This window comes from Lontra canadensis, unplaced genomic scaffold, assembly GCF_010015895.1.
Source record: "Lontra canadensis isolate GAN:19392208 unplaced genomic scaffold, GSC_riverotter_1.0 scaffold112, whole genome shotgun sequence".
In the NCBI taxonomy this organism is placed as follows: domain Eukaryota; kingdom Metazoa; phylum Chordata; class Mammalia; order Carnivora; family Mustelidae; genus Lontra; species Lontra canadensis.
In genome coordinates this window covers 3,471,904-3,616,082 of record NW_022631106.1, presented here as the reverse complement: position 1 = coordinate 3,616,082, position 144,179 = coordinate 3,471,904, and the positions used below count along the sequence as shown (strand labels likewise).

General features: G+C 42.9%; 2 protein-coding genes across 5 annotated transcripts; both read left to right on the top strand.

Moving 5' to 3' along the window:
* Window positions 1–30,824: 30,824 nt before the first annotated feature.
* Window positions 30,825–93,796, top strand: RFX8 (RFX family member 8, lacking RFX DNA binding domain). 3 transcript variants are annotated; one of them, XM_032840430.1, is made up of 15 exons: window positions 30,825–30,930; window positions 37,893–38,016; window positions 49,081–49,142; window positions 50,210–50,296; window positions 68,470–68,533; window positions 72,579–72,689; window positions 73,274–73,351; window positions 75,605–75,718; window positions 76,527–76,677; window positions 79,228–79,286; window positions 80,757–80,910; window positions 83,041–83,135; window positions 86,036–86,150; window positions 88,223–88,539; window positions 93,438–93,796. In XM_032840430.1, the coding sequence occupies exons 1-15, from the start codon at window positions 30,857–30,859 to the stop codon at window positions 93,576–93,578; spliced, it is 1,746 nt and encodes a 581-aa protein (XP_032696321.1). In that variant the 5' UTR covers window positions 30,825–30,856; the 3' UTR covers window positions 93,579–93,796. The 3 variants fall into 3 exon arrangements, with proteins under 3 accessions (XP_032696321.1, XP_032696322.1, XP_032696323.1); XM_032840431.1 differs by lacking the exon at window positions 30,825–30,930 and adding an exon at window positions 33,557–33,578; XM_032840432.1 differs by lacking the exons at window positions 30,825–30,930; window positions 37,893–38,016; window positions 49,081–49,142; ... (4 more) ...; window positions 75,605–75,718; window positions 79,228–79,286 and having other exon boundaries at window positions 76,548–76,677.
* A 14,803-nt stretch (window positions 93,797–108,599) lies between these two features.
* On the top strand, window positions 108,600–140,050 carry CREG2 (cellular repressor of E1A stimulated genes 2). Of its 2 annotated transcripts, XM_032840389.1 has the most exons (5): window positions 108,600–109,180; window positions 111,318–111,487; window positions 136,812–136,925; window positions 139,562–139,713; window positions 139,833–140,050. In XM_032840389.1, exons 1-4 carry the CDS (start codon window positions 108,764–108,766, stop codon window positions 139,707–139,709), a joined length of 849 nt encoding a protein of 282 aa, XP_032696280.1. In that variant the 5' UTR covers window positions 108,600–108,763; the 3' UTR covers window positions 139,710–139,713; window positions 139,833–140,050. The 2 variants fall into 2 exon arrangements, with proteins under 2 accessions (XP_032696280.1, XP_032696279.1); XM_032840388.1 differs by having other exon boundaries at window positions 139,562–140,050.
* The last annotated feature ends 4,129 nt before the right edge of the window (window positions 140,051–144,179 follow it).

The window sequence follows — 144,179 nt, the reverse complement described above, 5'->3', positions numbered from 1 at the left end:
AGAGTGGCAGGCAGAGGGAGAGGGAGAAGCAGGCTCTCCACCGAGCAGCGAGCCCGATGTGAGGCTCAATCCTAGGACCCTGGGATCATGACCCGAGCCAAAGGCAGCCGCTCAACCAACTGAGCCACCCAGGTGCCCCTACAATATGGTATTTTTCACTAAAAATTTTTATTAAAAATACAATACAGTATTTTTAATGTCACAATGCTGTGACATTAGATCTCCAGATCCTATTCATTCTGCAAAACTGAAACTTTGAATCCTTTGACCAACATCTCTCCATTTCCTCCATCCCCCGGCCCCTGACAACAACCTTTCTATTCTGTGCTTCTGAGTTTGACTAGTTTAGATTCTATGCCTAAATGAGTTCATGCAGTGTTTTGTCTTTTTTTGTGTCTGGCTGCTTTCACTTAGCATAATGTCCATGCTGTTGATAAGGCCCGTGGTTCATCCGTGTTGTCACAAATGGTAGGATTTCCTTCTTTTTCATGATTGAACAATATTCCAGTGTGTCAGTCTGTCTTTCTCTCTCACATTTTCTCTATCCATTCATCCATCAAAGAACGTTAGGTTGTTCCTGTATCTTGGCTATTGTGACTAGTGACAGAGGAGTGCAGATATGTCTTCCAGAAACTGATTTCATTTCCTTTGGATAGATACTAAAAGGAAATGTTTAAACCACTAAGTTTGTGGCAGTGTATTATGCCCCAATAGAAAAACTAATATAATGAATAAGTAATACAAATATGCTAATGTTGACATAAATATTATTAAAAAGCTATAGTAATTGCACCAATTATTTAGAACTTAAACCAAAAAAGACTCTCAAGTGAGGACTTCTTTTTCACTAACTTTGTTTAGAGTTGCTAGGGCACAGTGATAATAAAAAGCTGGCTGACTTTTAGTGGGTTTTATTATTTTAAAATTCTTTATTGCTGGTGCTTCCCCTTATTGCCTGCAGCTGAGGCGGCTGCTCCCTCTGCTCTGTTCTGGGTTAGCCCCTGGGTACTTGGAACCTAAACGGAGGAAGAACCTTCTAGATCAAGCAGCTACTTAGCTGCTTCAACTTAGAACAGAAATCCAACCTCAGGCCCGGTGACTCCCAGTCCTGCTACTTATTAAATTAAGGCTGTAGATGTTCTGGGCAGAATTGGGTCAAGTCTTCTGTAAGTTTTCTGGTAGAATGCTTAGTGGTAACCAGCTGGGATCCATCAGTAATCACTAGCTAAAGAATGCAAACACTTGTCCTAAATGAACACCTAATTGACTTAATGCTACTTATACCAAATAGGGCTGCTTAGGTTGCCATCTGTCTCAGTCTGCTCGGGCTGCTATCTCAAAATGCCACAGGCTGGGTGGCTTAAACAACCAGACGTTTATTTCCCACAGTTCTGGAGGCTGGGAAATCCAAGATCAGGGTGCCAGTCGATCTGTTCCTGGTGAGAGCTCACTTCCTGCCTTGCAGACATGGGTGTCTGTGTCCTCATATAACAGAGAGTGAGCTCTGGTCTCTCTTCCTCTTATAAAGACGCTAATCCCATCATGGGGCCTCACCTTCATGACCTTATCCAAACCTCCAAATACCATTACATTAGGGGTTAGCACTTCAACATATGGATTTTGAAGGGACACAAACATTCAGTCCATAACAACATCATATGCCTCCGTGCTGTGATTTGATTTCTTACATTTTAAAGGATAAGCTATTTCAGAATTGGACAGCTGGAAACCTTGGAGATCTTACACTCTATGTTTCCAGTTCTGAGCCCACTCTCCCTCACCATGTTTCCTTTTAATTAGATCATCGGTCATACTGGTCATGAGAGGGTCATATATCTCACTTAGTTTGGGGACACAGAGGAAGCCCCAGAGTGCCAGGCGTCCCAGGACAGGTTAGCCATCCTTCACAGAGCACACGTTTGAATTTAGAGATACCATATTGGTTTTTATGTTACAATTCATACTCAAGGGACATTTGTGGTTTGTCAGTTGTATGTACTTTGAAGATATTGCCCATTTAGTATGTAGCAACATTTCTCAAATCTGTGAACCTGGTAACACCTAAGGATATATCCCTGGCTCTTAGAGAAACCCTATGGTACGAAATAAGTGCCATATCTTCCAGTAACCACGGTGTGTTCCAGTAATGTACAAAGACACACATAGTCACTGAAATCTTTGTATAATACTTGGTTTTCCAGATAATCCTGAATATGTATATTAAGTCCTCTTTGGATCACTGTTCAAAGGATAACAGATACCACTCGTGGTGTGCTCACTATTTGTTGTTGATTGTCTAATTTAATCCTCACAGCGACTGGCTGGCTTGGTAGATTTTTATTAATGTTTTCCATATGAAAGACCTAAACCGCAAAATGATCAGCTGTCTGTCACACAGCTAGTCAGAATTTGAACCCAAGGGGAGAGCACCATTCATTACGGGAGGCAAGTGTCCACAAGTCCAAGTGGGGAGGGGATTACTTATCATCCAGGGAGTCCCAAGATGATACTTGTGGGAGGAGGAATGAGGAATGGGGAAAGGCATCAAACAGTAAGAGGGAAATAAAGAAAAGGAATACCAGCATTCCACCTCAATGACCTCACAAGTTTACCAAGAGCATGCCCGAACTGTTATTAAGACTAAGAGAGCAAGTCAAGAACATTATGCCCCAGAGGAAGTATGACAGGCAGTCTAGGTAGGTGGGGATCAGGCTAAATGAACTTCACAAGTACTCTAGATTTCCAGTTTTCTTTCCAATCTTGACTCCCTTACCATAGAAAACCATCTAATACCAGTGCTTTGGCTATAAATCAGAAGCACCATGTAGATGATCTGTGTGAACTGCTCTACTGGGTGCTGATGACCCCAAGATAAGTTAAATGGACAGAGGAAGCTTGTAAGTTGTGTAACACCAACCTCTCCTCTACCTCCTTCTTTCAATCCTAACCCCCTTGACACCTGAGGCTCATATATCCTCCAGAAAATCCATTTTGGGATCCATTTTGAGATAATCCAATGGGTCCAGATCCAGCCCGCACCTGGGCAGTCTCCCCTCCTAGCCTCTTGTCAGGTGGGAGTCAGATATCAGTACCCTTGGATGCACAGTCATCTCCCTGAAGCCTCTCTATCTCTTTGTTTTCCTGGCTCCCTGAACATTCAACTGTATATTGCATTGGCTGCCCCTTGAGATCCGCATTGCTGTGGCACCTTCCCCAGACTTTCCAAATAGCTTGGTGAGGATGCCTTGGGTGAATTTGTGCTCTAACCTCTTTCCCCACTCAGTATTCTTCTTTTCTCAGCCTTCTCCTCTTGAATTTTCTGCTCCAGCCCTTGCCTGTGCTATCACATCAATACCCTGATTGGCTGTCCTCTCTGTTGCCCAATACCCACACCTCCACATGCCTGCTTTTGGCATGATGCTGGGCTGCTGTCCCTGCTGTCGAAGTCAATTCTCCCTCTAGCTAACAGCCCTCTACCAGCAGGGTGCTCATGTATAAGACTGTTTCTGGGACATGGGCATGTGTAGAAATGCCTGTATCTCTACTTGAGCAGAAAAGCAATATTACTTCATTCCCTCTGCAGCTTTGGTGAATACTCAATGACAGATATTTATGGAGGAGATATGGCTCTGTATTTGAGGACACCTGGGAAGGATACTTTCATAGCTGATCCACATGGTGGAGTCACTCTGTCCATTAGGAACCTTCAGATGGGTCCCTCAGATGGGCTGTGACAAGAACAACCCGAGGAAAGATACATAAATTCACAGTCCCTAATAAATAATGGGTTCTCCTCTTGCATATCAACTTTCATCTAATTCGGGATGAGTCCCCTGCATATTCAGGCCACATCTCCTCCTCACAAACCTTGAAATAACTGAGCCAGGCAATTTCATGTAACTTTCTCTGCTTTGAGTGTTAGTCTGAAATGAATCAGTCCTGAATGTCCTTTTTGTCATTTCATAATAGCTGTGGACACTGGTGCAAACAGAACTCCTGATAGCTGCTTTAATATCTTAGGGTTTCCAAGTTGGATATGCCAAGTAGGTGTTCGTCATGATCATCATAAACAGGGATTTCACACTGGGCTTGTGGATCTTCAGAATACCCACAGGGAATGGGGACAGAGGATTTAATATCTCCACCCCAATGACATACGGCCTCCATGGTTGTAAAAAGGAAAATTTAGAAAATTACTGTGATGGTTAATTGTTTGTGTCAACTTGACTAGACCATGGGGTGCCCAGATATTTGGTAAAATATTATTCCAGATATGTCTGTGAGGATGTTTCTGGATGAGATTAACATGTGCATATCTGGACTGAGTGTAGTCAGTTGCCCTTCCCAATGTGGGAGAGCCTCATCTAATCCATGAATAAAACAGAAGAATCTGAGTAAGAGAGATTCACTCTCTCTGCCTAATTGTCTTTTGAGCTGAGACATCCATCTTTTCCTGCCTTTGGACTCAGAATCATGCTGGAGCTTTATACCATCAGCTCTCCTGGTTCTCAGGCCTTCAGACTCAGAATGGAACTAAACCATCAGCTTTCCTGAATCTCCAGTGTGCTAGCTATAGATATGATGTGTATATATATGTTATATGATATACATATAGTCCTACTATTTATAGGACTATAATATCTTATAGTATATATAGGTATAGTATGTAGTATATAGTGTATTATATATAGCATAGTATATAGTATATTATATACTATATACTATATCTTTTATATGTATACTATTTATCTATATCTATATCTATATATATCTTACTGGTTCTGTTTCCCTAGAGAACCCAGACTAGTACACTTAACCAGATGATATCCGTTTATATTTCCAGCTTTCAAATTGTTTGGGGGATATTATATTAATTTTCAGTCTTTATTGAGATTATAATGATCATGGATCAATGAGTTAAAGATTGTTACAGTAATTCTGAGGGATCTGTAAATTCATTAGATCAAAAGAAGTTTGCTTTACTGGATCAAGAGATCTCTGTAGAAAATCTCTTGGGCTTTTGATAATAGAGGGATATTAATATTGATAGTATTTATAGTCATGAAATTTGACTTTCTTCCTGTGAAACAAACATTTACCTTGGGTCATTAGAAAGGATGAATGATTTCACTGCCTGTGTCGCATTCGAGACCAGACAGCCACAAGATCTTAGACCTGCCTCGTTCCCAGATGGAATTTCTCTTGTTTGGATATTTCTTTGTGAAGAAAGTTGGGACAGGGGTTAAGGTCCCAGGTTTCAGAGAATAAGCAGTATGTAATATAAAGGAGGAAACAGGATGATGTTCAGGTGAGGAAATGATGTTATACTCAGTTTAGAAAACAAAATTCAAAAATACTTAAGTCTTTAGTAGAGTGTTATTTTAGTTTAGCTGACCAGCAATTTCATTGTCTTTTTTTTCTTTTAAGTTCCTACGATTGAGCGTGCAAAGATTTAGGAGCCCACATGGCCCACGTTTTACGGGGTCTGACCAGAATCATGAAAAAGAGATCCATCTTATAACCTATACCAGCAGGTCTCAAGCTTTCTGGTCTCATTCTTTGAAATTATTGAGGAACCCAAAGAGCTTTTGTATATGTGAATTCTATCTGTTGGTAGTTACCCTATTAGAAATTAAAACTTAGAATTTAAAAAGATATATTTACTCATTCACTTTAATAGTAATAATAAATCCATTAAGATAAATAACAGAGTTTTATAAAAAAAAAAGGCTGTAATTTTTAAAACTCCAATGGGGAAAAAATTTTAACAGGAAGAGTAGAATTGTTTTACATTTTCCCAACTCTCTTTAGTGTCTGGCTCAATAGAAACAACTGGATTCTCATAGCTACTTCTGAAGTCATGACCTGAGCCCAAACCAAGAGTCAGTCATTTCGCCGACTGAGCCACCCAGGGGCCCCTCTCCTCACTGCTTAGTATGCAGCCAATCACGATACCATACATCTCGTATCTTCTAGTAACCTTCACTGTACACTTGTGAGGGAATGAGAGTGAAAAGGCCAATTTCAGCGTCATATTCTTGTGAAAATACTTTTAAACTGGCTTTGCAAGTGTCTACAGATCACTCAGCAATCCCCAGGGCACAATTTGAGAAACACCAGCCTACATGACACCTGCTAAAACTGCTCAGGGGTTCTCACCATAAGACCGTCCCATATCCTCAACAGCCAGCTCTCTGGGCTTCCCTGCCCTCCACAGCCCCTGGATTATATCGATTTAGATGTACTTAGCTTTTGTCTGGGGTTTCTGGGGCCTCTGCCATCGCTCAGATTGTCCCCCACATGGGGAGCAGGGAGCACCTCTCAGAATCTACCTCCCTTTCCGCCCATCTCTGCAGGCTACCATCCATGCCTTTCTTTCCATTCTGCATCACACAGTCCAGAAACTGTGACCAAAAAAGCAGTTCTTTGAACACTCCAAAGTAAAACTCCTTTCACATTTAGCAGTCACTCCCCATTTGCCCTCCCTCAGCCCCTACAACCACTAATCTACACTCTGCTCTCTAGCAATTCATCTCGTCTGGATGTATCACATAAAAGGAATCATACCATATGTGGCTTTTTGGGTCTGGCCTCTTTCGCTTAACACGATGTTTTTGAGGACATTGGCATTGCAGCACGTGTCAGAACTTCGTTCCTCTTCAGGGCTGAATCTTATTCCATTGTAAGGAGAGACCACACTACTTATTCTTTATAAACCCATCCTTGGTCCTGACTGCCTACCTGCCCACCTTCCTATTTCCTATCTTTGTTTTCCTCAAGGGCAGGAACTTCACTGCCCTTTCCCCAGCACCTTAAAGAATACCAAGGAGAGAGTGGGTACCCTTGAATATTTGTAGCCTGACTGGCCAGCTGACTTTTTTCCATCCCTTCACACCTTTGCTGTTCTGCTTCCTTCTAGCATTTGCTCAGCAGAAAGTAAGTACCACCATCCAATCTCAGGGGCGGGCTTGGGCTGGCTCCTTTCAGGCTCCCCTCTAAATGAGCTAACAGTGCAGGGTGGGGTCACCTTTGTTTGCAAAGCCCCAGCTTCCATCCCTTGGGCTGATAGGTATTTGGAGGCCCATCTGAAGGGCTAGAAATAGGATGGCTGTCCACATGGGGAGCAGTGCACTGCAGCCAGCCAAGCCTCATGAGCACTGAGTAGACCGACTCCTGCCATGTCATCAGCAGGATGGGATGGGAGTAAGCGGGACCTCCCTGATTACCACTGGGCCTTGGCAGTGTCTCCATACGTCTTTGGTGCTCCCATACATTCTCCCTCTGTGGGCCAGGCTCTGCGTCTCTTAATGTCTCTCAGATCTGGAACATCTTTTCTTTTGTAGGTCAGTTATGGGGGCAATGAAAACCTATTCTTGTTCTTGTTACTTTCCCTCTAAATTTTGTCTGTGCTCAAAGCCAGGAAACCCCTTTACCACCTGCTAACCCATCATGTTCATCAGAACAGCCTGTATTTGAAGGGAAATTTGTGCATATCTCAAAAACAATAAACTGCTTCAAGAGTCTTTTATGGGTTATATTCTGGAATAAAATGGTGACTGGGATCAAATCCCTGCCATCAGGAACTACTTGAGCTGGGCTTTTTATCTCTCTTGACTACCCACCTCTCCAGCTTAGGGTAGGGCCGCTTACAGCAAGTCAGTTTACCGTCCACCTGACCAGTATTTGACTGTTTGGTTCTGATAATTGAATTAGACATGTTTTCTTCAGAGGTGACAGACAGCTTAGCCTCCCAGCTCCAACAGCTCATTTTCAAACCTCTCTAGAACATTATTTCGATATATGTAGCACAGAAGTGCTTAAATTGCACTTTGTAAAATAACGTGAAAGCTTCTTCTATAAATTGGCTAAAAAGAATTCTCTTTTTTAAAAAAAGCAATAGACATCCTCATATTGCCACTCACATGACACAGGAGAATGGCTTTCAGAAACATTTTCCCCAAAGCTTACAAAATACCTTGCATCATAGGTGGCTCTTTGATTTGGTAATAAAAAGTGATCACAGTGGCCTATTAATTTACAGAGACTAATTCAAGCCTCAGGATACAGTCTAGAATTTTGTGGGCAGCTACTAACAGCTGCAAAAATACCCATGCATCCTAGGCCAGGGGAGAATCACTATAAAAATTATAGCAATGAAATCTGCAAGGATTAAGGAGCAGCAGTGCTACAACAGCAAAAGCCAGACTGATTTCCGCCAGAGAAAATACATCACGTAGGTGACTAGCCTTCCTGGATTTAATTTCAACTCAGGAAACCATGTGAGCATCTATTATGTGCCAGGGATGTACATAGATCATAAATACAAAACAGCTGTGATAAACTCAATCTCAGAAAAAAAACACCTTCCTTTTAGAAGCACAGTGGAAGAATGTAATCTTCTTGGGGGGGTGGTTGGGAAAGTTCTTCAGAACAACTGTCACCTGTCCATCATTTGGATACAAGGCAGGGAAAGGAGAAGGGAGGAAGCCCAGATAACTCAAGGCTTCCTAGCTTGGCTATCAGGACAGGTGAGAGTGGACTAACCGAGACCTCAGGGGTAGGCTTAGAAGGTTCGGGAGCTGAGTTTGAACCTGACATTGGAGGTGCCTGAAGAATTTTCATTTGGCTCTTAGGAAATATGGCAACAACAATGACAATATAGTTTATCTTTTCAGTTCTGGTTTTTTTTTTTTTAAACTACAAACAATCCATTTCACACTCTTTTAAAGACTGATTGCTAATCTTTTATCACTGGAGTTCTTAAATTATTCTTGGCTATATAGACTTGGATTTGTATGAACTTAGAGCTCTCCTTTGTTTTCTCATCCCATGCTGGGGGAACCCAGATAATTTCTGGTCACAGCTGCAGATCTGTGGTTGTAACTGATCTCCTGGAAAATAGCCGTAAAGTTGCTGAAATTATCCTTTTAAAATTTTTACTTCATTCCATGACATAAAATACTTTAGCTTTGTTCTTGTGGCTAGATCTCCATTTCTGGCATTTCCCCAACCATGCTGTATTATCAAAGAGCTTCATGCATTTTTAAACAAAATTATCCTACTTTCCAGAGCCTTTCATTTCTTTTTCCAAGGACTTCAACTTTTTAAAGATCAACTACACTTGCAAAAAAGTCCAGAATGTAGCTAACTGTTGCTCCCATTAGCTACAGCATTGCATGTAGACTTTTTACTTCTCCTTAAACACATCCATAGAAATTGTATTCAATCTTTTGTTTTTCTGGTAAGATCTTTTTTTTCTCAGCATGCTGTTGTTTATTATTATGTAATTGATTTTTCCTTACATACCTAAATGTGTTGCTGCTTAATAATACCCAACCTCCACAACATACAGAATATGTAACATCAGTCCCTACCTTCTAAGAAGTTATTCTTTTAAATATCAGCTGCAAAAGTACATATATTACTTTATCTTGATACTTGAATCAGAAACTATATTTTAAAAGATCAACTACAAAAATTACAGGACTTGTGCATGGCAAAAAATCCACCAAACAATAAAAAAATAAATTAGCTACTTCATAAACAAAGAAAAGGAGATGGAAATATTTGCCAGATATCCAACTAAAATGGTTAACATCCAAATTACAACCTTTACCAAAGGAAGGGCTCTTATGAATCAATAAGAAAAAGCCAAGCACCCTAATAGAAAATCAGGTAAATAATATAATTAATCAGTTCACAAGAGAAATTCAAAAGCCATGAAACATGAAAAAACTCTCCTAATAATCAAAGAAATAAAATTTTAAATAGAAATGAGAAAAAAATGGATTAGATTAGCAACATTTTTTTTTTAAATTGACTTAAAAAACAAACCACAAACATCTAATGTTGACCAGCATATGAAGAAAGGGGAAGGCTTTCTCAATCACTGTGTGTTGCCGGAAAAATAGGAAGAACTTTTCTATAGAGTAACTTGACAGTATCTATTAAAAATTTAAACATGATTGCTCCTTACCTCAATGATTCCATGTCTAGGAAAATATACTAAGAATTATCCACTTGTATAGAGAACTCTAGAATTTTATTCATTGTTGTGTTGTTTAAAATGAGGAGATGGGGCGCCTGGGTGGCTGAGTTGTTAAAGTGTCAGCCTTTGGCTCAGGTCATGATCCCAGCATCCTCGGATCAAGCCCCACATCCGGCTCCCTGCTCAGCTGGAAGCCTGCTTCTCCCTCTCCCACTCCACCTGCTTGTGTTCCTTTTCTCACTGTGTCTCTCTCTGTCAAATACATAAAAATCTTTAAAAATAAATAAATAAATAAATAAAATGAGGGGACTTGGGGCATCTGGGTGGCTCAGTCAGTTAAGCATCTGGCTCTTGGTTTCTCCTCAGGTCATGACATCATGGGTCATGAGATGACCTCAGTCTCCGCTCAGCAGGGAGTCTGCCTGAGATTCTCTGTCTCCAACTCCCTTTGCCCCTCTTCCTGCTCTCTCTCTCAAATAGATAAATCTTTTTAAAAGATCTTTTTTAAAAATTAAAAAATAAAATAAAATGAGGGGACTGGATAAAATTTCCTGTGCGATAACAAAAATATATTGCCTTAATATTAATAACAATAATATATTGCCTTTATGATAATAATAAAAGACATTGCTTCTTATAACAATAAGAAAGCTATTACTATTGAGAAGAAAAATAGTATGTGAGCAAGGTTTTCCAAAAAATAAATAGAATATCATTCATTTAGGGTCTCCTGGGTGGCTCAGTTGATTAAGCATCTGCCTTCAGCTCAGATCATGATCCCAGGAACCTGGGATTGAGCCCCATGTAGGCTCCTTGCTCAGCGGGAAGCCCGTTTCTCCCTCTCCCTCTGCCCCTCCCCCTACTCATACTCTCTCTCACTATCTCAAATAAATAAATAAATAAATAATCTTAAAGAAAGAGTATCATTCATTTATATACCATATACCATTCATATATATATATCATAGAGAAAGGCATTTATGTACCATAAAGAGAAGCATTCATTTGACATACGTTGGGGAACATGGACTTGACTGGGTGCTGGGAGTATCTGTCAAATATTAAGGGAACGTAGGGTCCATTTAAACCAGTATAGTATTGATAGCTAAGATAGTATTATGGAGTCGAGGTTCAGTTGACTCTATTATTGTCTTTTATGCCAGAATCATTTCTAAGTAGACACATGAATTGCTCGTGTGAAAATAGCTCTTACAAATTTAAACCGATATGGAAAAAGGCAATGTTAGTTGCTCAAATCCATTTTTTCCCACAGTACAGCATTTAATTTAAACCTGTGAACAAAATAATGAATACTTAATAATTTGAGTTTTATCGTGACTTTTAAAATTTACACATAAATTGAAAGAGGCAATAAAATAGTTTCAATGTTATTAAATGGATTTTTACAAATAACCTAATCCAGAAGAAATTCTATTGAAATTCTATTGCGTGTATTTTAAGACTTACAAATTTCTTCAGTTTACACGATTTAGCATTTAATTCCCTAGCCTCTTGTATTTTTGCTTATCTGTTTTTATGTTTTGTTGTATTTGTTACACATGTTAAAAAAGGCAAACTATGCAAAGTTGAGATTACAATACAAGGGTGACTGCATTTCCTTTCAATGTCATTTAGGGACATTGTTGAAGAGGTCAACTCAAGGATTATTTAGGGAATACGCTTTGTTTGAGTTACTAATTACTACTGATTTGGCCTGGATTCTTACTTGTAGAATTTTATCTAGTTAGGTTTTTAAATATTCCTGTCTGGTAAAGAAAATTACCCTCAAAGTTAAGGTTTTCTTGCCCTGTTAGGACATTAACTTGTTTTGTCTCTAACACAAAGTGTTAAAAGTTTGTCCATAACACAAAGTGTTATGGGCTGAATTATGTTCCTCCACCCCCAAATTCATATGTTAATGTCCTAACTCCCAGTACCTTATGGTATATTTGAAGACAAGATATTTGAAGAGGTAATTAAGCTAAAATGAGATCATGAGGAAGGGCCCTAATAATCCGGTCTGATTGGTGTCCTTATAGTAAGAGATCAGGACACAGACACACAGAAAGATGGTCCTGTGAAGACACAGGGAGAAGATGGCCAGCAACAAGCCTTGGGAAAACCAACCGTGTTAACACCTTGATCTCTGACTTTTAGCCTCTACCATCATGAGAAAATAAATTTAAGGTACCCACCATCATGAGAAAAAATTCATCATGAGAAAATAAATTTAAGCCCCCAGTCTGTGGTATCTTGCAGTGTTAGCCTCAGTAAAAAAATACACTTCGCAAAGCCTTTTCAGTAGGCCATTCCTGACTACATGAATTCTTAAATTCCACTTTGAAACAGCCTTAATGTCATACCGAATCTCTCACTAATGTGTTAAATAAACCTATATTTGTATGAAAGTCATGTTTTTAACATTTGAACATTATACTTTGACATAAGTTTTGTAAGAAGCTCATAACATTATCTCCCCATTTTCCTATTTGACATTTATTCCATCTGAGTATTCTTCTCCAAATGTTCTATTGTTAATTCTTTTGATATTTGATAACATATTGATCAATTGGTATGGTATGCGTCAATATTCCCATCAGCTTTTAGTCCTTGTTTTGTTTCTAGTGTCCCAGAGGGACTTCAGCTGAACTGCCCTATGGCCAGGCTTCTTCTAGTTCATTCAGATAATTCTACTCCCTTCTTTGTACTACTTTAGGTCAGAGCGAGCTGAGAGATTGCCTCTGAAGTGCCCATGCCCTGAAAGACTTTGTAGATTAAAAAGAGCAGCAGACAAGGGAAACTGAAGCTTTTTGTGGCTTAAGAAAGCTGTTGAGGATAAGTCAGTCTGGCCCATCACTGACACTGCTCTGCAAGGAGGGCAACATTGGATATTTTGTATCACATTTTTCAGTGATGTTAGCAGACATAAAATCTAATAGAACTCTTGCCCAATTAATCTGGGACTTTATCTTTAATCTCACCACTCAGAATCTGACACTTTATTCACCGCAAGGCATCCCTTATTTATATTACTAAAACAGCTATTGCACATCACCAGAGTGGATTAAATTGCTTCCATTGACCAAAGACAGACACTAGGCCTTCTCTTTACAAGGAGATGGGAGATAGCCATTTAGAAAAATATTAAATAATTTTCAGTTAGAGAAACATGGATTAGCTTATTCAAAGCACTAGGAGCCAAGAAGGAAGCCCTTAGCCCAGTGTGGAGAATCTTATCACAGTTTTCTTTAGGAGTAACAAAAATGTTCTAAAGTTGATTGTTGTGATGGGTGCACAATTCCACGAATATGCTAAGAGCCATTGAATTTTACCCTTTAAAATTTCTGCTGGATTGAGTTTTCTGCCCCAAGTGGGGGGTGGGGGGGAGTGATCATTCAGCCAGGATTCTTTTATCTTTAACAACACGGAGCAGCAGGAACTCTCCACAGTGCTCCATTACTATATAACTCCTTTGAAAATGGTTTCTCATTTGAATGAAATTGAAGAATTATATAACTTATGACCTAGCAGTTCCACTGCTGGGTATTTGGGGGGCAACCAGAATGCTTTTATGTGTGTACCAAAAGACATTTCATAGAAGCATTATTCAAAATAGTCCCAAACTATTGGAAAGAACCTAACTATCCATCAGTAATAGAATGGATAAATAAAGTGTCATATAATGTGTATGGCAATACAATCCTATGGAATATTATATGGGAAAGAAAATGAATTAACTATAGCCATGCAGCAACATGGATGAATCTGAAAAACGTAAGTAAAAAGAGTTCTGATGCAAAAAATTAAGTGTTTTCGTATATGATAATTAAAACTGGTAAACCTAACTATATTGTTTAGGGATGTATACTTAGGTGATAAGGCTTTAAAGAAAAGCAAAGATAGAATTATCATCAAAGTCAGAATAGCAATTATATTTATGAGAAGGAATTATGATTGAGAAGGTCCAAGAAAGGCAATATGCCATTTCTTTAACTTAGTTGATGGGTACAAGAATGTTTACTTATTAGTATAAACTACTAAAGAGTTAGTGAACTACAACCTGTGGGCTAAATCCTGCCTACCACTTGTTTTTATAAATAAAGTCTTATTAGAAGACAGCCACACTCATTTGTTTATATATTGTCTGTGGCTGCTTTTCACTGTAATGACAGAGTTGAGTAGTTGAAAAAGAGACTGTAGGATCACAAAGCCTAAAATATCTACTAACTTGCCCTTTACGGAAAACATTTGCCAACCTCTATTTTATACTAATTTGTTAAGCTACATTTTATATTCAGTGTGTTTTACATAGTGCCTTATATTTCACAATTAGAAACAAGATTTAAAAAGAATGTAGTATCATAAGTACAGTGATAGCACCATCATGTGGATAGGCTTTGAGGTCATATGGGAAGGGCTTGGAGTCACATGAGAAGGGCTAGGAGGATAAGGAAATACTTTGGGGAGTTGATGCCTGAATGTGTCTTAATGGATGAGTAAGAGCTGGTCAGATGAAAATGGTAGACTTCTACTTCTGGAAATTCAATGGGCTAGGTTACTCAGAATAATACTATTGCTAAAAATTAATGAAAATTAATATTGGAAATATTTTAACATCTTTTTTTACCCACTCCTTTTACCCAGATCCTTTCTAGAGTCTGATGAGCATTAACATTGGGCACCTTAACCCAGTGTTTGGGTCATCCCACAGTGCCAGCGCAGTTTTCCAAAAGTGGCCAACTAGGCAATCACATGCCACACCTGGCTCCATGCCAGTGTGCCAGGCTTCTTACCCATTACTCAAGTCTGAGAATAGGTTCAGATTGTTTCAGCCCCAAGACTTCTGATCATTTTAAGTTCATTTTTACTGTATATTAAAATCATCAAATAGCTAACAAGATAATAAGGAATTACCAAAATAGACATCTAAGTGGAGACCTATATAATTAAGTGAAGCTCTGATGTTCTTTCTGGAGCATCTGCCAACTGGTCAGAATTGAGCTTGGGTTTTTTTGGCCTCACGGGACAATGGGAGAAAAGTCAGTACCCAAGGCATGCCTAGGAAGGAGTTGATCTTAGAAGAGATTCTCCCTCCATAAAGCTGGGACCCAAAAAGTCCATTTCTTAAGCAAACATCCACAAGAAGACTTGAGGAAAATTGAATCAATACTGAACAGAGTATGGGAAATAAAAATTTCCCTAGAGTCCTAACCACAAGCTAGCCCTTGTGTGGGTTTGCAGTCCATAACCATATCACCTGATGGCCCAATACAACTCTAGGACTAGTAGTTAGTGTCCCAGACTACTGGCAAAAATAAGCACAGATTCTTTTAGGGGATAGCATCTTCAGCTTCAGGCAGATAAAACTCTAAAGATAGCTTTTTAAGAAGAGTGGCCAATAGATAGTCAAAGCAAACAAGCATGAAAAGTAACTAGATATCTTGAGCAAGAACAAGTAAAATAATAGATTAGAGAAACTAAATTTTGAACCACAAATAATTCTCAGACAGAATATAAAACAAATAGTGTATTTTTTAAAGGATTTTTTTATTTTTAGAGTAATCTCTACATCCAACATGGGGCTCAAACTCACAACCCTGAGATCCAGAGTTGCACACTTCAGCGACCAAGCCAGTTAGGCAGCCCTATGCAGTGTATTTTTTTTTTTAATTTGTATTTTTTTAAATTTTTTTATCTTTTATTAACATATAATGTATTATTAGACCCAGGGGTACAGGTCTGTGAATCACCAGGTTTACACACTTCACAGCACTCACCATAGCATATACCTACCCCAATGTCCATAACCCAAACACCCTCTCCCTTCGCCCCCTCCCCCAGCAACCCTCAGTTTGTTTTGTGAGATTAAGAGTCACTTATGGTTTGTCTCCCTCCCGATCCCATCTTGTTTCATTTTTTCCTTCCCTACCCCCCAAACCCCCCACTTTGCCTCTCAACTTACTCGTATCAGGGAGATCATATGATAATTGTCTTTCTCTGATTGACTTATTTCGCTCAGCATTATACTCTCTAGTTCCATCCATGTTGTCACAAATAGCAACGTGGCTATTTGCGACAACATATGGCTGCATAGTATTCCATTTGCGACAACATATGGCTGCATACTATTCCATTTGCGACAACATATGGCTGCATAGTATTCCATTCTATATATATGCCACATCTTCTTTATCCATTCATCTGTTGATGGACATCTAGGTTCTTTCCATAGTTTGGCTATTGTTGACATTGATGCTATAAACATTCGTGTGCACATGCCCCTTCGAATCACTACATTTGTATCTTTAGGGTAAATACCCAGTAGTGCGATTGCTGGGTCATAGGGTAGCTTTATTTTCAACTTTTTGAGGAACCTCCATGCTGTTTTCCAGAGTGGCTGCACTAGCTTGCATTTCCATCAACAGTGTAGGAGGGTTCCCCTTTCTCTGCATCCTCACCAGCATCTGTCATTTCCTGACTTGCTAATTTTAGCCATTCTGACTGGCATGAGGTGGTATCTCATTGTGGTTTTGATTTGTATTTCCCTGATGCCGAGTGATATGGAGCACTTCTTCATGTGTCTGTTAGCCATCTGCATGTCTTCTTTGCAGAAATGTCTGTTCATGTCCTCTGCCCATTTCTTGATTGGATTATTTGTTCTTTGGGTGTTGAGTTTGATAAGTTCTTCATAGGTTTTGGATACTAGCCCTTTATCTGATATGTTGTTTGCAAATATCTTCTCCCATTCTGTCAGTTGTCTTTTGGTTTTGTTGACTGTTTCCTTTGCTGTGCAAAAGCTTTTGATCTTGATGAAGTCCCAATAGTTCATTTTTGCCCTTGTTTTTGTTGCCTTTGGCGATGTTTCTAGGAAAAAGTTGCTGTGGCTGAGGTCAAAGAGGTTGCTGCCTGTGTTCTCCTCAAGGATTTTGATGGATTCCTTTCTCATATTGAGGTCTTTCATCCATTTGGAGTCTATTTTTTTGTGTGTGGTGTAAGGAAACGGTCCAGTTTCATTCTTCTGCATGTGGCTGTCCAATGATAGTTGAAGAGACTATCTTTTATCCATTGGACATTCTTTCCTGCTTTGTCAAAGATTAGTTGACCATAGAGTTGAGGGTCTATTTCTGGACTCTCTATTCTGTTTCATTGATCCATGTGTCTGTTTTTGTGCCAGTACCATACTGTCTTGATGATGACAGCTTTGTAATAGAGCTTGAAGTCTGGAATTGTGATGCCCCAACTTTGGCTTTCTTTTTCAATATCCCTCTGGCTATTCGAGGTCTTTTCTGGTTCCATATAAATTTTAGGATTATTTGTTCCATTTCTTTGAAAAAAAATGGACGGTATTTTGATAGGGATTGCATTAAACGTGTAGATTGCTTTAGGTAGCATAGACATTTTCACATTTTCACATTTCACAATGATGGCAATAAATGTCAGTCAAGATTTCTAAACCCAGTGTACACCCCTTCTAGAAAATGAGCAAAATAAGGATATTTTTAGAAATAAAACCTGAGAGAAGTTTCCAAAAGTAGATAGATCTTCAATAAAGAGAATTCTAGAAGATAATCTTAAGTAAAAGAAAAGTGATGCCATGTGGAAAAACTATGATAAAAGAAGGAACAAAGCACAAAGCAAAAGAAAATGGAGTGTATGTAGATGAGCCAACCAAACCCTGCTTGTGTAGAACAAAATCTTAATGCGGGGGAGTGGCAAAAAGAATTAAAATAAATAATGGCATTTACTTAGAAGGAGATAGAAAGGGAAATGAATTTAATTGTTTTTAACCTTCTATTGTCGAAGAGTAGGCTAAATGTATTGACTATTGTAGACTCTGAGAAGTTAAGTATTTATGTTGTAATTTCTAGAGTAATCTTTAAAAAAGTAGACATAAGATATTACCTCTAAATTACTAGATGCTAAGAAACGGAATGCTAAAAATACTAAGTTAATCCAAAAGAAATCAAGAAAGGAGACAAAAAGGATTTTTAAGTTTGTCGTGGGATCAGAGGGTGCTCGACAAATAATGAAACTAACAGACAACACACAGTAGGAGATCAGTATTAAATCAAATGAAAGCAGGCACTGTCAGCAGTTAGCAGAAGAAGGTACAAGATGAAAACGGGGCCAGAATCTCTATTGCACCATCAGCACAACCATGTGAGACTCAGTGGTTCCCCAGCTTCCTCCAAAACATCTGATGACTTCATGGTCTATTTTTAAACTTGTCTATTGTCCAAAGATGCTGTAAGTCATAGCTGTTGTCCATCTCATCTTCACAACTGAATAGGTCCACTCCTCAGTGGGATTCTGTCAGTCCCTCCTCCTTCCAGTAGTCTTTTGGGTTCACAAAGGTCCCTCACCATCAACCTGTATTGTGAATGTTCCTCTCATTCCTGGCAAAGCTGCTTTATCCAGGAAGAAGAGTTGCCTTTGTTGGATTTGAGGAATTCTCTTCCTTGTATAAGACAAATAGTTTTTTCAGCAGTGTGAGAGCTGAGTTTGGGAGTCATTGTTTAAGCTTTCCTGTGCTGGGTTTTGTGATAAATTGAGACTTTTGTTTTGTTTTGTTTTTCTTCCTTGCAGAGGAAATCAAATGCAGCAGGCCTCCTTATGGTGGGTTATATCTGATGTGGCAAAGGCAACAAAGTCAGGAAGTTCAAGTGATGGCTCCTAGGATGGGTCCAAGAAGAAAGGCCACCCCCACCTTATGAAATAGAAAATACTATGCTGAAGCAAACAATGCAAGAAATGGTTCTTTTTTAAGAAACACAAAACTCAAATTCCTTATCATCTCTTTCTAGAGGACATTTCTCATTACTTTAGTCATTCAACAAATATGTATTCTGCACCTACCAGTGTCTGTCCAGCACTGTGCTCATCAGTCCCTGCCTTAAGGAGCTCACCATATAGAGGAAGGACAGCTGAGCACACAGTATTAGACCACAGCCTAAACAATGCTATGACAGAATTGAGCCCAAGGTGGGTAGAGGAGAGCACTGGGCAACCACTCGCTTAAACTGGTTGAAGAAGAGGGGTCTGGAAAGGCTGCCAGGACAAGGAGAGATTAAGCTGAAATAAGCTGGGCAGAAGTTAGCTGGGAGAAGATGAACAGAAGCCTAGAGATTCCAGACAGAAAGAGTAGGTTGTGCAAAGGCACTGGGAAAAGCAAATGTGCAGCTCAAGGAACCGCAAGTTCTGTGCTTTGGGGAGGTGAGTGAGATGAGGCTAGAGAACGAGATATTCAAATCTACATAATTTCTGTATGAATATTTGAAACTATAGGCTCATACCTATAGAGAAGGAAAATCCTCAGGTGTGTGGTTACATCACTGCAGTCATTTTTGGCAAACTGAGGATCCAGAGTATGACAGAATTGTTAATGATAGCAAAAATTTAGGCCAAACTTAGTTGCAATACAAATTGCAACTGTACGATCTTGAGCAAACTGCTTCTCTCTAGAGAATGGGGTTTGTTTTGTTTTTACCGACATAAAAAAATATTCCATAAATGGATGGACATGACAGTGTTTTATGAGCTTTACAAGCAAATGTGATGAAATGGTAACAACAACAGTATTAGGGATTAGCATTTTTAGTATTGTAATGTTCATCGTCGACACAAGATTTCCGTAGTCTCCCAGCCCTCCACATGATGGGAGACCAAAGAAAGGAAGGCTAGGGAAGATACAGTGGAGGGACCGGCGGGGAGGGGCAGACTCCAGGATCTCAGAGGTGCTGGGGGCCCCTGACAGAGTAAAGGATGAGGAGGAAGGTGCGTGCGGGTGTTTGCCTGGGCAGCACAAGGGTCAGGAAGGGGAAGTGGCTAATTGTCTGGTGGGCGGACAAATAAAAAGTGAGTCTGTGAATCAACATTCTGTGACTCTCAGCATATTTCTCGAGCAACTGTGATCACACTCTTTTATTTTTATTGTTTTTTTAATAAAACTTCCAGAGCACGGAAATGCCAAACTGATCAGTGTGTTCAGTTCTCACAGGGCTTTCCATGCAAGGCTCACACACAAGTTCAGGTGCTAGCAAAGAGGAAGAGCAGAGAAAATTCATTTGCATCATATCAGATGCTGAATGTATAAAACATGACTGCATGTGTACTTTTAATTTCCTATGTTATCTCTCCATGGATAGGACCTGACTTGGGTCCTGCTTGTCATCAGAAAGCCTGAGCTGTGTGAATGGTGGGAGGGAAGAATAGGAGCTGAGCCTCCGTCCAGAGCCCCAAGGGACCAGAATTGTTTCTCTAGCCTCCCGTTCACACCACAGCCAAAGACGCGGCTCCCCTGGGAGAGGAGTGCGATGTGCTCACGAGGCCATCCCTTTTTCTTCTCTGGGTATGTGGCCTTTGGCAGTTGGGGCCAGGGGAAGGAGAGAAGGGAGAAGAGAAGTGGACAAAGGAAGCATGAGACAAGGACACTAAACTTCCTTTTTTGCTAAACCTCTAGAAACCATTTGTTTAACAGCCGCCTACACTTCCTGGCCAGCCCGCATAAGATCTGACTTAATCTGTGATATAGCTCATTCCTGGACACCCCATAAGATCTGGCTTATTCTGTGATATAGCTCATACCACTGTTTCCCAAACTGAGTCCCATGCAACCAGTATCCTTCAAGATATTTATCAGTGGTAATCAGTCTTATGTAAAAACAGACAAATAAATGCGGAGGGAGTGGGACTCTGTAGACAATTAAACTTGTAAACACTAAATTAAATGAAGTTAAACAGGCATACCTACTGCAGGACTGCTCAGGTCCTTTAATATAATCTGTGACTCACTAAGACAGAAGATAGAACTATAGTATTGGGAAGTTTCCAAAGAAGAATTTTTTGTATGCATGTACAGAACACTTAGTTGCAAGGCTGCTCTACAGAACACTAAACCAGAGTTTAAATAATTGCATATTGATAAAATACTAGTGTTAATTATACTGTTAATAATATACTATGTTTGCATATTCTACATGCTGAAGGGGGTTTTAGGCAGATCTGAAACTAGTGTGGGTGTATGTGTGTGTCTTTGTCTACATGTGCATCATCCCCCAGAATATAGGTTCAAATATATATACATATATATACTTTTATTGTGAACATTTTTAAAAGATTTTATTATTTATTATTTATTAGGGAGAGAGACCACACAGGAGAGAACATGAACAGGATGGGGTGGGGCAGTGGCAGAGAGTGAGAGATAAGCAGACTACGGCTGAGCAGGGATCTTAACCCGGGACTTCATCCCAGGACCCTGGGATCATGACCCGAGCTGAAGACAGACACTTAACTGACTGAGCCACCCAGGCACCCCTATTATGAACAATTTCAAACACATGAAAATGGAGAGAGAGTATAATGAAATTCCTCAACCCCATGGCCGGGCTTCCACAGTCATCAGTACCTGTCAATCTCCTCCCCTCTTCCTCCCACTCATGACAACTGGATTATTTTGAAGAAAATCTCAGATATCCTCTAATTTCATCTGTAAATATTTGAACATGTATATCTAAAATGGATAAGGAGGGGCGCCTGGGTGGCTCAGTCACTTGGGCATCTGCCTTCTCTCCAGGTCATGATCCCAGAGTCCTAGGATCAAGCCCTGCATCAGGCTCCCTGCTCAGTGGGGAGTCTGCTTCTCCCCCTGCTCCTCAGCCCACTCTCATCCTCTCTCTCACTCAAATAAATAAAATAAGTAAGTAAAATAAAATGGTTAAGGATTCTCTTTACAAACATAACCATAATAATATCCCTGTGCCCAAAATTTCAAAATAACTGACATCATTTTACCTATTTCTTTGCAAGGAAAGTTGTAAGATAGGCAACAGTAAAAAGTTTACTGAGGACTTACTATGTACCAGGCACTGTGTTAAAGGCTTTATTGACTTTCTTTTTCCCTCACAGCAACACTGGATGGTAGCTGCTTCACTGCCCATTTTGTAACCAAGGAAACTGCCACTTAGACTTCCCCCCATGGAGTGGTTAAGCCTGTGCCCCAGGTGTTCTGCTACTTAGTGACTGGATGACTTTGGGACAAGGTCACTTCACGTCTCTTGTTGTTGCCTTTCCCCCTGTGAAGTGAGGCAACTACCATGCTCCTCTCATGCTCCTCTATACATAGAATCATGTAGAAGACCCTAGGGAGGACTGCTGTCTTCTGCACATGTTAGGTGCAAGGGGGGAAATCTATATTTTAGTCCAAACTGCTAAAGCGAGTCCAGTGTAATGATACAGTCTGTCCTCTGCGATCATGCCCAGTCTTTTTAGGGAAACATGATTTATCTCTGTTTCATTTCCTTCCCCTGTTTTTCCCCAAGCCGTAGGGAGAAGAGAGGTGGCTTACTGTGTGGGAGAACCACATAACTCATGGTGTAAGGCAGGGCAGTCTTCAGAATGGAGAAGAGAGCAAGAAACAGTCACACAAGGGCAGCAGGCATAAACCGGCACTGTTCCAGGCAAACCCCACCCAACATGGGTCCCTTCTCAGGCCTTGTCCTCTTCCCTGGCCCCTATCACGCAAAGCAATGCCCTTGTCTTCATGAGTGCTTCCTACTCTGATGGCAGCATGGCCATCATCTGTATCTGGCCATGGTTAGACCTCAGTCACCCTTCCTCCAGGGAGGACTTGTGCCCCCTTTTTCCTGAGGGCCTTAGGGGCCCCTGAGCTCTCACTCCATCTTCACTATGTTCCCTGCCATGAGGCCCACCCTATGACCCTGAGTTATATGTCCGTTCTAACAAGGTCCCTAGCCAGACTTTCAACCACTATCTAATGTGTTCAATTCTGCAGACTGTTTTGGGGTTAGCCCTATTTTCATTTCTATGTCTCTGTCAGGATGAGTGATTGCTGTGGGGACCATGAGGGCAGGTACCATTGCAACATGTCCTTCCTGCCCCAGGCCCTGGCATGCATATGGTTCACATAGGTGCTTCATAAATATATATCGAGTGAAAGGTTCAAATCTAGCTCTCCCTCTGCTTAGCCGTGATATACCAAGTATACTTCAAAATGATCACCTTGAGGTTGGTGTGGGATTACCCTGCTTTTCCCAGAATCCCCACTAAAAAAACAAAGGATAAATATTAGAAACACATCTATTTGTGATAAGAAAAGGAAATCTGCTGACACTAACTCATGTGAAAAGACAGTCCCTCAGAGAACACAGAGGAATCTTGTAGATTTCAGGAGGGACTGCAGAGCCACTTGGGATCTAGAAGGTGATCGGGCATCTGCCCCCTATAGGTCTCCCTGGCTCCATGGCCTCTCACATCAGCTTCTCCTCACTCATCTGCTTCCTCTGCAAGCTTCTAAGAAGTGTTACAAACTGAGTGATCTGGCTGGGGAATGAACCGAGGCAGGTGGGAGAGGTATGACATGGACCACTTCACTGCAGACAGGTGTGGATGAGAGGTCCTGGCCCAGGGACAGCATGTGAAGATTGTATTTGAGAACGATGAGCTCGACAACTGTTTGCACTGTGGCCTAGCTCTTTGGGATCTTCATATTAGTGGTTTTTAACCCAGATGAAAAAAAGCTTCTATTCATAAAACATTCTTTAACAATCTTTAGGCGCCTATCAGGATGTGTTTACTTTCATCCTGCAACAAAGCATATAGGCAGATGCCTTTTTAAAATTATAGCACTCTCCCTGCCTCTCTCTGCTGGGGATTCAATTCCTACTTAGCAGAAGGGGGTCACACAACCAGTTGAAAAGACAGTCTGCTGTCCTTTAACTGCTTTCAGAAAGATGTGTCAAACATGTGTTTTGATGCTTTAGTGAAATTCATTTCACGGTGGGGATATCATGAGATAATTCCATGCAGAATAGCTTGCAACAAACAGCTATTGGAGTATGCTTTTACCAAAGAAAAATATGAACTGTGAGGAAAGATGAAGGTCTGTCACACCAGAAAGTCAGCTAATGTTACCAGTGTAAAACTGCTTTTCCCAAAATAATTACTCCGTTCTCATAAAAACCTTTAAAATAGTATTAACACAAACTTAACTTATTTTAAGTTTAACTTAATTAATTTATTAATTGCATTGCATTAATTTATTAAAAATTAATTGCATTAGTGTGCCTTTATTCATTCTCTTAGAAATTATTAAACAAATTAAGATGTGATTTATAATTTTGTACATGATTATGATTTGAACGGCTGCCGTTTGAGGTTATGGGGCAGGTCAAAAAGGATGACTTATTTAATTCCTACTGTTCCTTTGCAAAAAAGGAAGCCACTTTGTGCTTTGTGTTTGCTTGGTTTTCTCTCGGACTACTTTTAATGTAGCAAGAGTTCAAACATATTCCTCTACAAATTATTATTCACGAGCATTCTGTGATGAATGAAGGCTGTTCCCTTCCATTCCGTACATTCTCTGAGTTCCTCTGCAGATAATACTGTTTGTCATCCTTCATGGGGCCAGCCTTTCATGTGACCTGTGCAAAAGTTGGGGAGGGGAGAGACTGTGGATTGGTAGCAATTAACCTCTGCAGAAATGGTTTTGTCTCCAAGGTGCTCCAAATCATGGGTTTCAGATCAAGAAATAGGAGATACGTGCTTTGTGTGGAATTTGGTTCCCAGCATATTCATGCTTGCGAATGTGGTATACCAATCGCTGTCAACTGCAGCAGGAACCAGACACTCCGTAGGTGAATCTAGACCAATGAAAATTTTAACATATGATAGCAGTTTAGAATCTCTCCAATGAGACTGTTTTGCTCCAGTATAGTTTGAAAGTCCCCACGGCTTAATGATTTAGAGCCCAACGATCTTCGAAAGTCTCTTCCAGGTGACAATGAAACATGCAGTTGTCTGTTCTCTGAAATGCTCTGTCCCTGCAGATACTAACTACATTGTATATTCTTGACCAAATGCATTATACTCATTAGCTTTATTTAAAAATACATCCATTGCCTGAAGGCACCTGGTACATCCACAGAAAGTGAATAATTGCAAGGATTGAATGAAATTAAGCACCCCAGATCAGAGATTATTTTGTGCAAGGATAAGGCACAGCTGGTGCCCTTTTAGAAGGTGAAATAAGACTAATTGGATAATCTAGAAACCAATTAGACTGAAGTAGGCAGAAGTCACTGTTTAGCTGAAAGAGATATATTCTATGGCAGAGGGAGAAAAAGCTTTTTGTGTGTAAAATGTGACATGAGGAATTGGAATTCTGTTTGATACTAACTTTAAGGTTTCAGTTCCCTGTAATGGTATAGGACATTAGCGGTCGGGTGCTGAACCTGAGTTAGAGGGAGACTGCACTTTTCAGGTACAAGAGAGCATATACATGGTTCTGGCTGTCTCATTAATGAAAGCAACAAAAGGTAGTTTTTTGTTATGTCAGTTGCAATTAAACATTCTTTGAAAATAAAATGAATTTTAGACCTAATTCTACTCCACAGTCTATGTGGCTATATGCGTAACCCAAATGAAAACCTTAATTATGTTGCTAGTAAAAGAGTCACATGCAGAGATAAATGTCTTTTGCACATTTACCACATTAGTGAGGCATATACTGTGAATAAATCTAAGAGTGTTGTTGTATTAGCACATACCTACTCAGAGTGCATCTAGAAGAGGTCTGGTCAAAGTAGGCACACCAGCTGTCACCTGTCATAGAAGAAATTAACTGGTCCTTTGGGTGGAAGGTATAAAATTGACCCCATGGCCTCATGTCTATAGTCCACTAACCAACTGGCCTCAACAGCTTTGGACCAAGGCAAAGTAATGTTTGCATTTCATTGCATCTAATATTTGATGTAGTAAACAGCAGAGACCACTGGTCAACCAGAGGGTCAAGGTGTTGCATTATATTTCCAAGATCTATTCCAGTGCCTGGTACTGACTGGAGCAAAGTAAATATGCAAATATTACATAATCATCACAATAACATAGTAAGACCTCAAGTTGGCCCTAACAAGTTGAACCTAATAACAGTAGGCTCTTCTCTTGGTTATTTCCAGTCTCTGTGGAAATGAGTGAGCCTCTTGGGAAGTTTCTTGGGTGGCAGGGAGCTGCTGCAGGACCTGCATGAAGAATGGCAGGAGCCAGACTCTCAGCTTCCACAGCTGCTGAGAAGGACCTGCCCCCATTGCAGGAGGCCCAGGGTGTGAGCCCTCAGGGCAAAGCAAACCCACTGAAGCAGCATACAGGTCCTGAGGGCTCCCGCCCGAGGTCCGGAGACACCTACCACCTTTCTAGAAACAACCAGAGAAGAAGGGCTGAACTCAAGAAAGCTTCTTTGGAGAACCTTCCGTACCTTGGTTGTTTCATCTCTCCTCCTGATAGTTCTTCACCGGAGTTACCATTCAGCTTTCCCTGTTCAGCAGAGTCTCCTGCCACTACATGAAACAAGCTGTTGCCAATCTGCGTGTCATTTATGGGACTGATAATCACAGCCTGGGTGGGTTCGCTGACCTGCGGAGTCTGAGTGACTGAGCCCCGGCTGCAGGCAGCGGACTGGATGGGGCTTGCCGGGGTTTCCGACCCCTGTTACCCTATGACAACTTCGTGAAGGGTTGAAGCAAGACGAGTTAGGCAGGAAGAGAGAGGCAGGTAGTGTTCAACAGTCGAACCCACATGCATTCAGAAGGCCCAGAAGAGATTCTCTTCCATGGGCTGGGTTTCCGGGGCCAACACGGGGGCCCTGGGGCCTGAGCACCTCGCCCGTGAGTATAGCCAGAACCGCCTTGAACCTGTCTGTTCGGTCCCAGGGGCAATTCCAGCGAGCGAGCGCAGCTCCCGGCCAGCCAAACGCGTGGTGTGAGCGGGAGCGCAGCCGCCACTTCCTCGGGGGTCAGATGGGAGAACGGCGCGTTCCTGGCATTGGCTTCACTGCTCTGCCCTGGGTGGACCTCGGCTCCCGGTGCCGGCCTCAGCGTGCTGGCGGTCAGGCTGAGCGGGGCTGAGGCCTTGGTGGGGCAAACCCCGCGCGCCCCGACGCTGCTCCCTGTCCAGCCCATCGTGTGGCTGCCGTGGCCGCCGCGTCTGGCAGGGACCGAGCTGAGGTTGGCGCGTCGATGCGAAGCCTTTTCCAAAGAGCCTCCTGCGTGTGAATCCCGGCGGGGCGGGGGCCGCGGCTGTGTTTCTGTCCCCACTCTGTCTCCGCACGCACGGCGCCGTGGCATCGCCCATGTGATCGCGTCTCAGAGCCGCATTTGTGTCCTGCTCCCTCCCAGTGGCTCGCTTTTGGTGACCCTGCGGCTCGCGTTTGATGTTATGTGTTGGAGGTAGGCTGTGAATTTTAATAAAATGATGCTTTCATGTGCAAGAAAGAAAGAAAGAAAGAAAGAAAGAGAGAGAAACAGAAACACACAGTTGGCCTCCTATCATTGCCAGGTCATGAAGGAGTCTCTCCACATGCTCTTCCCCTTGGGTCCTGGCCTGAGAGGGGCCGATGTAATGTCAAGTGTCCCCTACTGGATGGGTTTTTAAAACCGCCAGCCCTGAATAAGGAAATTCAGCTGAAAAGATAAAAAGGGCAAACACTGGCCTCCATTGCTTATTTAGAAGTCCTTTCCACCCACACCTACCCCCCTCCCCTGGAAAAAACACCCTCCCCAAGTTTTCAGAACCAGGCTGATTCCTGGTGCAGCTCCCCAAAGTGGAGTCAGATGCCATCTGGTGTTGGCTCCATTGACCTGGCCAAACTTCAAGGCTCAGGTGCCTTAATGAATGTCCTGCGATCTCTCCTCTGGAATTGCTTTTGGAGCTTTGTCCTTGATACCCCGATGATTGTGTCCCCACTGGAGGAAGAGTACTGGCCCTGGAGACCTCCCGATATGCTTTATTTTTTTTTTTTAATTTTTAATTTTATTTTTTTAAGTAGGCGCCACACCCAGCATGGAGCCCAGTGTGGGGTTTGAACTCATGACCCTGAGATCAAGACCTGAGCTGAAACCAAAAGTCAAACACCCAACAAACTAACCCACTCAGGCACCAACAGCTATTTTCTATACTGTCACGTGGAAGGCAGCCATTGCTGTTTTTTGAATGAATTTCAGCCCTGCTTCCAAAAATGGTTACCCAAATGTGTTCAGGTGGTATTAGTGGCAGGGGTGTGGCATTTTTTTTTTTTTTTTAACTCTTTTAAAGTAATCTCTATGCCCAGTGTGGAGTCCAACATGAGGCTCAAACTCATAGTCCTGAGATCAAGATCCAAGCTGAGATCAAGAGTCAGATGCTTAGCTAACTGAGCCACCCAGGCGCCCCCGGGTATCTTTTTTCTTTTTTCTTTTCTTTTCTTCTTCTTCTTTTTTTTTTTCTATTTTTTTGTGAGACAGATTTTTAAAAAATTGTGGTCAAATATGCGTAACATAAAATTTACCATTTCAACCAGTTTTAAGTGTATTATTCAGTGGCATTAAGTACATTTACATTGTGCAACTATTGCCACTATTATTCTCCAGAAATTTTCCCTCATCCCAAACTGAAACTCTGTACTCATTAAACAACATCTCCCCATTTTTCCTCTCCCAGCCCTTGGTAATTATGATTCTTTCTGTCTCTCTGAGTTTGACTATACTAGGTACCTAATAAGTGGAATCATACTTTTGTGACTGGCTTATTTCATTTAGCAATAAAGTCTTCAAGGTTCATCCATATCGTAGCATGTAATAGACTTTCGTTCCTTTTTAAGGCTGAATAACATTCCAAAGTATGTAAATACAAATACTACATCTTATTTCTCCACATTGATGGACCTTTGGGTTGTTTCTACCTTTTGGCTATTGTGAGTAATGCTGCTATGAATAGGGGGTACAAATTACAAATATCTGTTTGAGTCTCTGCTTTCCGTTCTTTTGGGCACTGAAGGGATTCAGTACAAGTCTCCCCAAAATGTGCCACTTAGGCATTGTGGACTGTTTTAAGCTGCAGGCAACTGAGACCCTGTGGGCTCAAGAGAAACTTCACTCCTCCCTTAATTACCCAGAAGAGTCTAAACTGGGGATCTTTCCCAGAATAAAATTACTACCAGAGATAAATTTTATCTAAGTGACCCATCCAAATGGCAGGGCAAATTCTAATTACCAAACATTTGCCATTTCTTATTGTCCTGTGAATTGCCCTATTCCCCTTTGAAGCCACAGACTCCTATCCCATTCCTCAGCTCAGGATGGCATATATACCTCATTTTACCTTTCTGTCTTTACACCACCCGTGTATGTGGGGTTCCCATTCTTACAAAATTAAATCTGTTTTTCTCCTGTTAATAGTCTGATGTAAATTTAATTCTGAGGCCAGCCATAAGAATCTTTGAAGGGTAAAGGAAAATTTTTCTTCCCCAACAGTACATACCCAAGAAGTGGAACTGATGGATCATTTGTTAATTCTATTTTTAATTTTTTGAGACACCACCTGGATTTATAGCAGCGGCACCATTTTACATTCCCACCAGCCATGAACAAGGTTCTAGTTTCTTTACATCTTCACCAACAGTTGTTATTTTCTTGTTTTTATTTCTTATTTTTAATAAGAGCAACCCCAATGAGTGTAGAGTGATATTTCATTGTGATCTGGGTTTGCATTTCCCTAATGGCCAATGATGTTTAGCATCTTTCCATGTGCTCATTAGCCATTTGTATATCTTCTTTTGGAGAAGATATTCAAGTCCTTTGCCCATTTTCTAATTGGAATGTTTTGTTGTTGCTGTTGTTGAGTTGTCAGCAAGTGTTAAAGTGTGTTTTTAACCTAGATGAAGAATTGTTTATGAGAGGACTTTGAAGTAGTCAGCAGCCAAAGTAGCCGTTGCCTGACTGAGCTTTTCACTCCACATGGCCTGCATTTATTAGGTCACTTAATATTTACAATAGCCACACAATTCTTCAGTATACGACATTAGCTTGGGAGACAGTAAGCAGTTTGACATCACAGATCAGTGACGTGAACATACAGCTCCTGAGGGCAAGGACGGCCTGGTCCTAGCTGCAGGTTTGGGGAATCACTCCAGGGCAGCGGTTCTCAGCCCCAGCCACCACTGGAGTAATCTGGGGTCGGCCTCAAAAATCCTGATGCCAGCTCCCCTCAAAACTCCCAGGACCAGTGGTTCTCAGTGCCGGGTGCACACCAACATCATTATACTCCTGGGGAGCTTGTAAAAGCCCGTTTGCCTAGGCTGCTCCCACCCCCAGACAAATTACATCAGAACCTCTGGGGTTGGCTCTTGGGCGTCAATATTTTTGAAAACCGCTCGGGTAATTCCAAAGTGCACACAGGGTTAAGGACCACTGCTAGTCACCACTGCTGTGTGACGAGATTTGAAACTTACACATTGGTTTGTGTTTGTTGCTTCCTCATTTGTTTCATGGCTTGGTAGCAAGGTGGGAAGAGTAAGTTCTGTATTTCTGTCTTTCAATCTTTTTTTTTTTTTTTTTTTTTTGGATTTTATTTATTTATTTATTTGTTAGAGCGCGCGCGCGAACGCACAAGCAGGCAGAGTGGCAGGCAGAGGTGGAGAGAGAAGCAGTCTCCCTGCACAGCAAGGAGCCCGATGCGGGACTCGATTCCAGGACCGGGGGATCATGACCTGAACCGAAGGCAGAGGGTTTAACGTGCTGAACCACCCATGCATCTCTGTCTTTCGAGTTTTTGATCTAGGGGCCCGGCGACCCGGTCTTCCCCAGTCCCGCTCCCAGCAACCTTCACCGTAGGGCTCAGGGCGCAACCCAGCAAGCAGCGTCCGCCGCGAGCCCGGGGCTCTGGCCGGGCTGTCTCCGCTGCAGTCCCCGAGCCCCTCCGCGCCCCCCGCGTGCCCCGCGCGCCCAGCTCTAAAGTAAACACCGAGCAGCGGCGGCGCCCCGACGGGTGCAGAGCAGCCGCCCGCTCCCTGTCTCGGTGTGGCGGGCGCTGGTCGGAGCCATGGCTGAGGAGGAGCCGGCCTCCCCATCGGGCGGCGGGGGCACCCGGGGCCTGCACAGCGGCATCATCCAGTGGTGAGCCGCCCAGGGCGCCTTTCCACCCGGCCGGGTTTCGCGGTCAAGGCTGGGAGGCGAGGCGGTCTGGCCCGATAGATTGGAAAAGTTGGGGGCAGGGAAGGGGGAAACGTCACTCCCTCTGCGGCTGTCCCCGGGACATCCGGCCAGTGCCCAGTGTGAGGAGTGACCGCCGGTGCTACAGGAGCCCTGATAAATAGCGCTAGAAGGACAGCCCTTCACACCCAGAACCAGTGAATTTTGATAGCGTATGGAGCTGGAGACACGCACACACCGTAAAGGCCTCCTGGGGTGGGTTTTCCATGTGGGGGCTTCCCTGCTGGTCACACTAACGGAGGGAAGCAATCCAGACTGGCCCCACACTGGGGGGCCTGTTGGTTGGTCCCGCTCTTACATATACATCTGAAGGCACGTGGGCGTTGGCCAGGAGAGGAAATGTTTCCCCTCAGTAGGAGATCCAGAATGGGATGTTTTCTAACTTAGAGCAAAGCAATTTTTAGCTTTAACAATGCATTCCACATTGTTTGTGAAATTCACTTCTGGCTATTTAAATAGGGGCAGAAAAACTGGAAAGAAAAATATCATTAGCCTCTGGGACTGATGAACTCATGGGTTTGTAGCTTTTCATAAATAGGAAAATAATTGAAACCAGTCCTAAAATCGAAAACCCAAGTTTTATAAGGTGTACAAATAGCAGATATCTGATTACTTTTTTTCAAAGGTTTTAAGGAATATTTCTCAGGAAAGATTTTCTGAAAAAGTTATGTGAGCAAAATAGAAAAATGAAGGGTTTGTTTGTGATTATAACATGAAAAGACCTAAAGTTTTACTCTTTTCTTCCAAGAGAAAATTTTTGATATATTTTATCTTGCATAGAAGAAAAAAAATCAAAAGAATACATATTAGAGCACACATCAAGTTTTCAGAATACTACAGCAATGCTTTCTTTCTTTTACACTCACTGACTCAGACTCCTCAGCAGAGTGGCTCTTTCTTAGAAGAAAGACCTATAAGGATGCCTTTGTCAACCATTCCAGGTCACCGTTTAGTAAATTAGAGTTTCTGGATTTGCGTTATATTCCAGAGACTTGAAAGAATGATTGGAGATTCAAACATACCTGGACAGCCTCCTGAGGTTGTCTGTGAAATGACATAATGCAGGCTGCCCACAGTGCAGGTGCCCTAAATCACTTAGGATGGTGCAGACCATTTTAGCAGTGAGCCAAACGAAAACTAATTCAAGTCCTATGCCATGAATTCCTATCCACCCCTACAGGCCTCTAAAATGCAGAGGTCATGCTCTTAAAGTTGGGGAAGGAGGTGGAGAAATGGAGGTGAAGAGGGCATAGCTGCCTGTGGAGGACTGCTCTTTAGGTATTTAGTCGATGAGGTGAGTGTTTAAAGATCATTGGTACTGGTGGTTTTAATACTGGCATTAAAAATATAGCCCAACCACTTTACACCCATTAGGATGGCCATTATCAGACAAACAAAAATAGAAAATAACAAGTTTTGTCAAAAATGTGGAGAAATTAGAGCCCTTGTGCTCTGCTGGTGGAAATGTAAAATGGTGCAACCATTATGGAAAACAATATGGCGGCACCTCAAAAAATTGAAATAGAACTACCATATGATCAGCAATTCCACTTCAGGGTATGTATCCCCAAAGAATTGAAAGCAGGGACTCAAGCAGATTTTTGCATACCTATATGTATAGCAGCATTATACGCAATAGCCAAAAGGTGGAAACAACTTTTTGTATAAAATGTGATACGTACATACAATGGACTATTACTCAGGGTTAAAAAAGGAAGGAAATTCTGATACATGCTAAATATGGATGAAATTTGACAACATTATGCTAAATGAAATAAGCCAGTCATGAAAGGACAAATACTGTGATTCCACTTGTATGAGGTACCTAAAGTATTCCCATTCATAGAGGCAGAAAGTAGAATGGTGGGTGCCAGCTACTCGGGGAAAGAGAAGGAAGAGTTAGTGTTTAATGGGTATAGGATTTCAGTTTTGCAAAATGAAAAGAGTTCTTATGGTTGGATGGTGGTGATGTTTGCACAACAATGTGAAGGTGCTTAATGTCACTGAACTGTACATTTTAAAATATAAATTTTGTCATGTATATTTTATCACAATTAAAAGATAAATATATATTTTAAAAGCCACATACACACACAGTAGAGCAATTGAGTTTGTAATCCAGAGCCTTGGCTTCCTGGTGGGAGTTAGAAGATGTCCAAGGAGACCAAGTTTCCTAGAAGAGTGGCAGTGGGTAATAGTGTGCGAGCTGTTTAGACACTCTTTCTGAGCGAAAGAGGGGGGTGGTTATTGTCACATGGAAAAAACATTCCACTTTTAGCATTGTTTCATTGCTTCATTTTCCAGTCACTGGTTAGGTCCTCAGCATTCCTTGGAGACTTTAGTGCCACTGTCCTAAACACGATAAATTCTCCAAGAGAAAGATCCTGCAAGGAGCAGGACAGTCTCCCGGAACAGAAGTAACAGACATTTTCTGTTTCACAGACAGGAAGGACTGTAGGAATGGAGAGACAAGTGATCAGACCTTGGGGGGAGCACAAAGGGATGAAGAACAGTGATTTGACTTCCCCTGCTGGGTAGTGCAAACCGAACAGGTCTGACATGGTGGGACCCTTGGCTTCAGACCTCAGATGAAACTACGACATCTCTTCTAATCTCTATGCATGCTGAGCTTGGCCATAGTCTAAAATAACGGTCTCCCACATATGACATGCCTTTTTCAAATTTCTGCAAACTGTTGAAATTAATGAAATGCAAATTTATTTTGAAAGATACAGAATTCATAGGAGCTTTTGATCAGGAGGAATCAGGATACTATAATTCCCAGCATGTGTAATTCCCAGCATTACATTTTTCTTTACCATGGAAAGGAGCGCTCAGAAAATGTGAGAATCGCAGGGCTAGGTATGTGCGCTCTGATGTTGGCTACTATCCAGTTGTCCATCGCTCAAAAGAAGGAGAACATCATGAATGTTTTTACAATCTTAGCAATCAACTTCATCTGACAGTGCGACCTGGTAAATACCGTTCTTAGGCAGCTAAGCAAGGAATCCAGTGGTCTGATTCATCCCACAGCTTTATAATCATGGATCACCAAAACACATTTTTAGTGACACAGAGTAAAATGCTTAACCAATCTCACCTGCCAGTAGTTCAGCCCAGCCTACTGCCTACACAATCCCCCACTCCCATTAGCCTCTCCTTAGACCCACATGTAGTTAAAAGTCAGGCTCATTTACTGCAGATATTTCTGTGAGGCCAGTCTACAACAGCGACGTCTTGCTTCCTCTGAATATTTTGGAGGTAGACACTAAAACGACACCGAAAAGAGCTTCCGTGTGCCAAGAAGTGTACTAGGCACATCATGTGCTTTTTTTCTAGTCACAAAAGCTCTAGGAGGTATCTCAGAGTCAGAATACAAGCCTATCTGTGCGGTGCAAAGTCCAGGGTAATACTTGGGATCATAATTTTGAGGGGCACCTGGGTGACTCCATTAATAAAGCATTGCAACTCTTGATCTTGGGTTTGTGAGTTTGAGCCCCACATGGGGTACAGAGATTACTTAAAAAAATCATTTACTTTAAAAAAAAAATCATAAGGGTCCCTGGGTGGCTCAGTTGGTTAAGCATCTGACTCTTGATTTTGGCTCAGGTCATGATGATCTCAGGGTGACGAGATCTAGCACCAAGTCAGGCTCAGTGCTCAGTAGGGAGTCTGCTTGAGATTTTTTTCCTCTTCTAATGCCCCTCACTTCCCCCACTCATGCGTGCTCTCTCTCTCTCTCAAATAAGTAAATAAATCTTTTTTAAAAAATCATAATTTCCTATGCCTGCGGAGACTAAATGCTGAACCAACTACTATTTGAGCTGAAGTAAAGGCATGACCCTGGTAAGAACAGATGCTCTTACCAGACAAACTAAAACTTTCTTTCAAACCTTCCATTTTTCCCAGTTAATGTATGCTGGCTGCCCACCACAGGCCAGTCTCTGAAATCTGGTGGGAACTTTGGGGAACCACCAAAGGCGTGGCCAGAAATGATGTGCGGCCAGGATCGAAGCCGCAAAGTCACCATGTGGCAGTTCAAGGCTTCAGACCAGAAGGCAGTCCTGTGTTTAGGTGTGTGTCAGAGAAAAGACTCCCATCACAGACCTTTACTGTTGTTCTTACTGATAGTATTATTTGGCCTTGTGTACCCAGATAACAGGCTGACTCAGTAATGTCATTCTGAAAGAGAAAGACACAGTTCATAGAGGCCTAGAACAAATGAATTTCTGTGACAAGGAAGAAGGGTTGGCAAAAATTTAAACTAGAGTTCATTTTAAGGAGTGAGTGTTTTGCATGTTTCTTTTTTAAGGAGACCATTCCATGACTAAATCAGTTGTAGCTATAAATAAACCACAGTGAGTTTGAACTTAACATCTATCACATTTTCTGGCAGCTCCCCAAGTGTAGCTATCTTTTGTAATACTTCAAGCATAGGCTTTTCATCTATCAACGAGTGGTTTCTTAACAAAAGAAATATAAAAATCACCTAGTTGTATGAATTTGCCTCTCCCCTCCCCACCAAGAGACCTCATCTCTTTCAACATGGAGCCAAATAATTGGTGCCATAGCAGCTATATTTAAACCATGGTAAAGTATGGCATATTCTCACAGCGATGTCAAGGAGACCCTTGGAAAATACCCCCTGGCCAGGTACTGCGTTGTATAGTGCCTCTCCGAAATACATATCTTCCTGGAAGCTCAGAATATGACCTTATTTGGAACAGAGTCTTTGCAGATGTAATTAATTAAGAAGCGATCACACTGGATTTAGCTGGGCTCTAAATCCAATCACTGGTGTCCTCATAAGAAGAGGAGAGAGGATGCTCAGAGAAGAGAAGCCTAGGTGAAGATGGAGGCAGACATGAGTGTGACGCATCTACAAGCCAAGGATGTCCAGTGTCCACCAGAAGCCAGGAAAGGAGCATACAACACTTTCCCCTCAGAGCCTCTGGAAAGAACCAGCTCTACCAACACCTTGATTTTGGACTCTCAGCCCCCAGAACTGTGAGAGAACCAATTTCTGTTGTTTTAAGATGTCTGACCTGTGGTAATCAGTATACCTCAGTATGCAGGGCCAAAGATTCCCCCCACCTCCCATGTGTTGGTTTTTCCTTTTACTAGGAAGTCGTTGGGGTCAACAATTGTGTCTTTAGCTCTGAGGGAAAATAAATTTGTGCCTCCATGTGCCTCATCCCAGAAAATAAACTGCTTATCATCAATGAGAAAGGAGATGTATTGGTAAATGTCCTTCTAAAAAATTCTTCTGTGTTTAAAAATTATATTGGCTTGCTCTGTATATTTCTCTAAAAGAATGAGGGGAACTCTGAGAGTCTCTCCTCAACCAGTAAAGGGAGGGCTGGGATCAGCTGTGACTGAGGACCACACTTTCTGATGTCAGTCTTCCCCACTTTTTGCCCCACACGCAAACCAGTTGCAGGAACAGGGACACAGCTGTCCCCACAGGGCTGGCTGTGGGCTGTGTGCCCCAGGCAGAACCCCTCATTGCCAAGGGACTGCCACCTCCAGCCAAGTGTGGGAGCACTTGATCAGTTGAAGACCCCACCCCGAGCAGAGGCCCAGAATGCTCCAGATCACATATAAATGCCACTCAGCTGGAGAGTGAAAGTGTATTGCCTCTATGTTGGTGTCTTGCATTTTACATCTTCTTTCAGTTTAAAGAACCAAAATATCATGGTCTGCCCTAAATGACTCAGATTTTAAAATTGTGTAAACAACTAGGGGAGGGAGACAAAGCATTGCACATGGGCCCTGGGTCACAGGCATACAGAGACTGGCAAGCCTACAGGGATGGTATAGCTAGTAAATAATCACTTCATAGCTATGGAGATCTTGGCTGCAACCTTTACAATAGGACATAAAACAGTGTCTGCTGAGCCAATAATTTAGGCTTCATTTTAATATGCCTACATGCCAAAAGCAAAAGCAGACCAACCAAGCAACAAACAAAACAATAATAAAAGCCCACCATGTTGATTATCTAAAGACCCAAAATCAGAATGCAAACCGGCACAGTCACTGTGGAAAACAATATGGAGATTCCTCAAAAAGTTAAAAATAGAACTATCCTATGATCTAGTAAGCACACTACTGGGTATTTACCCAAAAAAGGACAAAAACCCTAATTCAAAGGAATACATGCACTCCTGTTTATTGCAGTATTATTTACAAGAGCCAAACTATGCAAGCAGCCCATATAACCATCAATAGATGAATGGATAAAGAAGATGTGGTATATATATACAAATTAAATATTACTCAGCCATAAAAAAGAATGAAATCTTGCCATTTGCAATGACCTGGATGAAGCTAGAGGGTATAATGTTGAGCAAAATAAGTCAGAGAAGGACAAATACCATATGATTTTCTCCTATGTGGAATTTAAGAAACAAAACAAATGAACAAAGGGAAAAATAAAGAGACAAACCAAGAAGCAGACTCTTAATTATAGAGAATAAACTGATGTTTCCCAGAGGGAAGGGGGGAGGGGCTGGATGAATTAGGTGATGGAGAAGAAGAGTACACTTACCATGATGAATGCTGAGTAATGTATAGAATTGTTGAATCACTATATGGTACCCCTGAAACTTATTATTAACAGTGTATGTTACTGATACTGGAATTAAAATTAAAGATATAATTTTTAAAAAGACCCACAATCAATATACTTATCTCTAGGCTGAGAACAAAAAGGTACATTGTTGATGCTGGTTGGTGAGCCTTTGCATTCAGTGACTTAAACAGGTTTCATTTCCTTGGATCCCACACCTGTTGATTCTTATCAGAATTTTCCACCCTAGAGAAACTGATGCCAATTTCCTCTGCCTTTTCTTTCTCTCCCCCAGGTTGGTTGACAATTTCTGTATCTGTGAAGGGTACAGTGTGCCTCGCTGCCTGATGTATGAGATTTATGTGGAGACCTGTGGTCAAAATGCTCAGAACCAAGTTAACCCAGCCACATTTGGGAAGGTAAGTTGTGAAGATAAAAATACAGTACTCAGTTAAAAAATTTTTAAAAGGTATGCAAGTGAATTGATGAGGCAATATTAAAATCGATTTGGGTCTGATGCTTTCTCAGTGGGAATAAGTGGCTTCACTCTGGGAGGCCAACCAGATGGTTAATATACTCCTTCATCTTCCTTGGAAAGCCATTCTGTCCTTTGTCCACGCTTCACAGTGAGGGGCCAGAAAAGGTAAGGAATGAGTGGTACCTAAGAAAATACAACTGTGGCAGCTCCAAATATTCCAAAATTCAGCCATTGCTGGGCCATTATTCCCTGCATAGAAATGACAACACTTGGGGTGCCTGGGTTGTACAATAAATTAAGTCTGACTTGATTTTGGTGCAGGCATTGGGCTCAGGTCGTGAGATGGAGCCCCATGTTGGGCTCCATGCTCGGCGGGGAGTCTGCTCTGGATTCTCTCTCCCCATCCTTCTGCCCTTCCCGCTCATGCACACTCTCTCTAAAATAAGAAAGTCTTTAAAAAAGAAAAACAGAAAAAAAGAAATGCCAACATTCAGCACCACATGAACTCCAAGAGCCACTTGTGGTATCAGAGAGCTGGTGCTCCTACAATTTGTTTGTACTTAGAGAATTCATTGGCTATCAAATATCTCCTCTGGAGGTTCAGAGCTCTGTCAGGAATTTTGTGTAGATCATATAAGATACAGCAAACACTTATTAGCACAAGAATAGTCTGCTGAGACCCTCCACATACAACAAATATTTATTGAATGGCTGCTCTGTGCCAGGCACTGTTACAGATGCTGGGAATACAATAATGAGCAAGACAGAAAAATTCTTGCCCTTACTAAATTTATTATAGTTGGAGGAGACAGATCCATAAGATAAAATACATAGTATATGAGAGTAGTATAAATGCTGAGGGGACTAATAGAACAGAAGGAGATAAGGAGTATGTGTGTGTGTAAGATTTGTAATTTTAGGGAAGGCAAACAGGGAAGGTCTCCCTCAGAAGTAACATTTGAATCCAGACTTTGAAGAGATAATGTAGTGAGTATGTGGATATGAACAGCGTAACGCAAGCAGAGCCAGTGCAAAGGCCCTGAGGAAAGAAGGAGCATAAACAGCAAGGAAGCTGCAACAGCTGGAGGGAGGAGTACAGGGAGAGAACCAGGATGGTCCTCAGGACCTTGAGGTCAAATCAGGGAGGTAAGAGGAGCCAGGTGTGCAGAGAGTGGGCAGGGAAATGGAGATCAAACTCTGGGTATATCTGGGAAACAGAGCCAGTGGGATTTGTTGATGGAAATAATAGAATCATAGGACTTAATCATTATTAAAGTAACAATAATAATTTCCAGTCATAGAGTTGTATTTATTTTCAAGACACATTTCCAGCCAGTTTTCAGAAATACACAGACAACATCTGGAAATAAAAGGAGAATTTTTTTTTTTAAAGAAAAGGGATATCTCATTAAATACTATTGTAAAAGGGATATCTCATGAAATATTATTGTAAAATACTATTGTAAAGTTTAAGCTTCATGGAGTCTAGTCCATTGCTATTTAACAGAAATATAATGGGAGGCACAAATACAATTTAAAATATCTTAGTATCCTCATTTTTGAAGAGTTTTAAAAGGTGAAATTAATTTTTTATTATTTTGAAATTTAATAAAAAATATTCAAAATACCATTTCAACATGGAGTCGATATTATAAAATCATTGAGTTATTTTTTTCATTCTTCATGCCAAATCTCAAAAATCTGGTGTGTATTTTACATGTAGAGCCCATCTCTGTTTGGACCAGCCACATTTCAATTTTCCAGTAACCACATGTGGCTGGTGATTCCCATCTCAGAGAGCTCACAACTGGATTCTAAGTCACCAGGCCATCTCCTTCCTTTCTCTCTAGTATATCCTTAAACCACTGGGTCTCTGCTTCTCTCCACTGGCCTGCTCCATGCCCCTTCCCAGAAGCCAGCTTCCTTCACTGGCTTCCTGATTTCTCATTATGGCTGCTTGGATGGTGCTTTCCATTTCCGCCCCAGTGACAAATTCTGTAACAGTCTGTGGGCAAGAGAGGCCTGCAGGAAAGACCTATGGGTGGGGAGGAAACAGTTGGCATCTTTAATGCTTTGTCTTGTGTCACAGCCATTGGCTGAAGCAGGTAGCATCTGACGTCAAGAAAACAAACCAGCACCAGTGAAGGGGGAGGATCGCTCAACTAGTTGCAATGCTTGGGTGGTGTTTTGGGGAAAAATTTTTTCCTATACTCTTCCAGATTCTTTTGTTTGGCCTAAGATTTAAATTGACAAGAGACAAATTAATAGGAGAAAATAAAATTTAATTCTGTATGCATGGGGGCTCACTATGTTCTACCTGGCAGTCAGGCAGTTGAAGCTTCTGTACCATCCAGAGCCAAGGAGAAGAGGGTAGGAAAGTGGGACTTCAAAAGGGAAGGAATGCAATTCATAGGAAGATGAAAAATAGTTAATGTTTGGTAAGCGAATGTTAGCTGGGCCATACAGAAACAATGAGAGGAATTTTAACAAACAGATTTTGCTAAATTCTTGTCTTCCACACCTCCTTCATATTATACTGTAGTTATCTACAGTGATACCTCCTTTAGAAGATAGCAGGTCCTCTAAATTCTTTTAGGCAATTAGGAGAAAGGTCAAAGGTTCTTCCTGAGCCTTCCATTTCTTAAAAATAATCAGCCAAGTGGCGCCTGGGTGGCTTAGCCTTTAAGCGGCTGCCTATGGCTCGGGCCATGATCCCATGGTCCTGGGCTCCCTGCTCATCGGGAAGTCTGCTTCTCTCCCTCTCCCACTCCTCCTGCTTGTGTTCCCTCTCTTGCTGTCTCTCTTTTTGAAATAAATAAATAAAATCTTTTTTTTAATTTGCCTAAAATAATCCACATGCCAAAGCGATTCATTTCTGGATGGCGAATTTTGCGCCCTTCCAGTGTCTCCTGAATTGTGGATCAGACCTCTTTCCACTTATTATTCTCTCAAAAATATCCTTGAGTTCAAAGAGAGCTTGGAAGTCACCTGGTCCACCTCCAAACTCAGTGTAACATCCCTTTGAAAGTACCTCTGGCTGGAACTTTAATGAGAACAAAATGCACTCTCTGGGCAGAGATAGTCACGGGGTATAGAGCTGGGTGATGGGGCAGCACACTTCTGTGTTCTTCCGTTGGGCAAACACAGTCCTGCCCCAGGATCTTGCTTGGCAAGTAGAGCATAGGCTGATGAGAACCTGCTCGACTCCTCCTCAGGGACCTTGGGGCAGCTCACAATCTGCACAGCCATACTGCTTTGGGTAGCCACCTGGCTTGGGCTGAAATGATATGGGTAACCAGAAGCTTGATGACTGGGCCACAATTATGCCGATTCACTATCTTCCATCCGTCCTTCAGTCTTCCTTTTTATGTGTGCCTTCTCCTTCTTTTTGGTGGCCCTCGGATGGACAGAACTGAATTGGTTCATGACACACTGTCATCATGGGTTTATGCATGGCCTAATTCCATCTAGGTGTTTAGTTCTTGTCAACAATGTGGTAAACATCTGTGAGCCTACCACCCCAAATGAAGCACCACACCAGTTGCCCCATATCCCATCTCCCTGCCCTGCCCCACTGGTGAGAACCATCAAAAAAGAAGTTTCAGTGCATTTGTGTGTGTTTTTTAACCTTTTAACCACCTTTACCCCTTTTGCCCACTCCCAGTACATGCCCCTTGCCTCTGCCAACCACCAACCTGTTTTCTGTATCTGTGAGTTTGTTTTGTTATTGTTTTGTTTTTTAGGTTCATTTTTAAGATCCTATTTGACTTTTGTCTAACTTATTTCATATATGTATTTCTAAAAAGCATATCTTAAATTTTTGTTGCTCAACTTTTTAAAAAGGGGTATGTTATTTGTCATCTTTGGGATTTTGTCCACTTAATATTGTATTAAGACTCATCTTAGATTCATTTGACCATTGTGTAATATTTTCCAATTTACTCATCTGCTGTCCTACTAATATGCATTTGGGTTATTTCCAGATTTTGCTGTTGTGAATGCTCACGTGTGTATTTCCTACTATGCACATGAAGATGTTCTCTTAGGCATTTATGTCCAGAGATGAACCTTGCAGGCGAAGGAGGTGTGCGACTGTGATGTCTGGGGATGGGGCCAAACTATTTTCCAAAGTGACTGCTCCAGATTACCCTCCCACAAGCAATTCTAAGGATTCCAGTGTTGTTTCCAAAACATTTACATTTTTAGATCCACTCCTCTAGCCAAAATCTTCATCCCTGAAATGGAGTCCTTGGTAGAAGTCCTGAACTTTTGGTAATAAGAAAATACTTAGGAGAATCTTCGAATATAGCAGCTGCTCAAATATATTGGAACCAATTTTTTACATCTCCTTGTCTCCCCTCTCCACACTGAATATTCCTCAGCTCCCAAATTTTTACCTTCCTGCCCACTTGTTTCATTATGACTTCAATTTACTGATGTTCTTCTTAAAATGCAGGTAGCCCCAAGGGTACAACCCAGTGCCTTAGGAGTGCTCAGATGGCAGGGGCTATTGTTTTTATAGGGGGGGGTGGGCAGAGGGCTACTATTGGCTTTTATCCTTCCACGACACTTTGTTGGTTTCATTTTAAGGTTGTGGTCAACAGAAATACCCTTAAGTATTTTTCACATGAGTTAAATACAAAGTATTTGTATGTTTACATAAAGTATTATTCTCAGATTATTGTTGTTATGCAGGTAACTATTTGAACATAGGAGTGGCCACTCTCTTATTCCTGTATTTTAGCTTCTTAGTTTCAATCTGCAGTTCTGTTTCCCAGTATCTTCTTGAATCTTGTAAGTCATCCAGTCTTTTCCCATATTTGAAATGCATATCTCTTATCCCTCATTCAAGAAATGAAAGCAATAGGAGTACCTGCAAGACATTGAGTACACTCTGTGCTTTCAAGGTGTCCCTGAATATGGTTTTCCAGCCAGCCAGGCATTCCCTCGGTTAGCTTATCAGTCAGCCCACACCTGTTCATTTCATCACAGGGCAGCCTGGGACACTTCCTCAAGGGGACCCAGTCCTGGGTAGCCTGGCTCTACAGCATTTTCTTTATCTACCTGCCCAGCAGCTTGATCAGATGGAAATAGTGTGACTTGAGCATGACATGTTTAGTCTCTGTAAGATCTCCATTTCCTTTTCTAAGAAATCAAAGCCTATTTTTAAAAATTTTTTCAGAGTTTCTTATAAGTTGTGTCACCTCTAGTAGTCTCATGGCAGAGCATTCCAAAGGAAAACTTAAAAAGAGACTAAAGTGTGTAGCAATGGGGAATTTATTTAGCATTTTTTCATCTTAATACTTGCCTTAGAATCCATTCCTCAAGACAACTAACTTTCAGTTCTCGCTGGAGTTTGCCTGAAAAATAGGCCATTTAGTGGAGCCCCTGTTGGGAAGGGACCCTTACTGCTGAATTTGTGACTAATGGACTACGGAGAGGAAGGGGAAAAGGATATGATCCCAAAGCATGTTTACAAGAGAAACAACAAAATACCCAATTCTCATTTCCTCCCTCTTCCCCTGGGAATGAAGTTGATTCCAGATTCCACATCAAGTTCCTGTGCAGATGTTGGAATGTTTCTTGCTCTTTTTGGCAGCCCTGGGCATATGATGGGTAGTGTTCATTCTTGGTGCAAGCGATATCTCACATGGATTAGGGAATTTCCATAACACTGACTTCCTTTTTAAAAATAACATTTACTGATGTTTTTCTGATTATAAAAGTATTACAGTCCCTTTATAGAAAGTGTAAAAATTAGGGAAGACTATAAAAAGAGGAAGATAAATACTGGCTATAGCCTCATTCTCCAGAGCTGTAGCCACACACATATAGTTTATCTGCACGCTTGCACACACATGCATATACATGTGACCAGCAGGAGCTAAGGGACTAATCACACAGTGATTTTGCCTTCATTTCCCACGGTCCTTTGAACCTGCTCATTGGGTGGTTCTTCCTTCACTCCTGAATGAGCACGTGAGCACAAAGTGTGACCTCTCTAGTCCTTGCATGATACAAAGCCCTGTTGTCACTCTTGATTTACTACACAGTATCAGTCTGATGCTTAGAATGTCCAGTTCTGTATAATATCAAAACTGAATTAGGTTTAAAGTGTAATCTTTTTTTTATCTCCTCCAGGACGGTTTCTTGCCTGTAAAGAACGAGACATTGGGGCTGCTTCCTCCTTCCCTATCCCTCCTCCCCAAAACATGCTGGGGAGTTTTACCCCTCTTTGAAGGAGGGGAGATAAAAATGGCTGGAAGGTTCCTACTGCTCAACTTCACACTTTGGGGGCCAGGCAGACTCTTGTTTCCTGGTCCCTTTGGTGGTTTCTTCAGAGCAGCCCGTGGGAATGTTCTAGTATGCATTCCTTGTGTTGGTGAATGACTCTTTCTGTAGCTTGACTGTCCATTCTGGGGGCCTTTTGCTGGACAGAGTCTGGGCTCTCCCACATGTCCGCTCTTTCTCACATGTAGACCACTTCTGGCCATAGGAACTACTCAGCCATTCTTGGTCTAAACAGCCTGTGGTTGTCCTGCCTGAAACCAGGGTGGTAGCAGCTCTCCTCTGCCTGTCCACTAAGTGCACTGGCCAGCCTGTCTATACTCTATTAGGAGTCCTATGCCATAGCCACTAACAACGGGGACCTCCCAAAGAGTTCAAGGGAATCTGTGCACCTTCTTCTGCTAGACCCGAGATGATTGAGTCACGCTCTGTCTCACATACCCTTCTCAAGTAAGAAGGTTGTCTTGCCACAAGAAATCCCCTTCGATCTCTTCTTCTCTCTATTTCATCGTGAGTGATTTGAGTTGCGGACTTATTAGGGTTTTAAGAAATCAATTTTAGCTAAATGCCGGAGTATACCAGTCCCCTGTAATGCGTGTCTCACAATTCACTTTGCTGTCTGATGTCTGTTGTGTTCATGTCTCATCCTGTTGTAAAGGTACTACGTAGATGAATGGATTGAAAGATTTATGTATGGATAGGTGGGCCAGAGGTGAATGGACAGGTGGATAGACAGAAAGACAACATGTAATATGGTAATTTTTATCATTTTTTCATCATAAGTATACTCTTTAATTCCTATTCCCCTTTTCCCCAGCCCCCTACCCACCTCCCATCTGATAGCCATCAGTTTGTTCTCTACAGTTAAGAGTCTGTTTCTTGTATTGTCTGTCTCTCTCTTTTTTCCTGTGCTTGTTTTGTTTCTTAAGTTTCACCTATGAGTGAAATCATATGGTATTTGTCTTTCTCTGACTGAGTCATTTTGCTTAGCATTATACGTTCTAGCTCCATCCAAGTCATTGCAAAGGGCAAGATTTCATTTTTTTTTAAATTAAAATATAATGTATTATTTGTTTCAGGGGTCACTGAAGAATATTCCATTATTAGGCTGCTCCCATAGCTTGGCTATTATAAATAATGCTGCAGTAAACATAGGGGTGCATATATCTTTTTAAATTCATGGGGTCTTTTTTGTTTTTGTTTTTTGGGTAAATACCTAGTAATGTGATTACTGGATCATAGGCTAGTTATATTTTTAACTTTCTGAGGAACCTCCATACTGTTTTCTGCAATGGCTGCACCAGTTTGCATTCCTACCCACAGTGCACCAGGGCTTCCTTTTCTCCACAACCTCGCCAATACTTGTTTCTTGTGTTGTTGATTTTGCAATATAGTATACTTTTTAACAACACTAAGCCTGGAATCCAGCTAATTAGGTTATAACCCTGGGCAAGTTATTTCATCTTTTTGTGCCTCAACATTATCAACTGTAAAATGAAACGATTCATAATGTTAATAACAGTACCTGCCTTATGAGATGCTTTTAAGAAATTAATGAGAGAACGCATATAAAAAGAATTGAGTGGTCCTGGAACATAGGAAACACTCAAGAAATAATTAACTTTCAGAATCACATATCCATTTACCTAAACTTAGAATATCATAAACATTTCACACTAAAATATCTTAAAATAAATGTTGTAAAACAGTTTCAAATACTCTTTGGATGTTCCAGAATTCATTTAACCATTTCCCTTATTGGAAATTTCAGTTGTTCATAATTTTTATCTATTCTACCATAAGTCTCCATCTGTATGTGGTAACTTCCTTAGGAGGGATTCTAGACCATTGTAACCAATACTCAGCTCTCATGGTAGTTCCCGATATATATATTTTTTAAGACTTTATCCACTTACTTAACAGACAGAGATCACAAGTAGGCAGAGAGAGGGAGGGAAGCAGGCTCCCCACTGAGTAGAGAGCCTGATGAGGGACTCGATCACAGGACCCTGGGGTCACGACCTGAGCCGAAGGCAGAGCCTTTAACCCACTGAGCCACCCAGGCTCCCCAGTTCCTCATATTCTTAATCAAATCCCTAATATATTTAACCTAGAAAATTTGTTAGTTAAGAACTATATTTAGCAGTTTACGGTGCACCTGGGTGGCTCAGTTGGTTAAGCCACTGCCTCTGGCTCAGGTTGTGATCCTGGAGTTCTGGGATCAAGTCCCACATCGGGCTTCCTGCTCAGCGGGGAGTCTGCTTCTCCCTCTGACCTTCTCCCTTCTCATGCTCTCACTCTCTCAAATAAATAAATAAAATCTTTTTTTTTTTTAAAGAACTATATTTAGTTGTTTCCACTTGCACTTATTGGATGATTAGGGAAGGTAAGCACTTTTGCATGTGTTTTGGTCATATGCATCTTGGGTGTATACATATTATCCCTGGACTACTTTCTATTGCAATATTGTTGTTTTCCCATTAATTTCTGTGAGTTGTCCATCTATTCAATATATACATTTCTTACTTATTACATTTTTTTGGAAATAATTATCTCAGTTGGTTTTTAAATTTAACTATGGTGTACCTGATCATAAAATGAAATCACGGAATTGTCTGGGGTTGGAATTACTCAATAAAATAAAATGTGCAGATTATTATACTGCCAGGCAACTAGGCAATTTCTTTCTGCTTCTCCCTCTAAAACACCAGATTATTTCCCAGGGCCTTGAATCTGAGCCTGCTGCATAGTTTATAATAATTCTTTTAGGTACCTACTATTTTACAGCTAGCATAGAGTGAAGGTGTTAAGTGATTTTCTTAAGAGGTGATGGAATTTTTAGAATCTGTGGTTGAAAGTAGGAATTTTTGGCTTCTAATTCTGCATTTTTAGACTTGCTGACTTTTTCTTTTATCATTTATTCTTCATTTGCACATTTTGGACCTCTTCCCTTAAGGAACCTCTCAATTTGGCCGCATAACCTTGGTGTTTAATTGTACAAGAATTGCCTTTCTTGTTCCTTCATTTTTCTTCCTCTATACCCGGGCTTGGGTGGCTTCCCGTAGGAAGAGCCTAGAACCAGGCAAGAGAAACATTACATGCCACTGTCAAACCCTGCTGCTTAGAAGTTAAGAAAAAAAGAAATAACCGGGGGGGGGGGGCGGTGCCTGGGTGGCTCAGTCAGTTAAGTGTCTGCCTTCAGCTCAGGTCATGATCTCAGGGTCTATGGGATAGACCCCTGAATCAGGTTCCCTGTTCAGAAGGGAATCTGCTTCTCCCTCTCTCTCTGCTCCTCCCCCACTCCTGCTCTCTCTCACACTCTCTCAAATAAATTTAAAAAGAAAAAAGGAAAAAAAAGAAAGAGGGATGTAACAAGAAACCAAGCAGAAGCAGAAGCTGAATGATTATGGAGGGAACTAGAGAAAAATAGTGGAAATCATTACTTGACTGCTTCAAACACCATGCCATCCATGCTCTATATTTTTCTAATTCCACCATGCTCCAGGATTTCCACTTTCAACAAGACATGCACTTGGATACCATGCATGTCATGAACATCTTCTAATTAGGAAACTGGAACAGTCTTCCATTTTTTTTTTAAATATAATGTGTCATAGATATAATGTCAGTGCTGACAAAACACATCAAAAACATATCTGGGAGATGAGAAGTTGAGTCAGAAGTAGCTATGTTATTCAATATTTTAATAGCATTTGCTACCGAAACCTTTAAAACAAAAAAATTAGGTAAAGAAGTAAATAATAAAAAGTGAAAATGACTATCACATTGGAAAGAGAGGAAAATAGTTAAATTATGGCAGCTCACATGCTGAACTCTTATGCAGCTATTTCTTGTTTTTAGAGAATTTTTAATGACAAGGGGAAATATTTATGGTACACTGTAGAGGGGAGAAAGTCAAAAGCAAAACTGTACACATGCTAATTGTGTGACACCAGTTGTTTCCTGTGCATACCCACAGAATCCATACACATATGGAGGCTTGGGAAAAAAAAAAAAAACTAGAGGGGCGCCTGGGTGGCTCAGTCTTTTAAGCATCTGCCTTCGGCTCAGATCACGATCCCAGGGTCCTGGGATCTGCCTGCATCAGGCTTCCTGCTCAGCAGGAAGTCTGCTCTCTCTGTCTCTCTGTCTCTCTCCCTCCCTCTTTCCCCCTGCTGCTCCCAACTGCTCATTCTCTCTCTCTCATTCAAATAAATAAATAAAATCTTTGAAAAGAATAAAAAGAAAAAGAAGGGGGGAAAAAGAAAGAAAAGAAAAGAAAAGAAAAACTGCAAAGGGGCACCTGGGTGGCCCAGTCAGTTAAGAGACTGACTTTTGGTTTCAGCTCAGGCCCTTATCAGGATCCTGAGATCTAGCCCTGTGATGGGCTCCATGCTCAGTGGGGAGTCTGCTTCTCTCCTTTTCCCTCTCCCTCTGCCTCTCCCCTCCCCCATGCATGTGCTCTCTCTTTAAAATAAATCTTAAAAAACTGGAAGGAACCACACTAAACCTCATTTAAACCACACTGAGGTTTAAATGGTAGTTCCCTCTGAATGGTATATTTTTGTCCCTATACATGTCTGATTTTTTCCAAATTTTATTTACACATATTTTCTTTATAATAAAAAAGGGGAAATACAACCTCATAAGAGGAGGAACTGTAAGTTTTATTTCTAAGTTTTCCAATTGCATATTTAAGTCTGTTTTATTCTTTTAGCTTGTGCATTTGGTTTTTCCTGATCTCGGCACCCGGAGGCTAGGCACGAGAGGAAGTGCCAGGTAGGTTTACCATTTTTGTTTTATTTGAAATGTTAGAATAAACAAACATTTTGAAAAATCACAAAATGGGTGACACAAAAATGCAAAACTAAACAAAATAGAAATAATAACGCTACCAAAGCGTTCCCATAATTCACATGGAATCCTACTGCCTGGAATAATTGGGTGATACTAGAACTAAATAATTAGTCTCTACTTTCTTAGTGATTTTATTAAAATATGAAAGTGTTTTCTTGTTTCAACACTTTAAGTGTTTAGACCTGTAGATGTCCATTGACATATTTAAATAATTACACACACAGAGTTATAGAACTGTTTTAATTATTCTTTGAACTAAAATTTCTAAGTCTTCACCTAATTAGCATATTTGAATTATTTTCCAGAGACCAGGTACCCAGACTCTATGTATTTTTAAAACAAAAGGAAATTCCAGTGTTATCAGGTGCATCATGGTGTAATTGTCACTCAATTACTATTGTTATTTCTTTTAAATCAAGAAAAATCAGGAGAAATCAGTTAGATCAGAAAATCAGTGAGAAGGGCTGGAAGCCAAATTAGGAAAAGGGCCTGCTACCCATGAGGGAATAAAGACAGCCGAAACGTTTGCCAAACTAAACATTGGGTAATAGTTCATTTGAAAAAATTTTGCTCTGCTGCTGTGAGCCTAGACTAGCAGCTGCATTTTCCCAGCTCAGCACAGTGCCCGGGCTGCAGAGCAGGAAGTGACTGCCTTCTTGGGTTTGTGAGAATCTGAGTCTAGTTCTCGGGAGAGGGAATGTGGGTGTCACTGCCCTTCGCTTTAAAAAGGTTCACAGCGGTGGCAGGAGGAGGCTTTCTCTGTCACATGTCTCTGAGATTGGAGTGTCTAAGCTGGGAAAGCAGAGTAGAGCATTTGTGATCCCATTTTAAAGCCAATGTGTATGAAATAGCATGAAACGGTCTACCTAACAGAGCTGATAAATGGCATTGTAGATAAAACTCAGATCTTTATTAGCTAGTTTATTCTGTGGCTTCTGTAAAGCATGTCAGTGGTTTGACATAATCTTAAGACAACCTTTATTTTTCAGGTATCATTATGATGGAATCTGTATCAAGAAAAGCTCTTTCTTCTATGCCCAGTATTGTTACCTTCTGGGTGAAAAAAGGTATCACAAGTTAGTATCTGTCATTTAAGTATTTTGGCCATAAGTCACAGTCTGATGAATATGAGAAGCATTCATATTTTAGTTGAATCTAACTGTGTTTTTGGCTGTTCTGCTACTAATCCTTCTTATGGATGGAAACATACACATCATTCAACATGGCTTTGACGTGGGCAGTGTATCAGACTCTGGCAACATCACTGGCCAGAGAAAGGCATTTCCAGTTCATTTTCTTGGATACTTTTCATTATAATTATCATCTCATTTGCCAAAACCATTTTTCATTCATTCCTCCCAACTTCTTGGTAAAATATGACAGAATTGGCCCCTTCTTTCTTAAAGCTTCCTATAGCTCTTAAGATTGCTTTATCCAGTTTCTTCCCAAGTGACCTCTTCTTGTCTCCTTATTGCTCCCCTCCCTTAAGTGCAGTCATCTTCCTGAGACTCAACCAACAGTGCTCTTCCTACCCCTTGGTCCCAAGATATTTCGTCCTTCTTTATCTTTCACTTATCACTGCATACCCGTGGATGACTTCCTCCTCCTAAGTTGTTTTCCATGGCCCTTTCTCTCCCACTTATTAGCCATTCCTCTCAGGATGTTTGCTGGATATTTTCATTTACATGACCCATTGGCTCTTCATATTTAGTATGTAGAAATCTACATTTTTAAAAAAGATTTTATTTATTTATTTGACAGACAGAGACCACAAGTAGGCAGAGAGGCAGAGAGCGGGGAAGGGGGGGAGCAGGCTCCCCGCTGAGCAGAGAGCCTGATGTGGGGCTAGATCCCAGGATCCTGAGATCATGACCTGAGCTGAAGGCAGAGGCTTAACCCACTGAGCCACCCGGGCACCCCAGAAATCTACATTTTTAATCTCCCTCCAAATCATCTCTGCCTCTTGACTTCCTTATTTCAATATATGCTACTAACAGATAGAATCTAAACAAAGTGTCGCCCCAAAGCCATCCCCAGCTAGATTGGGAAGGAGAGAGTCAGCCCAGAGATGGCTCCAAAGCCGCCATGGTCATTCTGATGAGTGCCTGAATCAAAAAAGAGGCAGATCTCAAAGACCTCTCCAAGGCAGGGTCTTCGGTTGGTTGACTCAGCCCAGCCTGCCCCACTGAAACCTCAAACTTAACCTCAAATAAAGTCATTATGTTCTTCTTCCAACCAGCTCTTCTGCTTCAATGTCTTATTCATCGATTAGTCACAGAGACGGAAAAATTACATCAACAAAAATAGGAAGTTAAGGAAGGGAAGAAATAGGAGACTTATTTCGGTTGAGGTTAGAACTGTCCTTGTGCAAATGTATTCTCTCGCTTGCTGACCCATACGCTCCTGAAAGGCTAGAGCCGACATCTCTTTGTTTGCCCTAGATCACCCAGCAGGCTGTTTAGAGAGTCCTGCAGCATGACCAGTCTGACACTCAGTAGCCGTGAGAGGCCATGAGTGTCCTGAGATCTCTGGGTCCATTTCACACAGAGATAGAGGATCTAGAACGGGTCTTTGTGGAGGGAAAAGAACTATGTTTTATCTTCAACAAGGAAGAGGAGGGCTGCCAGGAGACATAGATACAAACAAGGGTGACATTGGTTTATCCATAAGATAAGCACAGGACCAGGGCTCAACACATATTTAATAATTGATAAACGCTAAAGTCTTGGCCAGTTAAGCGAGTTTTTTTAAGTACTAAGATTTAAGGTAACTTCCTTACTGATTCCACATTTTTAGAAATACTAAATATATCTTAAAATACAGAAATATAATGATACACTATTGTTAATAATCTATGAAGCATACAGATGAAAATATCTTCTGCTTTATTGTATCTTTTATACAAGGACCTGTGTGACAAATTCCTCTAAAAAATCAGGTCTCAAAACAGGGGTGCCTGGGTGACTCAGTTGGTTAAGCTCAGGTCATGATGCCAGGGTCCTGGGATAGAGCCCCATATTGGGCTCCCTGCTCAGTGGTGAGTCTGTTTCTCCCTCTGCCCCTCCCCCTGCTTGTATGTTCTCTCTCTGTCTGTCAGATAAATAAATACAATCTTCAAAAAAAAATGTTTTTAAATTAGGTCTCAAAACAAAAAAAAAAAACCTTTATTTCTTTAGTGTTCAGGTAATAAAATCTATATAACTCATCCATTCATTTATTTGTTCATTCAACAAATATTTGAGTTCCTACAATAAGTCAGGCCCTGTTCTAGTTACTGGTGATTAAGCAGTAAACAAGACAAACAGGGCCTCCCCTCTCATCAGTTTTAGTGGGGAAGACGTAAAACAATAAAAACGGAACAATAGCAAAATTAATCTGAAAATGATAAAATGGAGTCATGGGAAGGTCTCTTTGAGAAGATGTATTTTGAGAGAAAGGTGAAAAAAACAGCCAGCCAAGTGAGGCTCTGGGAGGACAAGTATTCCAGGCAGAGGAAAGAGCAAGTGCAAAGGGCCCGAGGCAGGGATGAGTTCAAAAAAACAGCAAGGAAATCTGAAGGTGGAGTTTAGCGAATTAACAAAAGAGTGGGAGGAGTGGAATCTGAACATACAAGTAGGACCTCTTAAGTATTGGCAAGGAGGTTGGAATGTTATTCCGAGTGTGATAGGGAGCCACTGGAGAGTCTTAAGCTGGGAAGTGAAGCAATCTGATTTTTTAAAAATTTTTTAAAATTTGAGTATGCATGCCTATTATATTTGTTTCAACTGTGCAACACAGTGATTCAACAAGTCTATACATTCTGCTACACTCACCACAAGTGTAGCTCCCATCTGTCACTATCCAGGGCTATTACAATACGTCAACTATATTTCCTATGCTGAACCTTTTATCCATGTGACTCATTCATTCCATAACTGGAAGCCTGTACCTCCCACTCTCCTTCATCCATCGTGCCCATCCCTCACCCTCCTTTTCTCTAACAATCACCAGTTTGTGCTCTATTTGTAGCTCTGATTCAGCTTTTTGTTTGTTTATTCATTTGTTTTGTTTTTTAGATTCCACATGCAAGTGAAATCATATGGTATTTCTTTCTCTATCTGACTTACTTCACTTAGCATAATAACGCTTCATGTCCATCCATGTTGTGACAAATGACATGATCTCATCCTTTTTTATAGCTGAGTAATATTATCCATTGTGTATATATACCACATCTTCTTTATCTATTCATCTGTCAGTGGACACTTGGCTAGCTTCCATATCTTGGCTATGGTAAATACTGCTGCAATAAACATAGGAGTGCTTGTATCTCCTCAAATTATTGTTGTCCTTTTCTTTGTGTAAATACCCAGCACTGTAATTACTGGATCATATGGTGTTTCTGATTTGTGTTTTAAATGAAGATCCTCCCAGCAACCATGCTAAGACTGGACTGTGCAAGAACATGGGAGAGGAGGCAGAGTGACCAGCTAGGAGACTTTTACAGCAGCCTGGTAGAGCTGGCCCATTGAGATTTCTCACTGAAATAAATTTAATTCTCTCAAAGAGGCAGCATAGGGGCACCTGGTGGCTCAGTGGGTTAAGCCTCTGCCTTCAAAGAGGCAGCATAATACTCTGCAATATTATATATGGATAAGGGCAGAGACTCTGAGACAGCCTGCCTGGTTCTACCACTAGTAAGCTGTGTGATCTTAGGCAGGTCATTCAACCTCTCTGTGTCTCAGTTTCCTCATCTATTAATAAGAATAATAACAGTGGGGTGCCTGGGTGGCTCAGTCGGTTAAATGTCCAACTCTTGATTTGGGTTCAGGTCATGATCTCACGGTTGTGAGATTGAGCCCTGATTCACTCTCTCTCTCTCCCTCTGCCCCTCCCACCTATGTGTGCTCTCCCTAAAAAAAGAATGAAGAAAAAAAGAAATTTAAATAAGGAAAATAATATCTCTTCACAGGACTGTTGTGAGGATTAAATGAATTAATACAAGGAAAATGTTTGAAATAGCACCTGGCACACAGTAAGCACTTAATATGACTCTAAACATATTGCTCTTGACCTTGATGTATACGTTTTATCATATCTATCATTTTTTCCGTGGTATTATGTATATGGTTGTTATTTTGGTCATTGTATTTTTCAGTTCTATCATTCCTATTTGGTTCTTTGGTGTAACTTCTAGTTTTTTGTGGTTTTCCATTTTTCCAATTGTTTTAAGAGAATTTATAACTACTTGTTAGAGCATTTTTATAATGACTGCTTGAAAATCTTTGTCAGATAATTCCAACATCTAAATCATCTCAATATTGATGTCAGTTTGTTACCTTTTCTTATTCAAATTGTGGCTTACCTAATTCTTGTTATTAGGGGTGCTTTTCTTTTCCTTAGCTTCCTTTCTCCCTCCCTTCCTTCCTTCTTTCCTTTCTTCCTTTCTTCTTTCTCTATAATTGACATACAATGTCACATTAATTTCAGGCATACAACATAATGATTTGATGTTCTCATATGTTACAAAATGATCACCACAGTAAAACCTAGTTAATATTTTAATATTAATAACTTGGTAGTCACAAAATTTTTTCTTGTGATGAGGACTTAAGATCTACTCTCTTAGGGACCTCTAAATATGTACTATAATGTTATTAATATAGTCATCAAACTGTATATTATACCCCCAGGATTTATTTATTTTATAACTGGAGTCAAAAGGTACAATTTCCAATTATCCATCTCCCCCACCCGCTCTGGCAAACACCAGTCTGTTCTCTGTATCTATGAGCCTGGTTTTTTGCTTTTTTTGAGTGTTTTTGTTTGTTTGTTTGTTTGTTTGTTTTTTAGGTTCCAACTATAAGTGAGACCATGCAATATTTGTCTTTTTCTGCCTGACTTACCTCACTTAGCATAACATCCCCAAGGTGCATTCATGTTGTCGCAAATGGCAAGAGGTTATTCTCTTTTATGGCAGAATAGTATTCCATCATGAGGAATACACACACCACATTTTCTTTATCCACCCAAATGTCAATGTACATTTAGGTTGTCTCGTATCTTGTCTATTATAAGTAACACTGTGATGAACATAGGGGTGCAGATATCTTTTTGGGTTAGTGTTTTCATTTTCTTTGGATAAATACCCAGAAATGAAATTGCAAGATAATATGGTGGTTCTATATTTAGTTTTTTGAGTAAATTCCATATTGTTTTCCACAGTGGCTGCACCAATTTACATTCCTACCAACAGTGCACAAGGGTTTACTTTCCCTGCATCCTCAACAACACGTCTTTTTGGTATTAGCCATTTGACAGGTGTGAAGTGATTATCTCACTGTGGTTTGCTTGCATTTCCCTAATCGCTGCTGATGTTGAGTATCTTTTCATGTACCTGTTGGCCATCTGTATGTCTTCTTTGGAAAAATGACTACTCAGATCTTCTGCCCACTTGTAAACAGATTTTTTTTTTTGCTATGGAGTTGTATGTTTATATATTTTGAATATTAACCCTTTATTAGAAATACGATCTACAAATATTTTCTTCCATTAAGTAGGTTGCTTTTTATTTTGTTGATGGTTTTCTTTGCTGTGTAGAAGGTTTTTAGTTCCATGTAGTCCCACCTATTTATTTTTGCTTTTCTTGTCTTTGCTTTTGGTGTCAAATAAAAAAAAAATCATTGCTAAGACTGATGTCAAGTTGCTTACTACCTATGTTTTCTTCTAAGAGTTTTATGATTTAAGGTCTTACACTCAAGTCTTTAAACCATTTTGATTTCATTTTTGTAGCATAAGGAAGTTTTCTCTTTTGTTGCATATGGTTGTCCAGTTTCCCTAACATCATTTATTGAAAAGAACATTGTATATTCTTGGCTACTTTGTTGTAGTTAATTGACCATGTATGTGTGCGTTTTCTACTGGCCTTCTATTTTGTTCCATTGATCTACATATTTTTCTATTGTATCCTGAGCATTTGTGTTATGACATTATATTTTTGATCCTATTTAAATCTTCTCCTTTAGCAGGCAGTCACCCGGTTTAGGTGGAGCATATAGGTTCTGGCCTACTTTTGTGTACTCTTGTCCCAAAGACAGTTTAATTTTCAGAGCCTTTGCACCCTGTGCTGGTCTGCTTCATTCTTCTGACACTGGATGGACTTATGATCAGTTCCTTACTGGTGCTATCTATAGGAGCTGAACCTGCTTCCCTGGTCCACTTTCTGCGTGGAATGCAGACAGCCAGAGTGGCTGAGCCGGGGTTCTTTTATGGTTGGTGTCGGGCAGGGAGATACCAGGTTCTGCTGGCATTGTTCCTGTGGATAGCATGCCTACCCTCTGTGCTCTATTGAATTGGCTAAAGGATTCAGTATTGTCTATGCAGGTGCCCTGGATGTGGAGTTGGAGGGTGGGTCAGCTCACCACGATGTTGAGGCTGCCACTGTGGTCCGACTGGGTTGCCAGCCCATGCTCCAGAAGCCAGGTTAGCAGCCCACTCCAGGTTTCTGTGAAGCTTCCTTCTCCTAGTCCTTTGTTCAGGGAGTGCAGATTTTTCTTGGGATTTATGTCTATGCCTATTGACAGTTTGGGGCTACAGTTCTCCCCAATATCCAGGCCAGCTATGTATAGGACATAGAAAGAAAACCCAGGACATTCACCACACTGTGGCGAGAAGACTCTAGCAGTTCACCTTCTTCCTTCCAGGCTTCGGAGCCTTTTTATCACGACCCACTGTGAAAGTTCCAGGGTATTTATTTGTATTAGAGAGAGGCAGAAAGGAAAAATGAAACTACACTATCTTATTCCCTGTACATCATCCTAGCTGCCTCAGAAACCTTCTGAAAGTAGACCGTATATACATCATAAATTAATGTTACCGAAAGTTGGAATGCTTGATGATAGGACTGTGCCTAACAAATTAAAATGTGATGATGTAGGGACTTTGGGTTGGAAAAAGATGGCATAGATACATTTCTTTCTGCCTCTCCCTGCTAAATCCAACTGTAAACACTGGAAATAATGCAGGAAGCAAAGGAAAACTCTGAAAGGTGGTAAGAAGAAAATGAGCTGGTTGGGGACCCCAAGGACTGCACAACCCGCACAGTGATAGGGCACCCTGTATCTTCCCCCAATCACCCAGACCCACTGTTTCCCAACCCCCTCCCTAGCAAGACAAGGCATCTGGGTAGACTCATTTCTCCTCTAGTTCCTCTAATAATATTAAGCAAGGGGCATCAACAGGGAGTTCCACCAAAAATAAACAGCCAGAGAAAGCCTTCTCATTAATTGCTGGGTCTGAGACACCTTTTTTTCACCGAGAGATACACTAAAGAGTGTGAGCTAATCTGTCAAGGAGACTGAGCTATATATATAGCAAGTGGCCTAGTCCAGAAGCCTCTGTCCCCAGTGCACCCAGAGGCAGCTGGGGAGCACCAATGGAGGGAACCCTTGACCCACAGAGAGATCCCCCAGGCAGTCTTGGAAAAGCCCTCCTGCTCCCTCAGGCTGCACCATCTGGGAGGCTGGGTGGCACAAGATAATTCAGGCAAACCAAAATAATATATTCATACTTATGGCTAAATATACTACAGAGACATAGTAAAGATATACACTTGGAGCATAAGGGGAAAAGAGGCAGAGGTCTGGAGGAATCTATGTGCAGGCTTCCATATGCTCTTGCTCTCCCCTGAGGGCCACAAAGAGCACACTCCTCTGTGTAACAAAATTACAGCAGCACCTATATATGGGTCTGCTCAGGTAGGTCCATTAGGAGACTCCACACTCAAAAGTTTTTATTGGGGGCTGGTCATAAGGACATTCTTCCTAGCATGCACCAAAATGACAGTTTCCCAAAAAGAAAGTATGTTATTCTACATAAACTATATTGTTTGCACAAACAGTCTAGGCACAGGGAACTACTCTTATCAGTTAACTGTTGACTGGGAACACTCTGGGAACCAAGTTCCCAGACTCCAGCCAACGGCCAGTCTTAGCAGCAGGCCTTTCTAAGGAGAGCAGTCTCAATACCAATATGTTATCTCTTTTCTGCACAATTGTATGACCCTGTGTATATGTGAAGAAAACATTGAATTGCACTCTTTAAATGGGTGAATTGTATGGTATGTGAATTATCTCTCAGTGAAGTTGTTTTAAAAAAAAATCCCAGCAAGTTTTTTTTGTGGGCATAGACAAGCTTATTCTAAAAGTTCTATGGAAGGGCAAGGCCCTAAAATAGTTCAAACAGCCTTGACAAAGAAGATTAAGTGGGAGGAAACACTACTGTAATGTAGCTACAGTAATCAAGACTGCAGTGTGGTTTTGGTGGAGACACAGACACAGATCAATGGAACAGGGTAGAAAATCCAGAAATAGATCCACTCAAATATGCTCAACTGGCTTTTCACAAAGGTGCGAAAGTAATTCAATGGAAGGAGACTAGATTTTCAATAAATGCTGCTAGAAAAACTAGATATCCACATGCAGGGGGAAAAAAAAACCACTCACAACTAAGTTTCACAACTTACACAAAAATTAACTCAAAATGGATCATAGACTTACTTTTAAACCATAAAACATAAAAATATTAAACTTAAAAAAAATAGAAAATCTTGGGACCTAGGGTTAGGCAAAAATTCTGAGACTTGACAACAGAATAATAGTCCATAAAGGGAAAAGCTAATAAGTTGGACCTTATCAAAATTAAAAATTTTGTCCTGTGAAAGACTATGAAGCGGATGGAAAGACAATTTACAAATTGGGAGAAAGTATTTGAAGTTACCATATCTGTCAAAGGACTAGTACCTAGTATATAAAAGAATTCTCAGACCTCAGCAATAAAAAAAAAAAATCCATTTAGAAAATGGGCAAAAGACACAAATATTCATCTCACTGAAGAGGATATATGCACGTGGCAGATAAACACATAAAAGAATGATCAGCATCATTAATCATTATGGAAATGCAAATTAACATCACAATGGAATATCACTGCATACCTGTCAGACTGACTAAAATGAAAAAACAGCAACAACCACCAAGTGCTGATAAGGATTCACAGATGCTGCATCACTCATACACACATTGATGGTAGGAATGCCAAATAGTTTGGCAGGTTTTTTTCTTTTTTTAAGATTTATTTAAGAGAAAGAGAAAAGGCACAAGCAGGGGGAGCAGTAGAGGGAGCCCAATACAGGACTCAGTCCCAGGACCCTGGGACCCCTGAGCCAAAGGCAGATGCTTAACCACTGAGCCACCTGGGCAGCCCGGTTTGGCAGTTCTCATACAACTAAACATACAATTAACATTCAAACCATCAATTGTACTCTTGGACATTTATCCCACACAAATGAAAAATTACATCCACATAATAACCTGTACAGGGGTGCTACATGATTTCGGGTCAGGTCATGATCTCACAGTTGTGAGATGGAGTCCTTTGTCAGGCTCCATGCTCAGTGTGGAGTCTGCTGGGAGTCTCTCTCCTCTGTACTCCTCCTACTTGTGCTCTCTCTCTAAAATAAGAAATCTTTTTAAAAATAACAAAAAAATTAAAACCCACACATAGATGTTCATAACAGCTTTCTTTACAACAGCCAAAAATTGGAATCAGCCCTGATTTGCTTCACTGGGTGAATGGTTAAACAAACTCTGGTACAGCCATACCATGGAATATTACTCAACAACAAAGAGGAATAAACGATTGTTATAACAGCTTGGATAGATCTCTAAATGCTGAGTGAAAAAACTCCTGTCTCTAAAGATTCCGTATCTTTTGATTAAATAGAAAACATTTTGAAATGACAGTTTTTAAAATAGAGGACAACATTGGGGAAGGTACGTGCTATGGTGAGTGCTGCGAAATGTGTAAGCCTGATGATTCACAGACCTGTACCCCTGGGGCAAATAATACATTATATGTTAATAAAAATGACAAAAAATAATAAAATAAAGTAGAGGACAAGTTAGTGGTTGCCAGAGACCTGGAGGTGGAGAAGAAAGGGATGGCTCTGGTGATGGAGGGGCAAACAAGGATCCTTGTGATCATGAGTTCTCTATGTTGTCTGTGGTGGAATGGATACACAAATCTCTATGAGTGATAAAATTGTAGAGCACTAAAGACACACAAAAATGAGTTTAAGTAGAACTTGGGAAATTTGAGAAGGATCAGTGAATTGTATCAATGTCAGTATCCAGGTTGTGGTATTGTACTATAGTTCTGCAAAATGTTAGCATTGGGGGGAATTGGGCAGAGTGTAAAAGGAAGCTCTCCAAATCATCATATGCCAACCTACAGTTACATCAATTAAAAATTTCAATTTCAAATAATAAATGAGGCCTAATCCTACATGAAGACAGCTCCCATGAAGTCTCCCCACAGTGTTCCCCTGCCTATTTGTCAAGGCCATATCTGCAGATGTCTTGTTTCTCCTCCTGCTCACACCCATTCTCTCTTCTCACAGAGTTCAGGTCTTTCCTTTGTTTCAAAGCATTCTCCGGCACGTTCCTCTGTGTGGAATTTGCAATGGCAGCCCAGTTGTTTTTCTTCTGGAGACCTTAAATGGCGTCATTAGTCTAACCAAGCAGGACTCCTTAGAGTCAAGAGGTGCACAACAAGAGGCGTCCCCACAGGCCTTGCGCTCTTGGAAGTCTCCAACCCCAATGGGCAGCAGGCAGTTATGTCGGCTCAAGTGTCTTCTTACATTCACCTCCAAGAGCATGATCTCCCCAGTGTTTAAAACACAGAGGGGGAAACCCCAGCACGCCACAGATGAGTTTATTTGTAGTTCCCAAAAGTTGAATGCCCTGGTGAAGCAGGCACTTCTCTATGTGTGGTCTAATTTAAAAAACTTTGTTACGAAACTTTCTTAAGAGAAGAACAGGACTCTGAATTTTTAGGTTTTGTTGTTGTTGGGTTGTTTTGTTTTTTAAGAGCATGGCTTGTTAGGGGTGTCTTAGAGTGGAATATATTCCATTCCCAGCAACAACCCTCTGAGTTATTGAGCAGTGTGCTTGCTGTTCAAGGGTACTCTGTCTTTTGCTCCCCTAGGACCTTGTGTTAAGGAAAGACATGGCAACACCAATAAGAGCATCAGCATTAGAGATTTGGCAAGGAGCCAGGTTTGGTAGAAAAGGGGTGGCTTTGGGGGACTTTGCTGCCTCTTCACCACCACCGCCAAGCACTACAAAGAAGCATAATCTAATTAAAATAAATCTAGTCTCAATATGAGCCCCTATCTCCTCCATCTTTCCTCCATATTGCTCTTCCAATATGGCTCCAATAAAGCTCATCAATACAGAAGTTCTGATGCCCAGGTCTCTGACATCATCCATCATCCATCCCACCCTACCCTTCACTCAAGCAGAAGCAGCAGGAAGACAGGATCCAGAGCCAGGGACAGCAGCACTGATGATCCCCTTCACTGGCCACCTGAACAGGTGGCCAAGGAGTGAATCAGGAGTCCCACGTCTCAATGGTATTTGCTTGCACTGGGCTGGAGTGGGGGTGGTGCTGAATTTCTCTCAAAATTGCTGAGGCAGCATCTGCCCTGAACCAAGGAGAGACCAAGGTTTGATTTTCAAAGCAAATGAAAAATTTTAGGCTTTTTTTTTTTTTTGGAAAAAAAAAAAAACTATAAATATGCAGTGTGCACCATATGAAAAGAACCCCTTCACAAAATCCAGAACGTTTTCCCTTTGGCTCCCCTCTCCGGGGTAACATAATTTTACAGGCAATAGGCCTCCTCAGATTCCAATCCTGTTTAGCTGGCAACCAGATTGAGACTTGGACCTGGGTATAATTGCTGACCTAGAAACTCACTGAAGAATTGAGGCCAGAGTATAAAATGCTTTATTATTGTCTGGGGAGAAGCTGGGAATGGAGGGAGAGTGTGTGTATTATTGTGCCGAATTCACTGTTATGCTCTGCCTCTGAGGAAAAATCCCCGTTACTGTGTTCCAAGGAAAATTTTTTTGTCATTTTGCAAATAGATGAATCCCCATTCTACCTAAAGTAAGTTCTGAAATCAATTGTAGAGAGTCTCATGTTTCTCTCAGGAAATATGGAAACTAACCCTTGCCCTCATTCCTCCCCCAACAACAATCTCCCTCTCTCCACCTCTTTCTCTCTCTCCCACCCAGCATTTCCAACTTAGGATATTAAAAGCCTTTAAAAAACTTCTAAAATTGTGCCTTCAACATTCCATGCCTTTGTTCTTCAGTCCTTTGTTCTTCTGCCAGCTCATGAGCTCAGGGGGCTGCCTCAGTGGGCCCTGAGCCTACCGAATCTGGGGCTGTGGGTCCACAGCTGGCTAGTTGTGCCTACAAAGCAGAAAGGCAAAGGGTTCATCTTTCAGACCAGACCCCCCTTAAGAAGAATGAGTTCACAGGGAGCTGTCAGCCTGGCAATTGTGGGCGCCACAGACCTAATGATGTCAGAGAGAACACCAACAGTTCCTTCAGAGTCTTTTTCCAGACCCAGGAAGGGCGTCTTCTCCTTCTGTTTGTGGAGCCATGGCACCCGGCAGGGGCTGAGCCCTCCTGGTTCTGAGGAGCCCAGAGGGCCTAACTCTGAGGCACTAATAAGGTGTCCAAGTTGCAACCCGCTTTTTGGCCCTGTCCACCCTATAGTTTTCAAGGCTGGTTAGAACTTGTTAAGGTTAAAAAAATACACATTACCTGGTTGCTGTCTAGCAGCTCAAGAAACATACATGTGGAGAATTATACCCCAGACTGCACCCTTGTTTAGAAAAGAATTTAAAAGCAGGTAATGCTCCTAAGCTCACAAACACTGGACAATCCAATTTGCTCAAAACCTCCCTCACTCTTCCAGCTCCAGCTAGTGCCAGCACTACAAGGCAACGTGTTATTTGCTGTCTGCCGGTGAAGCTTGACTTCTGGTTGCTGAGTTTTACTTCAAGAGGGCGAACATGAATGAGTTAGTCTCTCAGCATTTCCCACGGTGTTCCCTGCAGTCATCATTTTGCAATTAAGTTGTTCATAAAATCTAATGGGTCAGGGTACAGTTAAGCAGTATAAAAAGCAGCAGTCCCCCATGCAGAATATGACTAATCCACAAACAACACTCAGCAAACCAGTTTTAAAAATAAGGTAGTTCTTTTCTAAGTTTCAATACCTTATGTCTTACTTTGTCCTTCTCAAGTATACTATTTTTTATCCTACGTATACATCTTGCAAGATAGAATAGTAGAATGGGTAATAGAGATGAGGCTCTGAGTCAGAGCTGGGTCTCTCGATCTTTGAGTTGTTTCTCTTTTCCAATATATAAAGTGGAGATAATAATTATTATCTACCTACCTCATGGATTGTTGGAAGAATTTAGGTAATACAAAGTAAAGCAGTTAGCAACAAATAAATGCTCAGTGGATTGTAGTGATTAATATCATTAGTAGGAGCAAAATTATACCAAAGAAAGCTTCTTTTGCAATCTTAATTACACACGTCCTTAAATGACTACATACATTTATGATTTTAATTTCAGTTATAAAAATATTCATCAAGTTAAGTTCATCTTCTCCTAATCAAACTGAAACATAATTATTCATGTGCTTTGAGTAAAAATTGAAATTAGGTCCCTTAATGATTGGAAGACGAAGCATCTTTGCTCTGCAATTGGACACCAAACAAGTATGGTCCACAAATTAGGTTTTATTACATTTTTATCCTCTTACCTTTGTAATTGCTTCAAGTTGTTTCCCTGCTATTGGGTGATTTGAGAGGACAAATTAAGAGGCCAAAATGATGTAAATGAAAGCCTGGATTAATGACAAATGATGTCAAAACCTAAGAATGTGAATGCAAATTGTAGTTAGACTAAAAGAAAGCCAAATGCCAAGAAGCATATTAAGCTAACAGTGCATTTGAAAGATTTTATGGAAGAAAAAAAAAGGTGAGTTATGTGCCATATAATCACGTCTCAGCCCTGTTCATACCGGATCCTTCTTTAGCCAAACTGATCATAAAATCTAACTAAAGAAATGGGGTGCCTGGGTAGCTCAGTTAGTTAAGTGCCTAGCTCTTGATTTCAGCCCAGGTCATGATCTGAAGGTTGTGAGATGGAGCCTATGTCCAGCTCTGTGCTTAGCATGGCATCTGCTCGAGATTCTCTATTGTACTGTGTGAATTCTGAGCCTTCCTTCATCCCAGGTCTCTCTCCCTCCATTTCCAGGGGACTCTTTGCAGTACCTCCTGGCCCCTCCCAATTCCTAGTGGTTAAATCCTGACATCCTGGGCCTGGGCTGGCTTGTACCCTGTGGAGCAGGAGCTGAGAAGACAGTTTACCAGGAACACAAGTGACTTCACTGGGCAGACTTGACTTGGGGTCCTTTCTGAATCATGGGCTTCCCCCATGATTTGGCACCATTGAAGCATCTGAGGCCTCAGGGAATGGTGGAAGGAGACCTCTTGGACTGGAAGCCCTTCGTTCATGGCAAGGCTGGCTCTGGATGTTGGTGTGGTTTTATTAGAACCATATTTCAGCAATGACTATGCTTTTGACCACAATCTAATAAATGTCGCAAAGGACTGAGTCAGAAACGCACACAGGAAGTGATGCAGTGGCAGTGACCCCTAGAACACGAGGCCATCCTGACTGGTACCCCAAGAGCTGGACCATCACCTCCAATGCTGCTTTGGCCTCCCTACCCTTGTTACCCCTCCTCTTGAGTGGTAGACCCCACATGTCTACCATAGTCTCCCTTTCTAGCTCAGCCCAGCCTTGTCTTAAGATTAAAGCACGGGGTGGGGCGCCTGGGTGGCTCAGTGGGTTAAAGCCTCTGCCTTTGGCTCAGGTCATGATCCCAGGGTCCTGGGATCGAGCCCCGCATCGGGCTCTCTGCTCCGCGGAGAGCCTGCTTCCTCCTCTCTCTCTGCCTGCCTCTCTGCCTACTTGTGATCTCTCTCTGTCAAATAAATAAATAAAATCTTAAAAAAAAAGATTAAAGCATGGGGCCAAGGCAGTGCCCATTTGGCCTACTTGGCCAGATCCTCTGGGTGCCAGTGCCCCTGACCTGGGCCTCCATGGATCCCTCTCTTGCCACAAGTCTGGTCTCCATCACTGATCTTCTGCTCACCAGCTTTGTAGCCCGGCTGTGATACTGCCTCTTTCTCTCTCACTAACTGGTGCATACTTTCATGCATCTTTGCTTGAAGGGGGCCTTGGAGACTAGGTAATTTTTTAAATAAATAGATAGGATTGCACTGAGCCCAGGCCCATGTTATGAGCCATTGACCTGAATTAAGTGATCCCAAAGGTTAGAAGAGGCAGCCTTGCCATTCTTTTGAACAAGTGAGGTATCACCCTCTGACCAGAAGGAGATAGACACTTTTGTTAACATCTGTCTTTAAAGAGGAGATTTTATTTTTCCTGTCACTGTTGTTTCAAAGAACAAAATCCCCCATTTATATGCTATGAAAAGAGGGGCGCCTGGGTGGCTCAGTGGGTTAAGCCTCTGCCTTCGGCTCAGGTCATGATCTCAGGATCTTGGGATTGAGCCCCACGTTGGACTCTCTGCTCAGCGGGGAGCCTGCTCCCCTCCCCCACCCGCCACTGCTTGCCTCTCTGCTTACTTGTGATCTCTGTCTGTCAAATAAATAAATGCTATAAAAATAAAATAACATCCCAGTGAGAATAATAGGATTGTGTCCCCTAGTCTGACACACAAAGACCTCTATGTGGCATGGGGTTCGCTTTCAGCCTCCTTTTAACAGTGAGGAGGGTAACCCACCCCTCCTTTCAATGGCTGTTGAATTAAACTCATATACCACATTGAACACGTGGTAGGCACTTGGGAGTTGCAATTACAAATCCTAAATAATTAAGAGTATTGCTCTCAACTGATTGTCTTGCAAAGCTACCAGAATCAGGGTTGGGGCAGAGTGGCTGAACAATAAGGCAGAGGGTTTCCCTTGTTCTTTTAAGTCAAAAACCAAACCTCATAGCTTCCAGACTTCTGTTTCTAAGTAGCTAAAGGAATATCCCATGAAGATTGCTGTCATCATCAAAAGAGTTTAGTAAGTGCTATCCAAGTACAGTCTTGTAATAAGTACCAAACAGAGGGGCTAACTAATCACAATTGACACCCTCCTGAGTTTATCAAGCTGCTGATATACGGGCATGTAAACTGTCAAACTAACAAGGGGATAGCCTGCTCCCCCCAACATATATTCCCTAACACCCTATACTTCAACTGTCTTAACTCCCATGCAATGTCTTTGCAGTTATTTATGTGACATCTTTTTTATGGATTGTCATCTCTGTGAGAACAGACTGTCCATCATGATCACAGTTATATCCCCCAAGGCCTAGTGCAATGCCTGACATAGTAGGCATGCAGTAAATATTTGATGAGGCAATGGCAGATGGTTGGATAGATGAATGGATGGATGGATGGATGGATGGATGGGGCTTAATATATTCATACCATGGTCTTGCATTCATTTCCCAAAGAAAATATATTAGGAGTAGCATATTAACACAATATAGAACTGTAGAGAAATTGCTCTTTTTCCAATTTAGTTGAGAAAAGGCCTCACAAGTGATTTTTAGAACATCTCTTAAAGGCTGATGACTATATATTTTTATTTAAATTCCTCTTCTATCATCCCTTTACTCAGTGAACTTTCATTTCTGACATTTTCTTCTGTCTTTTTTCCTTTTATTTAAAGATATTTTATTTTATTTTATTTTTTTATTTGAGAGGGAGTGAGACAGCACAAGCAGTGGGGAGGGGCAGAGGGAGAAGCAGACTCCCCATTGAGGAGGGAGCCTGAGGCAGGACTCAACCCTAGGACTCTCGGATCATGACCTGAGCCAAAGGCAGATGCTTAACTGACTGAGCCACCCAGGTGCCCCTCTCCTGTCTTCTTTCACTCTAGGTTTTATCCAGTGTTCTATTTATTGTTTGTTGGTCTTGAGGCAATGTCCCAGAACCTGTGTGGCAATGGGCACCTTACAAATTTTACCTGGAGAAACCATCATTGTCCACACCTACCCAAGAAATCCTTGAGATATGACAAGTGGAATTCCAAGATATCTCAAATTCTTCACCTACAGGTCTCCTTTCATCATTCATTAATCCATCATGCTATGTGGAGGGGAGGTTGACCAGATCCTATGTTCTGAAACTCTCTTGTTATTGAGCACTCCAAAGTGCAATTCCCATTGTGATAACTCTTAATGGAAGGTGAAGAGGGTGGTTTTCTGGTAGTTTCGCATCCAGACCCTAAATCTATTTGCCCTATTTTGAAATAGAATATTATGTGGAAATGTTGTGAAGTATTCTGCCCAGTTTCCCAAAACTTGGGTTGGAGACTGAACAGAAACAAACCTTTAGGAGAGCTACTGGGGATTTGGAGAAAATGGGAGGGGCTGTAGTCTCTGCCTGTGTGAGATGAAAGCCATTGACCTCCATCTCCCCTATGCCCCTGGACTCTGACCTCCTCCCAGGTCTTCCTACCTTGAAGACGATTGCCTTGCTTCCAGAAGCAGAGCACTAGTCTACTGCCTTCCTCTTTGTATGTTTATGTAAGTTGAAACAATCAGGTGTAAAGATATGTATTGACTTAGAGTGGACAGAGCAGCTACAGCTCTGGGGATGGTGGGAGAACTGGGAAGGAAATGCCATTTCTTCTGGCATCCAGAAAATACACATTTCCTGTGCAAAGAGGGTCGTCCCTGGGCTCCCAGTGTCTCAAATACCCAGCATTAAAGGGAAATTATCCCACACCGCATGGAGAGGACTGAATGTTCTCCATGACATACAACTGTCTTCACTATAAGGTATGAACCTGAGAAATGCAATGTACATCTCATTATTCTCCATTTCCTTGTTCTGTGAAGGTGCTGTGTTACATACATCAGAGGATATTATCTTTTCTGAACTGATCATTTTAAAAACCCCAAATCAGAAAGTGAAAGACCTAATTTCCATAATTTTTCTTTTCTATCAGGAGCAAGTTCTACCCATGGTGACATCATAACTTTACTTCTAAGGGAAATAAACCCTTCAAAAGAAATATATGGTTACAGTTACAGAAATTGATTTTTTTTAACTCCAAGCAGGTGCTAATCACCAGTTATGTATAGAAACCTGGAGGAGAGTTTTGAAATAAAAGTTGTACCCCATGTATGTAAACTTGATGCAAAAAAAGAGAAAGAAAATAAAAGAAAAAAAGAAAAAGAAGAACACTTCATACTTGCGCTCAGAAACAGGTGGCTTACTAAAATTATTTCTCTGTTATCTGTTCTGTCACAGTGGAGACATCATTGGATTTGAAAAATCTGCTAATTATAACAGCATTATCCAACAAGAAGGAACAGTGAGTATGGAATAAAATAGATTTACTATAATAGACCCTGCAATATTCAATAATTGCTTGATCAACTACAACTGTTTTCCTGTGCTTAATGTTCTTATTATATATGATCCTTAACCACTCACTCTTTTGACCAGGGTTGTTCATTATCCACAGAGTGCCACACACAATGCCGGGACAGATGTCCTCAAGGAGCTTACTGTTTACTGTACAGCAGCTGTTTGTGTTTATTTTGCTATCATTAAGAATGATGTATAGGTTGTTAGCAATGAATTTGTGTGAAAATGTCTCCATATTACAGCTATAATAGCTCTTTGAATTAGGACACCAGAACTATCAATAGCTAATCTATGACATCACACATTGAATTTCACTGAAGTTGGCCAAGATGACATGGTAGTAGTACTTTGACACTGTCTTGTTGATAGGCGTCATTGAATGAATGACTTTTCGAAAACTTTTTTTGTGACCTGCACTCCTGGGGACTGAATGAGGTGTGAAAGAAAAGTAAAAACACAAAAAGCCTACTCTCTGTACTTGAGTAGAATACAGTTTCAGGGTTGAGAAACTAAGATAAACATGAAATAACTAGTGTGCTGTGGAATGGGCAGGGTAGGCTGTAGGTAGATTGCGAAGTCCAAAGTGTGATTGGAGGAGAAAGGTTGTAGTGGGTCAGAGTGATTAGGGAAGGTTTCATGGAAGAGGTGGCCTGTGTTCATTTACTATTGCTACTATAAAGAATTAACACAATTTAGTGGCTTAAAACACAAACATATTTTCTTACAGTTCTGGAAGTCACGGTCTGGCATGGCTCTCACCAGGGAAAGATCAAAGTGTTCCCTACAGTCTTTCTGGGGGATGGAGGGGGAGAATCCATTTCTTATCGTATAGCTTGTGCAGCTGCCCCTGTTCCTTGGCCCATGGACACTTCCTCAGTCTTCAAAGCCAGCAAAGGCAGGCTGAGTCTTTCTCACACCACCACCCCTCAGGTTCTTTGCAGCTGGGAAGGGATCCCCACTGCTAAGCACCCTGGTGATTACATGGGGGCTACCTGGATGATCCAGATAATCTCCCCATCTCAAGGTCCTTAACCTTAATCACATGTGCAAAGTCCCTCTCACCATCTAAGGTTCCAAGGGTTAGGATGTGGACATCTTTGGTGGTCATTATTCTGCCTGCCACCATGTACTTTAGCTGATCCTGGAGGGGTCACTTGGATCTTCTTTTAGGAAGCATTCTTCTTGAGGGCATAGTTTACATTCATGCTGGGAGGTGTGCAGGCAGTGAGGAGGAAGAGGTGAGGGTTTGGGGGGGCCATAGACTCCAGGTGGGTAGAGAGCCTGTCTATGCCAGGTTGAGAATTTGCATTTCACCTATACAGAAGACTGGTAGAGACTACAGGCCACCATTGAGGCATCTTTAGCAGGAGAGTGACAGGATACATTTGCTTTGGGGGTGATAACTGAGGGACCAGTGTCATCAAGGATGCAGGAAGGACCAATAGCATCCAGGAGAATTGATAGGGGAGGCAGATAATGCCTAGAGGGTCAGATATTGACAAGAGGGTCCCCCAATTTATCTCTAGGGTGTGACACACAGTACGTTCTCACTGAAGCTTACAATGTCATTTTTTGGAACTATTGAAAATCCCAAACTGCATTTGATATACCTAGGAAATCTAGATGAATTTCCCACTTTTTTCTTTGTCATTTTGCTGAATTATTTCTCCAGAATGGGAATCCCTCTGATTCTTTCCTGAATGCCTTCTGCAGAAATCCCAACTTCAGTGTTTCTATAACATACTTCACTTTAGAGTTCTGATTGTTTATATTGTAAAGGAAAGATTTCAATTTGTGATTTTAAAACAATTTTTTTTCCTGAAAGAAAAAATCTTTTCATAGGAAGAGCCTGGAAAGAATTAACTCCAGGAACACATAACTTTGCTTTCTATTATTATTTTTTTAGTAATTGATTACTTTCACATTTTCCTTATAATGATTTCTTACATTACTACAATAGTATGTAATGTATAGTTGTACATTACTATGATAGTACATAGTACATTGAACAGGTAGAACTGTGATTTTTTTGCCATGTTGAAATGTAGAGATTTCTGCAGCAAGACAAAGAACAGTCTTCCTGGAACTCTGGCTCTTGACTGGATCGTCCATAAGGCTCACTTGGGAGGCTGATTAAAATGACAGATTTCTGCCCTCGTGTGATCTACTAGGGCCCTAGGGATATGAACCCCAAGTGCTCCCAGGGATTCTGATGTAGGTGGTTTCAGGACCACACTTGAGAAACACTGGCTTTGATCATAGCAACATCAGTCTCAGGAGCATTGATGAATACAGGAGGTCAGGGTGTGCTATGGAGGAAAGGGGTGTAGTTAGGGTAAGATGTGGTAGGTAAGAGAAGCTAGCCAGAATTGGACTGGATGATTCCTTAGTGCTCCTCTAATAGAAGATGGATGGTCAGGCCAGTGAACTCCACGAAACTGCCCCATCCTTCCTGATGACCCACATCCACACACTACAAGGGTTGCCATCCCATGATTCTAAATGAAGCCAATGTTCCAAAATGGGAGGAATAGGGGTTGAATAACACCCAGTGCCAACCCAGTAGGAGCCAAACAGCACCCACTGGGAATGACATCCTTTGAGATGTCACCTTTCTGTGCAACTACTTTATGTATTTATTTAGACACCCATGCCTCTATTTATTTATTCTAAAAATATCAGTAAGAGGAAATTCAACTTGGTATCTTCACAATATTAAGTGCATAGTGTGCATTTTTCCAGGGAGAGGGTCAATTGCTTTCATCAGATTCTCAAAGGGGTTCAGGACCACAAAGAGTTTAGTAGTACAGATTTCAGGATGCTGAAAAGACTATTGACCATGCCTCCTAAGTTGCCCTGATCCTCACTGTGATATGGGTTGATAACAAGGGAGCATGAGAGAATGAGGAAGCTGGCAGTGTCTGTTCTCGATTGTGTGTAGCAGCTTGTGGGGTGGTGGCCGAGGGCCACTCCTATCCATAAGGGTGGGTGCAGGAGGGTGGGTGCAGGAGGTCCAGAAGGCCACTCTGCACTCACCTGGCTTATAGACAGGAACATACTGCAAACCTGCATAAGCAATCTACTAAGCAAGATACAAGTGAGTAGCTCAGTGAGGCTCTAAGTATATGAGATCTGAGGATATAAGACCAAAGGATGAAATACTGATCTTGGAACTGTACTATCACAAAGCAAACCATTGGGTTGGAGAGAGAATGAAGAGGAGAATATTCATGCCTGTGGCAATCCAACATGGCAGGCTTCACGAGCTCAATTTCCAACTCCTAGGGATGATTCCTACCTACTCCACTGAGACGGAAATTATTCCAAAGTCATTCTGGAAAACCTTGAAGAAGTCATTTAAAATAAAATCAAGATCCTGCAATCAACCAGGCATGATCCTGCCTTCCCTTGCTCAAAGGGGACAGCAGGAAGGAATGCTGAATTCACTTCCTGCCATGTTACCTTTTTCCTCCTTGATGAAAAGGTTTTACCATTCTGTAATTTGTCCTCCTGAAGTCTGTGCTCTTCATTTTCCTTGGTAGTCAGGCCCTGGGATTTCTGATATAACTAACCATTTTTATAATAGAGGCATCATGACCTAGATAGGATATGGTTTTATTTCAGAGGGACAGTTAAATAGACAAGGATTGTATAAATGTATTTGTGGTATTAAATTATTCATAGATAGTATTTTTATCACATGTTACTATACAGCATATATAATACATGACCACAAGAGTGACACATTTGGGTAATATATTCAGTCCTAACTGCTTCCTGATGACCAGAGTTTATAGAATATAGGGGAAAGTTAATATCCTTTAGAATGAAGTAAGGGGGAAAAGTTGCTTGGATCAATATGTCCAGAGATGTGGATAGATGGTTACGTAGAACATTAACCTGTAATGGTAATGTGATTATTACATGGTTTATATGCAAGAAAATGCATTTTATTTTCAAGAGATAATCCATGTGTAAATGGTTTCTAGTGTGAAAATCATTCTCCGATAAGGACAGACCCAGTTGGATCCCCTTTGTCTGAATTCAGGAGATGTCCTTTCTGGGAGCAAGAACTGGCAAAGAAGTATTCCTACAAAATGGTAGGCTTGCACATATGGGAGAAACTAACTTTTCATGCCTCTGATGCCCGGAGGAGTAGATGTCTTCTTATTTTGCCTGTGATCATTTGAACCAGATGGAGTAATATTTGCCTTCTCCCAGAACTGTGAGCGCCAACATTCCCTCCTGGGGTTGGTGGCAGTCAGGAAATTCAGGTCTTCCCCTCACATCCTATAGAAAGGCTCTACCTGGGACCACTGTGTCATCTAGAATGAGGGCTTCCCTATGACAGAGCAGAGAACAGATAGGCAGATTTTCTAGAAACAGGGACTAAGGAATATGAAGGGGGAAATTGAGGTTTAGGGAGAAAGATGTCAGAGATTGGTGGCCTCTTTAGTAGGTGGTACAGACCCTGGACTTATGACATCAAAATTGAAGCTATGTCCATGTTAGGCCAATGATGTGTATGCATTGCGCCACATAAGTAAACAACACCGTTAGAGCTCAACTGTTCTCAGAGCACAACAACATAAGTAGCAGCCACTAAGAGCTTAGAGAGGTCATTGAGGATCAGTTCATTCTTGAAGTGACCTTAAAATTGAAATCATTTTCTCTATCTTCCTAGATGGCCTTTCTTGCCAATGAATACTGCAAATATTGCCAAGATATTTTACAAAACGTGAGGAACCAAGAACTTGAGAGGGTAGGGTTTTATCTATAAAATACAAGTATTTATGACTTATTATTAAGCATTTTACTTGAAAAGACCCCCTCAAGGGATGTCGAGTGGGAATTCATTGCACTGTAGTCCTTAGAAGTCACCTATTTATAGATACTGAGGTGACATCTGAGGTGATATTTTTATTCAGTTTAATCATTTGAAAATTTTCCAAGGTGCTAATATAACCTTATGCTTCAAATATAATTCAGCTGTTTTTTGAGAACTAATTCCTGCTGATTTTGAATAAAATACTGGTAATATTATTTACCTTAGAATTTTCAGTAATGCTAAAGAGCTATTTTATTGATGCATGTTAACTAAAAAAGAAGCAAGACTTTGAAGCAGGGTCATCTGTGTTGTAATGACTGGGTTTTATTTTAGAATTGGCTGTGGAAAACACAACCAAATCTTTTAACCATTCTGAATTTTATATTTTGTAGTAGAAAATCCAGGGAAATAAGCACACATGTAAATAAAAGCTTTTCTGATATACTTAGTATTCTAAGTACGTCAACTTTGGGTGATAATATTTATTTAGCTTGAGTTCATTTAGTACTTATTCAGTGTAAAGCATTATAGTGAAGCAGACACGTTCTTCATTTGCTCATCAAACATTAACTTAATTCTTACCTTGTGACTAGTACCATTTCTGGAACTAGGAACGTATTCTCCATAAGGCTTAAGAGGTTATAATCTGGTACTAAAAGGAGCAATATAAGCCAAAAAAAAAAAAAAAGATAAATGTGATACAATGTGGCAAGTTCTAGAACAGCAGTTTGATTAGATTGTTTTGGGTGCCAGGAGGAAAAATAACAAAAGTATCTTTTTTTGAGAATCTACCAAGGGGAAGCCATGATGCTATTGATTGCAGTGGAAAAGCAGAAGTTTAGAGACACTCAAAACCGCAGTAGGAAAGGAGTTCCAGGTAGAACCAATGATGTAGGCAAGAGCAGCAAGATGTTCTCAGGCGTGACATGGCAGAAGGGTCACTATGACTAGATGTAAATATCTCTTAAGGAGAGAACCAGAGGGGATGTGGAGAAAGTAGTCTGGTACTAGAAAGGGCCTCATGCCCTGTGAAGAATTCTGATTGACTGAGAAGGTGGTGGGGAGCAGTGATGCAAGATTGCCAAATCAGAGCAGAGGGCAATGAGGAGGTTTTGTCATAGTCAAGGTGAGAACTGAGGCAAGGGGTCAAGTCTGGAGCAGTGACAATGACATCAGAGAGACAGATGGACAAATGGGAGAAATATTTCTGAAGCAGATGCACACAGGATTGGATGACTTTGGACAAGGGTGGTGAGGGAGTTAGCAGAAATGAGCCCGTGGTTGCTGCCTCATTCATAAACCCACCAACCCCCAAAATCATGCTGCAAAGTTAAAAGAATTAAATAATCCTGTTTATACCACTATTGCATTTTTTGTTCAATATCTGTGAGCCTCTTTGGAGATGTCTTCCCTAGAATTTCTGCCCCGACAACTGGATTTCAAATCATGGGCTCGTCATCAGGTCCTTCGAGAGCTGGCTGTCACTTCCTTGACAGCCTGTATACAGGAATAGCTCCTTGCCTAGAGTCACTGGCGGGTCCTGTGTCAGTATTTCAAAGCCACAAAATATCTGAGCCTGCAAAAATCCTGAAAAGGCAAGGGTCTCAGACTGGCCGCCTGGTTCAATAATAGAGTCTGAAGAGTCGATATGGGCAAACATAAAGAAAAGTAAGGAAGCCACCATTTTGTTCCACAACAGAAGGGGTCAGCAGAAGGCTCCACGGAGAATGATACCAGTGCCCTTTTGCTCACACAGTCCTTAGGTGAATTCTAACTTATCAAGGAGGCCTCTTTGATGACATACTGTTACATGTCCTTCTGAGCTTACAAATAATTGAGGGAATCAGTCAGTCAATGAACATTTGTTCTAATCTGTGGTCTATGCCCTGTGTCCAGATCCTCATCCTATTACAAATCAACAGGAGCCCCCTTGTGGTCAGAAGCAGCCTTCATTCTAGAAAACTCAAAAATGCCATTTACATCCTCCCACCCGAACGGCAGTTCTCACTGGGTTACTGGAAAGAACACTTCTAAAACTCAACTTGGAAAAGCTGATAGGCTGAGCTATACGTTAACTGGACTGACATTCATCCCATTATCATTTGGGGCTGATTAAGTATATAACTGCAGATCGGTCTCACCAGGTGCAAAATGAGTTCTTGAAGGTAGGTTTTGTTCCCTCACCAGGTGGAGGACTTGCTCACTTCCTTCTGGAAATCTCTGCAGCAAGACAGAGTCATGCTTATGACATTGCCCGATGTGTGCCAGCTCTTTAAATGCTACGATGTGCAGCTATACAAGGTAGGAAGACCTTTGCTTGCCTTGCCGGTCTGTGTCCTTTCCAGAAGCTGTTACCAGATGCTGGGGTTAGAACTGCAGCCCTACTGTTCTGCAGGCTCCGGGAACTTCAGGCCCTCTAAGGAGTAAATCATGATGTTGACGGATCCTTTTGATCTTTCCCTAAAACTCAGCTTTTCTTTATGAATTCAGCAAGAGTCACCTTGTGGAAAGAAAAAGCCAGTACACCCGGTGACCTCTGGTTCCAGGGATTAGTGAGCCCTGCACTGAGTCAAAGTTCTTTCTCTGGTAACTTCAACAAAAGAAATCTTTAAAATGAGTAACTGGAATAATTGTTTTGGAATATACAGAAGTGCCAGGTTTTCTCACTGCTTTTTTTTTTTAAACACTCGACCACCAGAATGATTATTGTTATTTGGAGGATCAGTTATATATACTTTCTGTGGTTCTGAATCTGGTCACGAACCTTTACCTCTTACTTCATTATTTTTTAGGAAACAACCTAGAGCTTCGACGTGTTTAACACAAAGGTTGAACGCTGGAGTCTGGGTTCCGCCCTTATGTAGTTGGGTTTGATCTGCCTCCTATGGGCTAAAAGAGTGTTTCTGAAAATTTGGAATCAATTATCAATATTTGAAGATCTTTGGAAAAAAAAATCCCATTCTGGCTGCACAACCCACACACTGAGCAGCGGCAAGTGCTGCATGGTAGCTTTCTCTCTGAGTTTGTGGCCCGGCTGAGCGTGACCACTTAGAACTAGAGGATGTCTACTGTGGCCGGCAGTTACCACCTCTTGACAATTCTGTTGCAGGGAATTGAGGACGTTCTCCTTCATGACTTTTTGGAAGATGTTTCTATTCAGTACCTGAAGTCTGTCCGGTTATTCAGTAAGAAATTTAAGCTGTGGCTACTTAATGCCTTGGAAGGTTTTCCAGCCCTTGTACAGATCTCTAAACTCAAAGGTAGGTTTCAATGAAAAACATCAAGCCTGTGAGTGTAGATGAAGGATCTAACTTTCATACTGAGGCAGGACACCTCAGCTGTGGCTTAACGCTTCTCCTCCTGTGCTAAACTGCAGTCCATAAGGACTGATTGGTTCAAATCTGCCGGCCCTTTCTGGAGTGCAGTGTTGGGTTCTGCTAATCCATCCATTGTCCCTTATAAATACTAACATGGGCTTCTGGCAGGCCCAGGGGGTTAGAGGTGCAGGAAAGGTGCTGTTGACTGTGGCCCAAGCAGGGGAGTGGCCAGCATTGCATCCATCCAGTGGCTAAAGCCCGCCTTCTCAAACCAGTCCCCTGAGGGCCACCTACAGTCCTTGGGCTCCGTGGCCCTGTAAGCAGGACTGACCAGGGCTCTGGCTCCAATATTCTTCTGCTTCTTTGTGTCTGTGTGGCTTCCCAGCAAGGCTTCTAGGAATATCACTCCCTTCTTAGAAATTCTCCCTTGTCCTTAACTTCTTCACACCTCTTGCACCACTGGGACGTTCACACTTCTGTGGTCTCAGTCTCCACACTGACTTTCTAGAACATGTTCCCTTTCATCTTGCTGCCTGGTGGTAGCCTCTGGAGACTAAAATTCCCCAGGCTGCTAGTCGCCTCAAGGCCTACAGCAGCTTAAATGCCAGCAGTCTCCTGCGTGTGCGAGACATAGTTTATGGTCCTGGAAATACCTCTTTCCCCCTCCTGCTTCTGTGAGGTTTTCCACCACTGCCTGTAGCTGCCTTCAATGTCCTCCCCACCCAGCCCTCCTCTTCTGGGCCAGCTTGCTCAGGGCTGAGCCTTGCTTTCTTTGCACGCTCTTTGCTGTCTTCTCAGAGTGCCCACAGATTAGGACCAGCTCTAATTTTAACCCACCAGCCCTGCACCCCTTACTGTGTTCAGTACTCACAATGGGAATCTTCCCATGGCCAGGCAGGGACCATGGGCTATGGGACTGCCAGCCAAGAATCAGCAGAAAGAGGGTGCTGCAGGGAGCGTGAGGTCTGGAACTTGCTGTGGCAGAGGGTCCATGAAGTGAGGAGACAAAGCCGCACTCCAGCCTTCCTGTGGGGACTTCACCACTCAAGCCTGGTCTCCCTCGGTCCCTTCCCGAGACTACTTCAGAGATTCCTAGTTGATCATCCTGCCTCCAGCCTCACCCCCTCGGTCATACTTCCCTCCACCCCTGGTGATGGCTCTACACAGTGATCTGGCCCATTAAAACCTTCCATGGCTCCTGCTGCCTGGTTGATCCATGGGCTTTCACTCACTATACAGAATCATTTACAGCTTGGTCTCTGGCCTCATCCTTGTCCCAACCTCCACCCCCTGCACTGGTGCTCCCCAGCAACGCAAGATAGGTTGTCTCCAAAAAGGCCTTTATTCCTGCTTCTGTCTCTGCCTAGACTGCCAGTCCCATTCCCAACCCCCAATCCCCTCCACCGCCAAGCCCTCACCCCTCCCTAACTCCTAACTTGCACACTCTAAATGAAGCCACACCTAACACCTTCTTCCAAACAGACCTCTCCCTCCCCTCTGCACCCCCACACATCCCTTCCTTCCTTCTTCCCCAGGTGGTTCTCACTGCCACGTGCAATTACCCTGCTCTGGGGAAGGCGTCTGCACTTCCTGGTGACCCATCCTCAGAGGGTGAGCCCCTAGAGGGTAGCAGCTGCCCTCCTTTTTCCAACAATCCGGCGAACACCCAGCACACATTTACGGAGCAAAGACTGCACGAGTGTCCCTCATAAATATTTGTCAGATGAATAAATTCACACACTCTCTTTATGTTTCCTCTTTTCACCCTTTCCTTCTCTTGGATCACTTTTCTTTTTTAAAGATTTATTCATTTATTTGAGAGAGAGCAAGCAAGCATGGGGGAAGGAATAGAAGGAGAGAAAAAATCCTGAAGCAGTCTCCCCGTTGAGCACAGAGTCCAATGTGGGGCTGATCCCAGGACCCTGAGCTCATGACCTGAGCTGAAATCGAGAGCTGGATGCTCAACTGACTGAGCCACCTGGGCGCCTCTCCTTGGGTCAGTTGCTGAGGAGAGCCCTGGAAAGATGACCTTGTTGGGGGAACTCAAAATTCCTGGGCAAAATTCCTAAACTCCTTTGAGCAGGCACATCAGAGGCTGGGAGTACATCACATTCCAGCATGGAGGGGTGGGGGGAGTGGTTTTAGTCAAGTGGCCCTTGCCAGCATCTCCTAGTCATTCGGGAAAGAGTCATGTCTATGCTGTGCGTCCCCTCTCCCACTGTATACATAAGAACTTGAACCTACAGGGACACCTGGGTGGCTCAGTCAGTTAAGCAACTGCCTTCGGCTCAGGTCATGCATGATCCCAGGGTCCCGAGATCCAGGCCCACACTGGGCTCCCTACTCAGTGGGGGGCCTGCTTCTCCCTCTCCCTCTGCCACTCACCCTGCTTGTGCTCTCTCTCTCTCTCTGTCAAATAAATAAATAAAAATATTTATTTAGAAAACTTGAAGCTACAGTATTAATAATGGCCACGTGTATTGTTCTTAACAGAAGTGACTGTGTTTGTCAAAAGACTAAGAAGGAAGACATACCTTTCCAACATGGCAAAGGTAGGTTTCAGCCTAAAGGACAGGAGGGAGCAAAGCAGTTTCCTAAAGCAAAAAATGAAAGCGGCAAGTATGCCCTAAGAGCAGATGGTAGCTCTCTCTGTAGGGAGCCCGTGTCTATCCCTTTACAGAGCAGAGGACAGACAGGAGGACCTTGTTGGCCACTAACTGGGAAGGCATAGTGTGCCCAAAACTCTCAGCTAGAAGCCAACCCCACTGCTCCCCCGCTCAGAAAGGTTTTCCCCGTAGGAGGAAGAAGCACAACAGGCAGGTCAGTGTTCTAAAGTTACAGAAGAAGACTCCACATAAGAGCCGACCAGGGCCAGCCAATGTCAGAGGTGAAAGGACATCATGGCAGAGCCTAGAACAGACAGACAGCCCTTCACCCTGAGCGTGGCCCCATGGACTCCGTGTGTCTGGCCTGCCAGGTTTCTTAGCTCTGACCTTTTCCCTCCTGGGTTGTTTATGTAGCTTCAGTGCTCAAGGAAGGCAGAGAAGGGCTGAAAGAAAGATTCTGTAATTCTGAAATCCTGTGGCCACCAAATCAGGACAGCACTTACACTGCTATCTGTTCCAAATCAGTCCCAGCTCGGGAGGAGCGCTGCTGGGCCCTCCACTTCACCATCTCTGTCCTCCCAGCACAAAACTCTCCTTGACTTCACATTTCCCAGGCTTGTGTCCTGCCTGTGCTCACAGCCCATCCCAATCTCCAGCCCTTTCTCATTCCTGATTGGGTCCACTGGTGATGGCCAGCCCATGCACCAAGCTCAGGTTCTAGAGCCACGCTGCTCTGAATCTTCTTTCTGAACATGATGGCTTGCAAAAGTTTGCTCAGCACCCCAGGTGCCCTCAGGCTCCTCCCCTGTCAGATGGAGGAGGCAGCGTCAGGGCCTGCTCCTGAGGCTGAGGTTGAGGACGACTGACTGCTCAGTCCATGGATCCCAGAAATGGAGGGGATTGGGTGTCTCTGTTGGATGGCTGAGGAAGTCAGCTCCCAGGGGCTGAATCCATGGCCTGAGCCTGCAAGGGGGCAGGACAGAGACGGTGTCTGAGTGCCCACAGTCCCCCTCCAGAGCTGGTCAACACTGGCGTCCAGGGAGCCTCACTCTCCTTGCAGAGTTTTAGGAAGAGCCACCATGCTGCTCTCTAGAGGAGCTCAGGCTCGTGGACTGAGGTGCAGAGAACAAGAATCAGGGAGAGGAAGAGCCACAGAGCCCCGAGAGCCCTGTCCACATCTGCCTCTGAGCAGAAGCACTCCAAATGGTGATTTTCAGAAAGGCCATCCTAGAATGTGTGCAATTTGCCCATTTCAGTTGTCGTGTAGGATTCAGTTTTAGTGGATAATACCCAAATCTACTTCTCTTTCTTCTCAAAGATTAAAAAAAAAAAATCTTAGTTGTTTGGAAAAGGGAGATTAGGCAAAAGTAAAAGGACAAGATTTAATGAAGTATTATGCTTCTCTATTATTTTTAGACTATGAGAATGGTGTTGAAAAATAACAGGAGAGTCAACGTTTTGAAGTCAGATCTACACGCCATCATCAGTCGAGGCGCTTTGGACATGTCCAAGAAAGCCCCGCCAAGTAATCCAAGTAGCGCCGTCCTGGAGACACACGCGGAGATGAAATGTAATCTTCCCTCTGCACCTTGCACTATTGGGACGTTTGGGATAGAGTTGGGGTTGGCACGGCCATCACTAGTTTGTGAATTCTTAATAGAGGTAGAACCTACTTTTCTCTTTGATATTCTCATTTATCTGCTCACACATCTCTGCCTGCAGGGGTGAAGAAGGGTCCGCCAGGCCACCAGGGCTAATGCACGTTTGTTGAATGAGTGAACAGAGGAGGGTGGTTGTTGCTTCCCAGTATTTCTTCCTGAAAACCAACCTGGAGTGTCTCCTTTGGAAAAAACATTTCTGCCTCGATCTTGTACATGAAGATTCAACAGCATCTTTCCTAACTGTCCAAAATGGATTGAGTTAGCTCCCTGCCTTGCCAGATTCTGCTGTCACTATTGTTAGCATCACCAAGTATTATTTTTAACAAGGTGAAGTTTAGCCATGGTGCTCTTACCATATTTCACTATTTTCCAAACAAGTGATATTAAATATGTAGATATTCCTGCCCTTTGCTATCTCATAGTTGTAAATATTTTTCAGGGGAAAAATCTCCCTTCCACAAAGAGCTCGGCAAGCAGGCTGACCGCATTGTTTCATCTCCGGGAAGCTAAAGTAGTGAGAGAAAGAGCTGTCTGCACTCAGGGGGTTGAACCTGGGTGCTGTTTCAGTAGGAGAGCTGTGGAAGGTGTATGACCTCCTTCCCCAGACTACTGGTGAATCTCTAGGCCTTTGTAGGAGAGTCACCAGGAGGGGCCATGAGGGCTGTGCTCCATTCATATGCGTTCCAGACTCTCCACAGGATGGCCTGGGAAGGTCCAGCAGCCTCACCCTCCATGAGCCTGGCCCTGTCCTGATACACTTACCTATGCGGAGACCTGCCTCCCCAGAACCTGTGGGCTTCCTCAGGTGTCAGCTGTGGCTTATTCATCTTGGTCCACCCAACATAGTGCTGGCACAAGGTAGCACTCACATACCTTCATAACTAGATGAATACGTGGATTCAGTAGTGCGTAAATGCACCACAAGTTATCCTGGCCTCTTTCTTTAACTTCGAAGTAGGGCTGACTTTGGTAGGATTATACCGGTTATTAAAATATTTAAATAGATCCATACTTGTTGGCAGGTCACCCCTGCCCCTATTGCCTGGCTGTCCCGAATCCCAGCTCCTCCCCTCCCAAACCAGTAATGAGAAGGTAAACCCCTAACCTAGCAAACTTCAGCGATGTGGACAAGCAGGGCTCATTAGTAGGAGCCCAAAAGGCCCCCCCTCTAGGCTACTGGCTCTCCCCCACGCTCTGGGTGGTCCCCCAAAGCATGCTCTTGCCCCTAGCCAGAGTCCAGGGAGACCCAGGAGGGCACGAGGCCAGTTCTCCTGTGCTCCTACTGGCATTCTTGTGACTAAAACTTCCAAGAGGGCACAGAGCCAGCAGGAGACAGTATTCTAGTTGCCCCTGCTGGCGTCTAGTAGGTAAATGCTTGAGGTGTCCCTGGAGGATCCTTCAGATGAGACCTGGCCAAGCCTCAGTCAAGGCCATGGCAACCTCCTCGGGTTTCTAATCTCTGCTTGTTGCACAGCCGAATTCCAAAAGTTGGGAGAGCCCAAGGCTGTTCTTTGCTTGGTGCTGCCTGTACGGGTAAGGACCCAAGTCCTGACGTCACACTTGCTTGGGGCTCCACCCTTCAGGTCTGTACTTACTGAGTTTATAGCCCCAGGCAAGGCACAACCCTCATTGGCTTTGATGTCCACCTTGGGTTTAAAGGACAGTAATAAACTACCCCTTTTGTGAAACAGCAAGGGTAGGTGAGCTCACGTCTGTATCGTGTGATGAGCTCATCTGTAGCTGAGTTCTGTATAATTATAAGGTGTAGTTATTATTATTTCAAAATACTTTTTTTCCATTTCAGTCAGTGACAGAGGTGGTTCCTAAGAGGCAAGACCACGTATCTCTGAACCAGCTGACAGCAGAGGTGACAAATCCAGCTTTAGAATTCATCCTTTTTGTTCAAAAGGAGTGTGAGGCCCCAAGGAATTCCTTTGAACTGCCATTCCAGTGTTGTCCCCTAGGTCACCTGGTACACAAATACGTACAGTAAAATCCTGCTACTTCGCTTGCAATCTTTTTGTTTCTTTTGTTTACAGGTTTAAGCAGTTTGGTTTCTTTGCTGGGGACATCCACAGATCTCAGCATATTCCTGAATTGTCTGTCTTCAAATCTCCAAACATTTGTCTTCCAGGTACAAAAGGGTGCTTTTTTTTTTTTAAAGGGAAGAAGGGGCTGTTGAACATTCTAGTTATGTTTTAGCACCAGTGCCCATGCCCTGAAGAAGTGAAAGAGTTTTCTCTGGCCAGAAATGTGTCAAGGCTGGTGCGGGTATTAAAGATAGGAAAGTGGTGTTCACTCCCTTCTGCAGCAAGGCAGGAATCAGAGGCTGGCACATACAGATGTGTTTGTGGGGGAGCTCATGCGCTTGGGTGAGCGTGTGTGGCCTCAGGTGTGTGTACAAGTGAGCTTGTATGTGCAGATGAGTGCAGGTAACAGTGGATGAACATGTGTGTATGGGCGAGCATGGGTGAGTGCAAGTGAGCACGAGTGTGGGGTGAACATCGGTATGCCAGTGAGTGTGTGTCAGCGTGGGTGAGCATGTGCACGTAGGTGAGCGTGGATGAGTGCCAGAGTGTCTAGAAGGAAGAGGGATTTTGTCCTTTTGGGGAAAACAGTGTTGGTCTGGGTATTTTGCGGAACCATCCAAGTGGCAGGCTTGATTTCACAAAATCAGAGATGTATTGTTTTAGATACAGATGGGCTTGGTCCTTCTGGTCGACTTGAAACTCGGGCGTTACTTGAATAGGGCGTTGCTCTGGCTTGGTTGTCCCCATCCTTGGCAACTGCACTGTGAGAGCTGAGAGTGCTGTCGGAGAAAGCCACTGCACCCTTGCCCAGTGGTGCCTTGGGGGTGGTGGGTGAGGAGCTGGGGGCTGTGCATTAAAACCTAGACCCAAACAAGGCAGCCCAAGGCTGCCCTGCCTTGAGGCATTGTCCCCCAAAGGCTGAGGCAGTCAGGAAAGGCCTTGATGAGGGAGGTGGCATTTAAACAAGATGTAGAAGGTGAATAGGATTAAAACAATCTAAGAAAGAGAACAATGTTTACACGAGACTGGCAAGAGCAGAATGAACATATGGGAAAATGGAGGACCATTTATGGAAGAAGCAGACGTCTCTGGAGCAAAGAGCTAAGGCTTGGAGGGCCTGTGCTGGAAACATGACTTTGGGCTTTCTCTGTTAAGCCTCCAGTCACATTTCTTTCTCTCCTTCCTGCCCTGCCTGTTCCTGTCTGCCTGCCTGTCCTCCCCATCAGAGAAAAGGCACAGGTAAACCTAAGGCCACAAAGACTGCAGGTGACAGTACAGTTGCACACTTTAGAGATAAACCAGAAAACTTTGCAGGAGGGAGCTTGAAAGTCAGTTCCAGCCCTTGGCAAGTGTCTGTTTCCATCCTTTGCTTCTGGGTGATAATCTTTCCAGATGCTGTATGGCTTTCATCTCTCCTCGTTGGGCTTTGGCAAAGCCCACTGGTAACAGTGTAAGTGTGTCTCGGGTTGTCTTGCTGTGGAGACAGGTGTTCATTTGACAGCTTCACCATAGACACTTTCAAGACCCTGTTCCTTGTTTTGGGTATTCTCCCTACCTCTGACTTGAACCAAGATGAGCCCAGTAATGCCAATCCTGCCTCGAAGCAGCCCAAGAGGCTCGCCCTATTTTAGACTATGTAACCCTCAGTGTTTCCCCAGACTCCACCCCCATATCTTCAGCCTTCACAAATGAGGCATGTTAGAGAAATGGTATTTTTGTAATTATGCCTTTGAAGGGCTTGTTTTTGTACAACAGCTTGGCTGACAAAAAACAGACTATTGTCAATAAAATACTCAGACTGTGAAAATGTAAGCCCTGAGGCATGTCGGAGATGACTAATGGCTCCAGTGGCCAGCATCTGGCAGTGCCAGCAGAGGAAGCCAGCCCGCTGGGTCACGGGTAGGCTCCCCCAGTTCTCAGGACGGTTGCGCACCAGCAGCAGTTTCTGAACAGGGGAGCCTGAAGTGCCACGTGGGTGGCGAGCAGAGGAATGCGCCACAGCATTCAGGGTTTACGTTTGAACCCCTGTGCAGAGTGCTGGTCACCCAGGGCTACTTCTCTCCAGGCTTTTCAAAAGTGTCCTGTGTGTGTTGAGCAGGGCTTCTCCTGGGGGCCCTGAGTTAGGTGGGCAGAAGCACCAACAGGGGGACCGGGCACCCACAGGGCAAGGGTGCCGCTCCCGGATGGGGTCCACCGGCTCCCAGAGCCCGGGGCATCACAGTGGGCAGAGGGAGGAGCAGCAGAGATGAAAAAGGGTGCTCCCTCATTTCTCACCAGTTTCAACATCTCCTCCTCAGAGACTTGCGGTCGAGCCCCATGTGTGGTCCACATACACGATGAGACGTAGGAAGGCTTTAGGGGCATTCGTTCCAACACATACCCGCGAGATTCATAGGATCCTGTGGGTTTGTAATCCAGGGCAAGTGCGGCCCAAGGCGACTCTCGGCCTACGTGGAGTTCACAGCCTGCCTGTGGAGGCATCTCACCAGTCGCCAGTTTAGTGCCACTCAGGCTGTCTGCTGGCTGCCCGGGTGGAACCTTCTGGGCCTCAGGTCATGCACACGCGTGGTGGCCAGCTTCGTGCTTTCCAAAATCAGCACCCTTGCTTTCCTTACTACGGGCTCCTGAGCCACATTTGCACGCTCTCGGACTTGGCAAGCACACAGCTGCCAGCAGCTCTCTTGGTGGCAACTGCCCGGTGGGCCCAGCAAGGCTGCCTGGGCTTCACAAATGACCACTTTTGAAAAACTGTGTGGGATCCAAACAAAAAATGTAGGCCAGTTTCCCACCTCTTTCCTCCTCTCCACCAACTTCAAAGGGTTCTGCCCTGGAATCAGCTCTGCAGGAGATGCGGGGAGACCAGAACTAGGCTAGTGTGCCTCTGCCTCCCTTCCCGCCTGGGCCCCGTGGGAGTGTCTGCGCGTGGCAACTGTGATCTGTGGCATGTGATCTTCCTGATTTTGTCATAAACCCCAGCATTTTTTTCCTCACAAAAACGGAATAGCCAAGCAGAAGCAAAGAAGAGTTTATCAAATTGGCCGCCAGCTTCCAGCTAAGATGGAATTTCCTTCTCACAGCCGTGAGCAAAGCCATGACTCTGTGCCACAGAGATAGTTTCGGTAAGTCAGAGAATACAAGACATTTTGAAATTAAAAATGTTATTACAGCATAGCTATTATCTGTGTTCTACGTAGAATCCAGTCACCTTCTTTTCACCTTTTTAAAAAAGATTTTATTTATTTATTTTTGCAAGAGGGAAGAGAGAGAGAGCACAAAGGGAGAAGGAATAGGAGAGGGAGAAGCAGGCTCCCCGCTGAGCAGGGCTTGATCCCAGAAACCTGGGATCATGACCTGAGCCGAAGGCAGGTGCTCAACGGACTAAGCCACCCAGCCTCCCCTCTTTTCACCTTTTTTTGTAAAAGACAACATAGACATAGAAAGCCACGATAATTGTTTTTTAATGGCATCATGACAGTCCATCAAACAGTCTAACCAAGCTTCCCTTTCCCACTCCATCATGGTTGGATGCATAAGAATCCTCCTCTTGCTTTTGAATTGCATGCTTGGGTGTTTTTAGAAAAGCACCCAGGGAGCCAACTGAGATGGGGGGGGAAATGGGTTCTTTGGGGCACCCAAATTTAAATTTCACGAATAGCGATTGATACAGTCACCACTGCATGGAGAGAGCAGAAAGAGCGAAGTGTAACATCCATTGCAAACTATCTGGTCAAACAGGCAGACCAGTATTGCCAATGCTCTGGAACTCTTTCGAGGGTGGCTGCTGTCAGCTGCCATGTAGGTGACACCCACGAGTAATGAGACTCTCCCATTTCATGGAATCCAAAATGATTTTGCTCTATGCTAATGCTCTCCCAGAGCAAAGTGATGGAGTGGAGCTCATGTGCTGGGCTCATGATAAGAAACCCAGCCCTGTAGCTGTTGCCGCCAACCCTACCACTCCCCCTCTTCGGACCTCCCTATGGTGGCCAAAAAAGTATTTACACTGGGTTTTCCTCTTCACACAGTTAAGTGGGCCAGGGATTATTGATCAGGCTTATTCCAGACCAGGTCAGGACATCCCATCCCACCCAGATCCATCAGGCAAAAACAAACATTATATAAGGCTTTGAAATGGACAAAAGTTTGTTGGAAATGGACCAAAAAGCCTTTGAAATAGGCAGAAGTTTCAGCGCATCCTTCTGAGTTATCTCCAACCTTTCATTGCGTTTGAGTTATTTTACAGCTGTCTATATTGTATCAATAATAATGCAAATGATTCTCCCCAAGGGAAGTGCAAACTAATGTGTTAGGTGGGTCTATGGATTGCGGCCTTGAGGACAGATCTGTGGGGCATCTTTGTGTAAATTCTTTACCGTCTATTCATGTTCAGTGCTTAGAATTCTCCTTTGAACAAGCTGGCAACATTTTACGAACTTCCTCTTTAATAAATGACTTACACGAGATCTTTGACACATGTTCATTTTATATCTGTAGAGAACCCTGGTTTTACCTTCATTAAGAAAGTATCTTTTAATGATAGCCATAAGCCAGATCCCCCTCCCCCCAACCCTGCCTCACTTTTCAGCTGAACATTAATTATCCTGCTTTCCTGGAAGACCAAAGACCTTGGGATTTGGATCGTTCAGCGGAGTCACGTGCCCTCCCATCGCTCCTACACGACCTCCCTGATAGCTGCCCTTGCAGGCCTGCCGGGCTCTCTTCCCTGCTTCCCTCGGCAGGAGGCTGCAACAGGGGAAAGGCAGCACTACATTTCCAGCCCCCCATCCGCAGCTGGCTCCCTCCCCGTACTCTGCCTCCATGTCTCCTCCCAGCCTATCCCTTACTGCCCCGTATGCCAACCACGGGGCCCTGAGGGGCACATTCTCCAGCTCTGGGGATGATACCTCTTTCTCTGTCAGATTTGTTTTTCTCCCACCTCACACTAGATGGGCTCTAAGTTCCCTCTCCAGTCTCAGGCTATTTAGCTATCTGTGCTTTCTGTCCAAAATCCACCTTGCTGGAGTTCATGGGTTTGGAACGCCTGCCCAGGACCCCCCAGGATCTGCTACAGGTGTGAGAAGGCCCCAGTACACAGGAATGAAAAGCTTCAGAAAAGTTGGTAGTTTCAGAGTAATCTTCTTATTTGCCCATCTGTCTATCTAATTATTCATTTGGAGTTATTTCAATGTAGGCTCCTGGCATCTGTTCCATTTGCTGCTTTTGGAATTTGTGACTCATCTACTTCAGTCATGCATAGAAGAGGAAGAGGAAGACAACGATGTGGGAAATCTCAAGGAAATGCTACCAGATGACCAGTCTCTCGTCCAGCCAGACCAGGCCCCTTTCCACCTTCCAGATTCTTCACCCGCTCAGGAGTATGAAAGCCCAAGTGTGGATCCACACCGGGTGACCCTGAAACACATGGGCCAGAGCCGATGTTCCGTGGGTGCGAGCAGTGTGGTTCTCAGGGTCCTGGGCTTCCTGGTGGACACTGACACGGGCAATAAGGTACAGACACAGGGGTCCCCAGCTTCTGCAGTCTTTGCAAACAAAGAAAGAACTTTAACATGGTTACGAAGCCCATAAAGATCACTTTGTACAGACAACAATACACAATTCTATATTTGTCTTTGCTTTGGGAGATTTTGCCAGAGGTGATTATAGTAGCTTATCTGTTGATCACTGGTCAGCTCAGGTTCATGGTGCATAGATAGGTCCCCGGCACACTCAGGGGTATGGAATATTTGAATGGCCTGGATCTTGCCTTCCCACAGCTTACTAGGCGTGGTTAGGCTAACTGAGCTAACTAAATTAAGAAAGAAGCACTGAACACACTTCTGGTGTTTTGGATTTTGAAAAGATGGAATTGGGGTACATCCTGAAAGATATAAAAATGAGAATCTCTGGGGAGCCTCGGTGGCTGAATTTGTTCAGTGACCAACTCTTGATTTCAGCTCAGGCCATGATCTCAGGGTCATGAGATCAAGCCCCGTGTCCAGTTCCATGCCAGGCATGGAGGATGCTTAAGATTCTCTCTCTCTCTCTCTCTGCCCTTCCCTCCTCTATTAAAAAAAAAAAAAAAAAAAAGATTCTCTCTGCCTCTCCCCCATCTCAAAAAAAAAAAAAAAGAATTGCTATTTATCTAATACGAACTATACACCCTTTATATGCATTATCTCAAAGTCTTACAATCCTGCAGAGTATCTGCTCTTATCATTTTCATACCTTGCTGAGTTCACTGGGGCTCAGGGAAGCTAAGTGACTTGCACAAAGACACAGCAAGTAAATAGTGGAACAGAGATCAGAGACCTGGCCTGCCTGATCTCCAGTCCATTCTTCTCCCACAACATGAGATCAGAGGAGGGTGATCCACGCCCCAAGGGGAATAGGACACAGATTGCAGAGGTCAGAGAGGAGGGTCCTCTCTGAGTGCCAGAAAGAGGAGCCAAACTGATGGAATAAGCAACTGAAACTCCTCTGTTGACCGAGGAAGCTGGGGGTGGGGGTGGGGGAGGAAGGGGATGGTGTACCTGGAATTTAAAAAAAAAAAAAAAAAGTGGCCTTAGTACTAATTTCTAAAACTTCTATAGACGTGTTTGAAAGTTTAGCCACTTTGCATAGTATTTCTTCTGCACCCTCAAGTTTGGTCCTCTTTTGAGAAGATGAGGAGTTGAGTTGGGCAGGAGATCCAGACAGAGGCGTTGCCCTTCACCAGAGTGAACAGTGGTCTTGCTCATGGAAATGAGTCACAGCCTGAAACTGTCCATGCCCTACAGTCCTCACAATAACCAGACTCTCCCAAGAACCTTTCCTTCCTGAACAAACCCTCATTCCAAATACTGCAGTGTGCAGACAACCTTGTTAATTTTTTTAAATGAAGATTTATTTATTTTTTGAGAGAGTGTGAGCAAGGGGAGGGGCTGAGGGAGAAGGCGAGAATCTACAAGCAGACTCCCCACTGAGTAGGGAGCTTGATATGGGGCTCAATCCCAGGACCCTAAGATCATGACCTGAGCTGAAACCAAGAGTTGGACACTTATCCTACTGAGCCACCCAGGCGCCCCCAGAGAATCTGTTACTGAGCACTACTTAGATGGAATGCCAAAAATTATGTAAGCAGGAGCAAAAGAAATGCCTCTCAGGTTTACAAATTCTGTCTTTGGTTTTTGTTTTCTTGGGGATTTATAAGAATCTTTAATCTGCTAACATATATTATGATAGAGAATCAGATAGAGTATGTGGTGTTTCCCAAACCTCTTTGATCATGGAAGTGTATTTGAACATTCTGTAGAGTTAGTGGTCTTTAAAGATTTTATTCATTTATTTGACAGAAGGAGAAAGACAACGAGAGAGGGAATACAAGCAGGGGTAGTGGGAGAGGCAGAAGCAGGCTTTCCTCTGAGCAGATAGCCTGATGCAGGACTTGACCCCAGGACCCTGGGTTCATGACCTGAGCCCAAGGCAGTTGCTTAATGACTGAGCCACCCAGAAGCCCATGGTTTTTGTTTTCTTACAATAGTAAGTTCATATATCCAGCAGCTATTGATGCTGTTGGTGGAGTAGATTCAGATGTGTGTCCATAAATAAGAAACTCACCTCCGCTGAGAGTGTGTAAGTGAAGCAGACATGATAGGCATGAAATAGGGATATAGTGACATACAGATCTCAAATCAGGGACCCAGTGGCAGGGGCAGGAAAGCAGGGGCCCCCTCAGGAGAGCAAGAGCTGGAGACAGTTAGGGCATCATTTACAAGCTGATACTTCAGGGCTGTTGGCAGAGAGAAGGCCCAGTTAGACCCAGCTGGCCAGGCTGTGCCCAGCAGAATGTCTCTCCGGGCACCCTGACCCTCTGGATAATGTACCCTGTCCTCACAACAGGGCCCCACAAGGGCTGGCCCATACACTCTGGAGCATTTTATGGAACCCTGCCAGGACAAGTGATTGTGCTGGGTGCTCATATGTGTATATCTCTCCACTCACTGGTTGGGGAGATAGCTAAGACTGTAGACAAATTGACATGCCCCTTGGTCACCAAGGTAACTGGGAGTAAACTTTTACTCCCACCACAGTTGAAAGCTGGTGGAGAACAGACACTGGGAGCTCCTTGTGCTGGACATTTAAATGCACACTTTCAACAACCCAATGAGATGTACCAACATTACCCCCATTTCACAAATAACATAACTGAGGCTCATGAAGGGTTGAGTAATATTTCCAGGGTCACCTTGCTATAATTGACAGAGTAGGGATTCAAACCTTCATAGATCTCTGTCCCTTCCAAGCACCCTCTCTCTCCCCAGAAGGTGCTACCATGTGCTCTAATTCCAGAAGCAATAACTTGGGAATAAATTGAAAATACCTTCGACTCTGATGATTTGAGAACATAAGTGGGTAATTCTAGTACATAACTTCCTGGGTTCAAATGCCCTAATTTCCATTCTTAGTTGACAACCTTGATTAGGTTGCTTAATTTATCTGTTCCTCAGCTTCCTTATCTACAAAATGGGAATAATAATATCTAATTCCATAGGACTATTACGAAGTTTAAATAAGTCAATCATTGCAAAATTCTTGACCATAGTAAGGACATAGTAAGACTCTGTAATCATTAGTCATCATTATTATTTCTCCAAAGAAACTTAATCTGAGCCCCTTTCCATGACACTCCACCCAATCCCCTAGCAACTCCAAAGTTTATTGCAGTGGGGTTTGACCTATATTTAATTGGTGGAAACAATAGAGAAAGACATTAAATACTTAATTGAACTACATAATAAAGCAATATAGGCAGAAGAATGTCAGATAACCCAAAGTAATATCCATTAGAGAATAATTAAACCTACTTCTGTTTGTGCATGCCTGCTGAATTAGCTATAATGACTTAAACACTCTAACACCAAAAAGTTACACTCATCTAATTTTTATTGCATTTATCATCCAGCATTTGCACTCCTCATCAACAAAAAAGCACACCCTCAGTGTCCCATCTGCATTCATCTGCCACGAGTTAACACCCCATTCAGCTGCACATCTGTGGCTTCCTCATTCTTTGAACAATTTAGTGCTGCCCTGCACCTATGAAAACATCCAGAGTCAGCATTCTGGACTGCCATATCCATCTGTCACTCTTCTACACGCCAGCAACATTCAACATAGGAAGGTGCCCAGGAGTGTTTAAGAATAAAGTAAAAAAATCAACAGATACTAAATAAAGAATATTCTTTTAAAAACATACCACATGGGGGGGTCACCTGGCTGGCTCAGTCTGTAGAGCACGTGAATCTTGATCTCAGGCTTTTGAGTTTGAACCCCACATTGGGTGTATCGGTCACTTAAAAAAATATTTAGAAATAAAAAATAAAAACATACTATGCATTTTTCACTTTAGGCCATGTACTCAAGAATTAAAACATGGCAAAGATATTTAAAAACAAGGGACTTGAGCGATAGGACAAAAGTAAAGACCTCTTTTTTGAGAGAGAAGAAACACATCCTCTCATTGGGTGGTGATGGTTATTGTCAAATTTAGGGAGAAAGAGTGAGAAATACTTTCACTAACCTTGCATTTGAAGTTGTCTTGTGTACGTCTTTGTAAAATATATTCACTTATGGAAGGTGGAGGGGGTTATCTATGAAACCAGACCAAGAAAATATGTGTCTATCCGTTTGAAAGTAATTATGTCCAAGGATACGCTAATCTGAGTACCATCAGAACTAAGGGAAAGAAAGCATAGTCCTTGTTTCTCTGATAGGAAACCTTGCTCAGGCAAGTTAGATGGCTTATCCAAGAGCAGGCACTAAGCTAACATTAGAATAGGTGAATCTCTCAAATCTATTACTACTCAACTGAATGTTAATTTAACCAATGACTGTTTTCATGGTTCCCCCCTGGTCCTTATCTACTGGTATATTTGATGAATGGTAGAGGGAGAGTCTATGTGGGAATTTGAGCCAAGAATGCAGGGATTGGTATCCATCTGAAGACAGCCCAAGTGAATGAGCATTGCAACCACATGGAGCCCCTTAGACATTTCACAGGTTCCTTCTTGATTTTCATAATGAATCCACGTTCTCTCGTGTCTTTAATGGAAGAGAGATGGATTGATCTTAGCAACTCACAAACAACAGGCCCATTCTTTTTCCTAAAGACAGCCCACCTGCCTCACTCCCCTTGGGCCCTCTTTCTTGCACCATCTCAGGTTTGAGATTCCTTCCTTGAAGTCTTCACCAGGCCCCGAGCCTAAAGAAATTAAGATCTCCATAATATGAACAAATAAAGACAGAAGCTTCCACTTGAGGTCCCATGGTAGGGTGAGGGCATGGTAGAAAAGTACAAATGGTGGGTCCTGCAACAGGAAATAACTTTTCTTTCTATCTTTGCCTTTTAAAACATTTCCCCCTTGCAGCTCATCCAGCTATTACTGGAGGACAAGGCCACAGGAAGCACAGTCAGACTCAGCCTTCCTGTGGGACAAGAAGCCCTGGTAACCCTAAAAGATGGACAAAAATTTGTAATTCACATATCAGATGTACCCCCAAAGCTCTGAAAATATTTTTTTTTTCTGGGAAAGCAGTGCTAATATATAAGATTATTTATTTGAATAGGACGTAAGAAAACATAGATTTTCCCTTTTAAAATTATATTAAATGCTAAAGTTTTTGTATTGATAAGAAGATTTTATGTACATAATAGAGGTAGCATTGTCTATGTTGCATTTATATGTATTTCAAGAAGTCCGTTTTGATGAGTCATATAAACCGATTTGGAGAAAAACTTTTGCCTCTATCGCTTTTCTTCAGGGCCTTTCAGGTGTGTTTATCAGGAACTTAACAGAAGAGACATTTGAGGAATCTTGTTGGGAGTAGAGAAATAGATCTCTAGAGAAAGGTAAAGTCTGACGAATACCAACTGATACAAGGAGTGGAAGGCCAGTGGTCATAGTTTTCTTCCCCTTGGTAGTGCCTTGATTGAAATAGAATTTGCAGAAAGATCCCCTCAGGCAGTGAGGAACAGACAAAATGCAATTTGATACCGACTGTTAGGCTTACACATTGGTCCATTAAGAACATTCTTAAAGGGAGGTCAAATTTTGAACCCAACAGTGTCTTCAGTAAATGGCGATGTCCTGCTTTGAATCACTTTTTATTCCTCTCTTTGTTGCAAAATCCTAAGAAATGCTAAAACTAAGAATAGATCCTTGTTAAAACCAGACCGATTTTTATGTAACTGATTATAATATTTAAAAGGAATTTAACAATTCATGCTTAACATGATTTCTGGCATAAGTGGAGATAATGGAAAATATTTTATTGAGCTCATGTTATTTAATAAATGAATTAAATTTCCCTAAATGCTTGGAAATTTTAAAGAAACACAAGAACTTTATGTTTCTAGATTCATTAAGAATTATTCATCTTTCTGGCTAAAGAAGTATCATTTTTCAAGGCCCTCTACTCCTACACTTAATATATTACCTCATTACTTAAGCTCTCTGAGAGTTGTTTGTCAAAGACTAACTCAAAGATATTCCTTTGCTCACTCTTCAGTGACCCTGCATATCATTTGTTTGCTCACAAGTAAGTGGAGGGGTGGGAGACTGAGTCAAGGAACAAAGGTAGCACCAAGATGTATCCGTCTGGGAACAGTGAATTTTGTTTGCATATTTGGGGGTAAACTGATTAGCTGAGAGCCAGCAGAGGACATAACGTCCTTGAAAAAGCCAACCAGGTTTATCAAAGGCACTAATCTGAATTGTTTCTCTCTGGGATTAGAAGTTAGGGTAGAGATGAGGGTGGGTAGTAAGAAAGAGGAGTAAAAGGGGCTTCTGGGACCCTCATAGTGTTTCCAGTTCTTGGCTGGGGGGGTGGCCATAGAAGTGCGTTCACCTTGTGAAAATGCGTCACGAACATTATGATTTGATTTGCTTCTCTGATATATGTTATGTTGAAAATGTATTTTTAAAAATAGAAGTCATTGCACACATAATGGAGATTGTGTTAGAGGTTCCTGGTGGGAGAATGGCTAAGAAGCCCGCAAGATTTCAAGAGATAGTGAGCCAGGCTGGAAAGCTTCCGAGGCCAGCAAGCACCGATGTGAAAATGGGACTGCTCCACCATGTACATCTTTGTTTTTCCCTCTCAATCCACCTCCCTGATGAACTGAGGCAGGAGACCAAGCAAGGAGACCAAGAATCTAACCACATCCTCCTCCCTCACTTCAGGCCTCAAGACCCAACACAGTTCTCAGCCAGGAGAGAGAAGCGTTTATCCTTAATAGAGTTTGACATTTGGATTATTACTCTGCATCAGACATTCTAATTACTCAACAGAGATGGTTCCTGTTTCATTCATGGCAAATTATACTCAGAGACTGAGTTGTCTTTGCCAATAATTTATTTAACAAAAATTCACTGAGGGAATTATAATTTATAATAATAATATGTCACAAGCCAGTAGCATCCAGGATAATGTCTCTTCAGGAGCCAATAAAGAAAGAACATACTCAAAACCAATGATAGATTAATTACACTACTGTTCCACTCAAAGGGGAGATGAAAGAAAGAAAGTCCAAATCTAACTGAGGTGTACCTTTCCACAAGTTTGTTCTCAGAAGAGTCGGCTGAGCCAACCAAGAGCCTATGTCCAGTGGCCAGCCCAGACTGAAAGCATTTTGTTGCTAGAGCACAATGCTAGCAGAGCCGAGGCGCTGGTGTCGGCAGGGAAGAGGATTCCAATCATGGGGCCCCTGCATGTTGCTCTACTCCCAACAAGGAGTAGCCTCGCCACAGCAGGAGCTCATGTCCCAAGGTCTTCAAAGAGCTCTTTAGATCACCAAAGAGTAGCCTCGCCCAGATGGAACATTCTTGGTAAGTCTTTGCAAATTCTTAGTATTAAGGGTTTCCTCTCTATAAGCACTCAGCGCAGCAGCTTTGGGGACATGCTTTTGACATGGCCACCCAACGTAAACCAAGTCACCGTTAGATCAAGACAACGTCACTTAAACCATAAAGAAGTAGACGTGAATTCTACAGTTCTTATGATTGAAAGTTACTGGTGGTCTATTATGTGAACATGAACATGAGCATAAATTAGGAGCACCCTCTGGCCCCTTCCCCAAACTTGGGTTTTTATCCAAGAGCCAGAAATAATTCACAGAGCTAGTGGCAAAGATTGTTTTCTGCTTGCACCATCTATCACTTCACAATCTGGGCATGACAAACTAACCCTTAATGGCTTAAAACAGCCACACTGTGTGTATTATTCCTCACTGGTCCTCCGGTCGCTTAGACAGCTATGCTGATCTGGGCTGGACCTCGTGAACCTCAGCTGGGCTCACTCAGCCATCTGCCACAGAAGCAATAGTATTTTCTGAAATAGCCATTTGAAATAGAAATACAAATGACACCGTGTACAAACAGAAACCTGCCCAGGGCCCATCACTAGTGCCAGTATAGTGCTTGCAGAAAGAGAAGCACATGGAATAGCACATAGATCTTGGAACATAAAATTGCACCCACGATGATGTTGAATTTGAATCCACTAACCCTCTGGCAGCAGACAGATCTTACAAACACAGGTATTTGATCTACAATGTATGGCGATGTATTCTGAAATTAAATATTTGTCATGTATATTCTTTTACCAGGTACACTTTAAGCATCAAGGATCATCATGGAACTAAACAGGCAAATCCCTGCCCCTTGGGCATTTATATTCCTGGTAGAAGACCCCAACACGGAACTAATTAACAGAAGTCTGATGTCTTAGGTAGTGATTGCTATTACTAGGTGTAATACTAAAAATACTAAAAATAACACAATAATGGGGATAGTGAGGGGGAGACAGGTGTTACTTCTTATAGGGTTCTCAAACAAGGTCTCCTTTATAAGGTATAATTTGAAAAGAGATCTGAAGAAAGTAGAAAAAAGAAATTGTGATGATCTTCTAGAAGTGTGGGACAATGAATCAGAGTCACTGAGTAACCCATGGTAGGGAGTCTAGTAGCAGACCTCACAAATCAGAGCATCCAAAGGTTTATAAACTCCAGGGAAAGGTAAGTCAGAAGTAAACGTGCCTCTGCCCTCCCCACCCTACCCCCTCTCCACATCCAGGAGGTGACAAAGAAGGTTGCTGTGTGTATCAGCTTAGGGGCAAAACTGTCACTCTTCTCACTTTCCCCCAGCCCCTAGCAACCATTCCTCTTATTGACAAATGGTATTCTGTTGTATGGATATATCACATTTCATTTATCCATTCATCATCTGATGGACTTCTTGGTTGTTTTCCCTGAATGGAAATGTAGATAATAACATTTCCACTTGAATAATGCCTCTACAAACATTGGTGTATAAGTTTTTGTGTGGATATGCGTTTTCATTTATCTTGGGTATATATACCTAGGAATGAAATTGCTTGTTCATATGCTAACTCTGTGTTTAACATTTTCAAGAACAGCCAAACTCTTTTCCAAAGTGACTGCACCATTTTATATTCCCATCGGAAATGGTAATGGTTCCACATTTTCACCAATATCTATCCCCTGCCTTTTTGATTATAGGCATCTTAGTGGGTGTAAGGTGGTATCTCATTGTGGTTTTGATTTGTGCTTCCCTAATGACTAACGATGTTGAGCATTTTCTCATGTACTTATTGGCCATTTGTGTATCTTCTTTGGAGAAATGTCTGTTCAAATCCTTTGCACATTTTTATGTATGTATGTATGTATTGATTGATTTTTAAAGATTTTATGTATATATTTATTTGAGAGAGAAGAGAGCATTTGAGCAGCAGGAGGGGCAGAGGAAGAGAGAGTATCTTAAGCAGACTCTGAGCTTGGAGCCCAATACATGGCTCAATCTCACCCTAAGATCATCACTTGAGCCAAAAACAAGAGTTGAACACTTGACACACTGATCCACCCAGGCACCCCATTTGCATATTTTTAGATAGGCTTATTTGTTTTCTTGTTATTGAGTTGTAGATGTTCTTTGGATATTCTGGATACAAGTCCCTTGTCAGATGCATGATTTGCAAATATTGTAACAGTAAATAATACTACAGGACATCTCTGTAACAGAATGTTTTACCTAGCAAAAAATCCATTCTTTCATATCATCTAATACTTAGCCCACATCCAGATTTCTCAACTTACCTCAGTAATAGATTATAATATATATATTATTATATATAATAATAGATTAAACTTCATCTTATGTCTCCTAAATATTTTCATACCTATAACCATACATCCATAATTTTTCATGCCATTTATTTGTTGAAGAAACTGGGTTATTCATACCATGGGGTGTTCCACATTTTGAATTATATAACTTGTTCTATTGCATTCTGTTTTTCCATTATCTAGAAGTTAAAATAAAAACTTGGGCATATTCAGGCCAAAATTTCTGTTTGTTTCAAGTTTTTATCTAAATTCTAGTTAGTTAATAGGAAAAAAAAACCCTAAGGGTTGCTAGAGGAGAGGCAGGTGGAGGGATGGTGTAACTGGGTGACAGGCATTAAGGAGGACACATGATGTAATGAACACTGGGTGTTATATGCAACTGACAAATCACTGACCTCTACCTCTGAAACTAATAACACACTATATGTTCATTGAATTTAAATAAAATTAAATTTAAAAATAAAAAAAAAAGTTTTATGGAAAATAACAACAAAAAAATTCTAATTAGTTATCATATAGTGTAATATGGGTTTCAAGAATAGAATCTAGTGATTCATCACTTACAGCATTACTTACACAACACCCAGTGTCCTCCCAAGTGTCCTCCTTAATCCCCATCACCCATTTAACCCATCCCTCCACCCCCCTCCCCTGCAGCAACCTCAGTTGTTCTCTATAGTTAAGACTCTCTTATGGTTTGCTTCCCTCTCTTTTTTTCCCTTCCCCCATGTTCATCTGCTTTGTTTCTTAAATTCTACATATGAGTGAAATCATACGATATTTGTCTTTCTCTGGTTGACTTATTTCACGTAGCGTAATATGCTCTATCTCCATCTACATCTTTGTAAATGACAAGAATTCATTCTTCTTGATGGCTAAGTAATCTTCCAGTGTTTATATATACCACATCTTCTTTATCCATTCATCAATGGTTCTTTCCAAAATTTGGCTATTGTTGATAATGCCACTATAAACATCAGGGTGCATATGTCCCTTCGAATCTGTATTTTTGTATCCTTTGGGTAAATACCTGGTAGTACAATTGCTGGGTCATAAGGTAGCTCTATTTTTAACTTTTTGAGGAGCCTCCATACTATTCTCCAGAGTGGCTGCACCAGCTTTCCGGTGCAAGAGGGTTCCCCTTTCTCTGCATCCTTGCCAACATCTGTTGTTTCCTGACTTGTTAATTTTAGCCTTCCAACAGGTGTGAGGTGGTATCTCATCATAGTTTTGATTTGTATTTCCCTGATAATGAGTGATATTGAGCATCTTTTCATCTATCTGTTAGCCATCTGGATGTCTTCCTTGGAAAAATGTCTATTTATGTCTTCTGCCCATTTCTTAACTGGATTATTCATTTTTTGGCTATTGAATTTGGTAAATTCTTTATGGATTTCAGATACTAACCTTTTATCAGATATGTCATTTGCACATATCTTCTCCCATTTCATAGGTCAGGCCAAAATTTTTTAAAACACTTCATAGACAGCCCTGTGCAATTCCTACTTGTGTATACACTATTAATACTTCATGCCACTGTAATGGGCTGAATGTTTGTGTTCCTCCAAAATTCATATGTTGAAGCCCTAGACCCCAGTGTTTTAAGATATGGACTTTGGGAGGCAACTAGGATTAGATGCTCATGAGGGTGGGGCCCTTGTGATGGGTTTAGTGCCCTTATAAAAAGAGAAAAAGAAGAAAGGCCATGTGAGAACACAGTGAAGTGGCCATCTATAAGCCAGGAAGCGACCCCTCACTGGACACCAAATCTGCCAGCACCTTGATCTTGGCCTTCTCAGCCTCCAGAACTGTGAGAAATAAATGTGTGTTGTTTAAACCACTTCCTCTATGGTATTTTGTTACAGCAGCCCAAACAGACTAAGACAGTCCTCTGTCCCACATTTGGTGAAATTAAGGCTTGAGATTGATCACGGGGCTCATGTATCACCAGGCTGGTATATCCACTATGAGATTCCACTCAAAATTTCACTTAGTAGTTTATATATTGATTACTGTTGTCTATCTTGATTGTTTCATTAGGGGTTGCAAAATGATTTTTTTCCTAATTTTCTAATTCCTTCTAGATGTATTAGATGGAATTTATCTAGAAAGAAAATCTTTCCCTCATCAACAAATTGGTTACCTTGAAATATAATTGAAATGTAAGAGGAAAAGCAGGATAAATGCTTGGATTGTTTTTACTTTAGAAAAAAAATAGAATAAACTAGATGCCCTGATAACTTTCAGTGATGACTACTGAGAGTCTGTCTTTACCATTACTTATACCTTACACAACTATAGTACAATGTCAAAAGCAGGAACTGAACGTTGGTGCTGTTTGTGTACAGTTCTGTGACATTTTGTCATGTGTAGATATATGTCACCACCACCACAATCAAGAGGCAGAACTCTTCCACCATCACAAAGACCTCCCTCAGGCTACTCTCTTATGGTTACACACCACCCCCCATGTACCATCACTAACCCTTAGCAACCACTAGTCCATTTTCCATATCTATAACTTTGTCATTTTGAGAATGTTATATAAATGAAATCACACGATGTGCGAACTTTTGAGCCTGAGACTTTATTTTTTCCCTCAGCATCATGTTTGTAAGATCGACCCAAGTTGTTGCGTGTATCAGTTTTTATTGCTGAGTAGTATTCCATAGTATGGATATGCCCATTTGTTTAGCCATTCATATATTGAGGGACATTTGTGTTGCTTCCGTTTTGGGGCTGTTACAAATAAAGTTGCTATGAACACTGATGTATATAGGTTTTTGTGGGAGACATACAGTTTTAGTTCTCTGGGGAAAATGCCCAGGAGAGCCATTGCCAGGGAGTATGGTAAATAAATGTACATTCCGTTTTTAAAATAACTTCCACCATTATTCTTTCTGATGCTTAAATTATTCCATCTTTTCCCAGTGGAAGACTTTTCGAGTTGCCTCCTGTGTTTTTCTGACAGGACCCATTAATCTTTTCTAGCTCTGTTTCTTTTCTGATTCAAGAAGGTATCACAGGCATAACTTGTACATTTCCAACCCCAAACTTTAAACCATGCTTTGTTACCTCTGACCACTTGCCTCTCATTGTTCTTTACAAAGTATTTATGAGCACGAAGTAATGAGTGAGCAGTAGATCTGAAATCTGTTCTCTCCCATTACTAGTCAAATCTTCTTACAAGGATACTGAGGACCAGTCTCCTGCAACCAAACCTGAGATTATTTGCTAGTGGGAGAGTTCTTTGGGATAGCAGCAAATACCCATGATTCTGGATTGCTTACAGTAAACAAACCTAAAATCTCTGGAAAATGTTAGTAAGCCAAGTAACTGAGTTCCAACTCAAAATAGCTCCTTCTGGGTAAATGCTGCGACCACACACATCATTTAGAGACCTTATGTGCTAGTCATACACTGCTAGTACGACTATAAGATGGTAAAAATCATATTAGAAAAAGTTTGGCTGTGTTCCTGTCTGTTTGGGCTATCATAACAAAATATCATAAACTGGGTGGCTTAAAACACAAACACTTGTTTTCTCACAATTCTGGAGGCTAGAAATGCAAGATCAAGATACCAGGTGACACGGTTCCCGGTGAGAGCGCTCTCCCTGGTTTCAACTATCTTCTTGCTGTGTCCCTACACGGCTTTCCATGGGGCAGGAAGGTGGGCGGAAGAACTCTCTCATTTCCTCTTCTTACAAGGCCATCAATCCCATCACGGGACCTCACCCTTAGGACCTAATCTAACCCTAATTACCTCCCAAAGGCTCCATCTCTAAGTACCATCACAATGAGGGGTAGAGCTTCAACAAGTGAAGGCGGGGCCATAAACATTCAGTCTATAACACAGTTTTGTACAAACATATACCTAATATATCAGCAGTGATTTTATTCCTACATAATTAACCAAAAGAAAGAAAATATATATTCACAAAAAGACTTGTACAAGAGTACTTATTGAAGCTTTATTTATAATAGACAATAGCTGGTATCCATCAATAGGATAAGAGACAAACCCATTTCAGAATATTCCTTGTATTCATGTGTTTGAGCTGCCATAACAAAACCACAGGCTGGGTGGCTTAAAGAACAGAAATTTCTTTTCTTGCAGTTCTGGAGTCTGGGAAATCCAAGATCAAATTTCCAGTTGATGCAGTTTCTGGTGAGAGTTCTCTTCCCACTTGTTGATGGCCACCTTTTCACTTCGTCGTCACATGGCTTTTCCTTGGTGCGCATATATAGGGAGAGAGTTCTCTGGTGTCCCTATCAGGGCATTAATTCTATCAGATCAGTGCCCACCTTTACAATTTCACTTAACTTCAATTATTTCTTTCGAGGCCCTATCCCCAGATCTAGCCACCCCCAAACATATGAACTGGTGGTGGGAGATAGACACAAACATAACAATAACAATAAATTATCGAAAGTGTAGTACAAAGATAAAGAGACAACAGGTATGAAAGACAGGTTAGAAACCAAAGAGGTCTAAAATGTTTCTAATGAAAGAAGGAAGGAAAGAAAGGGGGAAGGAAGAAACCCATACCTAGATGCATACCAAAGACATTGAAAAGAGGTTTTAAAACCACAGGAGAAATAAAGAGCAGTCATCTTCAAAGTAGTGGCCATGAAGCTGAAACCTGATTTCTCAGCAGCAACATGGAAACCAAAAGTGGAATGATAACTTCCATGTGTTGAAGACATGCCTACTGCTAGAATTCTATGCTCGGAGGAAACTTTAGACAAACAAAAGAGAGTTTGCCACTAGTAGACCCTCGTTAAAGGAATTCTAAAGGATATGCTTCAGGAACAAAGAAAATGTTCACAGATGGAAGATCTGAGATACCAGAACAAATGTGAGGAAATTGGAGAATATGTAGCTAAATCAAAATAAACGTGGACTGGGGTGCCTGGGTGGCTCAGTCAGTTAAGTGTTCAACTCTTGATTTCAGCTCAGATCATGATCTCAGGGTTTTGAGATCAAGTCCAGAGCTGGGCTCTGCACTCAGCAGGGAGTCTGCTTGAGATTCTCTCCCTCAGCAACAACCCCCACCCCCCCCCCGGCCAAGTGCACCTGTGCTCGCTCTCTCAAATAAATAACATCTTTAAAAATAAATAAATGTGGACTGGATAAAAGAATAATAACAATGTCTCATTGTATTAAGAGAAATACAGCACTAAAACTAATAACATGTAAGTCAGGAGAAGGGACAGTCTCTTTAACAAAGAGTGATGGATCAATTTGATCTCTATAGGGACAAAATGAACTTCATCCATACACAGAAAACATCTTTAAATGGATTATAGACTTAAATGTAAGAGATAAAACTATTAAGCTTCTAGAATAAAACATCAAAGATATTTTTCATGGGCTTAGTTCAGGAAAAGATTTCTTAGAAAGGATACAGAAAGCACAAACTATGAAAGAAAAAAAAATTGATACATGTCATCAAAATTTTAAATGTTTGTTCTTCAAAAGACACTGGAAAGAAAATGGAAATACAGGTCACAAACTGGGAGAAAATATGGCAAAACACATACCAGTTTGGACGGGTATGGAGAATATATAAAATAACTCTCACCAACTCAAAACTGGGAAGACACAACCAGATTTTTAAACCAGTAAAGAGTTAAACAGATGCTTCACCAAAGAAGATAGACAAAAGCAAGGACACACATATAAAGCTGCCCAATGTTTTTTGTGTGTGAGAATACACATTTTTATTGAGAAGTTGGGCATGAGGCTTAACTTATTCATGAGATTTGCTCAGTTTTATTTATTTTTTTAAAGCTAGCTAATATTAGTAGTCATTGGACAAATCTAAGTTCAAACTGCAATGAAATATCACTACATACCTAGCAGAGTGGCTAAAATTAAAAGCCACCTAGTAGCCAGTGTTGCCAAGGATGTGAAGCAGCTGGAACTGTCGTGTAGTGTCAGTGGGAAAGCAAAATGGTATAGACACTTTAGGAGAAAAAGCTTGACAATTTATTATAAAGGTAAACCTATAATTACCATATAGCCCAGCAATCCTGTTCTTAAGTACCTACTCAAGAGAAACGAAATCATGTGTCTCCACATAGACTTGTATATGAATGTTGTTAGCACCTTTATGCCTAATAGCCAAAAAAAAAAAAAAAAAAAGGAAATAACACAAGTATCCATGAACTGTTGAATGAATCAACAAAGTGGTATATTCACACAAGAGAATCTTAGTCACCGATAAAAAAGAAATCACTACAAATACATAGAACAACATAGATTAGGTCATGTGATTATGGAGCGAGAAATCCCAGATCTGCACCATTGTGAGCTGCAGGCCCAGGAAAGCCAGTGGCGTAGTCCCAGTCCAAACCCAAAGCTCTGAGAAGCAGGGGTGTTAATAGAGTCAGTTCCAGCCAGAATCTGAAAACTTGGGAACAAAGAGTGCTGATGTCCAAGGGCAGGAGAAGATGAGTATCTCAGCTCTATTCAGACCCTCAAGGACCAGGTGATACCACCCCTATTGTTGAGACCCATCTTCTTTCCTCATCTACTGACTCAAATGCTAATGTCTTCCCCAAACACCCTTATAGGCACACCCAGAAATGATGTTTTAGCAGCTGTCTGGGGCTCCATCAGCCCGTGAAGTTGATGCATAAAAACATTAATATTAACAATTACGCAAAGACAAGCTGTGGCACTTTTCAATACCAAAACACTGGAGTACAGAAAATAAAATTAATTCTTACAAATCAATACCAAAAAACCCACAGGGTAACCCAATAAAAATGGAAAAAAGATATTAACAGGCATTTCCCAAAGGAGGATATCCAATTGGCCAATAAAAGATGAAAAGGTGATCAACCAGTCACATTAGTCATTAAAATAAAAGTTATTTGTTACCATTTCTTATCCTCCAGTCTGGGAAGAAGAGAAAAAAAAACAAAATCTAACAATAATCTGTGTGGATGAGAATGCAGAGCCATAGGAACCTCATACCTTGATAGTAGCAAAGTAAGTTGGTATAATCATTCTGGAAATCAGTTTCACATTACATAATAAAATTAAGCATACTTACACCCCAAAGCAATAATCCTACAACAAGGTAGATACTCTAGGGGCACCTGGGCGGCTCGGTCAGTTGAGCAGCTGCCTTTGGCCCGGGTCATGATCCTGGGGTCCTGGAATCAAGCCCCATGTAGAGCTCCCTGCTCTGCAGGGAGCCTGCTTCTCCCTCTCCTCCCTGCTTGGGCTCTCTCTTGCTATCTCTCACTCAAATACATAAATAAATAAAAGGAAAAAAACATTTAAAAAAAAAAGGTATATGCTCTAGAGAAACCCTTGAATGTGTGCACCAACGTCTTAGCTTAGGTCCCGCCTAAGGTCTAGACCAGAACATGGCACTCAGGTAGTTTACCTTGGGATAGTCTTTTTTTTTTTTAAGACTTTATTTATTTGACAGACAGAGATCACAAGTAGGCAGAGAGGCAGGCAGAGAGAGGGGGGAAGCAGGCTCCCTGCTGAGCAGAGAGCCCGATGTGGGGCTCAATCCCAGGACTCTGGGATCATGACCTGAGCCGAAGGCAGAGGCTTAACCCACTGAGCCACCCAGGCGCCCCTACCTTGGGATAGTCTTAAAGAACAGGAGTGGTGTGCTAGAATGATTAGACCAGGGAGAAAGGAAAGCCATTTGAAGGGGGTGTCATGGAGAGTCAGTGGAAGCAACTGGGGCTCAATCTTGCTGGATAGCCTCTGAGAAACTGTATAAAGTGAATTGCCCACCTCTGACCTGGAAATGGGGAATATTTATCCATTGGCTCCAGTCCCCATTGCCCAAAGATCCCTTTTCTTGGGATCTATGAGTAGAATAAATCACCTTTGCCATGGCATTTATCTCTTGATCTGCTGGCCCTGCCTGATCTTCATAAAAGAACCTATTAACACATCTACTGACAATATTTGAATAAATGATCATATAGCTACACAGTGCAATACTATACAGTCATACACATCCACAAACAATAAAACAAGGATGATTCCCACAAACAGAATTTTAACTGAATGTACAAAGACACAAAAAAATACATCAAGCATGATTTCATTTACATAAAGTTCAAAATAGGGGAAAGGGAATCTACAGCATGGAGCGATGCATATGTAGGAAGTCAAACTGTAAAGAAAAGCAAAGAAATATGTATCACAAATGTCAAGATAGTAATTACCTCCAGGAGAGGAGGCAAGGGATTGTGATTTGAGGGGAGGGGCAGATGGAGAGCTTCTGGGGAACTGGTAATGGTCATGGTAATATTTTCTCACTGAGTGATTTTAACAGATTTTCTTTTTAGTGATTCTTTAAATTGTACATAGGTACTTTATGCATTTGCTGCATAAGTCCTAACTTTATATTTAATAAAAATATTTTTAAATGGTTATCATGTGGCTTGATGAATGAGCAGAGGAGTAAAGAGTGAGGAGGCAAATGGATCAAAATGTTAATTGTGTTATCTACCCAGTGCCAAGCGCAGGTGCTCGCTGACTGTAGCACCACAAAGAGGCTGGTATGGCTGCTGCAGAGTCTGGGAGGGACATGCAGTGGGGACAGACACACAGGCAGGGACCAGGCTACAGGGGACCTATATACTGGATTAAGGAGCTTGGACTTCTTCTGACTGGCAATGAACAGCAAGAATTGGGCATTTGTTCTTCACATCATGTGCTGGGGCTGGCAGAGGAAAATGCCCCCTTTCACCAGAGCCTCAAAGGAAGAGGGAGTCCCTCCTGGTCAAGAGCAAGAGCCTTGGTGGAAGGAGGCAGCCGTCAGGCTTGCCCAGCTCCCTGCAGAGAACATGAAGAGCAAGCTGCTGTGCTGAGCTGTCTCTGGAGGGTCAGCTCTGAGCTCCTCCTGGCCCACTGGGATAGATGTGACTGTCCTTATTTTGCAGACACAGCCAGTAGGTCATAGAGCAGGATTTGAATTCATCTGAAGTCGTTTGAGGCAGCCCATGTTTTTAACGACTTGCTCCACTGTCTCTGCAAGACATCATTCTGGGGGCGAAGGAGAGAGGTGGGCAAGTCAGCAGTAAAAAAGGATGGCAGAGCCATGGGAGGAGACAAGATCCCTGGGAGAAGAATACCAGAACTCCCCCTGAGACTACCAACAGAAAGAGGGCATCCTGGAAGGAATGGTTGGGGTGGGATGGGAGGAGGCCACCCTGATGTACACTGAGGAGATTAAGTAGACTTTTCCTAGGATTCTTAATTTTTTTGACAGAAAGGGACACAGCAAGAGAGGGAACACAAGCAGGGGGAGTAGGAGAGGGAGAAGCAGGCTTCTCGAGGAGGAGGGAGCCTGATGTGGGGCTCGATCCCAGGACCCTGGGATTATGACCTGAGCTCAAGGCAGACTCTCAATTACTGAGCCATCCTGGTGCCCAATTAAGTAGACTTTTTAAAGAATAATGGCTTTGAAGAGAAGTGAAAAGGAGGAAGGTAGATGGGGGCGGGGGCAGGATAGACAATGAATCCTCTGGTTACTGCCCAGTGGAACATTTGCTAAAATACCCTCCAAAAGTCTGGTGCTAGTTCTTGTTACTTTGATCCATAACAAATTGGAAGTAGGACTATTAGATTTGGGATAGAAAATCTAGAGCAGAATATATCTCCTTATGGACAGATAAGGGAATGCTATAAGCAAAAATGTAAATGATTTTGAATTATGTTGATATCTATAAAACTACTATCAGAAATAGCCCAAATTTCCACCAGTAAGAGAATGTTTTAAAACTGTGGTGCATTCATACAGTTCTCTGCCTCGTCCATCCCAGGCACTTTGTCTCTGGGTGTCTGCTCTCTTTTACTTTAGCTGATACGTAAACATTTGATCTTGCTTTCAGATGAACTGACGACAATGCGTTCCTGTCTGAGCAAAGCGTAAAGACAGTCATTGTCCTTACAGAGCAAGGGAATCGGCTTTGGCATCAGATTGACTCCGTGCTGATCTTACCTTCACTGTTTACTCCTCTATAAAATGATACCAATCTCTACCTTGGTCTATTACCAAAATATAACGCCCGCTCCGTGCCACACACCGTTCTGAGCCTTTGCAGATGTTAACTTAATCCTCCCATCCAACACCCCTATGAGCTAGCTACTCTGGTTTGCTCGTTTTTCTAATAAACTGAGGCACAGACAGATTGAGTGACTTGGCACGTCACAAAGCTGGTGACGAGAGGAGTGTGTTGATTCGGGATTTGAACGCCCACCGCCTTCTGGCTGCAGAACCCGTGCCATCCAACAGGAAACCAGCCCATTCCCGGAGCTGGCAAGCGGTGAGGACTCCGCACGGCGGCCGCAGGACGTGCAGCGCGCAAGTGGAATCGGCTTTTCCGGGAGGCTGGACTTCTGAGCGCGGGCGTGAGGCGGTGAGGACCCCGCCCGGGAATCCTGCGGCGGTCGGAAGCCGAGTCCAGTTCCGCGCGTCCGCCGCCGCAGGAGGGCGCTGCCGCCCTCGCCGGCCGCCCGCGCGCTCCAGGCGGTCCCCGCGGCAGGGCGCGCCGCTGCAAGATGTCCGTGCGCCGCGGCCAGCGGCCCACGCGGCCCGCCACCCGCCTCTCCTGGCTGCTGTGCTGCAGCGCCCTGCTGTCCCCCGCCGCGGGCTACGTGATCGTGAGCTCCGTGTCCTGGGCCGTCACAAACGAGGTGGACGAGGAGCTGGACAGCGCCTCCACCGAGGAGGCGCTGCCCGCGCTGCTGGAGGACTCGGGTAGCATCTGGCAGCGCAGCTTCCCGGCCTCCGCACACAAGGAGGACGCGCACCTGCCGCCTCCGCCAGGCGCCGCCCGCGCCAGGCCGCCCCCAGCGCCGCCCGGGATGTTCTCCTACCGGCGCGAGAGCGGCCCGAGGCTGCGCCCCGGCATCGCCCGCTTCCTGGCCCACGCCAGCGCCTGGGGCTGTCTGGCCACCGTGTCCGCCCACGAGAAGGTAAGCCGCCCCACCGGGAGCCGGCTGCAGGTGCATGCCTTGCGGTGGCCTGGGGACGGGGAAACGCTAGCGACCGCCCCCGGGGCTCGGACCCAGGTCTCACAGACGTGCCCAGCGGGCTGGGTTGCATTGTGGACGGCGCATAAATAATGGAACCAGATTGTGCTTTGCTTAACGTGGCAGAGGGGGAGGGGGTGCTGACAGCCAGGCATCCTGCCAGGTGGATGGGGACTGAAGTGCAGTCCTGAGGTGGTCAAAGAGAAGTACGCATAACCAGTGCCTGACCCGTCCAGACCTGGACAAAAGAAGCCAGACCTGCCTTTGGCATCCCAGAGTAGGCGCGTACGGCCTCCCAGGTCACGGCACCCAACAGACCCAAACTTCCTGGTCATCTACTGACACTGGGGACTGGAAAAAAAGATGCCACGGGGGTTTTGGTGGAAATTGACATTTTGAAATAATGGAACTCAAGAATTTTCCTGGAAAGGAGGTTTAGGGTGCAAAGTGTATACATGCTGGAATGAGATGTTTTCTGCTGCAATTTTATCATTCAGTTCGCAAATGTTTTACTCACCTGTCAGCCAGATTTCCACCTTAAGCCAAATGGCACGGATAAATATGGGGATGTGACATCCGCAAGTACACACCCTCCAGAAAGATTTCAGGGCTGGTAAGATCCATATAAGGGTTTTATTACAGGGAAGTAGTTTGAAATCTTATTTAATTTATGCAAAAACAAATTTGGGGGGAATGTGTAGGTCATTGGGCAGCAGGCAGGTTCTGACCCAGGTGTGGGTCTCACCCATCTGGAAACTGGCCAAGTCACTGGATTGTCCACTTTGCTTTCTTCCTATGTGAAGTTAAGTGGTTGGCTATGTAGTTCTGAAGTTCCTGTTTTACTCTTAAAAAATAAATAAGTTTATTCTGATTATGGCAGTGATCTTAACCACAGTCACAGTATCCAAATGGTTTCTCACAGTTATATATTATGCTCCTAAGACACACCTTACGAAGATATGAAGCTTACATATGAAGCTGATCTTGGTTTAAAACACAAATTGTGGGGCAACTGAGTGGTTCAGTTGTTAGCCATCTTCCTTCAGCTCGGATCATGATCCCAGGGTCCTGGGATCGAGCCCCGCATCGGACTCCCTGCTCAGCGAGGAGTCTGCTTCTCCCTCTCCCTCTGCCCCTCTACCTGCTTGTGCTCTGTCAGATAATATTTCCTATGTACACATCATGTGTGCAAAGCATGACTCTAGGCAGTTGGACAAGCTGAAAAACAGAATCTGTGAATGAACTTATATTACCATTTTGGAAGACTCCTTAACATTGCATCTTCTTCAAAGAAGAGAGCCATCCCTTATTCCAAATCTACACACCCCTGCCATATAACACTGGAAAGACAAGGACAACCCTGAATTCTGAGCTCAGTGACAATAAGGAGCACTCTGTAAAGAGTAAATGAAGCTCAGGAAGATTGGGAGGCAGTAACCAGCAGGGTTTGGAAAAACCTAAGAAATATCTGAGAACTTGACCTCCTTCACTGGATAATCATGAACAAAAGTGAGTGTAGAGTGTTTCTGTGACTTCCACGGTGAGTTACTGAATCATATAATGGAATATTGATTACAATAAAAAAATGGAACTAATACATAAGAAAATGGTGTGGCTCTAAAAGAAATAGTTCCCCCAGAGACCAGAGATCACAAGATATTGAAGTTAAGACCTAACTTCTATCCCCGAAGTTTTCAAAACCTTGGGAGAGTGGGGCTCCCAGGGGCAGCTTGTGGGAAAGGTTCTAGCACCCCTCCATGAATTTTATCTCCCCTCCCACAAATAATTTTAAATTGTGTAAAGTGAGCATTTTCCTATGTAGATGCAGCAGCTTCAAGGATAATCTCCTAGGTGTTCTTCCACACAGACTGCCCCCATTCAGCTCCTCTGTAGAAATTCTGGAGCCCTCTCCACGTGAACTGGGTCAGTTGGGAACCACTGTGCCTTCATTTGCTACCTGTCAAAACCACAGTGATGCCATCCTCGTTGTTATATTTCCTGGCCAGAGACACACACGAAGCTCCCAGCTCACATCAATCCAAAACCTTGCATTGAAAAAGCCCTTTGCGCTGTTTGTTAGATCCCAGGACTGCCGTTTGGGAACTGCCTGCCCATCAGCGACGGCCCCTTGAACAACAGCACTGGGACTCCTTTCTTCTATGTGACACCCAAGGACCCTGCAGTGGCCGATCTCATGAAGAACCCTATGGCTTCCCTCCTGCTGCCAGAATCGGAAGGAGAGTTCTGCAGGTAGACAAAGGGGTTGACCTTGCCTTCCCAGGTCCGCTGCATAAAGCAGGGAGGCTGTGGGGTGGGACCGCTCTGCGTCACGTGACTTTAGCAGGGCCCTGTGATGCCAAGTGATGTGTTCACCAACCTGAAGTGGCAAGAGTGGCTTTCCACTCTTTGGGATCAGATTGATTTCTGCCACTCACCAAGCTGTGTGGTTGGGAGCAAGTGGCTTCAACTTTGGGGGCATCCGCTTCCTCCTCTGTGAAATGGGAATAATAATTCCTGCCTCATAGGGTTACTGGGAGGGGAGAGGGTCTTGTACAATACCTGGTGGGCAAATGGCAGCTCTTGTTATGATGGACAAGAGGTAGGGAGGGGAGGCTGGTGATGGAGGGATCTAGTAGTTGGCCTGTGAGGCACCCAGAGCATGGAATCCATTTACCACCCTCCAGGGGGCTCCCTAGTTCATTCTCTGTTGATCGTTTTTCAAATTAATTTCAAACCCGCCATTCCCCACCCAACCGGAGATGTGTGCACAAAGACCCCAAGTTCTTTAACCCTCTTTTTCAAAAAGTCTAAAGGAAAAGACACTTAAGTGCAGATGGAACATTAATTCTGCACTTGTGTAGAGCCTGAAATCGCATCCTGCCTGGGAGATTTCTGCCCCAAGCTCGCGTGGGGGGCTGCCTGGCAGCACCCCCCGAGGAGCGGCAAATGTAGCAGGTGGCCCCAGACAAGTCCCCCAATCCCCAGGACTCTGTCGCTTCCCTGTAAAAGGTAGTGACACTTTAGGAACTAGGCTAGGATTCATCCCAATTCCAAAATTCCGGTATTCTTTACGCAAAGCATAGAAAACATATTAAGCAAATAAACTGATTCATTCTTTCGGGGGGTGGTAATAAAGCAACAGTGTGCTGTAAAATGTCACCCAGATAAAAGACCCTGTCTCTTACCCTTGGGCACTGATGAGGAGAGACTGCATCTGGCTGGAGACAGTTCAGCAGACCCAGTTCCCTCTGTAGGGCCCGGCAAGAAGCCAGAAAAAGGGATGTTTCCTCTTTCATGGAAGAGTCTCTCTGTTCTTGGGCAGCCACGCTTGCTGGCCCCAGAAGGATATTCCCAGGATACCCTTCTAAACGTCTGAGCAGTTCCTAAGTCAGGCATCCTCAAAGTCGTCACAAGGCCGGAGCGTGTCCATTGCCACACCTGCTCATGGAGACAGACAGCAAAACACATTGCCGTGCAGCTGCGCAGCGCTCAGGGTGTAGGAGGGATTGTGGACTGGAAAGTCCCAGGCAGACGTCAGCAGGAGCTGAAAGCTGGCAGCCCCGAAAAATCTGGCTTTGAGAGGTCCTCGCTGGGGGGATCCAGGTCCCTAAGAACTGGGCATACCTGTTAGCATGGTGTGCATGCTGACCAGCTGCAGAAAGGGCAAACTCCAGGGACCAGCCAAGGTAGCTGGCCGAGGCAGCTCAGCTCAGGACCCAAGGCAGACCCCTGCCGGGCCTGAGGGCCTCGGTGTCTCAGCACCATTGCACATCTGGACTGGAAGAGGAGGGATGAGCTGCCACCTTTGGTGCCCCTGTGTCTAAATACTCATTCGAAACTCCTCAGGACTGCTCCCTGCTTGCCCTGCTTGAGCTTCTGAAGCATTAAAATCGAACTTAAAGAAATGCACACAAAAATCAAGTTTAGCCATAGGAAGCCCTGCAGCTCAGGTGACCAGGCTGTGGGGCCTGTTGTCACCCCCAGGGCCACTACTTCCAATGAACTGCCTGCACCCGGGTGTGCTTCCTCTGTGAGAGCTTCATCGTCCAAGTTCAGTGTTACATTTTGGGTTTGGGCTCCAGAATCGTGGGGATGTTGAGCTCAGAGACTTCACAAGAAAGACAGACTAACACCAGAGCCCTGAATAGTCAAACCAAGTGGGAGCTCTTGGACCACAGGAGCATAGCATGGCATCAGGTGGGAATGGCCATGACTAAGAACTACCCCAACATGCAAGAAGTTCAAGGTTATGGCCCGGCCAGGCTGTATCCGGCTGGCGCTCCTACCTGATCCCAGAGCCCAGAGGGATGGCTGCTGTGACCAGGGCTCTTTGTCAAGCACATCAAAGCAATTCCCACAGAGCAGCGGGATTAAAAAACAAACAACTCCCATTTCTCATGATGATGTTGATCAATCAAAGCCTCCTTCGGAAGGCAGCTCATACTCAGAAAAATGAGCATTGTCTTCGGTCTTTAAAGCTGGTGTCCAAGGGAATTGAAAAGGTGCCACAGCCTTTGTACCTTCACTTTCGGTGCGGGCTGTGTGCTCACGGTCCTCTGCCGCTCTCTGCCGCTGGGGAGGGCCGGAGGCTTTCCCATTTCACCCTAAGTGGGCAGACAAAGCCAGAGCCAGTCTTCTGTGGAATGCCTCGCAGGGCTATGTGGGCCCTGAGGGCCACGCAGGGGCTGAGGAGCCTGCAGCCACAGAACCGCAAACCAAGGCCAGACAGGAAGGAAGCAGCGTGGCCGCCGATGCTCTAGAGAAGGAAAAGAAGTGCCTTTCCAGCCATTTCCTGAATGGCCCACGGGGCATTTCAGCTACAGCCTGCCTTTGCATGCATCGGGGTAGGCCCTGGTGCCGGCGGAGTCTGCATTGGGACGGGCTGGTGAGCCCCCTTTCCAGGGACCACAGCCCCAGAATGAGGGCTGAGCACAGTTCCTGCCCGAGGGTAAGCCCAGTGCATCTGATTGTACTGCGAGGGCAGGCTGATCGGCCCTCTGCTAGTAGAGCTCCACACGCAGACAGATAGCTGTGGGTGTGAGTGTGTGTGCGTGCACATGTGTGTGCAAACGTGCATGTCCTGTCACACACATATCCAACTATTACCGTTCTGAGGGCGTATATGTCAGTCACCTCCACTGGTTCCTCCCTCCCCGCCCCAGTCCCCTCTGTCACCTTGAGTTCATCCTCAAGATGAATTCCTCAGAATCCATGTCAGATCCTGGAATTCCCTGCTTAAATGCTTTCATTGGGAAAAATAACAAAATCCTTTCATGGCCAGGAGACTGCCTCCCCCTCAAAATAGAGAAGAGAGCCTGTGTCTTTGCTAACTGGCTTAATAGTTGGTTGATATCCTAGTTTTATTAATTTGAGAGGTTTAACCTAAAAGCTTGTTGTCATCAAAGCTGATACAGGTGTTTAGCATGTAGCTAAGAAATGCTTTCTTTTAACTGAGATGTAATTGCCATGTAATATTGTACGTTTAAGGTGCACAACAGTTGATTTGATACATTTGTATATTACGGTGTAATTACATCATGGCGTTCGCTAACACCTCTGTCACATATAATTGCCATTTATTTTTTGGAGTGAGAACATTTAAGATCTGGTCTCCTAGCAACTTTGAAGGATATAATGTATTATCATTGCCTTTGATCGCTGTGCTGTGCGTTAGCTATCCAAAACTTATCCATCTTCCAAATGCATGTCTGTATCCTTTGACCAACATCTCCCCAATTTCCCCCAATCCTCATTGCCTGGTAACTGCCATCCTACTCTCTGTTTTGGTGAGTTTGGCTTATTTTGGATTCCAAATGTACATGAGACCATATTTGAATTTCTCTGTTAGATGTTTCTTGCTCAACATAATGTCCTCAGGGGCCATCCATGTTGTCACCAGTGGCAAAATTCCCTTTTTATCTTAGCTGAGGAATATTCCACTGTATATAAGAAGTGTTTTTCATTCAGTAATACCACATGTATGCTGACACAGATCATGCCTCCCAAAAATGATACTTGGGTCTATCAGCTGGCCTGTAGATTAACAATGAAGTTGGATCTAAACTGCTATGGTGGGGGGGGAGGGTTGGAATGCCTAGGTTGCTCAGTGGTTAAGCATCTGACTTCAGCTCATGTCATGATCCCAAGGTCCTGGGATCAAGGCCCATCAGGCTCCCTGCTCAGTGGAGAACCTGCTTCTCTCTCTCACTCTGCCTGCTGCTCCCCCTGCTTATTCTCTCTCTCTCTCTCTGTCAAATAAATAAATAAATGTGTGTGTGTGTGTGTGTGTGTGTGTGTGTGTGTATGTATTTTTTTTTAACTGCTATGGTTGAAAGACATTGAGTATCCAAAACTCTCAGGAAGTTTAATGATGAAGAGAATACACAGCAAATGTCCTTTCCTTAACTGAAGCTGGGTAAGGTCAACATCTTGAGAATAAGCAAAGGAATGAGTACTTCTCCATATCTTACAGGTTTATGGGGACCTTAAAGAGTTTTTCAGTGAATCTGTAAAATTCAGCCTGGGATAATCCATCCCATCTAGCTATGAGGTTTCCCCCAAACTTTTTACCACCCTGATCCTCTGGTCCCTGAACATGCCCTAAAATGTCACAGTAAAGATACTAGACTTAGTTAATTGCACACAGTTGTCTTGATTCCCACCCAAGGCATATCGAATTGGGTGCTATCACCCTGCCCTTCTTCCTGGAGGAGATCATCTGGAAAAAGAATCTGACTGGATAATTAGCAGAAAGCGCCTTTCAGTACTGAAAAAGGATAGGATTGGTGGTTCCTAAGGGACAAGGCTCAGGTTTCTCAGCTCAGGTTAACATGACAGATTGAGAATAAGACGCCACTTTACAAGATTTCACCAGCAATGAGCAACCCCCGCTCTCTCGTTTTCCTCTCCCCTCGAAGACACCAGCATGTAGAGAGGCTCCTATACCTAAGCGAATTTATGCTCAGAGCAGAGACCCAGTGGTATGAACATCCAATAAATATTGATTGACAAAGAAAGCCCACTGGAGACATTTCTCTTCTGCGGAAACATCTTTCCTTATGGAGTATGCAGGCCTGAACACTGTGGAGCTTAGGCTTTGCATCTTCTCAGAGAACCAAGGCGAAGCAAGTCATCTGGGCCAGGAAGGGCTCTTCTGTTGAGTGACATTCTGCTCATTGGCATTAGATGAACCTTCATTTTGAAGATCTGGAAATCAATAAAACCTAAAGGGGCTTATCAGCACCATTATCTCTGCAATGAAAAAAATCTGATAATTGAGACACAGGCTAGGTTTCTACTCAGTTATCAAGAAAGAAAGATCTGAGGGGCACCTGGGTGGCTCAGTCATTTAAGCGTCTGCCTTCGGCTCAGGTTATGATCCCAGGGTCCTGAGATCAAACCCCACATTGGGCTCCCTACTCATTGGGGAGCCTGCTTCTCCCTCTTCCTCTGCCCCTCCATCTGCTTGTGCTCTCTCTCTCTCTCTCTCTCAAATAAATAAATAAAATCTTAAAAAAAAAAAAAAAGGATCTGAGAACACCTGTTTACTTTTCCCCCAAAAGGCTTTTCATGAAATATTGCCATGGCTCATTCATTTCCCCCCATCTGACGGCATCCCTGCCCAAACAAGAAGCTTGTCAAAGCTCTTTAATTGACCAGGGCTCAGTGTGGTTGGGCGTTAGAGGAGATGCTAAAACTTTGGATTGTAAAGGAATCTAGTTTCTGAGAGGCAGGTGCCAGATTGTGAATGGATTGCAGCCGGGTGGGTGTGTAAAACACAGTGGGATCCCTTGAGAAACGATGGTCCCTCAGAATGATTTGCTTGGAGGGGTGCATGTTGCACAGGCAATTCAACCTGAAAGAATCATACATCAAAAAAGTACTGCTCACACTAGAGAGTTTGGGACAATGTGCTGGGACACAGGTTCCCGCCCTCTCCTCTGAGCAGCCCTGGCATGTGACAGGCATTTTGACAGGACGAGAAGCTCCTTTGGTGAAACGTGGGAGGGTGTTGATGGGAGGGCTGGTCTGCTTTTATGCCATGAGCACAGGCTAAATGCTTGTTGAGCACGTGCAACTGAAATAGTGCACCGAGTTTAATCGTTTCTTTGCATAAAATAGCAAGAAATTCCGGAAATAGGAATGTCCCTTAGCCTACATCATTTTAACCATTCTTGTAGGAAGAAAAGATGATGTTGAACAGCAGCTAAAAAACCTTAGCCCAGTCTAATGCCAAATGCAGGCTCTGGGATTTGTGCCCCAAGAGCTGTGTGTGGAAGTCTCTCTTTTTCATCCTTTTCTAGAAGAGTTCAGGCAAGTGAGCACACAGTGTTAAGCATGTGCTTGCAACGGCTCGCCTGCTAGCGGCCAAGATGCATCTCTGTCTGCACTTTGTCTACCTGAGACGTGACATGCATTTCAAAGCGCTGGGCCCAGCCCTCATCAGATGAAGAAGCTGAATTCAATTTCTCTTCACTGACTTTTGTTCATTCCCCTTGAAGGCAACATATATATCTTCTAAACAGATGGCTCTCTGTCCAGGTTCACTTTGCCTCTTCTCTCTCACCTGCACATCCCTGCAGTCCTGCAGCTCACATTAACCTGAGTTGCTTTCAGAAGAGCTGTCTAGGAGAGAAGGCAGCTGTGCGGGGAGAAGGCTTCCCAAGCAGATGTTTGGGTATTCTCTCCTGTCTTCTACTCATTTCCTGGGTCAGCGTTCCCAGGAACCCGTGGCCACCTCTTTCTCCATAATTTCCTTTCAGCTCCATGAAGTTCTGTCCTCGTGGTTCCCAGGGCACTCATTTCACAGGTCCACCGATGATTCTGGTTCCTCTATCTTTATACCTCCTCTTTCCCACATCTCTGCCTACCTTTCCCCATCAGTCACCTGTTAGATGTGATTCTACCTTGAGCTGAAACGATTTGAATTCATGATAAGGATGTAACTCCCATAAACATACACTTTCCAGAAAGCTTTTAGGGTTGTTAAGATAGATGTAAGGGTTTTCTTACGAGGCCCTTAGCCTCTGGAAAGTGCTAATCTATTTTGTGTATCTATTGAATGTGTCTATTCTGGACATTTCCTATAAGTGGAATTATATAATGTATGCTTTTTATGACTGATTTCTCTCACTTAGCACAATGCTTTGTCAATGCAAAATGAACAAATCTTTTAGAATCTCTAACAGCAAGAAAGAGCGTTTAATCGAGCCCAAGTTAGGATAGCTGCCAGGGAAACGTGCTCTTCATAGGGAAGAAAGTACTCCAGAGAATGAATCATTTTTACAAGGTTATATACTTTTTACATCCTGTTAGAAGCTCACAAGATTATGGATTCGCATATAGGCAGGAATCAAGAGTTTTATCATTAAGGAATTCAGGGAGCAGGAACATTGATCACTATCTCAAGGACAAGATGGTTTCCTTTGGGCTACTCCTTCACAAAGCAGGTGTACAATGTATGTGTGGAGGGCCCTAAATCAGGCTTTGGGTTGGAACAAAGTTTATGAACAGTCATGCTGACTTAGAAAGAAATCTAGAATGGTTTCCCTTGTAGATCTTTATTTTTTTTTTAATATTTTATTTATTTATTTGACAGAGAGGCAGAGAGGCAGGCAGAGAGAGAGGAAGGGAAGCAGGCTTCTGGCCAAGCAGAGAGCCCAGTGTGGGGCTCAATCCCAGGACCCTGGGATCATGACCTGAGCCAAAGGCAGAGGCTTTAACCCACTGATCCACCCAGGCACCCCTCCCTTGTAGATCTTTAGAGAGTTTTGCCCTTATCAGCTTTCAGAGTTCATTATGTTTTAGCATGTATCAGTATTTCATTCCTTCTTATGGCCAAATACCATTTTATTGTCTGAATATGCTGCATTCTATTTATCTGTTTTTATTGATGTATTCATCAGTTGATGGACATTTGCTTCCATGTTTTGGCTGTTATGAATTATGCTACTATGAATATTTGGAAGTTTTTGTACTTTTTTTTCCCCCAATTCTCTTTGGTATCCTCCTAAGAGTGGACCAGAACTGCTGGGTTATAAGGTAAGTATATGTTTAACTTTTTGAGGAACCGAATGTTTTCTTCACTGGTTGTGCCATTTTATCTTCCCATCAGCAATGTATGAGGTTTCCAGTTTCTCTACATCCTCACCAACACTTGTTATTGTCTGCTTGTTTATGATGGCCATCCTCGTGGGTTTGAAGTGGTATCTCATTGTGGTTTTGATAGGCACTTCCCTAACGACTACTAATGTTAAGTGTCTTCTCATGTTCTTTTTTTTTTTTTAATTTTATTTATTTATTTGAGAGAGAGACAGTGAGAGAGAGCATGAGATGGGAGAAGATCAGAGGGAGAAGCAGACTCCCCATGGAGCAGGGAGCCTGATGTGGGACCCGATTCCAGGACTCTGGGATCATGACCTGAGCTGAAGGCAGTCGCTTAGCCAACTGAGCCACCCAGGTGCCCTCTTCTCATGTTCTTGTTAGCTATCTGTGTATCTTCTTTGGAGAACTATTTCATACCTTTACCTGCTTTTAATTGGGCCATTTGTCTTCTTATTATTCAGTTGCCAGAGTTCTTTCTATATTCTGGATATGATCCTTGTTGGATGTATAATTTGCAAATATTTTCTTAATGCATTTTTGTCTAATTTTCTCTTCTTTCGTCATTGGAAGAAGGAGAAAAACTCAGGATTCAATGTAGACATTTAAATTCTAGGGCACCTAATTGGCTCAGTTGTTTCAACGTCTGCCTTTGGCTCCAATTGTGATCGCTGGGTCCTGGGATAGAGCCCCGCATTGGGCTCCTTGCTCATCGGGGAGCCTGCTTCTCCCTCTGCCTGTCGCTCCCCCTGCTTGTGCTCTCTCTCTCTCCCTCTCTCTGTCAAATAAATAAATAAATATTTATAAATAAATAAAATCTTTTTAAAAATCATTCATTCATTCATTCTATATAGTCTTGCTTAGCATCCTTTCACTTCTGTGAGGTGGGTTCCCCCCATCAGAGAAGGACATAGTTGAAGTCACTCTCTTGAGACAATACAGAAGTGTACCTAAATTATCTATGTAGAATGGTAAGAAATGTCTAAGAAAAAAAGACTTTAACTAATAGGATTACAAAGGAATTTGTGAGGGAAAGCTGTTATTCTAATAATGTAGAGATGTGGTGGGAAGATACAAGAAATTCAATTAAACATTAATTGAATTAAGTGTATTGTATGCAAAGGAACATGGCAAATATTGTGATGAAACTAGGCAAATTTTCTTTCAGACAGTATTTACCAAGCACTCCCCAGGCAATGACCACGTGTGTAAAGGGCCTCTAACTGTTAAAACCACACTGCTCCACAGCAGGGGGGAAGAGTAGAAATCCACACAGGAGCTGTGATTTCCACTAGCTCAGTCTCTCCTTCGCGTCTGTCTGTCCACCATTTCCGCCTCATCCGACCCAACCTGATCTGTCCTTCAAAACTAAGAAACTGAGGAGCCTAAGTGGCTCAGTCCTTTAAGGTTGGACTCTTGATTTCTGCTCAGTTCTAAGGTCATGGTCCCAGAGTCCTAAGATGGAGCCCCAGGTTGGGCTCTGCGCTCAGGGAGGAGTCTGCTTGAGATCCCCTCTCCCTCTCCCCCTGCTCCCTCCCTGCCCCACTCACACACTGTCTCTTCCTCTCTTTCTCTAGAGTAAATAAATAAATAAATCTACAAAACAAAAACAACAAAGACACGAAGCTCTTGAAAGTCCCTTCCTTTTTTTGCCTCTTCCTTCCCGGGTTAAAGATGTGTTCACATTTTCTAGTCCCAGTAACTACGAGTTAGTTCATTACCCAGGATGTGCTTCGTTTCTGTCTGCCTCTCGAGGAGAGCAGTCTCAGCCCCCGACATCGCCCAGTCCCTGCTCTGGACAGCGGGGCGTCTGCAGGCTCTCCGCTTGCTGATCCTAGTTCGCTCTCCACTGCCTTCCCCGCCCGTCCCCCTGGAGGTGCCTGCGAGCCGGCCGCGCTGAAGTTGACGCAGCTGCAGCCAGCTGCAGACAGATGTGATTCTAGAAGTGGCACAGCTTTCCTTATTAGGTGGGACCAGGCTCCCGGGTGCTTAGCAGTGGCCCTAGGCTGCCACCTTCCGTCTGACCGGATTAGGAGCTGAGGGCTGAGAGCTGGAGGGCAGATGTGGAGGGTGCAGGGTTGCTCATCCCCTCCCCACACACGGTCTCTGCAGAGGGACAGCTCTGCTCCCCACTGAGCACGCACAGCCTCTGGGTTCAGCTCCTCTGGGGCTGCCTTCTTTCCTTCTCCCCTCTCAAGTGAGTGAAGTGGCAGAGAGGCACGCAGCTTCTCTTGCTGGATTCATTGTTTGCTGCACGACTCCGGGCAAGATGGGTAGTAGGATTTGGGGAAGGACCCCTGAACGAGTGATGCCAGACAGGTTACCTCTTAGGCGCGAGCCCCAACAGCTAGACCATTTTAACACAGAATAAGGACCAAAGCAAAGCACGCTCTGAGGACTCCTGTGGGATTTGTGGCACCTCCTCAGGGAGTGGCTGTGCTCCCTCTGACACAGGAGCCATGGTGGGTCCAAGAAGCACGATCACAGGAGCTGAGCAGCAAGCCCCGCTTGCCCAGGACGGGCTCCCAGCGGTGTGGGCAGAATGGCGGAGGGGGCTTGGATGGAATCCTGGTGGTTTGGGTGGTTTCAGGGCAGCATCCAGTCAGAGCCCAGCACTGCAGATGAGGAGCTGCCCCCTCTCAGAAGACCCCATGGTGTCCCCACTCCGGTCACTGGATGCCCCTCATTGTGGGCACGGAGAACGCCTCTGCTCCTTACCTCCAGCCTCCAGCTCCCGGCACTCTCCCTTCCAAACACCATGTCTCTTGCCTGGGGCTTTCTTTTCTTCTCTGAGTTTCAGCAACCTCTGCAAACAAAACCAAACTCTTCTGTGTCTTCTGCTGGTACCAGGATCCAAAATGCAATGACACCAGGGAGGACACCTTTTACAGGGTTGTACGCACTTACCTGTCTTTCTTCCCGTGCACCAGCCTGGGTGCACTGGGGAGGGGGCCTTGCCTTGTCCTGATCACCTAGACTCATTCATGTGCTCTTGTAAACAGAAGAGCAGCCCTTCCTGAGATGTGCTGGCTCCCCTTCATCCCCCGTCCACCCATGGCATTCTCTATCCCCGTCACACAGAGACACAGGAATTCCTGGCCAGCCTCAGTTGGTTATTGTTTCTTTAGCAGTGATTTTATTTTCTTGCTCTATCAGGAGCCAAGGAATGCAGGTAAGCTAGAGTCGAAGGTCAGGAAATAGCAGATGGGGTATCAGACTGGGGCACTGTGCAAAGTGATAACCAGTAACAAGAAGTAAACGGACAGACGTAGGGGAGCTTCAGGAGAAGAGGCAGTTCCTTTCCTGCCAGAGCTGCACACATCCCCAGTCTGGGGATGGACCAGGAGTGTCCTAGACTAATCCAGAAAGAAGAGGCCACCACTGGATCCCAGATATCGAACTAGGAAAGTCATTTTCCCCTTATTTCACTCTATAATCCCTATAACAAAATATTTTTGTTTAATGGGCAGATCGCACTTTAAAATATAACTCCTTCCCCAATTTTTGTTACTCAAAGGTATATATACATATGCAAATCAGAACCTGGGATCAGCATGATCTATTATTTTTACCTCACTGATTTGATTCAATTCCAAGCAAAAGCAAAGAAACTTAACAGTTTTACGTGGTGTTGAGGACTGTGATAGGTCTTAAGGTCTGACCCTGTTTGCAAGCAAGTTGCCCGCGCTCCTTCTAACCAACAAGTGAGCCTGCCATGGTTTGCAGATCCTGGCGGAAGACACAAAACTCATGGGTCAGAGACAAGGGACTGTGTTTCTCACTGCAATTGCAGTGACCAGAGCAGCGGTGTGTTATGGCCAGGGTTCCCATGGGCCCCAGTTCCCATGGGAGCTGGCCATCTGTACACACAATGAGTTGCATAACAGGAGAGGAACCCTCAGCCTAGGGAAACAGAGTCTTATGTAACAGAGAGCAAGCCTGCCTGCCCCGACCACCATCCCCGAGGAAGACCATGGGTGGGTAAATAAGCCTGCCCTTTGTCCCAGAGGGAAACACTGTATGTTCCAAGGCAGTCTGCTCTATAAACATCATCTGGAAAAGATGGTCCTGAACAAAGGAAGCTAGTCTTCTGCTCACAAGAGGTCGGAAACATGAGAGACCCATGGAGAATTGCTTCCAAATGGATAGTGTGTGGAGGGAGTCTTATCTCAGAGAAATGCACAAATTTGTGAATATTTTTTAAACATGGGCCATCTTTGCTTTGCACAATACAGTATTAGCAGAAACGGATGCATGTGGGAATGATCCTTACTTTACACAGTTCCATCAAGATTTTACTGCCGGTATCAAGAACAGTTTGTGGATCACTATTTATACCACACAGCTTCAGGTGGTCATGCTTCAACGCCAAGATCCGTTCTCATAACAGGGAGAGTTCCAGAAACCGCAAACCCTTCTGTCAGTGAGGAACCTCTCAGATGACAAGAAATAGAAAAAAAAAAAAAAAGCTCAGAGGAGCTTAGGGAAATAAATTCATTAGTTGACATATTTGAAAAGTCCAGAGGTAGGTTTTTCTTAGGGCCTCTGCCGCGTCAGCCAAAATGAAATTTTCTCATTTCTCCTCTCTGCCTTCTCCTCTGCTACATCTTAAGGGCGGCCCCACTTGTGATCCAGATGTGGTGCTGGCAACTTCAAGGCCGCTACCTCTTTCTGTCCAGTGAAGGTGAGCCCCTCTTCCAGGTAGACTCCAAGAAGAGTAAGGGGGTTGCCATCCCAGAATCTCCAGCAAGTAGCTCCTTGAGCTTTGCTGACCAGACTTCTTGTGCCAATCCCTGAATCCATCGCTCAAGCCTGGGGATAGAGCGGGCTGGTGTAGGCGATCCCAGCCCCCGGGATCTGGGGGGGACTAGATGGGATAGGGTTCCCTGACACTGTGTCAGGGAGAGGTGGACGCCTAAACAGTATGCAAAGTACAGTGTCCAGAGGAAGGAGAGTGCAGTCTCTAGCCCCTGTTCACCAAAGGAGGCTCTCAAAAACGAAAAGGTCCCCCGGTAACCTCAGTGTGTTGTGCTCATGTGACCAAGGCTGGGGCTGCCATCCCTCCTTTTTCAGATGCTAAATGAGTTTCCTCTTGCTGCTGAAACAGTACCACAACCTCAAAGCTTCAAACAACACAAATCTATTACATTACAGTTACGCAGCGCAGAAGTCCCGAACAGGTCTTATAGTAGGCTAAACTCAGGGTGTAGGCGAGACTGTGTGCCTTCCTGGAGGCTCTAGGGGAAAAGCCATTTTCTTGCCTTTTCCAGCTTCTGGAAACTGCCTGCATTCCTTGACTTGTGACCCCTTCCACCTTCAAAGCCAACCATGGCTGGTTGTCTTTCTCATGGCTACATCTCTCTGACGCTGTGTTTTGACTCCCCCTGTGACTGCATTGGGCCCCTCTGCGTAATCCAGGACAGTCTCCCTATCCTATGCCAGCTGATTAGCTGCCTCAGTTTCCCTTTGCCATGTAAGTTGACACGGTCACATGTTAGGATGCAGACATCTTTGGTGGGGGGCATTATCCTGCCTACCACAGGTGGGAAGGAACTTATACTGAGTCTAGCTGGGTAAAGGGAAAGTTTTCTGTGTACCTATTTAAATACATAATCTCCTTTTTTTTCCTTTTAATTACATTCAGTTACCCAACATATTATACATCATTACATAATCTCCTTTCTATTCTGGGTAATCACCACCAGGAGAGAAGCAAAACGCTCCCTATTTTAATGTGATGGCCCCTATTTAAATTTGGTGATGACTTACTTATGAATACTAATTCATTGCTTTTGTCAAAGAGCAACTTTGTGAAGAAATTAGCTGTAATAGTGAACAAAGAATTAGGTACAACTGCTGACAGTCTCCTCCAGTAGATGTAAATTTGGTTCCTGTTTACTGTTCTTGCTTATTTTCTCCTGTCTCAGGTATTTTTACAAAATTCTATGTCGATTTGTTTTTTGTAGTTATTATGTGGATTTCTTCCCGTCATTCTTTCATCTTAACCCACAAGAAAAATTCACAATTCAGCAACTACATTTTTGCGGTGTCCTGAACACAGCAGACTATAATACTTTTGAACAGTACACAGTGTTCTCACATGAAGCAACTGACCTAAAGCTGTGGGCACGTCCACTCTCTTGTTATAACTCAGCAGGCTGTGTAATACAGAAAAGCTTCCAGGCAGGTGAAAACAAGTTCCTTAAATGTCAGCAAAACATACGCTTTGCTTAACAGATGTACCTTTCTCAAGATTTGAATGCAGTTTAATGGGTGAGCATGAGTTTTAGTGAATCGTGCTTCAAGGCTTCCATTTTATGATACAGTGTCTGTAAGACTGATTTCAGTGACCCAGTCTCTGGACCCCACCAAGTCAAATTGACCCTGTGTGGTCCAGGGCCTCAAGCAGACAAAACATCCCCATGAAGATACATGAATATCAAATAATGATACCGGATTTCAAAGAGGAAAAAGAAATGCTAGCATTTTCTCAAGCTGTCATCAAATTATAAAGCGAAACAGACAGATTGGTAACTAGGTGGGTAGACTTGAACTGAAATGCGCAGCCCAGCTAGAAACCGTCAAGGTTCTTCTAGTGGGGACAAGTTTGACCATGATGCCGAGGGACTTCATTGTGTTAGTCACCACTTCAGAGTCACCGTTCAGTCCCTCCCATCTTTGGACTCATTTAGGCTGCCATCACAAAATACCACAGACTGGGAGGCCGAAACAATAGAAATTTATTTTTTCACAGGTCGGGAGGCTGGAAGTCCAAGATAAGGGTGTCAGCAGGGTTGGTTTCTCCTGAGGCATCTCCCCTGGGTTTGAAGATGACCTCCTGCTTGCTTGGTCCTCACATGGGCTTCCCTCTACATGTCCCTCCCTTCTCTCTTATTATAAGATCTGCAGTCCCATTGAATGAGGACACCACCCTCATGACCTCATGAACCTTAAGTCATCCATGAACCTGAATTACCTCTCTGAAGACCCTGTTTTCAGATGCAGTCCCACTGGGAGTTCGTGCCTCACTACTGGACTTTGAAGGCCACACAGTTCGGTCCATGGCAATCTTCTTGCTACTTCATGATCGATACCACCACCAGCCTAGGCTGTACAATTCTGGAACTCTCCAGCGACTCCACCCTTTCAGCCCCCAAGAGAGTTGAGCAGCAGCAGCAGCAACAACAACATCACTCTCTGAGGGCTTACGACCGGCCAGACACTCCTCTCATTACCTTACGTGCATTCATGCCTTTAATCCTCACAGAGGGATTCCAGGGGTTCCAGGAGAACCAATGATTTAAAGATTTTATTTATTTATTTGACAGAGAAAGAGATCACAAGTAGGCAGAGAGGCAGGCAGAGAGAGGGGGAAGCAGGCTCCCTGCTGAGCAGAGAGCCTGATGTGGGGCTCGATCCCAGGACCCTGAGATCATGAGGAGAGCCAAAGGCAGAGGCTTAACCCACTGAGCCACCCAGGTGCCCCAAACAGCCCCACAGTCCAACCCAGGGGTCAGAAAATGGTTTCTGTAGGGGGAGGATGGCAAATTTTGGAGGTGTGGTGGGCCGTACAGCTTCTGTCATGACTCCTCAACTCTGCCGTCGTAGCGTGAAAGCAGCCCCAGGCAAATGAATGTGACTGTGCGTCAATACAACTTTTTTTCAAGTAGACTGAAATCCAAATTTCATATCAATTTCACGGGTCATAAAATATTACTCTTCTTTTGGATTTTCTCTATCCTCAGACAATGTAAAATCCATTCTTCTCTGTCACACCAAACAGAAATAGGGTACAGGCCATCGTTTGCTTGGTCTAAACCAAGTGAGAAATGAAAGATTAAAGCTTGGGGGCGCCTGGGTGGCTCAGAAGGTTAAACGTCTGCCTTTGGCTCAGGTCATGATCTTCAGGTCCTGGGATCGAGCCCCGAGTCGGGCTCCCTGCTCAGCAGGGTGCCTTCTTCTCCCTCTCCGTCTGCCTCTCCCCCTGCTTGCGCTCTCTCTGTCTCTCTCTTTCTCTCGAGAAGAAAAAAAAAAAAAGATTAAAGCGGAGGGAATAGCGAAGCCTCACCTTTAACATTCACCAGCCAACATGGAGAACGTGGGCAAGAAAACTCCCGAATCTGACAGATTTACGCAGTCTGGCGCTTCACCCTAGACCTCCCTGAGCTGTGGCAGCTCTTTACAGCTTATGGCAGAGACAAGTAGAATAGAATGGGTACTTCCTGTAGGGAGATGTCAAGTATCTTCTTTCAGGTTCACCAGTTAATTGAAGGCTGAGTAGTGGTTATCCCCACTGTTAACCCTCCTCGTCACTGAACAAGAAGTCTCCCTGTCTCCCCACACTGATATCTCACAACACCACTATGAGGCAGGAACTCTTCATGTCTGTTTCTTACAGGTGAGGAAACTGAGGCATAAAGAGTTTGAGTCACAGACAGGATTCAAGTTTAGGAGGCTGATTGGGAGCCCATCCTTTTTTTTTTCCCTTAAGATTTTATTTAAATAATCTCCATGCCCCACGTGGGGCTTGAACCCACAACCCTGAGATCAGGAGTCACACACTCCTCCAGCTGAGCTAGTCAGGCATGTCAGGAGCCCATGCTCTTAGCCACCTCACTATATGCCTTTCACGTCATTCTGCATTTACCATTTATCAGAATACTCAGCCACACAGACTGTGCAGGACAGACAAGGGAAGAGCACTTTATCCTCCTTTCTCCTGGCTGTACCTGGCCGCAAGCAAAAGGGAAATGCAACCTGTCACCTGCTTCCTTCTCTCCTTTGATGTGTTGGAGAACAATCCATCATTAAGTTTTCTCACTCGATAATGAGATGCAGTGCCAGAAAAATCTTTCCAGGCAGGGGAAGGGAAATCATTCACCTCAAAAAGAAGAGCTTCTCTATCTTTAACTTGCTCACATTAACTTACCGTAGTCTCAGGTTTGTGTGAGAACAGCATTCATTACTTCCTTATGATGCTCATCGTGCTTTTACAGATCTTTGAACTCTGTGAAGAAGACAGGCAAGAAATTAATGTCCTCACTTTCCAGAGAAGAAACAGGCTCCGTCCGTGGGGCTTCAGCTCACAAGGTTACTGGGAGCGGACACTGGGCATTTCCTGTGACCTGGCTCCTCCACACAGCCCCACAGTACAGCGTGACATCACTCAACATCAGAGCTGTAGTCTTCCAGCCCCTTCTGTATGCTCAGTGGACAGGAACGGTAGAAAAATGGTTGAGAATTACGTGAGTAAATAGATCTCACAGCATGTGCTTCTCCAAATAAAATGTTTACAATTTAATTTTTAGGTGGAAAAAAATAAGATAAAAGCTCTCTGTAGGATAGAATTCCAAGTTTATTTTAAAACACACTTATGTTATTTTCTAACATATTTTTATAGTCTCTAAATCTTCTACATGGAAACTAATTATGTTTTTATCTTAAAAAAAGAAAAATTTTTGGCTTAAAGTTTTAAAATACAACTACGGACTTTATCAATCTCAAAAATTGTAGGAAGAAAAACGTTCTTTTAAATGCATTCTCATAAGAAACAAAAGGAAATCGCTAGGGGTCAAAAATGAAGATGAAACCAAAAACCAGAACCAGAACTCTAGTGGGGTTTACCAGTCTGGGAAAAATAGAGACTTCGGTGGTTTGATTTTTTGTTTGTTTGTCTGTTTTTTCGTTCGTTTTTATTTGAGAGACAGAGTGAGAGAGAAAAAGAGCATGAGCAGTGGGACAGGGAGAAGCAGATTCCCCATTGAGCAAAGGTCCCAGTGCAGGACTCGCTCCCAAGACCGAGCTAAAGGCAGAAGCTTAACCTACGGAGCCACCCAGGCACCTGGAGGTGAAGGCATTTTCTGATTGGTTGGTCTGTTTTTTTGTGTGTGTATTTTTTCAGGCTAAGGTTTTAATACAAATGGAAAGAAGAAACAATAGTTTGGACTGGGTCAGATGAAGAGTTGGAAATAAGGTCCATATATAAAACCAGACCTCCAAAGAGCTACACTTTAATCTTTCGATTAAAGATTGGGAGATCTTATTCATTTTAGATATCCTTATAATCAATGAAGTGTATCTTGGGTATCTATTTCTAATGATTCTGTTTCTACTGGCTCTTGCTTTTTCCTGTGAATTATGGATGGAACTCATCTTTACCAAGGCTTTGTCTGAGAATCCTTTGAAGATTTCCCCAGGGATACTGAACAGCCCAAGAGAAAAAAAATAAAACAAAAACAGATACCGAATAGTTAAGGGTCCCTCAACAAAACCATCAAAGCTGACCACCTTAGAGTGAAGTCCGCTAGTCTGAAAGCCATACCCATACTGTCAGAATTTCTAAGTGGCTTGGGGATGGCACATTTTAAAAATGAATAAACAGCCAAGGAAAGCATTTGAGGAAAATCTCTATTTGAGGAAAATCTCTACCATGCAAAATGAACAGATAGAAAGAACTAGGGGAAATTAAAACAATACAAAGAGAAGGAAACAATTATTCAGGACAGAAGACAATATATTGCAGAAGAATGGGCTTTAAAATAAAAACAGGACAAAAAAGCTTTTAAAGATGAAAAATATGATAGCAGAAATAAAAAACTCAACTGAAGCATTAAAAGGTAGATTTGATGGGGCGCCTGGGTGGCTCAGTCGGTTAAGCAGCTGCCTTCGGATCAGGTCATGATCCCAGAGTCCTGGGATGGAGTCCCACATTGGGCTTCTTGCTCAGCAGGGAGCCTGCTTCTCCCTCTCCTTCTGCCTGCCGTTCTGCCTTCTTGTGCTATCTCTCTGTCAAATAAATAAATAAAATCTTTTAAAAATAAAAATATAAATAAATAAATAAAAGGTAGATTTGAGGTAATCTCCCAAAGTAGAATAAAAAGAAATAGATGAAACATATGAGATGAACAATAAGAAAATTAAAGGACTAATTGAAAAGGTCCAGTAGTCAAAATAAAAGAATTCCAGAAAAGGTGAATTGAGAAAATAAAAGAAAAAATTATCAGACATAATTGAAGGAAAATTCCCCAGAACCAAAAGACTTGAGTCTCCAGGTTTAGAACTATCCCTCAAGTACCCAGAACAATGGGTTTTTTTTTTAAAAGCCTGTATCAAGGTATCTTGTCATGAAATTTCCAGGGACTCATAGGTAAAGGTTAGTTTAGGAAAGCTTTCACAGGGACAAGGGCAAGGTCACACACAAAAGAGCAAGGAACAGGGTCACATTGGGCTCTTTAATAGCAACACTGGATGGAGCAATGCCTTCAACATTATTTGGGGGAAATTATTGCAAACATAGCATTTACTACCCAGCCAAACTACCAATCAAGAATGAGAGTAAACTGGGGGCACCTTGCTGGCTCAGTCAGTGGAGCATGTGACATTTGATCTTGGGGTTGTAGGTTCGAGCCCCACACTGGGAGTAGAGATTACTTTAAAAAATAAAATCTTAGGGGTGCCTGGGTGGCTCAGAGGGTCAAAGCCTCTGCCTTCGGCTTAGGTCATGATCCCAGGGTTCTGGGATCAAGCCTCACATTGGGCTCTCTTCTTGGTGGGGAGCCTGCTTCCTCCTCTCTCTCTCTGCCTGCCTCTCTGCCTACTTGTGATCTCTCTCTGTCGAATAAATAAATAAAATCTTTAAAAGAAATAATAAAATAAAAATAAAATCTTAAAAAAAAAGAATGAGAGCAAATGTGATCACTATTTCAAACACACAAAACCTCAAATAATTTTACTTCCAATGTACTTCTCAGAAAACTTACATATTTTGAGCAGAATCATTATACGAAAATGAGAAGAAGAAGTGATCCAACACAGGAATGGGAAATTCCTCCTTGAAAAAGGGAGTTCTCCAGAAGACTGTCATGCAACAAGCTTAAAAACAAATGTACAGGTGGGAGCCCGAGGATGACGGTTCTCAAGAAGGAAAAAAGGAACTCAGCGGAATACTGTCTTTTTCCTAATTGAGATACAGTTCACATACCATAAAATTCACCTTTTAAAGTGTGAAGTTCGCTTTTAGGATATTCACAGGGTTGTGCATCTATCACCGCTATCTTATTTCAGAACATTATTTCCCCCAAAATAAACCCCATGCATGTTAACGTTCTTTCTGCATTTCCTCCTCTTCCAGCCCTTCCAGTCACTAATCTTCTGTCTCTATTAATTTGCATATTCTGCATATGTATATACATATACACTGTATGTATACATATATGTATACACACACATACACCTTGAAGTATCTTCAGAGTTTATTCATGCTATCAGTGCTTCATTCTTTTTTTTTTTTAAGAAGTAAGAGAGGGCACAGATTTTATGAAGAAATTTTTTTAAGTGATGTCTACACCCAACACGGGACTTGAACTTACAACCCGAGATCAAGAGTTGCATCCTGTATTGAGTGAGCCAGCCAGGCTCCCTAGTTCTTCTTTCCTTTTTATAGCCGAATAATAACCTGTTGAATGGCTAGCCCATATTCTGTCTATTTTGATGCCATTTAGTTTAATTCTACTTTGGGGCTGTTATAGATAAAGCTCTAGCAACATCAATGTACAAGGTTTTGTATGAACTTATGTTTCAGTTCTTTTGAATACGATTAAATATATCTGGTGTTGGTTGTGCTAAAAGGAAAAGTTGGGGAATTAGTAAATGGGAGGCTTGTAGAAAATTAAGCAAAAAAGAAAAAGGGGAAGTTATTACTAATTCCAAATGAAAACAAAAGGTTGTATAAAAAGTTTATTCATAGTGGCTTATGTAAACACTGTGTTCATTGTAAACACAGTATTTATATGAGTAAAAATAAAAATTATGGCATAACTACTTAAGGAGGAAGAGAGAGAGAGAGTGTGTGTGTGAGAGAGAGAGAGAGAGGGAAGGACAGAGATGCAGAAATTTGGCCTCTAAAATATTTAGCGCATCTTTTAGTAACCGATAGAGCAAGAAAACAACAACAAAACCTGCAAAGATATAAGAGATTTGAAGACACTCGAGATGCTTGCTGTAATGGTAACTTGTGGAAACTTGCACCAGTTTGAGAATGTCCATTCTGTTCAGGCACGCAGCAACTGACCATGAGGCTTTAAGGCTGATTTTAACAAATATCAAACAATAGACACCATATGGATAACTTTCTGACCAAAATGTAGAGTTGGAAATCAGTAACAGTGTAACCAAAAGTATTGGTTAAAAATCACAGTTTGGTGGTGCCTGGGTGGCTCGGTTGTTAAGCATCTGCCTACGGCTCAGGTCATGATCGATCCTGGGATCGAGCCCCGCATTGGGCTCCTTGCTCAACGGGAAGCCTGCTTCTCCCTCTCCCACTCCCCCTGCTTGTGTTCCCTCTCTTGCTATCAAATAAATAAAAATCTTTAAAAAATATATTACAGTTTGAACAAACGCACTGTATTAATTCCATGTGCTATGCAACAAATTAACCCTAGTGCAGGGACTTGGGATAGCAGGGAGCTGTTAGCTCAGTTTGTGGGGGTCACCATTCTGGACATGGCTTAACTGGGTCCTCTGCTCAGGGTACAAGCAAGATGTCAGTGGGGCTGCGTCCCATTATGGAGCTCTGGTTCCCTGTGAGTTGTTCCTTGTGGAACAGTTCAGTTTCTTTTGTTCGTAGGACTGAGGCCACAGCTCCCAGAAGCCACCACAGTCCCCTCCATAGCCAGGGAAGGTCACCTCCAAGCAGCTGACCTCTTCAAGGCCAGCAGGAGAGTCTTTCCCATGGGTAAGACAGTCTCTGTCTCTCCCATAGTCTCTAAGTCTCTCTCACTGGTGTGACACCTTATAAGCATAGGCTTACCATCCCTTCACCTTTGCCATATTCTTTCGGCTAGAAGCGAGGGCCATCTCCTGCCCACACTCTAGGAGAAGGGAATGTACAGAGTGGCGCCCTAGGGGTAGAGATGGCCGAGGCCGTCCCAGAATTGTGCCTACCACGCTCACTGATAGAATAAGAAATGCTCATGGAAGTGAACAGACTTAACCCCTCGCTGACTATGAAGTCTTTTATTAAGGAAGAATTTACATTTTAATAAGTCATATTCATCTACCTTTGTGGTTTGTGCATTTTGTGTCTTGCTTAAGAAATTCTTTACAACCCTGAAGTCATAAAGATTTTGTCCTTAAAGTCTTAGGGCTGGGGCGCCTGGGTGGCTTCAGTCGGTTAAGCATTTGCCTTCAGTTCAGGTCATGATCCCAGGGTCCTGGAATCGAACCCCGCGTCAGGCTCCCTACTCAGTGGAGAGCCTGCTTCTGCCTCTTCCTCTGCCTCTCCCCCTGCCTGTGCTGTCTCGCTCACTTGCTCTCACTCTATCTCAAATAAATAAATAAAATATCTCTTTAAAAAGTATTAGGGCTTTGCTTTATACATTTAAATCATTAATTCAAATGTAGAATTTACTCGTACAAGGTGTGATATAGGGATCTATTTTCAGATTTTTTCATACAGATAACCATTTTTTTCAGCACTATTTATTGAATAATTAGAACCTCACCTGCTAATTTCTAATTCAGTCTTTGTCATATGTCAAGTAACATAAAAGTATGGATCTATTTCTGGGTCTTCTGGTCTGTTCCCTGGGTCTGTCCTTGCACCGGTACCCACTGCCTTAATTAATATGGCTCTACAGTGGGGCTTGCTACCTGGTAGAGGAAACCCCTCACCATATTGCTTGTCTTTATCATGGTTTTGACTATTCTCAGACCTTTGTTATCCCAGGTGAAGCTTAGATTCAGCTTGTTTAGTTCTATTTAATAAATAGTAGGACTGGGAGCGCCTGGCCAGCTCAGTCAGGAGGAGCATATGATTCTGGATCACAGGGTTGTGCGTTCAAGCTACACATTTGGTGTAGAGATTATTTAAAAATAAAATCTTTTTTAAAAAATCAGAATTTCAGTAGAAGGACGCCTGCGTGCCTCAGTCTGTTAAGCATCTGCCTTAGGCTCTGGTCATGATCCCAGGGTCCCGCTCAGCGGGGAGCCTGCTTCTCCCTCTGCCTGCTTGTGTGCTTGCTCTCTCTCTCTCTCTGTCTCTCTCTTTGACAAATAAATAAATAAAATATTTTAAGGAAAAAAATAATTTGAATTGAAATTGCCTCATCTATAAAGATTAATTCTGGGAAAATTGCTATTTAATTGGGCTTTCCTATTCATGCATATGGGATAACTCTCTATTTAGACCATTTATACATTTCAATAAGGTCACAATTTTTTCCACCAAGGTATTACAAAATTTTTGTTAAATTTATCTCTAGGTATTTTAGAGGTTTTGTTGCCATCTCATATACTTTTTTTAAAAAAAGGATTTTATTTATTTATTTGTCAGAGAGAGCACAAGCAGGGGAGCAGCAGAGGGAGAGGGAGAAGCAGCCTCCCCACTGAGCAGGGAGCACGATACAGGGCTCGAACCCAGCACCCTGGGGTCATGACCTGGGCCGAAAGCAGGCGCTCAACCAGCTGAGCCACCCAGAAGCCCCTTTGTTATATACTTTCTAATATTTAAAAATAGTTTTTTGCTTATAAGTAGCAACGCAGTTGTTTTATAATCATTGTCCTTGACTTCAATTATTGAAATAATCTTGCTGATCTTTCTCTTCAATACTAATGTTCTGAGTGTGAATTTTCTTGCATTTTCCTTTGTATACAGTCATATCCTTTGTGAATAACTATAACTTTATTATTTCCCAACCTTTATACCTATTTCTATTTCTTGTCTTATGACAAAAACCACAATATCTAGTAATATGGACATGCTTGTCTTTTTTCATGACACATAACATATGTGTAGGATTTTGATAAATATCCTTTGCCCTAGGTTGCTGGGAGTTTTTTTTTTTTAAATTATAAATGGAAACAAAAGCAAAATATGTAATTAGGACTTGATGAAAGTTTAAAGAAAATTTCACATCAAGTCCAAATTAAAACAGGCATAGGATTTGAACAGACATTTCTGCCAAGATATACACATGGCCAATAAGCACATGAAAAGATGGCCAGTATCATTAGCCAACAGGGAAATGCAAACAAAAACCACAGTGAGGTACGGCTCGTATTCACTCAGCTGGCTGGAAGGAAAAAGACCAAGACAGGTGTTGGCGAAGATGCGGAGGAGCCAGCCTGGCACACTGCTGGTGGGAAGGCAAATAGCGCAAAAGCTTTTGGAAAACAGTTCTGCCGCTCCGCACAGAGTTAAAGGTAACCTTGGCGATTCCCTTTCTCACAGTTCCACTGCTGAACAACATGTCCACACAAAAACGTGCGCACGTGCGCGTGGCCACATTATTTGTAATGACCCGAAAGCAGGCCACAAACCAGATGGCCGTCAGCTGATGAATGGATGAACACAACGGGGTCTAGCCATACAAGCCGATAATATTCGGCAATAAAAATAATGAAATACTAACTCAAGCTACAGCACGGATGACTCTTGAAGTCACGATGCTAAGTGAGAGAAGATAGTCACAAAGACAGATTCCGTCTGTCCTGGCAAAACAGGCACATCTCTAGAGATGGAGAGAAGACCAGCGGTTTCTTGGGATGGGGTGCAGGGTCGGGAGTGAGGAATAACTGCTAGTGGGTACTAGGGTTTGGGGGGGTGATGAAAATGTTCTAAAATTCGGTTACGGTGATGGTTGCACAACCCTGAGTACCCTAACAACCCTCCACGGTTGAAAGGGGGATGTTTATGTAAATATATACATATAAGTAAAGATGTAAAAAATTAAACTTTAGATAAACAACAAATAATTTTCTCACATAACTATGTGTCATATAATATTTTATCTGGCGACCCTAATGAGAATTTTTAATTAGGAGAATTGTATTAGATGTCATACCATATCATGTCATATTCTTTTAGCATTCTGTTTCACCAGAGAAAGAGTCATATCCAGAAAACAAAATACACCCTCACTGCCAGGTGACTCCTTCAATGAAAGCAAGTCTTAGAAGAATTCTGCCACCACGGGAACACTTCCAGCAAGCAGTCACACGTGCAGTCGCACTAACGTTCTCATTGTTTCCTGCGTCCCTTATGCAGAGCGAGGAGCCTCCTCCTTCTGATAGTGATGTCTGAAAACCTTCACCTTGGTCACCACTGCCTTATTTAGGAGTACCACTCAAAGTGTATTTAAGCGAGTGCCACCCCCTAGAGGTGTGCAAAGCAGCATCATGATTCTGGACAGCGGCTCCCGACCGCGGTCTTACAGAGTACCAGGCTGGTACGTGGCCCCTGCACAAGGGTACTCCGGGTGTTTGCTGCCCCGAGGGTGCAGACCGGAGTGTAACTCACCCAAACACATCTTCCACATGGCCTGCGTCAAAGTATGTTAAAGGAATCACACACAATCTAAATACCTGAATGATATGACCCACCACGTGACTATTTTTCATTTTTAATAAAATCTTTGGTATTTCAGGCTGACGTTCTATCATCTTTTAACATGTGAAAAACGTTCTTTGAGTGCAGAAAAAATATCGTCGACCCGGAAGACCCCCGATGTGCCCGCCTGACGCTCACCGGCCAGATGATCGCCGTGTCTCCAGAAGAAGTGGAATTTGCCAAGCAAGCCATGTTTTCAAGGTTTGTATATGCTTGAAAGTCGGTTTGCCCGGAAATTCACTGTTTAAGTTGAATTTAAGTTGAAGTTTAAGAATCTTGAAATTGAGGGACGCCTGGGTGACTCAGTTGGTTAAGCATCTGCCTTCAGCTCAGGTCATGATCCCAGGGTCCTGGAACTGAGTCCCATTTTGAGCTCCCTCCTCAGTGCTTGGAAGCCTGCTTCTCCCTCTGCCTGCTCCTCCCCCTGCTAGTTCTTTCTGTCTCCCTCCCTCACAAATAAATAAATAAAATCTTTAAAAAAAATAAAAAAGATCTTGAAGTTGAAGAATCAGGGCTCTAGGGGTCAAACGAGCAAGAGGGCAGAGCTTGGGAAGGGGGGAGGAGGGTGTAGGAAGGAGGGGTGGTCTGGGGGTGGGCTGGAGTGAGGGGGATGTCTGTGTAGGGGCCCCCTGGAGTGGAAGGTCAGAGTTGGGCCAAGGAGCAGCAGGTATCCTCCCCGGGGTGCAGGTGATAAAAACCAGCAGATTAACGCTTTGTCTAAGTTCCTGGAAGAGTGACATGACAGCAGGTGGTAAATTGGAAACGCCACCCACAGCCCCAGGAGAAGGGAAGATTTTCCATACAGGGGAACCATCAAATAAGTAAACGTAGAAAGGAGAGGGGAAGTGTGGTTGCCCACTGCCATGGAAAAGGGGTTCACACACACAAATAGAGAAAATGGGAATGAACTCTGGAATTGGATCACGATTGGATACATCAACATGAATGCAGGATTTTCAGAACATAGATTGAGAAAAGAACACTCGTTTTGTGTGTGTGTGCGTGCATGTGAGATACACACACACACACGCACACACACACACATATATATATATATTTAAAGATTTTATTTATTTATATGACACACAGAGAGAGACAGTGAGAGAGGGAACACAAGCAGGGGGAGTGGGAGAGGAAGCAGGCTCCCCACTGAGCAGGGAGCCCGATGCTGATGGAGGGCTTGATCCCAGAACCCTGGGATCATGACCTGAGCAGAAGGCAGATGCTTAACGACTCAGCTATCCAGGTGCCCCTGAACTCTATTTATCTTTATAAAGTCCTCTTTCTTTCTTTTTTTTTTTTTTTTAAGATTTTATTTATTTGACAGAGAGGAAGAGAACTCACAAGTAGGCAGAGAGGCAGGCAGAGAGAGAGAGAGGGGGAAGCAGGCTCCCGGCTGAGCAGAGTGCCTGATGCGGGGCTCGATCCCAGGACCCTAAGATCATGACCTGAGCCGAAGGCAGAGGCTTAACCCACTGAGCCACCCAGGCGCCCCAAGTCCTCTCTATTTCTAAACATTCCTCTTTCCGTGTTATGGTAGGCAGTGAGAAGAGGCCAAAAACTTGGGTAGACCACGGGGTTTATTAAATTCATTTCCTGCTTTCTGCATCACGGCAGGCACTGTGTTGACACATTTTTTAACACTATGTTCTTGGGCCCCTTTATCTCCCGCTTCCACCAACCTCGTCTTTCCCTTCTCCTAAGGCCCCACTGTGAGTCTTCCCGAGCTCCCTCCACCTGCCACTCACTGCCTGCACGCAAAGCCGCAAAGCCGGTGGCCCCTGGATTAGGAATTCTTAAAACTGCCCCATGCTAGCAGGTCCCAAAATGCATTCCAGTTCCAAGTACAAAACGCATTTGCTTAAAATAACAACAAATCCTTTCATTCTCAAAGGCACAAGTATTTGGAGTGTTGGGGCATCAGATCAGCAACTGCATTTCAGATGGTTTGGGGGAAAAGAAAGAGTTCGTTGTACTGTACTTTCAACCTCTCTGGGTGTTTACAGTTATTTCAAAACAGATTGTCTCTTGCAAAAGGCCGTCAGCCTATTATCACATCTCCGTTGTTGCAAATAGCCTTCCCAGTCTGCGCTGGGCCTTCGACTTTGTTTCTGATATGTTGAGATAGAAACCTAATTTTTTATTTTTATGAGTTTAAAAGAAGTGAGCCCAGTGCCTGCCCTTAAGAAGAACGCATGTGTTCTTCACGTGAGGGAGAAAGCCAGTCAGGAAGTAGAAGGTGGAGTGTGACGGGCCCTGTCCTTCCCGGCTGACCCTCCCCTTGGTTCAGCAGTTCTAAGCCTGCGGCAGGAGTGGGAATCTTCCCACCAACAGCTGTTTCAGGGCCTCGAGATTCTTTTGAATTTCCATACGGAGATGCAGAAAGCCTTTCTTGATGTGTCCTGCTATCAGCAACCATGTTCGCTGAGCCCTTGCCCTGTGCAAGCGCTCCCTGTATGCATGTGGTCTGCTGCCCACTCGGCCCCATGACCCGGCCACTGTCATCCCCCATGACAAGTAAGGAGACCAGGGTTTGAGAGGGCGGATGGCCCGGGAAGCCTCAGAGCCCATCCACCACCCACCTGGGATTCGAACAAAGGCACCTGGGACAAGGCTGGTTTGCCCCTCTGTGGAGGTGGCCGTTTCCCACCTTCCCGAAGCTGTCCCCCACCCCATCCCCGGTTCCCTAGCTTCTGCCTCTAGCCTCAGCCCAGAAGAGGCCTGGGGTCCGGAGGCCTGATGACCTGGCCGGTGCCACGGAGTCGGGACCAGGGCCCCAGGAGGGCCCGGCCGCTAACAGGAGCCACTGTCTCGTGACCTCTCCTTTACTTCTGCAGACACCCCGTGATGAGGAAGTGGCCTCGTCAGTATGAATGGTTCTTTATGAAGATGAAGGTAGAACATATCTGGCTGCAGAAATGGTATGGAGGAGTAGCCGACATTTCCAAGGAGGAGTACTTCAAAGCAGCCCCAAGAAAGGCCTGATGCGGTAAGAAGGTCCTCGGGGTTTGCGGGAAACGAACACCCTCTCCGTGGCACTGCCCGCCGGCGCCTGACAGCTGTCTGTCCATTGCCGGCTTCCCAGCCACCCTGTTACCCTCCCCGCAGAATGAGAGAGGGTGACCGGGGAACCCCGTGCCAGGCTGGAGATTGGAGTGGTCATTTGCAAACCCCCAGCTCACGCAGGTACACGTATATATAACCTCTGTTTGTATCTTATTCCACCCGGTCTCACCGACTAGGGAATCATCGTTGGTTGTCAAAGTGACACGTGGAGACAGTTGCCGTTCCATTCCTTAGGACCAAAAAAAAAAAAAAAAAAAAAAGTGTGTGCCATGTGATTGCATTGTATTGTGAGAGTATTTCTGTTGCTTGCTCCGCCCAAAGCAGTCTTGATTCGAAGCTCACGGGGAGCACGAAGGAGCTAAACCTGCATCACACAGCCATGGTCTTGCGTTTGGGGTGAGCACGCAGGATGGGTTGTCTCTGGAGTCCTCATCATGCTACTTACCAGACTGCAGATGCATTATCAAATCCCATTTGTTAGAATGTGCTGGTCACTTAGGAAGCCTTGGTCCCACTGTAACCTGACAAACCGCGTGAGAACACAGAGCCCTGGACTCAGCCACATTCTGTGTAAGCCGGCCGTGGTGATTCATTCGTGGAGTGGGACGGCTTCAGCACCAAGCTCCCCAGATCCCCAAGGCTAATGCTTCTGACGGAGGGGTCCCATCCCTTAGGCACGAGGAGTGGCATCCAAAATAAGAAGCATCTCATTCTGTGGCGTGTAGGGAGGACAGGGGGGAGGTAAGGAAGCAAGGACCATGTACAAGGAAGCAAAGAAGGCGGTAATTGAAGGCACACTCCCTGCCCAGCCTGGGACCAGGCCCTTGGCAGGGTCATCTCCTGTCAGCTGTACAACCAATGAGACTCATATCATCCTTGCCACTTATAGATGAGGAAACTGGGGTCAGACAGGCTAAACCAGCGTCCCACGCTCTGACTCACCACACATCGTGGATGGAGCAAGAGAGTCATTGAAATGCACGGGGGTCATTGAATCAGCAAAATCAGTAAAGTGAGGATTAACGTGCCTGTCACTAATTTGCCACTGTTAACTACCAAAAAAAAAAAAAAAAAAAAGTCTCTGAAATTTGATTGTTACTACAGATGTAAATTTTTACAAATTATATGCAGGAGCTCCTGGTTTTGCAAGAAATGACATTGTACCCAAGTACACATCTAAGGCCTATAGAGGACCTATGTGTGTACATCCAAGACCTCTTACATTGAAGTCTGTAAAGATCTAGCAGTACCCAGTTTTCCAACTTTTTATAATGGCTATGAACCCTCTGTGGTGGGTTAGGTGTGTTGTATAACATCAAAACATGACACTATCTGTAGGAAATTTACATTTCCTAAATAAGTAACATGTTATTAATGGTTATACTTTTATTTTAAATATTAAGACATGAACACAGTTTGAGATATCAAAATATTTTTTAAGTGCCTGTACTAAAAGCATAGTAAGATGCACAGAATTCTTTTTTTGTCAAAATCCAATTCTCAAAAGAGTTCCTAACAATAACAATTTCTAATACACAAGAATAAGTTCACACTGATGGTACTTTCTATCTCTGAGTTAAAAATTTTCGCTACCCCCAGTTTAGAGGTAAGAGGGGGAAACCGGAAGGATAAACCACCTATCTCATAAGTCAACCTCATACCTTAATTCTTTGGGCATCACTACCTCCAGGTTCTGTCTTACAAATAATGTTTATATGCTAAGTTTGCTTTTATAATCAGGTTCCACTCAGCTCATTAAGCCCTCTCTGTTGCTTCAAGGGGCTTTGCAGTGTGGGTGCCATTTATAACCACTAATGAATGTTATCGGTTATTTATCCAAACGTTAGGAAATGAGGTCTAAACAGGTTGGATGATAAGAAGAGTGTTGAAAGTGCATCTGTTTAAGAATGATGGGCCCCATTCGGGCTGGTATGTTTCAGCAAATCTCTGGAAATTTACATTGATGAAAATGTTGAAGGGTGTAGGAAATTCTACACATGGCAATAAACAAGAAAAACTAAATGCATATGATTAGAAAGAAAGAAAAGTATCTCTGTTTACAGATGACATGATTGTCTGCATAGCAAATTCCAAAGAATCTATTAAAAAAAAAAAAAGAAAACTCATAGAACTAGTGGGCTCAGCAAGGTTTCGGGATACAAGGTCAGTCCACAAAATGTAATCACATTTCTAAATATTAACAATGAACAATGTGGAAACCAAAGTCAAAAGCACAATACCATTCACAGTCACTCCAAAGAAAATAAATACTTTGGTATAAATTTATCAAAACATGTACAAGATCTATATGCTGAAAATTAAGAGATGCTAATGAAAGAAATCAAAGACCTAAATAAATGAAGCGATACACCATGTTCATGGATTGAAAGACACAAAGTATCAAGGATGTCAGTTCTCCCCAGATTTATCTACAGATTTAATGCAATTTCTGTCAAAATTCCAGCAAAGTTCGTAGATATATCCAAGTTTTTCTAAAAATTCCAAGGTACAGACCTTGAAATAGCTCAAACACTCTTATGAAAGAAGGATCAGTAGGAGAAATCACTCTATTCAATGTAAAAATTTATTATATAGCTACAGTAATCAAGACAGTATGGTTTTTATTGGTGGAGGCACAGACATAGATCAATAGAACAGAATAGAAAATCTAGAGAAAGAACCACACAAATATACTCAGTTGAGTTTTGTATAAATGTACAAAAGTAATTCACTGGAGGGGAGCATAGACTTTTCAACAAATGTTAGAGCAATGGGATATCCAGAGGCAAATAAAACCTCAGCCTAAACCTCGTACTTTATGTGAAAATGAACTCAAAATGGGTCACAATCCTGAATATAAAATGTAAAACTAAAAAACTTTAAAAAAAATAGAAAATTGTAGGGACCTAGGGCTAAGCCTCAAGAATACTTTGATTTGATGCCAAAAAGCACAATCCATAAAGAAGAGTTTGAGAAATTCATCAAAATTTTAAACTTTTGCTCTGAAAAATACCATAGTAAGGGAATGAAAAGGCAGGCTACAGCCCAAGAGAAAATATTTGCAAGCACATATCTGACAAATGACTAATACCTAGAATATATGGAGAACTCACAAAATTCAACAATTTTCTTTTTAAATCCAAATAAAAAATGGAGAATATATACAAACACTCCACTGAAGAGGATATACAAATGGCAAATAAGTCCATGAAAAGACACTCAACATCATTGATCCTTAGGGAACTGAAAATTGGAACCACAGTGAGAGAGAGACCACTGTGCGCTCAGCACAATTGCCAAGATCAAGTAACAACACCAGATATCAGCAAGAGTGCAGAGAAACTGCTTCAGCCATACAGAGCTGGTGGGAATGTAAAATGGAGCAGGCACTCTGCAGAAGCACTTAGCAGTTTCCTGTAAAACTAAACATGCAGCTGCCATACCACTCAGCAATTGCACAGTTGGGCATTTATCCCAGAGAGATGGAAACTTATGTTCACACAAACACTTGTGCATGAATGTTCATAGCAGCTTTATTCATAAAATTCAAAAACTGTAAACAACCAGATGTCCTTTAATGGGTGGCTGGTTAAACACGTGATACATCCATGCCATGGAATACTACGCAGCAATAAAAATAATTTCCCATATGAGCAACAACTTGGATGACTCTCGAGAGAACGATGCTGAGTGAAAATTCAATCCCACAGGGTTACGTGCCGTACAGTTCCGTTTATACAACATCTTGAAATGCAAAATACTAGAAATGCAGAACAGATTAGACGTTGCTAGAGAGGAGGGTAGAGGAGAGGAGGGAGTGACACAAGGGATCCTTATGACGGAAACGTTCTGTGTCTTGACTGTGTCAATGTCAAAATCCTGGCTGGGATACCGTATGGTTTTGCAAGATATTACCCTTGGGGGAAACTGGGTAAAAGGCAGACAGGATGACTTTGTATTGTTTCTTAAAACTGCATAGGAATCTACGATTTCTGCAATTATCTCAGAATCCATAATTACCTTGGAGTAAAAAGTTTAATATAAACAAAATAAAAGGTTTAGCTTAGGTTAAGGCATTTATTCTATCTCTTGTTAGTCCCTAATGAAAACAAAGAACTGAACTATGCCAAAATCTAGCAGAACAGACATTGGTTGTCTTTGGTTAACCTTTAATCATATGCATCTGTGAAAGAGGGAGAAGATTTAAGTTTCCTTAAATGTATTCAACTTCAGATTGAATACAAATTAATAAGAATTCAACGTATCTCTATATAGATTTTATGTGGGACACTTAAAAAGGAAGGATATCTTCAAGTTTCTGACATAAGCATGTTGAGTAAGCTATAGGTACCTGAGTCTGTACATACTGATTCTCCCCTGAGGTTTATA

Excerpts from the sequence above, each read along its gene's own strand:
- RFX8 (XM_032840430.1), top strand. The coding sequence starts at position 30,857 with ATGGCTGAGGAGGAGCCGGCCTCCCCATCGGGCGGCGGGGGCACCCGG. Across the intron at positions 76,678-79,227 it reads ACAGATCTCTAAACTCAAAG|AAGTGACTGTGTTTGTCAAA; the intron begins GTAGGTTTCAAT and ends TGTTCTTAACAG. Across the intron at positions 79,287-80,756 it reads ACCTTTCCAACATGGCAAAG|ACTATGAGAATGGTGTTGAA; the intron begins GTAGGTTTCAGC and ends TATTATTTTTAG.
- CREG2 (XM_032840389.1), top strand. The coding sequence starts at position 108,764 with ATGTCCGTGCGCCGCGGCCAGCGGCCCACGCGGCCCGCCACCCGCCTC. Across the intron at positions 111,488-136,811 it reads TCGGAAGGAGAGTTCTGCAG|AAAAAATATCGTCGACCCGG; the intron begins GTAGACAAAGGG and ends CTTTGAGTGCAG. Across the intron at positions 136,926-139,561 it reads AAGCAAGCCATGTTTTCAAG|ACACCCCGTGATGAGGAAGT; the intron begins GTTTGTATATGC and ends TTACTTCTGCAG.